This window comes from Tachysurus fulvidraco, chromosome 24 (assembly GCF_022655615.1).
Source record: "Tachysurus fulvidraco isolate hzauxx_2018 chromosome 24, HZAU_PFXX_2.0, whole genome shotgun sequence".
Lineage (NCBI taxonomy): Eukaryota > Metazoa > Chordata > Actinopteri > Siluriformes > Bagridae > Tachysurus > Tachysurus fulvidraco.
The window spans coordinates 4,654,222-4,796,721 of NC_062541.1; the positions used below are offsets into that span (position 1 = coordinate 4,654,222).

The 142,500-nt window shown below is 41.3% G+C and overlaps 5 protein-coding genes and 3 long non-coding RNA genes across 15 annotated transcripts in view; 2 read left to right on the forward strand and 6 right to left on the reverse strand.

Moving 5' to 3' along the window:
- Window positions 1-8,430, forward strand: part of camsap3 (calmodulin regulated spectrin-associated protein family, member 3) — a 43,091-nt gene extending 34,661 nt beyond the window's left edge. For 2 of the 7 annotated variants that reach the window (XM_047807889.1, XM_027155114.2), the window contains 10 exons: window positions 1,376-1,421; window positions 1,513-1,571; window positions 1,781-1,853; window positions 1,948-3,916; window positions 4,062-4,186; window positions 5,022-5,305; window positions 5,387-5,480; window positions 5,618-5,736; window positions 5,850-5,968; window positions 6,061-8,430. In XM_047807889.1, coding sequence (XP_047663845.1) covers window positions 1,376-1,421; window positions 1,513-1,571; window positions 1,781-1,853; window positions 1,948-3,916; window positions 4,062-4,186; window positions 5,022-5,305; window positions 5,387-5,480; window positions 5,618-5,736; window positions 5,850-5,968; window positions 6,061-6,363 — 3,191 coding nt within the window. In that variant the 3' untranslated portion in view covers window positions 6,364-8,430. Of the gene's footprint in view, window positions 1-1,375; window positions 1,422-1,509; window positions 1,572-1,780; window positions 1,854-1,947; window positions 3,917-4,061; window positions 4,187-5,021; window positions 5,306-5,386; window positions 5,481-5,617; window positions 5,737-5,849; window positions 5,969-6,060 lie in introns of all 7 variants that reach the window. The other 5 variants (XM_047807891.1, XM_047807890.1, XM_047807893.1 and 2 more) reach the window with 5 other exon arrangements.
- A 1,178-nt stretch (window positions 8,431-9,608) lies between these two features.
- Window positions 9,609-22,328, reverse strand: nr5a5 (nuclear receptor subfamily 5, group A, member 5). Its single transcript, XM_027155073.2, has 7 exons — window positions 22,156-22,328; window positions 19,357-19,472; window positions 19,080-19,221; window positions 15,022-15,752; window positions 13,382-13,501; window positions 10,628-10,775; window positions 9,609-10,093 (listed from the first exon to the last, which is right to left on the reverse strand). Exons 1-7 carry the CDS (start codon window positions 22,253-22,255, stop codon window positions 9,846-9,848), a joined length of 1,605 nt encoding a protein of 534 aa, XP_027010874.2. The 5' UTR covers window positions 22,256-22,328; the 3' UTR covers window positions 9,609-9,845.
- Window positions 22,329-29,785: 7,457 nt separating this feature from the next.
- On the reverse strand, window positions 29,786-33,676 carry soul5 (heme-binding protein soul5). Its single transcript, XM_027155067.2, has 8 exons — window positions 33,576-33,676; window positions 33,344-33,403; window positions 32,962-33,046; window positions 31,262-31,382; window positions 31,023-31,162; window positions 30,757-30,920; window positions 30,013-30,126; window positions 29,786-29,914 (listed from the first exon to the last, which is right to left on the reverse strand). Coding segments are annotated over exons 1-7 (651 nt in total). The 5' UTR covers window positions 33,578-33,676; the 3' UTR covers window positions 29,786-29,914; window positions 30,013-30,047.
- A 4,494-nt stretch (window positions 33,677-38,170) lies between these two features.
- On the reverse strand, window positions 38,171-50,411 carry shfl (shiftless antiviral inhibitor of ribosomal frameshifting). 2 transcript variants are annotated; one of them, XM_027155168.2, is made up of 10 exons: window positions 50,258-50,411; window positions 48,989-49,124; window positions 48,787-48,836; window positions 48,651-48,692; window positions 48,507-48,563; window positions 44,686-44,727; window positions 44,103-44,258; window positions 42,206-42,309; window positions 41,004-41,161; window positions 38,171-39,158 (listed from the first exon to the last, which is right to left on the reverse strand). In XM_027155168.2, exons 1-10 carry the CDS (start codon window positions 50,288-50,290, stop codon window positions 38,935-38,937), a joined length of 1,002 nt encoding a protein of 333 aa, XP_027010969.1. In that variant the 5' UTR covers window positions 50,291-50,411; the 3' UTR covers window positions 38,171-38,934. The 2 variants fall into 2 exon arrangements, with proteins under 2 accessions (XP_027010969.1, XP_027010970.1); XM_027155169.2 differs by lacking the exon at window positions 48,507-48,563.
- A 3,967-nt stretch (window positions 50,412-54,378) lies between these two features.
- On the reverse strand, window positions 54,379-88,303 carry notch3 (notch receptor 3). Its single transcript, XM_027155095.2, has 33 exons — window positions 87,971-88,303; window positions 86,038-86,104; window positions 74,990-75,132; window positions 74,405-74,740; window positions 72,854-72,976; window positions 72,536-72,769; window positions 72,292-72,447; window positions 71,611-71,796; window positions 70,584-70,697; window positions 69,172-69,285; window positions 66,403-66,636; window positions 66,037-66,147; window positions 65,727-65,919; window positions 65,407-65,552; window positions 64,835-65,062; window positions 64,599-64,751; window positions 64,078-64,306; window positions 63,779-63,980; window positions 63,513-63,669; window positions 63,231-63,415; window positions 62,939-63,071; window positions 62,609-62,863; window positions 62,411-62,523; window positions 61,811-62,331; window positions 61,006-61,332; window positions 60,756-60,907; window positions 60,438-60,663; window positions 59,980-60,070; window positions 59,705-59,873; window positions 58,745-59,049; window positions 58,463-58,610; window positions 58,267-58,364; window positions 54,379-58,183 (listed from the first exon to the last, which is right to left on the reverse strand). Exons 1-33 carry the CDS (start codon window positions 88,050-88,052, stop codon window positions 56,747-56,749), a joined length of 7,368 nt encoding a protein of 2,455 aa, XP_027010896.2. The 5' UTR covers window positions 88,053-88,303; the 3' UTR covers window positions 54,379-56,746.
- A 26,559-nt stretch (window positions 88,304-114,862) lies between these two features.
- On the forward strand, window positions 114,863-115,910 carry LOC125140110. Its single transcript, XR_007139346.1, has 2 exons — window positions 114,863-115,598; window positions 115,718-115,910. It is a non-coding gene; the product is annotated as an uncharacterized LOC125140110 (long non-coding RNA).
- LOC113648113 lies at window positions 115,769-124,801 on the reverse strand. The gene is made up of 3 exons (XR_003441824.2): window positions 124,381-124,801; window positions 116,957-117,051; window positions 115,769-115,903 (listed from the first exon to the last, which is right to left on the reverse strand). It is a non-coding gene; the product is annotated as an uncharacterized LOC113648113 (long non-coding RNA).
- An 11,580-nt stretch (window positions 124,802-136,381) lies between these two features.
- Window positions 136,382-139,194, reverse strand: LOC125140159. The gene is made up of 3 exons (XR_007139404.1): window positions 138,875-139,194; window positions 137,112-137,587; window positions 136,382-136,621 (listed from the first exon to the last, which is right to left on the reverse strand). It is a non-coding gene; the product is annotated as an uncharacterized LOC125140159 (long non-coding RNA).
- Window positions 139,195-142,500: the final 3,306 nt, after the last annotated feature.

Consider the following 142,500-nt stretch of genomic DNA (forward strand, 5'->3'; position numbering starts at 1 on the left):
TGCCGGATTTCCATAAAATCTACAATTCTTTTGCTATAAGAATGCATGGAAATGTTTTTTGATGATGATAAAAAAATATTATTACAGATTTTATATAACAAAAGAAACATCAACAGTGTAGACTACATCAACTTCATAGTCGAGTTTGTCCACCATCATTTAGTAAATGGAAATGAATTTGCTTCAATTATTGGATCTCACTGATTTCTGGGCAAGTTTTGCACCTGAAGTCTACATCCATGTTATATAGCTTGTTCCATCATCAGAGGTTATCTAACAAACTTCATAACAGTAAAGGATAATAAAGTAAATGAGCTCTTAAAGGCAGGGTCTCTGATTTTTGAAAGCCGATGTTGACATTTGAAATCACCAAAACAAACACGCCCCTAACCCAAATAGGTCCCACCCCTGTACTGATAGCTCCACCCACACATACATACGTAACCCAGGCAACTAATGGAAAGAAACGTGTCTTTATCATAGCTGAAGGGAAGAACAATACGATTGTAGATAAACAAACAAGCAAAAATGACACACAAGCATAATCATGTAAAGGACAAAGGCATATATTAGTTCTGTGTAACAAAGCAAAACCAACGTTACTCACCTATCGAGAAGGAAAAAAGCGCCTCGGCGTCTTAAGTAAAGTCAGCCGCATATTCACACATTGGAGTTTCTCGAGTCAATAACTCCTGAGCTAAACGCTGTTACTACACAAAACGCGGTTGTAGCTGCCTCTCTACATTACTACGATAGAAAAGAGGTGTTATTTGTGTAGTAACAGCGTTTAGCTCAGGAGTTATTGACTCGGGAAACTCCAACCTGTGAATATGTGGCCGACTTCCTGCTCCTTCAGTTCTCTCCAGCGCTGGAAAGCTGATCCTATATTAACACGTCCTACTTCTTGCCTTATCGTAAGTCTTTCTTCTCTTTCTTTCTTTGTTTTTATCCTCCAGGTCAATGTTAAAACCGCTTTCTGCTAATGTCACACATGCGCACTGAACACTCTCTCTGCCGCATATCGACAAGCCCCGCCCCTTTCTGCTCATCGGTCACACTTTAGTTTTGTTTTTTGTTTATTATTCGGCCCGACTCAGTTTTCTGAAGCATTTCTAAAATATCGGAGACCCTGCCTTTAAGACGGCATCCTTCAAGTGGAAAAGGTTACAGCGTGTTAAACGACTCGGAGCTCCAGAGTGAACACACTAATGCCTAAAAGTACATTTGCAAACTAAAAATAATTTTTAGCAAACCTGAAGTGAAAATCAGGTTATATAATATATAACATACAATTAAAAGTATAATTGCTGGAATATTCTTCTAATAGAGTTAAAGAACTGCTAGATTTTATACTAATATGATGTTTTCTTCTCAGAGTCCTCTGGAAGTACAGAAAATGGCAGCAGCGGGTCAGGCAGCAGGTACACGGGCATCCAAACGCTTCTGATTTTTACAGCTGAAAGTGTTGTACAGAGATGAACTAATGATCATTTCTCTCGATTATTTCCTCAGCTCTCCCTCCTTATTTAAAAGGCCTTTCTTGCCAATATCCCCTGCCACTCCGATTCCAGGTGAGCTGAAGCACAACACCCTCCCTGATCATTTTTGTTGCATGTTGTCGTTCCGGCGTCTCATCTTTGCGGATTCGTGTTGCGTTTCACTCGAATGTGATTGAACGTCACTTGTGTAATGCATATCAGCACATAGCGTGTGTATATCCATCCGTTTAAATGAACATTCACATTAGTCTGTGTGTTTCTGTGCATCTCGGTGTGATCAGGATCACTGACTCAGTCTACCTCAATGTCTCATGTAGAGGCAACTGGGCGATCGTGGACTAAAAACCCACTCAGGTAAGGCACTGAATTTCAGGAGAGCGATTTTATAGTCTGGTATTAATTTTTCACTCGGGTTTTGCTAATTTTTCTTTTTTCTGTACGTGTCTAGTCGTCCCTTGTCCTCAGCTGTGTCCTTCAGTATACCCTTTGGTCTGGACAGTGATGTGGACGTAGTGATGGGTAACCCAGTTATCATGCGCTCGGTCAGCTCGGACAACCTAAATCCTGCAGGACAGCCTGTGAAACGTGTTCATCCCACCCCTGTGGAGGACATCAGCAGGTCTCCAGGACCTAACGGCCCCCAGCGTGCCTCTTGGGCCTCTCGTAGTCCTGCGGTGCCACTGTTAGCCGAGGAGAACGGACTTGATGATGGTGATGCGGCTGGGTTGCCTACCATCGAGGAAGCCTTGCAAATCATTCACAATGAGGAAAAAATGGAGCCTCGTTTACATCCAGACGGTGCACCTGATGGATTCTATTTGCACTCACCAGATGACCCAGCCAGCCGTAGACATAACGGTATCAGTGGTTCTGCTCCTTCTGGTGCGGGAATGCAGTACAAACCGACTGGAACCGCAAGCCGCACCAGACGTACATCCGACGGCTCAAGGGATGACGACTCAGTACTCAGAGATGGCAGCGTGGATTCTGATGCCTCTGAGGATTTTCCAAAAACTCAATCCACCCCCGCCACGCCCGCAGCAGGTACCCGGGTAGGTAATTCATCTGGGCAAGATACCCCAGACAGCGGTGTGAAGATGACTACCTTTGCTGATCGTAAAAAGAAACTCGTACAGGAGCAGCCGACTCCCACCGAGGAGCCACAGATGACCAACTGGGTGGCAAAAAAGACACAAGAGAGTCCCAGCAAAAGTCCAGCCCTCAACAGTGAAATGTCAGAGCTTGGGGCGAGACTGGAGGAGAAGCGCAAGGCCATCGAAGCTCAGAAAAGACGTATTGAGGCAATTTTTGCCAAGCATAGACAGAGGCTGGGCAAGAGCGCCTTCTTGCAGCTAAAGAAAGAGCAGGATGACGGTGATGCCAAGGAAGAAGGTGCTGAGGTGGACATTAAATCTTCTACAGGAGAAGACCTAAGACGCATGTCACTGGATGAGAGATTAGCACGCATGGAAAATGAAGAAGAATCTGATCCCAAGCAGGAGAAAGAGCAGCCCCCGGATGACGTGAAAGTACAACCTTCTGCACAGCAGGCCTCTAAAGACAGGACAGTGGGTGAGAAGACCAGTGTTCCATTAGGGGATTATAACAACGCAGTGTCCAAACTGAACGCGGCCCTGAGCTCTTTGCAGAGTGATATGCAGCGCTTGTCTGATCAACAGAACAAGCTGTTAATGAAGAAAATATCCCCTGCCAAACAAGCATGGGTCATTGCACCCAGCTCAAAGAGCTCCAATGCAGCAACACCTTCACGCCTGTCCAGGGAGTCAACCCGAGACCTCATACCCAACTCTGCCTCCTCATCACCTTCGCCATCTCGCAGAATCAGTGGTCAAGTAATTCCCCCCAAATCACCTGGCTCCCACCGCCGGGCTCAATCTGTACCTCCAAAAAGCCCCAAAAATCAGCACTACTCAAGATCCACAGATCCAAAGACACCTGCCATCACCCGGGTCATCACGGCCCCACACAATGTAGACAATATGCCTCATCGACGGAAAGTATCCCCTTGGCAATGCAGAGACCAGACTTCATCTTCCTTTAGCATCGGCTCACCGGTACCACAGAGCGACTCCCGTCCTCCATCCCGGCCGCTCAGCGAGGATCCCAGTGACGACCAGACTGTCTTTAGCCTGGAACTAGAAGGAGGTCCCAACTATTTTCCCGGCAGGAAGGAACAGCAAGGAGGCAGCTCTGGTGCTCCATCCGAGTGCTCCTTTGAAAGCGACATCCCAGCATCAGCCTTTACTCGCAAACACAGCAATCTGATCGAGATCCCGCTCTCCTCTCTGAGTGGGCTGGAGGGAGAGGATGCCGAACATGGCACCGATGCTGCCTCAGACTCCATGAGCGACCACACGGAGCCGGAGTTAAAGGGGGTTGTCGGCTTTTTCTTTAAGGTCCGTGCAGCGCTACAGCTATCGTATTGATTGTATACATTTTTTCATTCGTTTTATTTGTATGGCACCTTTAACAGTTGACATTGCCTTAATGCAGCTTTAAAAAAAGCATAGCCTGTACATAACATTTTGAATGCTTTTGTAGCAGGATGAAACTCGACCAGAGGACGAGATGGCTCAGAGAAGAGCTGCACTGCTGGAAAAGCAGCAAAAGAGAGCCGAGGAAATAAAGAAGAAGAGACAGGAGCAGGAACGAGAGAAGGAGGCCAGGTGAGATTCCATGTCCTCACTTAATAATGCTAAATATATTTTAATCACGAATCATTGGCAAGCCCTGATTGGACAAAGTAGATGGCCTGTTAGGTTAGGAAGTTGATAATCATCGTGTTTAATGGAGCCCCCTGCTGTTAGGGAGGTGCAGTTGCAGTGAAACCACAACCAGGCGATGTCGAAACTCTGATGTCCAAACTTCACATCCAAAAGCGCTTAAGGTGTTTTTGCACTTTTGCAGGCGGTGGGGATCATTTATGGTCCTGAAATAAAAGAAAAAAACTAGTGAATAAACTTATAAATAAAGAATAGCAGTGTTACACTTTGTAATTAATTATGTTTTACATCTTATTATTATGGGGCACGTTGGCTTAGTGGTTAGCACGTTCGCCTCACACCTCCAGGGTTGGGGGTTCGATTCCCGCCTCCGCCTTGTGTGTGTGGAGTTTGCATGTTCTCCCTGTGCCTCGGGGGTTTCCTCCGGGTACTCCGGTTTCCTCCCCCGGTCCAAAGACATGCATGGTAGGTTGATTGGCATCTCTGGAAAATTGTCTGTAGTGTGTGTGTGTGTGAGTGAATGAGAGTGTGTGTGTGCCCTGTGATGGGTTGGCACTCCGTCCAGGGTGTATCCTGCCTTGATGCCCGATGACGCCTGAGATAGGCACAGGCTCCACGTGACCAAGTTCGGTTAAGCGGTAGAAAATGAATGAATGAATGAATGAATCATATTATTATGTAGAATAAGGAAATGTTCTGACTCCACTGATGAAGTGAACAGAATTCCAGCCTGGCTGTTGTAGCTGTAAGTCACTATGTACCTGTAACTGTCCCACAGCAGACGCAATTCCATGGATGAGCTGGAGCCACCCCGGACACCCTGCACTCCTCCTCCATCTCGCACTCCTCCCCCAGCACAAACTCCTGATGGTACTCAGCATCGACGCGGAAACTTTACCCGGCAAGAGTACGAACGCCGCCATCAGCTTAAGATCATGGAAGATCTGGACAAGGTGCTGCGCCAGAAACCCACCACTGTCCGTGGTGTCAAGAAACAGAGGCCCAAGACCGTGTTCCGTGATGATTCTGACCTCTCCCGTAGCCCAGCTAAAGGGTTGCTAGGTAAGTATCATTGCCCCAAACTTGTTTCCTTCTCAATAATTCAAACTCAAAGCTGATCTGTTTGTGAATGCTTTCCTGCAGGTTCTAGACTCAATAAAGTGTATTCTCAGTCCACTATGAACCTGTCCTCTATGGCCAACGATAGTGGGACGCTTACCATCAGGAAATCCCCAAGGTAACTATAAGGATTTGAATGTATTTTGGATTACCAGCTTGTCTCTGTCTCTGTCCTGGCCTTGAACATGACGTTAAATAACAAAGTGTAGAATGCACTGTTATCAGTCTGGATAACTTTCACTTCCGGCTTTGCAGTCGCTCTCACTCTCCGTCAAGACTGATGTCTCCGGGCCGCAAGGCCACACAGAATGGTGATAAGGACTGGGAGAATGCATCTACCCTTTCTTCCCCAGCATCCATCCCTGAGTACACTGGTACAGTATCACACTTCTTCCTGATTTTGGGTTCCTCTGTGATCAGTTTGGTTTTTATCATGGAAAACATATACCAAAACTTTATTTATTTATTTATTTATTTTTTACCTCAGGGCCAAAACTGTATAAAGAGCCAAGCTTCAAATCCAACAAGTTTATTATCCACAACGCTATCTCACACTGCTGCTTGGCAGGCAAGGTCAACGAACCGCAGAAAAACAAAATCACTGAGGTGAGAAACTTCAGTCACCTTCCTCGGGGTTTGTGTTGTTGTTGTTGTTCTCCTCCTGTTGCATGCTTATGCTCTTTACGTCTGTCCTTTAGGAAATGGAGAAAAGCACTGCCAACCACTTCCTCATCCTCTTCCGGGATTCCAGCTGCCAATTCCGGGCGGTTTACACCATGAACCCGGAGACAGAGGAACTGTCGCGTTTGACTGGCATCGGCCCGCGGGTCATCAACCTCTCCATGGTCGAGTCCATCTACAAATACAGCTCAGACCGCAAGCAGTTCTCTGTCATCCCGTCCAAAACCATGTCTATGAGCGTGGACGCTTTCACCATCCCTAACCAACTGTGGCAGTCCAAGCGGCCCGGGACGCCAAAAAAACTTGGGACGCCAAAGTGAAGCTGACAGAGTTATCGGATGCGACCTAAACCTGATCTCCTCCCTCCTGTAGTAACTGAACGGTTCAGATTCGGAGCTGGCGTGGCTCCAAGACGGAGGAAGGGAGGGAGGGAGGGAGGGAGGGAGGGAGGGAGCGTTAAAGTGGTGTGGCAGTCATGAAAAAAGAACACACCGTCCTCGGAGACTTATTAGCGACCCTTGCAGAACACCTTGGTGTGTATTTGCTCTAGATTTAAAAATCAAAGAAGGAAGAATGCCATTATTTTTTTTCCTCCCAAGCCGTCACAACACCGACATCTGGGCCGACTGGGATATCGGTTACAAACCCCCCCCACCCCCCCCTGTACATGTGTATTTTTCATTCTGAAGCTGTAGATGAAGTGACCCTCTTCCGTTCCATCCCTTTAGTCTGTTCTTATTCTGTCATGTCAGATCACCGGTGCAGGATGAAGCACTGACATTAACACTAAACTCGCTGCTTTACAGAATGACACCAGAGCATCGGCTCTGCCTCCTCTTTTATAGACCTTTTCCTTGTTTTTGCTTCCGGTCTTGCTCTAATCACAAAACGGATATAAACCTAGACAATGAATGTAGGGCACAAGCCAGCCAAGGGCTTCTGATTTTGTCTTTCATCATGTAGGATTGGGATTTTTTTTAAATCTTCCATGATTTACGGTATGTTTCTGTTCTCGTGCCTCTTGCTAACGGTCTAAAATGTACAGTATGTGCCTCTCGCTCACACACTCACTCGCCTCTGCCTAGCCCTTACTCTTACTTACAGTACACGTCCGGATGGTCGTTTTCAATCTTTCTTTCCTTTCTTTCTTTTTTTTTTAATAATCTCTTCTTCGTTTGCTTGATTTCAGTATATCTGAGTAGACCATCACAGGCCTCAGGTGAGCTTCATTTCTACTCCGGTTTACTAAGAGCAAACAACCTATAAAAAGTTGTGCTTTTACATTAATAAGAAGGTATTTCTACTCTACACGGCTGTAATAAAAAAAAAGAGAGAGAGAGAGAATCGGTGATCATGTGATGTATATTACGAATGCTGTTAATCGATTTTTTTTCCATGCTGACAATGATTTGTATATGGAGAAGAGAACATTTGTAAGATATGAATAAGCTGCTGTGTGGCTTCAGCGTTAGCAGTTCTGTGTGTGTGTGTGTGTGTGTGTGTGTGTGTGTGTGTGTGTGTGTGTGTGTGTGTGTGAGAGGGAAAGAGAGTAAAAGAATGAGTGGAATGCTAACAGTGGGGGGATTAAAAAAAAATAAAGATTGAAAATCTGCAGAAATGTGATTTCTCTTATTTAAAGATGAACCATACATCTGTAAGTGAACATTGAGCAGGCAACTATAGATACTATTATTATTATTATTATTATTATTATTATTATTATTATTATTATTATTATTATATTGAGGCCAGTGTCTCAAATTCGACAGTGATATCGAGAACGAGCTCAAATCAGTATATGTTGGCTTTATTCATGCCGGACACGGTGCGAGTGGCCCACGTTTCTTTAGCCACCAGGCACGTGGATCCTGATCTGAGCACCAGAACAAGTCTACTGCCTCCCGTGTGTCGGCTATTCGCAGATCTTAAGTGAAGATGTGAAGAGTTTTGTATAGAGAAGCATTGTGAAGGTGTTGAATAAGTGTATAATTATGTGAAGCGAATGGTGTTTGTGTGTGTGTGTGTGTGTGTGTGTGTGTGTGTGTGTGTGTGTGTGTGTGTGTGTGTGTGTGTGTGTGTGTGTGAGAGAGAGAGAGAGAGAGCATGATATAGTGATAAAACTGGAGTCAGTGCAATTTTTCCTGTAGAATGTTATCTTGGCTAAGGTTTATTTATTAGGGACTAGCTGGAATTATTATTTTTTTTATTTTGTTTCAGATTTTATTATTTATGTTTATTTCGTACTTTAAAAGCACGTTGTCCATCTTCTTTTGTCATGTCACCGTGTTTGTAAGTCCGATCGTTCTGTTGTCCTGCCTGATTTGCCATCGTTACAGATCCGTCAGCTGGTGCGACTGGATCTGCTCAATAAAATCATTTTTAAATGATCCGATCAATCATTACTCGCTTCATTCCTTGGATGTGGCTCTTTATTTTTCTGTTCATCTCTCCAAAAAAAAAGGGACCATGAATATTATTTTATACCACTCCAATTTTTCTGTGTATTGATAAAATAGCACTTTTAATTAAAATAAAGATTTAAAGTGCTGAATTGTCAACCCTATCAGCAAATCTTTTAAAATCTTTAATAAAAAAAAAATCTATATTTTCCCCACCATAGACTTAGGAATGTAAATTTGGTTGTTTTTAAACTCTTCATATTAGTGCAGTATTAAATTCTCCATTCTGATTGGCCGGGAGGTGTTGATTAATTTAACATCATAGACAAAAAACAAATTGCAAGTTTATATTAATGTATATATGTCTAAGTCTGGGGGCACGGTGGCTTAGTGGTTAGCACGTTTGCCTCACACCTCCAGGGTTGGGGGTTCGATTCCCGCCTCCGCCTTGTGTGTGTGGAGTTTGCATGTTCTCCCCGTGCCTCAGGGGTTTCCTCCGGATACTCCGGTTTCCTCCCCCCGGTCCAAAGACATGCATGGTAGGTTGTTTGGCATCTCTGGAAAATTGTCCGTAGTGTGTGTGTGTGTGTGTGTGTGTGTGTGTGTGAATGAGAGTGTGTGTGTGCCCTGTGATGGGTTGGCACTCCGTCCAGGGTGTATACTGCCTCGATGCCCGATGACACCTGAGACATAGGCTCCCCGTGACCCGAGAAGTTCAGATAAGTGGTAGATAATGAATGAATGAATGAATGAATGAATGAATGAATGAATGTCTAAGTCTACAAATATAGAGATAAAAAATAAGTACATTTAATTTAAAAAAGTATATAAAGATTAATAAGGCAGTTGTATGTGTTTGTGGGAAGATTCTTCACTTTCAGTGATTTGTCATTTAAATCTTCAGTAGGGACGAGTTTCCATTTCTCCATAATAAGTGGATTCAAAAGAACAGATACAGGTCTTTCATTTAAAAAAGGATTTGCTGTAGTATAAGAAGAGTAAAGGAATAATATTCATTATTCAACTGTTATGTTGTTCACCTCCTTTTACCTAAACATTACATTACATTACATTTATTTATTTATTTATTTATTTTATTTTATTCCCACCGGCATGTTTCCTCACTGCATGCACATATTTCCGTGAAATGTTAAACACAAACAAAATGACACTGAACTAACAGGGCTTTTATTTTGACTGCAGGAGTGTTTAACAATACTGTCAGAGTTCCATGGTGTGTTTTATCTGGTCCTGACATCAGGGACGATAAAGCAGCGCTTCTTAACACTGAAGATGGTGCAGAAAACAAACAAACAAAAAAAAAAACACTCACAAACATCGTTAGGGGAAGAAAGTGCAAAATGGACTTGAATCTTGTGTACAGGATGCGCTTTGTGGTCTGGTCAGGTGTGTTTGGCGTGCAGCATCTCGGTCAGAAGGGAGTTACAAGGCAGGTCACCAAGCAGGTGGCGCTGATACAGGTACTCCTCCACCTGCAGGCTGATGCTGCGCACTTCAGGCAGCCGGAGAAGAAGCTGGCCGAATTTATCCGACTGGCCCGGGTGTGTGTGCAGTGTGTGCTCCATCATCGCTCTGTTCACTCGCTCCTGAGTGCGCTCCACCTGCCTGCAGTCCTGCACCGACTTCACATCTGTAACACACACACACACACACACTCTTTCATCTCTATTTCACAAGCTGAAACCTTTCAATTATTGTTCCTTCCTGGAACGGTGTGTTTAGTTGCCATAATAAAAGTCAATGATTGGTTACATGCAAATTTTCATGTCATAACCGACACAATTTCTTTATTATTTTTTTTTTTGATTAATTTTTCAAAACTGCTCGGTGAACCGACGACTAAATGATGTTTCACGTCCTGGTTCACAGCCTGAAACAATAGTCTGGATACTTTGTGATGTCACACAACAAGCTTCATGTTTTAAACAGTTTGAAAAACAAAACAAAAAGCAGTATGGAGCATCATTCCAGCCTCCATCTTCTCTGAGCTCCGTAATGTCCTTCAACCCTACAGGTCAGTAGATTACTTGACTAACAGATGTTTCCAGTTGTGTGCTTATGTATAAGGAAAATACCAGAAGTTCCTGAAAAGGTTTAGGTGTGTTAGATTAGTGTAGGTAATAAACTCCTCAGAAGCTTGTTATTTTTGCTCTTTATGACACACCTGGGTTGAAGAGCACAAGATACTTGAGACATACGAACTCCTGTCTGTCCAGACGAAGAGCCCGGAGTTTGGACACTAAATCCTGCGCTCTGGACACCAGACTGCTCAGTGTCGCCCCCGCCTGCGAGAGTACAGTCGACACCTCAATCTGCAGAAGAATAAATAACACAAACATTAGAATATAATGACGTATCAATCAGCGAATCAACTCAAAACCCCTGAAAAGCGTTCCTGAGCCATCAAAATGGTCTCTCAAATTGGTTCATTAAGCTACACATCATGGGGAAGACTGCTGATCTGACAGTTGTCCACAAGGGCGTCGATTTGGGTAGGGACGGTAGGGACATGTCCCTACCAATATCCATGGAACACTCAATTGTCCCTAGCAATAATTCTTCCAAGCCTATGTATATTTATACATAACCTCTGATATCCGTCTGTGTCTTGGGCTTTTTTACTTATTTCATTTAACATTTATCCAGGAATCATTAAATAAGATGAAAATATTTTACAACGGCATTCTGTAAAAAATAGCGCAACTTGTGGGACACAAACGGTTAACAGATTTACCCCCTGCAATGAATCCCGCCTCTGTAACTCACCTCTCTAAAATGATTGGCCTTTGCCTTTTTTGAGTCCCGCCTCTCTAACCCACGTCGCTGTTTGATTGGCTTTGTTTTTCTCGCTAATGTGTTGAGGTCGGCTGCAGCTAGATTCCGTTGTATGAAGCGATATGCAACGTGATTATGCAGGTTACCGGTATGTGAGGAAGAAAGTATTCTTATAACAACAGTTTTATGCACAAAATACGGGGAATGTTGTCCCCACCAATGTCAAATAAATTATGTCTCCACCAATGTCAAAATCAAACTTTCGTCATTGGTTGTCCAGAACACAACACTGACACCCTTCACAAAGAGGGTAAGGCACAAAAATTCATTGCTAAAGAAGTTGGCTGTTCACAGAGTATCCAAGCATGTTAACAGAAAGTTGAGTGGACGGAAAAAGTCGTGGAAGAAAAAGAAGCACAACCCGACCGAGAGAACTGCAGCATTGGGTTCAAGGCATCAAGAGCCACCACACACAGACGTGTCAAGGGATTTGGCTACAGTTGTCATATTCCTCTTGTTAAGCCACTCCTGAACCACAGACGTCGTCAGTGGTGTCCTAGCTGTGCTACGGAGAAGAAGAACTGGACTGTTGCCCAGTGGTCCAAAGTCCTCTTTTTAGATGAGAGCAAGTTTCATTTGGAAACCAAGGTCCTAGAGTCTGGAGGAAGGGTGAATAAGCTCATAGCCCAAGTTGCTTGAAGTCCAGTGTTAAGTTTCCACAGTCTGTGATGATTTAGGGTGCAATGTCATCTGCTGGTGTTGGTCCACTGTGGGTTTTTTAAAACCAAAATCACAGCACCTGTTTACCAAGGGATTTTATAAAACTTCATACTTCCTTCTGCAGACCAGCTTTCTAAAGATGCTGATTTCGGTTTCCAGCAGGATTTGGAACACTGCCCACACTGCCAAAAGCACCAAAAGTTGGTTAAATGACCATAGTGTTGGAGTGCATGACTGGCCAGCAAACACACCAGACCAGAACCCTGTAGAGAATTGATGGGGTATTGTCAAGGGGAAAGTGAGATACAAGAGACCAAACAATGCAAATGAGCTGAAGGCTACTGTCAAAGAAACCTGGGCTTCCATACCAGCTCAGCAGTGCCACAGACTGATCACCTCCGTGCCCCGCCGAATTGAGGCAGTAATTAAAGCAAAAGGAGCACCTACCAAGTATTGCGTACATGTACAGTAAATAAACACACTTTCCAGAAGGCCAACAATTCACTAAATGAAGTATTAATATTTTTTGAGATTTTGTTTAAATGTGATCCAAAATCATCACAATTGAAAGAACCAATGACTTAAACTACTTCAGTCTGTGTACTGAATGTATATAATACATGAGTTTAACCATTTGAGTTAAATTAATGAAATAGAAGGTGGGGTCACGGTGGCTTAGTGGTTAGCACATTCGCCTCACACCTCCAGGGTTGGGGGTTTGATTCCTGCCTCCTCCTTGTGTGTGTGGAGTTTGCATGTTCTCCCCGTGCCTCGGGGGTTTCCTCCGGGTACTCCGGTTTCCTCCCCCGGTCCAAAGACATGCATGGTAGGTTGATTGGCATCTTTGTAAAATTGTCCTGAGTGTGTGAGTGAATGAGAGTGTGTGTGTACCCTGTGATGGGTTGGCACTCTGTCCAGGGTGTATCCTGCCTCGATGCCCAATGACACCTGAGATAGGCACAGGCTCCCCGTGACCCGAGAAGTTCGGATAAGGGGTAGAAAATGAACGAATGAACAATGAAATAGATGAACTTTTCCAATTTATTGCGATGCACATGTATATAATATATTTTAAATAAAAAAAACGGGTTAAAATCATCTATTAAAAAATGCAGATAAAATCCAGAGAATAAAAACTAATTAATAAAAAAAAACCCTAAAAATAATTTTACAACTAAAAGGTTAAAAATTACAGTTTTTTTTTCTAAAACAGTCAAGAAATTCAAGGAAAACTAGGGATACTAAAAGCGGATTAGTAAAAACAGGAAAACTAATAAGTCAGATTCTGCTTGATTTCAGTATCAGACAATTACAGTACACTTCAGCTCTCACTTATGCAGTGATGTCTAAAAGTCTGTGCAGTGAAATCAGTCAGTTTCCATCATACTCCATATGAATTTTAAGCTAGTGTTTGTATAATGACCTGTTGTCCAGTGACCAGGTAGATGCTACCTTCTCTCCCATAATCCACCTGACGACACAGATGATCCAGAACCAGCAGCTCACTCCAGCAGCTTTGTAGAAGCACCATCTGATCCTCCACCTGCAAAACATCACACACCAGGTACGGGTGTCAACATGGGTGCCCATTATTTCTAGTGAAGAATGTAAAACACCATGCGTAATTAAAATGACTGTAGGACCTTTCTGGTACATTAACCCCTGTATGTGTCCGTATGTTTGTTACTCAGCCAGTGTCCGTGAGTCCATGGACCAGCTGCATGTTTGGGTTCTTAATTCAACACAATCAAAAATTTGTTGTTAAAATTCTCTACAGATGTTTACTTCATCCCAATTACAAGCAATATAAACAGCATATATGGTTAATATTTGCCCTTTACCTTTATTACATCACATTTTTTATTTAAAGTGCTATTTGTTTGTTGTTGTTTTTTTAATAAAATGTAATAAACAAATAGAATCAAATTTAATCAAGTTATAAGTGGGAAAAAATCAACAAATTTACAAGGAAGCAAAGTTTTTCAAAACTACTGATGTTTATGAATATGGGTCCCACAGACCCGAACACCATACGAGGGTTAAACACGCAGCCTGAATATTACAGCAGTTATCTTTATTAGCAAGCTCAGACATTACATCCATGCTGGCACGCTGTAGGTCATTAATTGATCGATCCTCATTAATGTCTCGAACAGTCCATACAGTCCATGTGGACATCTTACGTGAAACGGTTTTTCAGTTTTCTGTGTGTAAATAATGACCTCTCAAAGAGATTTCAGGAATTAAATAAACGCAAGTATATGACCAAAGAAAGAGGAAAAAAAATAACTGATATAAGATATAGGCAAAAAAAAATCACACCAAGCCTAAGCAAAACGTCTAAGGAAAAAAATGCTGAATGAAAGTTTATATTTATAGCTTAAACAGAAAAATCACGTCTACTGTATATAAGACAATATTTGACCAGGATAGCAGTTAAGAGTAAACAAATATTACCTGTACAGCTTGTAATAAATCACATAATGAAGCTGAAGAATGAATGAGATGCTACCAGGATTGGTTCCAGCCAATTATATAAGGGTGGGCTTGTACAAATAATAGGAGGGCAATCAGTGGTAGTGTTTGTATTTCTTTAAAGGCTTTAAAATGATACAGCAGTCACATAAATGTAATAAAATCTATTTGTCATTCACATTATGAACATTCATTAGCTGCTACACAGCGATCGCAAATTGAGAAAAGTGCCTGTAATGCTGCATTGTCTATTGACTGCACACCCAATCAGAAATGAGAAATCATGCTGTTATTTTTCTTTGGCTAAAATAAATAAAAAATCAAACTTTGGATGGGTAAAATACAAATTGCGGAGGGATAAGACAACTCATGCCCACTACTGCCGCTGGCCTAGGATGCTAGCGTGTTTCATCTATTTATCTTAAACTGGGTTGCAGGGAACAAGTGGGCTATCCTAAGGGACTTGGGGCACAAGGTGGGAGACACCCTGAAAAGGATTCCAACCCATCACAGTGCACATCTCTCTCTTTTTTCTCTCTCTGTCACACACACACACACACAGACTTTAGGAATATTAGGGATTACTACCTTGAGCTCTTTAAACAGTGCACAGTTGCGTGCCCACTCCACCAGTCCAAACAGAGTCTGGTCAGCCATTTTGCACATGATGCTGAAGGTGTTGAGGCAGTCATGTTTTCCCCGGCAGGCTTGCTCTCTCTTCAGGCTGGCCACCACTCGTGAACAGACCTGTGACTCCTCTGGCTCTCCCTGCATCAGCTCATTTAGGAAGCCTGTGTTGGATGAGGGCGAGTCAGAGGTCAGGTTTGCGGTCAGGGACAGGGAAAGTGTTGGGTCTGACGTAGGAGTTGACACCGGTGTGTGGATGGAGCTGGGAGTGAGCACAGGTGTGGATATGGTGCATAGTGTAGCAGGGCCATAGCTGAAAGGCATCTCTCTTTTCTCCTGAGGGAAACCATGGAAACTGGGGTGGTAGATTCCAGGACATGGCAACGATGATGCAGTCAGTGCCCCGTCTCTGCTTAATGTGCAATCCAGAACCATGAGCTCTGGTTGGCTGATGCTAGGGGGAAGAGCATGTGATTGGTGAAAGGGGTCCGAGCCTAGCGGAGATGTGAAAGCGCCAGGCAGGAGGTGGAACTTGTGTGCTTGTAAAGGTGCTTGCGGTCCTTCCAGTTTGATCCTGTAGGTATTGGTGGTTTCTTGGTGATATCCTCCTCTTTGCTGTTTCATCTGTCTGTCCCGTCGGTACAGAGGTCCGAATTTGTTTCGTCCGCCCCTCATTCGGTCTGCCCGAACAGCTGTGGACAATTTAAAACAACAGTTTGTCACTTTTAAGCTTGTCTAAAAGCTGAATAGAATTCCCAGCAGTCCCCATGCCCTCTAAGATGGCAGAGATGAATATCTTTCGAATCATCTGTACTAGAGCCAACTTTAGGGTCCGAAAAAAAAGTACACTGAATCTTAAAATAAAGAAACCAGCCACATATACAGTATTAATTGTTTAATTGATACATTTTCTCATCTGTCTTTAGCCCTATTCGGACGGGACTAGTTTTACGTGGGGACGTGGAGTAATGCAATTTTACCTCAGGACGTCTGTAATATTAATCGGCCAATTCGCACGGGACAAGACATCTCAGTAAAACTAGCAGAAGTGGGAGGGGTAACTCACTTTACGCACCACAGCAACCTCCTTGTCGTCATGTGCGTATGACGTTGCTTCTTGTTTCAAGCGCTTCCATGCTTGTAAAACGCGGCAAAAACTACTTTTAAACAGGAAATGACGGAATTTTACCGTACATATTTACAGCGGGTCTTTTCGGATGGGATTAGTATTACCTGAGGTAATTTTTCCGGACCTTTTTACTGAAGGTAAAAGTCACCGTAATCTTTACTGGCATTGTCCGTAATGATTACCGAGATGGCACGTTCGGACGGGACTAAAATCACAGAGAAGCTCTGGTAATAATCACTTTACCCCCACGTCCCCACGTAAAACTAGTCCCGTCCGAATAGTGCTTTTGATAACTGATTTGCTCTGACAAGGGTTGTAGCCTTTCTCTTATACTGGGTACAAGACAGGAATGTACCCCTGGATAGGATACCAGTCCATCACAGAGGATCCCACTCACACCCATTCACACCTGCAGCAAATTCATTCATTCATTAATTTTCTACCGCTTATCCGAACTACTCGGGTCACGGGGAGCCTGTGGCGTCATCAGGCGTCATCTCAGGCGTCATCGGGCATCAAGGCAGGATACACCCTGGACGAAGTGCCAACCAATCGCAGGGCACACACACACTCTCATACTACAGACAATTTTCCAGAGATGCCAATCAACCTACCATGCATGTCTTTGGAACGGGGGAGGAAACCGGAGTACCCGGAGAAAACCCAGAGGCACGTGGAGAACATGCAAACTATAAACACAAAAGGCGGAGGTGGGAATCGAACCCCAACCCTGGAGGTGTGAGGCTAAGGTGCTAAACACTAAGCCACCGTGCCCCCCGCCCCTGCAGCAAATTATTGTAGTCAATCCACCTAGCATGTTTTTGTGAGATGCAAGGAAACTGGAGAACCACACGGACACAAAAAAAACGTCTGAAAGAACAAAACAGACAGTAACCCATCTCAGGCTCAACCCGGGGAAACAAAGCCATATCCTTTGATGACAGTATCATTATCACTGTACTTATATAACTCCTGCATAACACTAACACAAGGTTAGTTTTATAGATATATTGCCAATAGACTCTTAATAAACACTCATCATTTGTCAAGATGTAGCCTACATACAATACCTCATTCACGTATCTTTAAATTATCTACTCAATGAACAGTGTATTTCCCTGCTGGTTTATCTCTGCCATCTAAATGTGCTCTTGTTATATGGCCTTAAAGATAAATGGAGCAAAGAATTATTCGACTCTCACTACCACCTTTATCTTTGTATTTGACGTTTCAGGGCAAAGGCAACCAGCAAACTAACAAGAAGTTGGCATGGAACAAGGCCTACTGACGTTTACCTCTTGCTTCACATCTTACAGAAGAGATTGCAATGACACGCACACACTAAATCATTCTCTAGACCAAGGAGGGGAACCACAATACAATATATAATCAGTACGTCTGAACGTATTCAGTAGTAAAGGAGTTTTACTAGTTAGTGGAGAATTGTCCTGTCCTGAGTCCCTAATTGCACTCAGGGGAACAGGGTACATTGTTTTCTCAAGCATACCTAATAGTCTGTTTCTCTCTCTCTCTCTCTCTCTCTCTCTCTCTCTCTCTCTCTCTCTCTCTCTATCTATGGCTTGTTACATATGTTACTCCTGAGATCATAGTGATCCTGACCCGTTCTGTTCTCTGGACCTGCCTAATCCATCCTGATGCTCTACTTCTGTCTGAAGTTCTTACTGTTAGTGAGGATGGCTCCACATGGACAGCCTGGAAATACCTGACATTGCTGTGGATTGTACCATGTAGAGACCATGAAGATGGCTTTGGACTGCAGTGGCCACAAATAATTTTGCTCTCAAGTCTTTGAAGATAGATAAAAGATTTTTAAGATTTCATTTATAATCTTACTCCGTGATGTCACCCAGATGATGATGGTTTCCCATTTGAGTCTGGTTCCTCTCAAGGTTTCCTCCTCATATCATCTCAAGGAATTCATTCATTCATTCATTTTCTACCACTTATTCTGAACTATCTCGGGTCACGGGGAGCCTGTGCCTATCTCAGGCGTCATCGGGCATCGAGGAAGGATACACCCTGGACGAAGTGCCAACCCATCACAGGGCACACACACACACACACACACACACTCATTCACTCACACACACACACACACACACTACGGACAATTTTCCAGAGATGCCAATCAACCTACCATGCATGTCTTTGGACCGGGGAAGGAAACCGGAGTACCCGGTGGAAACCCCCGAGACACAGGGAGAACATGCAAACTCCACACACACAAGGCGGAGGCGGGAATCGAACCCCCAACGCTGGAGGTGTGAGACGAACATGCTAACCACTAAGCCACCGTGCCCCCCCCCATCTCAAGGAATTTTTATATTTAAAATGTATCTCCTGAATTTATATATTTTTGTAAAGCTGCTTTGCGACGATGCCCACTGTTAAAAAAGTTACACTCAAAAATGTAATTAAATTAAACCAAATGCTGTGCTTCTGTTTTTGCTGCCAATTGTGTTTAGGTCATACTTGAAAACTATAGAATGTTCTATACAAATGCTTGTTTGTGTATAGAGTTTGTACTGAAACATTTTTCAAGAATGTTTCAAGCCCTTGATCCCTTGCACCTAACATGTCTGACCAAAAATCCAAACAATGAACCATATACAGTAAGGTACCAAATGGTACCTACCGGTATCAGTACGTTGTCATAAACTACCATTTCTTGTGTCACTTTGATGACTACATTACAAAATTCTGCTCAGCCGAAAACTACGGGTCAGATATATCGGCTTCGTGTTTCGGGGTCCTCACATGAGGTTGCAGAAAAAAATGTAATGCAATGTGGCATGAAGAGGAGCCTGACGTACACACTCAGTGCTTGTGTGTTTGTGCTTATGTAAAGGTGCATGAATGGGAAACCTACCCTCTCTCTTCATGCCCACTGCCAGGCACTTCTGAAATCGGCAGTAAGGGCATCTCTTTCGCTGTGCTGGGTCCATGGGGCAGCTCTGCTTCTCTGCACAGGTGTAGTGTTTGTTATTCTGCACTGACCGCTTGAAGAAGCCCTGGAGCAAGATAATATTCACATGGAAGCAGGAAAATTAGATCTTTTAGATATTTTACATGTATGTAAAATGCCTACTGTATATTTTTTTTAATATCCCCTCTGTGTGTATATGTGTGTCTGTGGTCTGACTTGCCTTGCAGCTCTCGCAGGTCAGCAGCCCATAGTGATACCCGGACACTCTGTCACCACACACAGGACAGGCTTCGTTTGGCTCTGCACGAATACCAGGGTCAGGCTTCAATTCACCAGCTGTGAGACATGACAGGAAGGGAAGTAAAACATACTTTAATGTCTTTTGCTCAAATGCTATGAGTATGAAGGTAAAGATACAAATGAGATGAAATAAGGAACCAATCTCAATATTTAGGAGACAGATCAGATCAGACGTGGCCTATGTGTCCGTCACAATAAAGAGGCATGGAGCCTGCATCTTCCAGTCCTTTTATAGGAGGTGTGTTTTCTGTGCCTGTGGATCCTAACAAATATTACGAGTGGCCTCTGTTTCTGTCAGTTTTAATGAAGGGGGTGTGGTCTCTTTATATCAGTTTTTGGAAAGAAGGCGTTGCCTCTGTTTCTGTAGGTTCCAGTGAAGAAGGTGTGGCCTCTATTCAGGCCTCTATTCCTGTCAGGTTTAATAAAGGAGGTGTGGCTACTGTTTCTGTCACTTTAAAATGAAGGCAGAATAAATAATATGATTAATGTCAGTAGTAGTAATGTAGGTGTGGCTTCTATGCCGTCATTAAGGAAGGAGGTGTGGCCTCTGTGTCTGTCAGTTAAAGTAAAGGAGGTGTGGCCTCTGTGTCTATCAATTAAAGTAAAGGAGGTGTGGCCTCTGTGTCTGTCAGCTAAAATATAGGAGGTGTGGCCTCTGTGTCTGTCAGTTAAAGTAAAGGAGGTGTGGCCTCTGTGTCTGTCAGCTAAAATAAAGGAGGTGTGGCCTCTGTGTCTGTCAATTAAAGTAAAGGAGGTGTGGCCTTTGTGTCTGTCAGCTAAAATAAAGGAGGTGTGGCCTCTGTGTCTGTCAGCTAAAATAAAGGAGGTGTGGCCTCTGTGTCTGTCAGCTAAAATAAAGGAGGTGTGGCCTTTGTGTCTGTCAGCTAAAATAAAGGAGGTGTGGCCTCTGTGTCTGTCAGCTAAAATAAAGGAGGTGTGGCCTTTGTGTCTGTCAGCTAAAATAAAGGAGGTGTGGCCTCTGTGTCTGTCAGCTAAAATAAAGGAGGTGTGGCCTCTGTGTCTGTCAGCTAAAATAAAGGAGGTGTGGCCTCTGTGTCTGTCAGCTAAAATATAGGAGGTGTGGCCTCTGTGTCTGTCAGCTAAAATATAGGAGGTGTGGCCTCTGTGTCTGTCAGCTAAAATATAGGAGGTGTGGCCTTTGTGTCTGTCAGCTAAAATAAAGGAGGTGTGGCCTCTGTGTCTGTCAGCTAAAATAAAGGAGGTGTGGCCTCTGTGTCTGTCAGCTAAAATATAGGAGGTGTGGCCCCTGTGTCTGTCAGCTAAAATATAGGAGGTGTGGCCTCTGTGTCTGTCAGCTAAAATAAAGGAGGTGTGGCCTCTGTGTCTGTCAGCTAAAATAAAGGAGGTGTGGCCTCTGTGTCTGTCAGTTAAAGTAAAGGAGGTGTGGCCTCTGTGTCTATCAATTGAAGTAAAGGAGGTGTGGCCTCTGTGTCTATCAATTAAAGTAAAGTAGGTGTGGCCTCTGTGTCTATCAATTAAAGTAAAGTAGGTGTGGCCTCTGTGTCTATCAATTAAAGTAAAGGAGGTGTGGCCTCTGTGTCTGTCAGCTAAAATAAAGGAGGTGTGGCCTCTGTGTCTGTCAGCTAAAATATAGGAGGTGTGGCCTCTGTGTCTGTCAGTTAAAGTAAAGGAGGTGTGGCCTCTGTGTCTGTCAGTTAAAGTAAAGGAGGTGTGGCCTCTGTGTCTATCAATTAAAGTAAAGGAGGTGTGGCCTCTGTGTCTATCAATTAAAGTAAAGTAGGTGTGGCCTCTGTGTCTATCAATTAAAGTAAAGTAGGTGTGGCCTCTGTGTCTATCAATTAAAGTAAAGGAGGCGTGGCCTCTATATCTGTCAATAACAGTTTTTTCAGTTAAACTCACACAGCTTGCACTGAACTGCATCAACAGTGCTAAAGTACTAAATTGTCTTGCATTAAATGACTGACTTGTTTTAATATCTTATTTAAATATTAACATTCATACACTTAATGTGCTTTAAAATAGAGCCTTATAGTTGAACCATGGCTTAGAATTAAAAGAAATCTATCTATCTATCTATCTATCTATCTATCTATCTATCTATCTATCTATCTATCTATCTATCTATCTATCTATCTATCTATCTATCTATCTATCTATCTATCTATCTATCTATCTATCTACAGTTTCAGTATAGATGTGTGTTCTGTTTAATGTTTCCTATAATCTGGTGATTAGCCCTCGTGTCATATTCTGGTCAAAATGACCTATTTTGACCAACATTGATTTTTTTCAGCATGAACGTTTTTGAGCGTAGCTCAGTTTCATGAATGAAAAAAGTATTATTAATAAATTATTTATTGATTTCTTTCTTTTTCTATAGGTTGTCTTTTGATTTTATTGTTTTCTCTCCGGCCTGCTGAGTATTATTACTCATTAATATTTATAACATTACAAACATTTTGTATTTGGGACATAGAAATGCTACGTACTGTAGTAAAGATAATGAGTGTTATGTAGGTAGAAAGTGTCACGTTCACTATACTGTATATGCAGTAAACATAACTGGTCAGTAAATATGACTGGAAATAAATATCAAACCCACATATAGAAATCTAATATAATAGTTTTCACTCAGAATGAAACAAAGCACATGTTCCATGCTGACATGCCCAAATTCATGGGTCAGTCAATTCCGGCACCCAATCAAACACGTGTAATCTTACGAATGTTCACTTACAGGTTGACGGTTCTTCTTGCATTGTCAGGTCCTGTGTATTTCCTGCAGGGTGTGTGGTTGAGGCCTGGGGACTCTCTGGGTGAAATCCTGAAATATTCATGGTCCAGATGAGAGGGGCAAGTGAAACAAGTGCAGAACAGCTGGTGCAGTGTGGAGGCCTTCTGGAGGACTTTGCTCCATGCTGAGGGTAATAAACTTTCTATGGCACACCTTCAAAGCCTTTGTAGAACAGCCTTTGAGTGTAACACAGAAACAATGAGTGTATTTCCACACGTTCCAATGTTCTTGTACTATTGCAATTAGTGTCATGTCTTTCTAAAAAAATCTGCATATTATTTGCATGTCTCATGCTTGTTGGACTTATTGTAATACAGAGCAAGGAAGTGTGTCTGGTGTGTTAAGTACCGTAATACTGTAAATCATATTTATTAAAAGAAGTGATTAGTCATTTTCCTGATAAAAATATATAATTCTTTCTTTGGCACTTTGATCATAAAACAAATGCACCAGACATGAACAGAGACAGGCAGTTTAGGGAAATATAGATTCGAGGGAACATGTAGTGAAAGGAGATAAAACAGTTCAAGGGTGACAGATAATCCTGTGTCAGTTGTCTGACATGACGAAAAAAGATATGAATAACTGGACACCTTATCAGACTCAGAATCAGGATCAGAAAGGTCTTTATTGTGAAGTATGTTTTCACATATGAGGAATTTGTTCTAGTACAGGAGCTCCACAGTGTAAACAGAATGGCAATGATAAGACATGAACACATATATAATAAAGTCAGTCGTATGTACAGTAGATAATAAAGGCAGTTGTATGTACAGTGGATAATAAAGGCAGTTGTATGTACAGTGGATAATAAAGGCAGTTGTATGTACAGTAGATAATAAAGGCAGTTGTATGTACAGTAGATAATAAAGGCAGTTGTATGTACAGTGTATAATAAAGGCAGTTATATGTACAGTAGATAATAAAGGCAGTTGTATGTACAGTAGATAATAAAGGCAGTTGTATGTACAGTAGATAATAAAGGCAGTCATATGTACAGTAGATAATAAAGGCAGTTGTATGTACAGTAGATAATAAAGGCAGTTGTATGTACAGTAGATAATAAAGGCAGTTGTATGTACAGTGGATAATAAAGGCAGTCGTATGTACAGTGGATAATAAAGGCAGTTGTATGTACAGTGGATAATAAAGGCAGTTGTATGTACAGTAGATAATAAAGGCAGTTGTATGTACAGTAGATAATAAAGGCAGTCATATGTACAGTAGATAATAAAGGCAGTCGTATGTACAGTGTATAAAGGCAGTCGTATGTACAGTAGATAATAAAGGCAGTTGTATGTACAGTAGATAATAAAGGCAGTCGTATGTACAGTGGATAATAAAGGCAGTTGTATGTACAGTGTATAATAAAGGCAGTTATATGTACAGTAGATAATAAAGGCAGTTGTATGTACAGTAGATAATAAAGGCAGTTGTATGTACAGTAGATAATAAAGGCAGTCGTATGTACAGTGGATAATAAAGGCAGTTGTATGTACAGTGTATAATAAAGGCAGTTATATGTACAGTAGATAATAAAGGCAGTTGTATGTACAGTAGATAATAAAGGCAGTTGTATGTACAGTGGATAATAAAGGCAGTTGTATGTACAGTGTATAATAAAGGCAGTTGTATGTACAGTGGATAATAAAGGCAGTCGTATGTACAGTGGATAATAAAGGCAGTCGTATGTACAGTGGATAATAAAGGCAGTTGTATGTACAGTAGATAATAAAGGCAGTCGTATGTACAGTAGATAATAAAGGCAGTCATATGTACAGTAGATAATAAAGGCAGTCGTATGTACAGTAGATAATAAAGGCAGTTGTATGTACAGTAGATAATAAAGGCAGTCATATGTACAGTAGATAATAAAGGCAGTCGTATGTACAGTGTATAAAGGCAGTTGTATGTACAGTAGATAATAAAGGCAGTCATATGTACAGTAGATAATAAAGGCAGTCGTATGTACAGTGGATAATAAAGGCAGTCGTATGTACAGTGGATAATAAAGGCAGTTGTATGTACAGTGTATAATAAAGGCAGTTATATGTACAGTAGATAATAAAGGCAGTTGTATGTACAGTAGATAATAAAGGCAGTTGTATGTACAGTAGATAATAAAGGCAGTCGTATGTACAGTGGATAATAAAGGCAGTTGTATGTACAGTGTATAATAAAGGCAGTTATATGTACAGTAGATAATAAAGGCAGTTGTATGTACAGTAGATAATAAAGGCAGTTGTATGTACAGTGGATAATAAAGGCAGTTGTATGTACAGTGTATAATAAAGGCAGTTGTATGTACAGTGGATAATAAAGGCAGTCGTATGTACAGTGGATAATAAAGGCAGTCGTATGTACAGTAGATAATAAAGGCAGTCGTATGTACAGTAGATAATAAAGGCAGTCATATGTACAGTAGATAATAAAGGCAGTCGTATGTACAGTAGATAATAAAGGCAGTTGTATGTACAGTAGATAATAAAGGCAGTCATATGTACAGTAGATAATAAAGGCAGTCGTATGTACAGTGTATAAAGGCAGTTGTATGTACAGTAGATAATAAAGGCAGTCATATGTACAGTAGATAATAAAGGCAGTCGTATGTACAGTGGATAATAAAGGCAGTCGTATGTACAGTAGATAATAAAGGCAGTTGTATGTACAGTAGATAATAAAGGCAGTCATATGTACAGTAGATAATAAAGGCAGTCGTATGTACAGTGTATAAAGGCAGTTGTATGTACAGTAGATAATAAAGGCAGTTGTATGTACAGTAGATAATAAAGGCAGTCGTATGTACAGTGGATAATAAAGGCAGTCGTATGTACAGTGGATAATAAAGGCAGTTGTATGTACAGTAGATAATAAAGGCAGTTGTATGTACAGTGTATAATAAAGGCAGTCGTATGTACAGTGGATAATAAAGGCAGTTGTATGTACAGTAGATAATAAAGGCAGTTGTATGTACAGTGGATAATAAAGGCAGTTGTATGTACAGTGGATAATAAAGGCAGTTGTATGTACAGTAGATAATAAAGGCAGTCGTATCTACAGTAGATAATAAAGGCAGTCGTATGTACAGTGGATAATAAAGGCAGTTGTATGTACAGTAGATAATAAAGGCAGTCGTATGTACAGTAGATAATAAAGGCAGTTGTATGTACAGTAGATAATAAAGGCAGTTGTATGTACAGTGTATAAAGGCAGTTGTATGTACAGTAGATAATAAAGGCAGTTGTATGTACAGTAGATAATAAAGGCAGTCGTATGTACAGTAGATAATAAAGGCAGTCGTATGTACAGTGGATAAAATGTGCAAATCAAAATATAAATAAGTAAGTATCTGAGTGAGTGTGCTGGATGTGAGGGGTCCTGAGTGAGTGTGCTGGATGTGAGGGTCCAGAGTGAGTGTGCTGGATATGAGGGGTCCTGAGTGAGTGTGCTGGATGTGAGGGGTCCAGAGTGAGTGTGCTGGATGTGAGGGGTCCAGAGTGAGTGTGCTGGATGTGAGGGGTCCTGAGTGAGTGTGCTGGATGTGGGGGTCCAGAGTGAGTGTGCTGGATGTGAGGGGTCCTGAGTGAGTGTGCTGGATGTGAGGGTCCAGAGTGAGTGTGCTGGATGTGAGGGGTCCAGAGTGAGTGTGCTGGATGTGAGGGGTCCAGAGTGAGTGTGCTGGATGTGAGGGGTCCTGAGTGAGTGTGCTGGGTGTGAGGGGTCCTGAGTGAGTGTGCTGGATGTGGGGGGTCCAGAGTGAGTGTGCTGGATGTGATGGGTCCTGAGTGAGTGTGCTGGGTGAGAGGGGTCCTGAGTGAGTGTGCTGGATGTGGGGGTCCAGAGTGAGTGTGCTGGATGTGATCGGTCCTGAGTGAGTGTGCTGGATGTGAGGGTCCAGAGTGAGTGTGCTGGATGTGAGGGGTCCAGAGTGAGTGTGCTGGATATGAGGGGTCCTGAGTGAGTGTGCTGGATGTGAGGGGTCCAGAGTGAGTGTGCTGGATGTGAGGGGTCCAGAGTGAGTGTGCTGGATGTGAGGGGTCCTGAGTGAGTGTGCTGGATGTGAGGGGTCCAGAGTGAGTGTGCTGGATGTGTGGGGTCCTGAGTGAGTGTGCTGGATGTGGGGGTCCAGAGTGAGTGTGCTGGATGTGAGGGGTCCAGAGTGAGTGTGCTGGATGTGAGGGGTCCTGAGTGAGTGTGCTGGATGTGAGGGGTCCAGAGTGAGTGTGCTGGATGTGAGGGGTCCTGAGTGAGTGTGCTGGATGTGGGGGTCCAGAGTGAGAGTGCTGGATGTGTGGGGTCCTGAGTGAGTGTGCTGGATGTGGGGGTCCAGAGTGAGTGTGCTGGATGTGAGGGGTCCTGAGTGAGTGTGCTGGATGTGGGGGTCCAGAATGAGTGTGCTGGATGTGTGGGGTCCTGAGTGAGTGTGCTGGATGTGGGGGTCCAGAGTGAGTGTGCTGGATGTGAGGGGTCCTGAGTGAGTGTGCTGGATGTGTGGGGTCCTGAGTGAGTGTGCTGGATGTGGGGGTCCAGAGTGAGTGTGCTGGATGTGAGGGGTCCTGAGTGAGTGTGCTGGATGTGGGGGTCCAGAGTGAGTGTGCTGGATGTGTGGGGTCCTGAGTGAGTGTGCTGGATGTGGGGGTCCAGAGTGAGTGTGCTGGGTGTGAGGGGTCCTAAGGGAGTGTGGTGGATGTGAGGGGTCCAGAGTGAGTGTGGTGGATGTGAGGGGTCCAGAGTGAGTGTGCTGGGTGTGAGGGGTCCTGAGTGAGTGTGCTGGATGTGAGGGGTCCTGGGTGAGTGTGCTGGATGTGAGGGGTCCTGGGTGAGTGTGCTGGATGTGAGGGGTCCAGAGTGATTGTCTTTGCCCTTTTGCTCCCTCTGAAGAATTACAGGTCTTGGAGAGTAGGGAGAGTTGTTCCAATGATTCGCTCAGCAGCCCGGACCACCCTCTGTAGTCTTCTGAGGTCAGATTGGGTGGCTGAGCTGAACCAAACAGACACTGAAGTGCAGAGGATGGATTCGATGATTGCAGTGTAGAACTGTTTCAGCAGATCCTGTGGCAGGTTGAACTTCCTCAGCTGGCGAAGAAAGTATAATCTCTGCTGAGCCTTTTTCACAATGGAGTCAATGTGAATGTGAATGTTATGGCTTTTATATAAAACAAAAGATTGATATTCTGTTGATATTCTAAACCAAGGATGAAACGACAGGGAAAATCAAAAATATTAAATCAATTATAATACTGAATTGAAAATCCAGGATTTTAATCTTCCTAGTTCATGTTGAGTAGAATTTTAGTAGCTTTTATCAATTACAATTTTTTGTTTTAAATATATTTTAAATTTATACTAAATGTATATTTATTCATCACAACAATGTACAAGTGGCACAGCAGCACTGTCAGTTAGTTAGAGCTATTATTTGTGGTATAAAAGGGTATGATTACATCTATTCACACCTTCAAATGAAACTAATCAAAACATAAGCCACATAAGATTTACATAAAACACCCAAAGATTTGGACAATTAACATGAAACACTGGAGATGTTTTCAGTAGCGCCCCCAGAAACTTTTAAAAGGGGTGGCCAGAGGAGGCCACAGCAAATCTTGGGGTGACACCAAAAAAAACAAAAAAAAAAACAACTCAGTGTAGTGTGGGTTATACTATAGTTTTGTTTCTGTTTAATGTAACAATATGACATTAAAGCGGTAGTCTATAACTTTTTTTTGGTTAAAATTGATCCAAAATCAATTCTTAACGAACTACTGTGAATTTTCATTATGCATTCAAATTCAAATTCATACTAGGGGTGGCACCAGGGGTGGCAAGAGTTTATACAGCCACCACTGGCCACCGCTTGGGGGCGCCCCTGGATTTTTTTCCTTTAACAGTATTGTTGTAACTGTATTAAGCTAAATGTTTCTTCTTCTTCTTCTTCTTCTTCTTCTTCTTCTTCTTCTTCTTCTTCTTCTTCTTCTTCTTCTTCTTCTTCATTTGGAATAACAGCGAAAAGCATCTCTCTTTATCACCACTAACATCTTACCAGAAAAACCATGGAACAGATTGCAAGAGTATTTTTTTTTTGTTCAGTCTTTCTTCTTCTTTTTCTTTTCTTATCATTATTATTCTTATTAGTTTTCCTCCAAACATTAAAACATCCTTTATAAAACATTTCAAAGTAATCGTGCACGCACACACACAATCTGCAAATCCCAGAATCGTGACCTGTAACTGAACATAAAACAGCAAAACAATTATACATTTTTTTTTAAAAACTGTTCTTTAATATAGTTGGCTTTACTATGGATATACTTTTACTGAAACAGTTAAAATCCTGCCTATTTTTCACGTTATAACTAAGCTGGTCAGATGCAATGTGATGATGATGATGATGATGATGAGCACTAGGGGGCGGTGTGACACAGTGAATAAGATTGAATTGAACAGAGAGCTAAAACATATCTGTTCCCTAAATGCATGAGGCATGAAATGAAAACCTAACATTTTCAGATGGTGGGGCAGGAGACAAAGAGTCCCTGATTTTTGAACCTAGACTTGGTATAATGTAATCTGCATTTACCTGAAAATGTATTTAAAAAGCTATTCTTTAGATTTGCTGTCGATATTTCGCTAAAAAATCTAGATTTTATTGTACAGTAAAAAGGGTTAATTTGTAATAAACCATATATTTCTAAACTCAAAACTCTGTATGCATTAATGCCAATTCATGTTTTTTATATGTTCTATGTCTAAAAATAAAATAAAATAAAACAAAATAAATAGTGGTTAGCACGTTCGCCTCACACCTCCAGGGTTGGGGGTTCGATTCCCGCCTCCGCCTTGTGTGTGTGGAGTTTGCATGTTCTCCCCGTGCCTCGGGGGTTTCCTCCGGGTACTCCGGTTTCCTCCCTGGTCCAAAGACATGCATGGTAGGTTGATTGGCATCTCTGGAAAATTGTCCGTAGTGTGTGAGTGTGTGAGTGAATGAGTGTGTGTGTGTGCCCTGTGATGGGTGTGCACTCTGTCCAGGGTGTATCCTGCCTCGATGCCCGATGACGCCTGAGATAGGCACAGGCTCCCCGTGACCCGAGATAGTTCGGATAAGCGGTAGAAAATGAATGAATGAATAAAAATAAATGAGACTGGTGTTGATCTTCTTTCTCTTGAGGTTTATTGCATTCTTTAAGAAATCAAATTTCTGTACAGAGGCATAACAGTGTTAAATGTTGACATACAGTCACACACACACACACACACACACACACACACACACACACACACACACACACACACACACACACACACACACACACACACACACACACACACACACACACACACACACACACCTGTCCATTAAGATCTAGATGCTATTTTAAAACTCCAATATATTGGACAATATATATTTGGGGAATAAAAACCCTCACTAATTGGGTCATTTAGATATTTTTGGTAGTAGTGACGTCTGATGCTGAGATATAGACAAAAACATAAGAAAACGCTAATTAATGTGGAGTTCTTACTTTCATTCACTCACAATGTAAACAAATCAAATAAGCAGTTGAGTCATTTAATGAATAAAAATGAATTTAATGCCAATATTACATTTGGAATATTACTGATATAATAATAAAGGGTTTCAACAAAAAGTACAGAAGAAACTTCTTGCTCTTCAATGATCTTCAGGTTCGTCAGTATGTTTCCTTTGGAGATAAAAAATATATGGAACATGTTAAGTAAAAATATTTCTGCGTTCATTTCACAGTCACTTTATTTTGTCGCTTGAGTGTTCGTGTTTTACCTCAAACATGCTGTAAATGAAGGAGACAAGCTCTGTTACTCAACAGGTGGACATACGGGTACTCCCTTGGCCTCATACCACACCTCATTATGTCTGTCCATCAGTTTCATTGGGCTGGACACACACACACACACACACACACACACACACACACACACACACACACACACACACACACACACACACACACACACACACACACACACACACCATTTAACACCAAATTTAAACATTACTAAAGTGCTCTACTCTTAAGCAAAGTTTTGTCATTGCTGTTTATTAGCATAAGTCATGAAGCACAACAGTTGATTATTTTCCTATAACAGGAAATCCCGAAGTGGATTATTCCTTTTACGTCACAACACCTTGCAAATGAAAACACTGTATTTATTATATGACGACGTTGTAGGTCGCGTCAAGATATATTTATAATTATTTATAATATATATATATATAATATTATAAATATTTATCATTATTTTTATAATGTCGTGGAATGCCAGCGACAAGCTAGCTCCGGTTATCACTTGCATCATAATCTTTACTGGTTTTCATCTCGTACTGTATGATATGATGCGGATATATTATGGTCAATTTTATACACAAACACCAATTCTCCCTCCAAATTGTTTCGAATAAGGCGTAAAAATTCTGTTTTGTTTTCAACTGGAATGCTAGTTGTGCCAACCGCTATGACCAGCAACCAGTAATAGTAACGCTTAGTAAGTATTTGGTTAGTTCTACCTGTTATAGCCAACATCGTAGTGGTAGTCTGTGTTATAAGTGGCTTGAGCTTTGTCGAGTGCTTCTTTCAGCTTGTTAGCATAGATTTTAGCTACTACTGATACACTCCAGCCTCCAAAGCTCTTAACGTATACGTTAGTATCCGGCATGTCCGTGAAGTACACCTGCGGTATGAGCAAACAAAGCAAATAATGTGTCACGCCTAGACATTTTCATAAATGTTCAGAGGTCATGAATTAAACTTTTTTTCTTCCCTGCACACTCACAGTGCTGTCAGTTGGCTGGGGAGCTTGTTTCTGGTAGGCAGAAGGCAACAGGAAGCTGAGACTGTAGACTGATTTTTCCAGCAAAGATATTTCCTCTTTGACTTTAAGGATGACCGGGGCTGTCATGTCAATATTAACACCTGTAGTATAGTATACAGAAGTATAAAAGTAGTTATATCCTCTGCATAATAAATTCATGACCACTCCTAACGATCAGTCCTACAGGTTAATTTTCTCACCTGCTTCATTTTCACCTGTGATGTACTTGTAAAGTTTCCTGAAACCTTTAAATTTGGCAAAGTCCGTAGACATGGACTGTATGTCCGTGGTCACCCATTTCGTAGCCTCATAATGACGCACCTAAAAAAAAAAAATGGAAAAGCTGCCAGACTTAATGTTACATATACACACTGTCCACTTTAACAGGAACATCTGTACAACTGCTTATTTATGAGGTAATTCAGCCATTTGTGTTACCGCAGCAGTGAGAGCGTCAGATAGCATGAATGTTGTCAATGATCTCTAGAGTTTACACAGAATGGTGCAAATAACAAAAAACACTGAGTGAGCGACAGTTCTGTGTGTGAAAATGTCTTGTCGACGAGAAGCTCAAAGGAAAATGGCTCTGGAGTGGTTCAAGCTGCAAGGAAATTTACACTAATTCATATAATCACTCTTTACAACTGTATTGGGATGTGGTAACCTAGTGGTTAAGGTGCTGGACTACTAAACAGAAGGTTGTGAGTTTGAACCCCCGGTCACGGATGATCCCCTGAGGAAGGCCATTAACCCTCAATTGCTTAGCTGTATAAAAGAGATAAATGTAAGTCCCTGAATGCCGTAATTGTAGTGACCAGAAAAGCGTCTCAGCATGCACAACATATCAAACCCTGATGTGGGTGAGATACGATAGCAGAAGATCACATCAAGCTTCACTCGTGTCAGCCAAGAACAGGGAGCAGAGACAATCATTGTCACAGACTCACTGGTCTCTTTCAGGTTCTCTGTCTGAAACTGTCCAGTCTCAGTGACTGTACTTTCCAGTTTCTGTGAATCTGATTACTTTATTTAACTAACTCACATGTTAAAATACTTGTGACAAATAATACCTCTACCCCATTTTAAACCTTATTACCCGGAATACATCCAGCCAACCACAATGGATTTAGTTTTACACCAGAGTAACAAGTTGTGAGTAAAGTTGCAAATCTGTAAGCTAATAAAGACTTATAGCCACCAATTTAGCATTGTGCAGTCTGCATGCCTATGTAGCAGCAGGCGGTCATGCTTAGTCTATAGTATACAGTATACCAGGGGTTATGATGCTCTTGTAACATTAAAATAAACCGTGTTTAATTTGTTTGTCGCTCGAAATACGCGTCATAACCGCCGACTTGCGAAATCCGACACAGAAGCAGACGCGTTTTTGGTTCGCTGCAGCTGCAAGTTAAAATGTTGATGTTATGAATACGAAGAGGACTCAATTATACATTGAACATTTTATTTGAAAGTAACCTTCAACCCAGCGTCTTTTTTTGTTAAGGTTAGTTCAAACTGTTCAAAATATTTTCGTTTGCCCACAGAAATAAAATTTGGTTACTCAATAGCAGGTCATTGATTTTATAAATGCAACACACTACAGTTTTTTCTACACTTTCCATAAAGGTAAAAAAGGATAAATGCGGTGTTATCTTTATTTTAGATGTCAAACGGGTCCTAATGGCTCTCTGAGTGTTTAAGGTTACCAACCCCTGGAATATACTGTTAATTTCTCCTCAAAACGTATTTTGAGGGAAAAAAAAAAAAACAGTATGAAAGTGTAACAGCAGATGGAAATCAGGGTAAATATCGGTGCAGATGGCTGTCACTGCATACAGTACATCTACAAGATAGAAAAGAAATCAGACTCAGAATTGCTTCTGTAATTTCAGGGACTCACCTCATATTCCTCTCCCTTACAGGTCAGATCAAACAGCAGACACTCTGGGGTCTCTGTGCAGTAGGATGTGGGTTCGCTGGAGTTTCTGAGGAGTCAAAGTCCATAAACTACTTATTAATCTGTTAATATTAAAAAAAAAAACTGTACAGATCAGCTGAGACCAATCTTAATATAATGTCTAAATTATGAATTGATGAGGTGAATAAATCAATTCATTTTCAGAATCTTAATCATTAGGAACATAATATTTATAGATTGTGTTCATTTGTTTACTACGATAAAATGACACTATTTTGTTAGCAAAAGATCAAATTGACCCGGATTGTTTCGGTCATCCGTAGATGACAGAATAATGCTGACATAGAAAGATTTGAACTCTTACCCAACTCTGGCATCTGCTGTGAATGACAACAGCAACACAATTGCTCCTACTATGTAATTCCTGCAAAAAAAAAAATTTACAGATTCAAGTCAATTTGAAATGTCACCCCATCTGGTCACCGACATCTGTGCAGCCGATAGTGGGGCAACATTATCAACACACTATTTACCCCTGACTGCTCTATACGGTTAAAAAGTTCCACACATGCAGTAACATAAAGAAAATCACGTACATTTTGGAGAAGAAAGCCGTCCTGTAGTGTGACGGTGTGATGCGCAGTCTCTTTATTTAAAGCTGCAGGTTATAAAAGCATTATGAAATGTGTTGTGAAATGGGTTATGAAAGCAGAGAAGTCCCGCCCCTCATACACTCTCAGTTTGCACACTGTCTGGATATTATAAAACACTCAGTAACCTTATCTAACTCCGCTCGGACTACTCATTGTGAAATGATACCCCTGGGGCAGAGAAAAGAACATTTACATAAGTTTGTAGTTATAAAAACAAAAATGCTAGAAGCAAGAATTCGTTAGAGTTCAGTTCAATTCAATTTTATGTGTGCAGCACCTTTAACACCAGACAGATGAAGCAAACTCTATGCAAAAGGAAGTTATTAGTTTCACATCTTTATTAGACAGACAACACTTTCTCCTGTAGTGGAAGACCTCTGTCCCACTTTCTCACTCGCAGTGGTTAAAATTTATATATATATATATATATATATATATATATATATATATATATATATATATATATATATATATATATATGTTTTAAAGTTGAGGAAATTAAATATACAATAAGACTTAACATTTACATTTACATTTACGGCATTTAGCAGACACCCTTATCCAGAGTGACTTACAACTGAGCAACTGAGGGTTAAGGGCCTTGCTCAGGGGCCCAGCAGTGGCAGCCCTGGGGTTCGAACCCGTGACCTTCTGATCAGTAGCCCAACACCTTAACCGCTGAGCTACCACCCCCAGTTACCACCCCCAGTTAACACTGCCAGGGTTTGTTCATAAATGACAACCGTTTCTTGCGTACACTTTCACAGCCCTGCTGGAAAGTAGGAGTCCTTCCTTATTGTTATTTTTCTTATTGTTGACATTTTATTTTCTTCTTTTTTCATGTAAAATTAAATTGATATATGCTACCAATAATCTTCAGAATAAAATTCAGAATAAAAATGACAAAGTTTAAAATAAAATTTAGATTTATTCTTAATGAGCAAGTCAGAGGTGACGGCGGTGAAGACAACCTCCCTGAGATGTTATGAGGAAAAACCTCGAGAGGAACCAGAAACACAACGGAAACTCAAGACACCAAACAGCGAGCTTATAAACATAAACATAAAGATGTTTGTTCTACAACTATATCAAGTGCAGTTGTGTAACCAGGAACAATAACCTTCAGTATAACCTTACAAAAGAATCTTCCCTAGAACTGTTTAGGTAGCTGAGAGCGAGAAACTAAGAGCCCTTGTATACTGGATGTATTGTATAGACTAGTCTACAGTACATGGGCCAAGAAATGAATCTGAAGTTACAGTGGAGACGATTTCAACCAGCTGAAGAAATGTAAGATAGACTACTGAAAAAAAAAAAAAGCCCAGGTGACGTTTTACCAAACTTTAGTTATCTCCAATCTTGTAAATGCCTAGTTATAGGGTTGTTTCACCATTATGCTTGACTATGCCATAATCCATATTGATGGATGAAAATGTTAATGTTCTCATTACATTGAGAGAGAGAGAGAGAGAGAGAGAGAGAGAGAGAGAGAGAGAGAGAGAGAGAGAGAGAGAGAACTAGATCATAGAAAATGAGGAAGGATGGTGTATTTATCATAGTGTTTTATATAACATGTAATGTAATGCTTACCTTCATTTTTGGTAAACAGACAATTAGCACACTGTTTGGAGCACAGTCTTGATATATTTGAATGATTTTTGTATAAGATCATTTAGCCACTTGCTTTAACTAATTTATCCTGGTCAGGGTTGTAGTGGATCCAGAGCATTTACAAGGAACATTGGCCACGAGGCAGGAATACACCCTGGATGGGGTTTCAGTCTCTCTCTCTCTCTCTCTCTCTCTCTCTCTCTCTCTCTCTCTCTCTCTCTCTCTCTCTCTCTCTCTCTCTCTCACTCGTACTATTTCTCTAGCTCTCTCTCTCTCTCTCACACACACACACACACACACACACACACACACACACACACATGTGTGAACATACAAAAACCCACTTTAATTATATATTTATATATTATATAATAATATAATATATTATACAATAATCAATAATAACTTGTACGACATAAGAACTAGAAACCGGGCAGAAAAAATCACCACTGACCCTTCGCCCCCTGGACACAACCTCTTTTAGCTCCTCCCTTCTGGCAGTACTTGTTTACCGAAACTGGTAGACACAGGAACAGTTTCCTTCCCCAGAAAATCACCCTGATCAACAACTCACCATAATTATATTCACTGCCTCATATCTATAACTACTGCATTATCAGGACTGTCTCACACACACTACTGCTGCTATATATTGTACAAAACGCATAATATTACACAATATTGTTATTTGCACTCCCACACTTTATGTACATAACTGATCTGTCCTATTCTATATTCATGTTTAATACTCCTTCTGTCTATATTGTATATCATCGTCTGCATTGTCTTGTATAGTTGGTATAGTATAGTGTTATTTATGTCTGTACTTTTGAGAGTTCTGATAACTATAACTATAATTCATCTCTTAGAATCAACAGAAATTGTTTACTTTTTTATCAATAACTTTGTGAATGCACAAGCCAAGAAACAGAATGAAAACATTATCTAACATTCACTTCTTTCACAAGTTATCTAAACTCTTACACAAACAAGCCCGGCTGTTGCCACATGTGGCTACAAATGCAGCTGTTGTGGTTTTATTCATGCTAATCATCTGCTCACAGCACTACAGAGAGATTATAGTGCAACGACATCACACTAATATTACTGTTTCGAGAGAGGAATGGTTATTTTAGGCCATGATACAAAACATATAAAATATGTTGAACCATATTTTAATAAAGAATGACTATAATAGTTATATAACATTTTTTTAGCTTATAAAAGATTAAATACTAGGGTTCTTTTTTTGTCTATTAGAGGAGGGAATCTTCAGCCTTCTTTGTGATTTATTATTCTGGGTGTGAATGCAGAAGTGCCGGATGTGACTAAATACAGTAGATGTGAATAAATAGAATTCTCTCGAGAGATGGATGTTATTATGCAGTAGGACAACGTGACTGGATATTCTCAGTCACATGTTACACCCTAGTTACCACTGTTTCATCTACAGACTTGATTTTGTAAAAACAACAACCTGACACCAATAAAATCTTTAGATTCTGATCGCAAAGACAAACCTCTAACTTCAACAAAATTGATCATAACAATAAAAAAAAACTCCGGTCCTAAAAGTTGTCATCCCAATATTAGCAGGGATAAAAATCCCAGTTACAAAAAATATAATATCAATAACATAACATAATATAACAATAAATCCCGATTCTTACAAAAGAAAAAGGCCGAACACAACAAAGGCAAAACTCCAATCCCAAAAAACAAATATACTCACAATCCCAGAAAAAGACCAATGTACCAATCCCAATCAACAAAAAAACAAACAAACAAACAAACAAAAAAAATCCCAAAAACATGTACGTGGAATGCCAAAAAGGACAATTTACCAATCCCAATCAAAATAGGCAAACTCTAATTACAACTAGATCCCAATACCCAATTTAACAAAAAATTTAATTAAAATCAACAAAAACTAACAATCCAATGTCAATTAAAAGACTTAAATTCCAAACAACATCGGCAATAGACTAATCCCAACAAACACGAGCCTCCTATCCTTACTGGGATAAGATGGCAATACCGACGTTAATAATATCCCAATATCAACACCACTAAATTTCCCAAATGAACAAACATAAGTCTCCAATTAACCTGAAAATCCAAACCTACCAAAGTCACAATCCCTGTCACAATAAAACTGCAGTCAGTCCAACCGTGTGAGCTGAGGAAAAATAATTAAACATCTCACACAGAAGGCAGAAGCATAAATCGAGGTCGTAGACTTCCCCAGTCATTTCTGATTTTCACAAATATTTACAAAATTCTGAAACACCAGGACAGTTCCAACAAAAGCAAAGACGTTCCATGTTTTTCCTATTTTTATAATCAAGCTCAAGTCAGATCGACGTGTTCTACCGATGGGTTTGTTTTTGTCTCACTGCTGCATTATCTTCTACAGTTCCTGCTATAGAGATGATCTCAGGCTTATCACATAACACAATGTGATGATCTCAGCAAGAACATGCTGGTGTAGTAATGCAATCTTTAGGGTTAGCGTTACTATAGAGCTATTGCATGAGCAGTGCTTTCAGTATAAGTTCCGTTTTTAGATAATACAGACTGAACGGTGACGTATTTTACACCATAATACCTGAAAACATGTCTGGATTATAACTATCTCCATTAAAGTAAAAACAGAAGGTGTTAAGGGAGTAAAGGGATAGATTTTGTCCGACCAGCATTTCTGACCACCTGCATGAGCCGTTCACGAGCTGACATACCACATTAATCCTTTTAGTCCAGAGAAAAAAAAATGTGTTTTTTTTAAAAGGGTGCTTGCCACATCCTGTCGCATCCGTGCTCTTCAATCTGAAATCCATGAAATCACAACTCAAGGGCTATTCTGTGCTTCATCTGGTATAGAATTTAAATGTACAGCAACTTACAAAAACAAACGAGAGTTCGAGAGATAAACTGTAGCAATACGTTTATTGATTAATATGAACAAATTCATAATAAAACAGAATAAAGCTTGCGGCCTTCATTATTTTTTCTTCTAGAAATTTCGACCCTTCATTGTATAAAATGTATTTATATATAGTATCTTCAATTTTTTCTAAACAGTGTTATTTACTTAAAGTACTGTATACTGTATATGTTGAAGACCCAAACGGTTGCCACACTTTTTGAGCTCAAACATACAAAAGCAGGAAGTGATTGAAGATTAAAAAGCATATGGCTGCATTTACCAAAATTCTTCATCATCTACTAATCACTTTACTAACTATTACAGTTGTAATTTTAGCCACGATTAAGTAAGTGCACTTTTTTTTGACAAGGCACACTTTGCGAATATTTCTTCAGCTGAACTGGATCGACACGCATATGGATGGATTACCGAACGGCTCTAGAAATAAATAATATTTCCTGACATACAACATGACCTTATTCTGTGTCGGGCAAAAAAAATTAAGAAAAAAAGATCACGTGTCGTTCAAGCAAGTTTGTAACTATAGCAAAGTATAACACAAACCTTCAGCACTATAATAAACCTGCTATAGCTTTAAAATTCCTGAAAACGCTAGAGAAGGCGCTGCTTCTCTAAAACAAATCTTTCTGCACTGCATCACCTTTCACATTTATGATTTTTTAATGAACAAAGCTCAGTGCTTTGGACCAGTGCTTGGAGGACAAGGATGATGATGATCTGCTGATGCACATATTGGCATTTCCTTTAGCTGCTGGTGCTACTGTCCGAATTATTGTCGCTCTCGTCCTCCTCGCGGATGTCATCCATTATGATGTCAAACAAATCCTCTAGCAGGCTTCCCTGACTCAGACATGTGTTCACCGTGGAGCCACTGCTGATATGGACATCGCTGGGGTTGACCACCTGTGGCTTACCGTTCTTCTTCCTGCTGACCGGGTGCACACACTCAGTACCAGGAACGTAAGGCTCTGTGGCAAACAGAAAGCAGATGTTGAGACTATTTAAAACACCATTTAATGTTAGCAGGACCAAAACAATTCATTTGTATTTGTAAAGTGCTTTTGACAGATTTTTTAAGTTTCTGCAGGAACTGCACTTAAATCTCCATCAGTGAACAGCTGATCTTCTTGAACTTCAACAAGACAGATTTTATGTTAAAACTAGAACGGATGTCCTGGTTACTCGATGGCAAATTTTGATTCCACAGTTATAGAAGAGAACGATTTATAATCGGTTATAATCGTGTGCCATACAGATGAGGATGAGGCTCCTTTTGGAGTCTGGTTCCTCTCAAGGTTTCTTCCTTATATTGTCTGATTGTCTGGTTTTTCATCACCAACATCACTTCTGACGTGATCATTAGGGAAAATTTAAAATGTATAGTTTATTCTGAATTAATATATTTATGTAAAGCTGCTTTCTGTCAATATCCTTTAAAAATGCAAATAAAATTGAATTGAGCAGGTCACACTAAACACTAAAGCAGGTGTGTTACTGACACCAAGTGTAGAGCAGTGGTACTATGTGTTATAGCAGTGTTACCCTGTCTGTTATAGCAGTGTTACTGTGTCTGTTATAGCAGTGTTACTGTGTCTGTTATAGCAGTGTTACCCTGTCTGTTATAGCAGTGTTACTGTGTCTGTTATAGCAGTGTTACCCTGTCTGTTATAGCAGTGTTACCCTGTCTGTTATAGCAGTGTTACCCTGTCTGTTATAGCAGTGTTACCCTGTCTGTTATAGCAGTGTTACCCTGTCTGTTATAGCAGTGTTACTGTGTCTGTTATAGCAGTGTTACCCTGTCTGTTGTAGCAGTGTTACCCTGTCTGTTGTAGCAGTGTTACCCTGTCTGTTATAGCAGTGTTACCCTGTCTGTTATAGCAGTGTTACCCTGTCTGTTGTACCAGTGTTACCCTGTCTGTTATAGCAGTGTTACCCTGTCTGTTATAGCAGTGTTACTGTGTCTGTTGTAGCAGTCTGTTGTAGCAGTCTGTTGTACCAGTGTTACCCTGTCTGTTATAGCAGTGTTACCCTGTCTGTTATAGCAGTGTTACTGTGTCTGTTGTAGCAGTCTGTTGTAGCAGTGTTACCCTGTCTGTTATAGCAGTGTTACCCTGTCTGTTGTAGCAGTGTTACCCTGTCTGTTATAGCAGTGTTACTGTGTCTGTTGTACCAGTGTTACCCTGTCTGTTATAGCAGTGTTACCCTGTCTGTTGTACCAGTGTTACCCTGTCTGTTGTACCAGTGTTACCCTGTCTGTTATAGCAGTGTTACCCTGTCTGTTGTAGCAGTGTTACCCTGTCTGTTGTAGCAGTGTTACCCTGTCTGTTATAGCAGTGTTACCCTGTCTGTTGTAGCAGTGTTACCCTGTCTGTTGTACCAGTGTTACCCTGTCTGTTATAGCAGTGTTACCCTGTCTGTTATAGCAGTGTTACTGTGTCTGTTGTAGCAGTCTGTTGTAGCAGTGTTACCCTGTCTGTTGTAGCAGTGTTACCCTGTCTGTTATAGCAGTGTTACTGTGTCTGTTGTAGCAGTGTTACCCTGTCTGTTATAGCAGTGTTACCCTGTCTGTTGTAGCAGTGTTACCCTGTCTGTTGTAGCAGTGTTACCCTCTCTGTTGTAGCAGTGTTACCCTGTCTGTTGTAGCAGTGTTACCCTGTCTGTTATAGCAGTGTTACCCTGTCTGTTGTAGCAGTGTTACCCTCTCTGTTGTAGCAGTGTTACCCTGTCTGTTGTAGCAGTGTTACCCTGTCTGTTATAGCAGTGTTACCCTGTCTGTTGTAGCAGTGTTACCCTGTCTGTTGTAGCAGTGTTACCCTGTCTGTTGTAGCAGTCCTCTGCCAGGCAGCTGTGCTGATGTCTTTTCCTCTGCCCAATGTTCCTCAAGTATTTACGTGGAGGCAGGATGCGTGACGGCATAACGATGAATCGACAGTTATAACACGGAGATCCCAGGTCCATTCGACCGAAACTCCTTGCAGAAAAAAAATAAACCATCAGCCTCAAGCAAAAAAACAAACTCATTTTACTCAGTGTACTAATTTTTGTATTGCACTAATTTGAGTAAAACTGAAAATTTTGTTCTCTAAGCGTTTTTTTACACCCGGTCACTTCATGTGTTTTCTGTGATCCGATAGCTATCCGATGGTAAAAAGACCAGGTCTAAATGCCCCCGAAACGGTTTAGAGACGGATATAAATCTGATCGTTCAAACCCCTTCAGGAGGAGGTCTGGGATGCGTTTCAGATGAAACTGTTTCAGATGAAACTGTGTAAATGCATGTGGTTGTTCAAGCCACATACGTCAGCGCTATACTCCTCCCAAACGTAAGTACATCACTCATAAGTAACTCACGGGTCGTGCATCGTGCCAGAAACAAATAACATGGACGACACGCAGGCACTTATTGCTCTTTGGGGCGATGAAAGCGTCCAACAAAAGCTTTGTAAAACATGTAGAAACAAAAATATATTTAAGTATACACACCAAAGCGTGTTCCATTTCAATTACCCCGGAAATGAGGTAAAATATATTAGCATTTTGGGCGGGAGTAGAAAGATCGGATCGATATCTGATTCGCCGAGACGCATTTATGAGGCCTAATGTAAATGGCACAGTTTTAACAAACCAGATAGCTATCGGATCAGAGAAAACACATGAAGTGACCGGGTGTAAAAAGGCCCGAAGTTATATTATTAACCCTTCTTTCATGTTATAATTTAAACAGATGTTATATAAAACATTGTTTTGTCAACATTTTGGAAATTGTTTTTTGTGTTAATTGAGCTATTGTTTAAATTGTAACCTTTTAAAGGCATAAAATATCACGTATATATACTTTTTTGCAGTGTAACAGTGATAAACATTACATCTGTTTGTTTACACTTATTACTAGTTTTGCTTTTTTCCCCCAAAAATTATTGTTGTTTCTAAAAGCTTGGATTAATAAAGGACAGGAACGTCCTTTAAGACAGGAGACAACAGGGAAGACTTCTTCTGTTCTGATGCTTTTACTTACTTGAAGGATCGAGTGCAGTTCAGGCATGTGAAGTCTGCGATGCCCCACCTTTTGTTTGGTGGCACAGGTTCAAATTTCTGTTTGCACAATTGACAGCGAGACACCTGAAAAGGATCAGAAATCACACACGATGTTTCTAGTGATACTAGACTTGCATCAGACCACAGAAGCTTTAACAACAGCTGGGGAATGGAAATCAACAGAGAAGAGAAAAAGAATGGAAACACACACGTATGATGATCTCATCCACGTTTCTTAACTGCTGGATTAATATTATTATATCCATTAAGATGTCTGTTATTATTATTAAATTATTTCTATTTATTAGAAAACTATTGGAAGTATCTGAAGAACTCCATGGCAACGAGTCATAATCCTGCCCCTATTGAGGAGGTAATTATTTATTCATATGTTCATGCATAATAGCACAGAATAATACTTTAGTACTGTATTAAAAAAAAACCCCAACATTTCTATATTTTTTACTTTTGTGACAACAAAATTATATTATTTTTGTTCCAATGCCAAAGAAAACGTAGGACTTCCTTCGTACATCGTTAAAAATAATTTCCTCGATGGCTTAAAGAAAAAAAAAGAAAAGCTGTTGTAAATAAACATAAAATATAAACTTTAAAAAAACTGTTTACGACATAAATAGCAAATATATCCAAAAAGATTCATTTAGTAAATAAGCATTAGTATGCCTGTCAATCATCGTCTTCATTAAATTGAAGTTTTACCATTTATATCTAAAGTCCTGTGAGATCTGGGTCATATCAGCGAGAACAAGACCTAACGGTTTCCTCTGAAACTATTAGAACAGCAAGGCCAGTTCATTTAGTTATCTGGGTGTGAGATCGAGAGATGGCAATGAGATGAGGGTTTAGCATTTCCTGGTATTTACATCTAAACAAAAAACATAGAACTGCTTGCATTTGTAACACCCAGAACAACATGTATTACAAACCTGTAAAACCGGCTGAATTCGATCTTTTCAAACAGAGGCAGCGACAGACACAAGCGTGAGAACACAGACAGCTTAGAAAATTTTGCTCCCTTGGATTTGTGACTTTAATTAACAAACTCTCCTAAATATTTGCGTTAGAATCGAACATCCTGTCAATATAATAAACTACACAAAATGATGAATATCCCAATTCTGTAATTTGCAATTCTGTAATAGCTTTGTCAAATAGATGCATGCATACAGGTAGGTTGTAATCCGACCCAGCAAATAGACCGTAATTAAATGAAAGTTTAGTAAAAGAGCGAATAAACAATAAATCCAGACCATACACTGAGCTACTGTAAAAATGTGCTAATAAACAAAAATGTACTTGTAAATAGATTTTGCACTATTTATGTGTTTTTTAATCATCAATTAATTATAGACTGTTTTCAATCCCAAATATATCCCAAATAAATCCATTACAGGGTTGTAAGTATAATAAAAATAAAAATGAAAAGAGGGGATAAATACTTATTAGAAATACTTATGTAGGTTATAAAAACTTATGTAGTGTTAGCTACAAATAGCCTGAACTAGACTGTGAACCTTAATAACAGTTTTGTGCCCTGATTGTGACAGCTGGCTATTAGAATCAGCTAGTTATCCGCTCGATTTATTCATGCTAGCTAACATTTAAGTGATTAGGATCTGTTCATTAGTCTCAGTTAATGTTACACTCGGTTCCTTTAATAGCTCAAACTAGGCTGTGATTCCAGATGTGCCTTTGTTTTCTACATATTTTCTTTTACGTTTACTTTTTTATAGCAATATGTATGTATGAGTTTCTTCATTTTCTGCTGTAAGTTGAGTTTCACTCAGAGGAGTGTTAAGCAGAGGATTTGTTTAAACAAATGATTGCATGTTTACGTCATTACAGAATTATTTTACCATCTTTCTCTCAGGGACTCGTCTCCACCAGCTCTTGTCGCACAATTCACAGGCGAACTGGTGCTCGGCGGAGGGCATTTTGTTCTGCTGTGCAAGATCGAACATGCGCTTGTTCTTCTCTGTTAGAGGCAGAAGTTTAAGTTGCTTCCCAAGTTCCTACGTACACATACATATAAATAAGTTCAAACAATTAAACATCCCCTAATGTTGTTACACAATCAGTCAGTAGGCAGAGAGAGAGAGGGGGGGGGGGGGGAGACAGAGAGACAGAGAGACGGAGAGAGAGACGAAGAGAGAGACAGTGAGAGAGAGAGAGGGAGAGAGACAGTGAGTGAGAGAGAGAGAGAGAGAGAGAGAGAGAGAGTTTCACTTCCTTATAAAATGTGTCTTGAGTAAAAGTAATTGTATTCACACCATTTGTCACACACTGAGACTGAGACCTACACACACTAATTGACCTGCATTAACCAAAACAAGAACAATAGACAGAGAGAGAGAGAGAGAGAGAGCGAGAGAGAGAGAGAGAGAGAGGCAGAGGGAGAGGGGGGGAGAGGGGAGTGAAAGAGGACGTTAGGTAACTGACCTGTATGTCTTTGTCCTCCTGAGGCTCTTTGTTTGCTTTAGGCTACACCGGGACACAGAGCAGAGAGAGTACACATCAGCACAGAGGATCCATTACTGTTGTTTTTATTAATTTAAAGGAGCAGTCTGAAGTTTCTAGACCTACGGTGATTATTTGATTTTCGAGGCTTGTGACTTGGTTTCACATAATTTAACAAACCAAAAAGTAAAAAAAACAAAAAAACATTGCCTGTTTAGCATGCAGGGCAGAGATAAAGTGAGCAAAAGGTAAATAAGCCATTAGTGTGTGTTTAGAGGTATGGAAAGTCACCCCAGCATTATAATATCCAGAGGTTTCAAATGTTATGTACACTACATTCAGGATTTCTGTTGTCATAATCCAGAGTGCACGGCATGTCTACGGAGCTGAGGCAGCTCACAGAAATGTTGCAAGCCAATGCACACAGGATGTTTGGTTCACTTCCTGCAATCGACTTGATTCAGAGTCAAATCACTTTGTTGTTGCAAGTTCACGTGAAAGCAGTCTGACGCAACATCGCTCAGGCTTCTCGGCCCTGATGTTTCGGTCCGCACCGGAGTCCGATCGCTGTGTTTGTACACGACTAAAGAGCCACATCGAGTGAGAAAACTCTCAAAGGTTCTATTCAAATGGACTAAACACTGCATATGTCAAAACACACTTAGACTTCTGTTTACATTTTTCTGCCCCGAAATCAGCTCTGGAATCCTGTTTAGGAAGTACAACGTGATCTTACAACTGACATTTACATTCCCAGCATTTAGCAGAAGCCCTTATCCAGAGTGACTTACATTATTATACAACTGAGAAATTCAGGGTTAAGGGCCTTGCTCAGGGGCCCAGCACTGGCAGCTTGGTGGACGTAGGTATCGAACTCACAACCTTCCGATTGGTAGCCCAACACCTTAGCCACTAGGCTACCACATCACACTCAAAAATAAATAAACATTGGTGGAAACACGATGCTCTTTTATACCTAGAATTTAATTACATTCTAAAACAACAAGATAATTTATGAAAATTAAGAAAAATCGAAAGTTTTTTATTTATTGGTTCTTTATTGTTAACTTAAATGTCGATGTTAGATGCCTTCTTAACTATAAGCTAACACAAGTCTGGGTTTAGCAGTTAAAACCTTAATTATGTCCGTAGGCTGTGTCTCACTGGCTCACTACACACTGAGACACTACACACTGAGACACTACACACTGAGACACTACACACTGGGACACTACACACTGGCTCACTACACACTGGCTCACTACACACTGGGACACTACACACTGGCTCACTACACACCAGGACACTACACACTGAGACACTACACACTGGGACACTACACACCGAGACACTACACACTGGCTCACTACACACTGGGACACTACACACTGGCTCACTACACACCGGGACACTACACACCGGGACACTACACACCGGGACACTACACACTGGCTCACTACACACTGGCTCACTACACACCGGGACACTACACACTGGGACACTAAACACTTGGACACTACACACTGGCTCACTACACACCAGGACACTACACACTGGGACACTACACACTGAGACACTACACACTGGGACACTACACACTGAGACACTACACACTGGGACACTACACACTGGGACACTACACACCGAGACACTACACACTGAGACACTACACACTGGCTCACTACACACTGGCTCACTACACACCAGGACACTACACACTGGGACACTACACACTGAGACACTACACACTGGGACACTACACACTGGCTCACTACACACCAGGACACTACACACCGAGACACTACACACTGGCTCACTACACACTGGCTCACTACACACTGGGACACTACACACTGGCTCACTACACACCAGGACACTACACACTGAGACACTACACACTGGGACACTACACACCGAGACACTACACACTGGCTCACTACACACTGGGACACTACACACTGGCTCACTACACACCGGGACACTACACACCGGGACACTACACACCGGGACACTACACACTGGCTCACTACACACTGGCTCACTACACACCGGGACACTACACACTGGGACACTAAACACTTGGACACTACACACTGGCTCACTACACACCAGGACACTACACACTGGGACACTACACACTGAGACACTACACACTGGGACACTACACACTGAGACACTACACACTGGGACACTACACACTGGGACACTACACACCGAGACACTACACACCGAGACACTACACACTGGCTCACTACACACTGGCTCACTACACACCAGGACACTACACACTGGGACACTACACACTGAGACACTACAAACTGGGACACTACACACTGGCTCACTACACACCAGGACACTACACACCGAGACACTACACACTGGCTCACTACACACTGGCTCACTACACACTGGGACACTACACACTGGCTCACTACACACCAGGACACTACACACTGGGACACTACACACTGAGACACTACACACTGGGACACTACACACTGGGACACTACACACTGAGACACTACACACTGGGACACTACACACTGGGACACTACACACCGAGACACTACACACCGAGACACTACACACTGGCTCACTACACACCAGGACACTACACACTGGGACACTACACACTGGGACACTACACACTGGGACACTACACACTGGGACACTACACACTGAGACACTACACACCGAGACACTACACACCGAGACACTACACACTGGCTCACTACACACTGGCTCACTACACACTGGGACACTACACACTGGCTCACTACACACCGGGACACTACACACCGGGACACTACACACTGGCTCACTACACACCAGGACACTACACACTGGGACACTACACACTGAGACACTACACACTGGGACACTACACACTGGGACACTACACACTGAGACACTACACACCGAGACACTACACACTGGGACACTACACACTGAGACACTACACACTGGGACACTACACACTGGGACACTACACACTGAGACACTACACACCGAGACACTACACACCGAGACACTACACACTGGCACACCGAGACACTACACACCGAGACACTACACACTGAGACACTACACACCGAGACACTACACACTGAGACACTACACACTGAGACACTACACACCGAGACACTACACACCGAGACACTACACACCGAGACACTACACACATTAGACTCAAGTAATCAGTTGAGAGCCACAACGAGAACAAGCTACTTATTTGTAGACAAAGATGGTGAGACTTCGGTTTGCCGACATCTTCAGGAAATAAGTGCCATTTAGTGTAAGGGATCATTGTGAGCACTGATGCTCCCTGGTCTCCGTGGTGCATTGTGGGATTTTTTTTAGCAGCAAATGTTCCAGTGCATTGAAAGGATTTTGATATAGATTGATTGACTTATTGAGTGAGAGATAGAGAGAGAGAGAGAGAGAGAGAGAGAGAGAGAGAGAGAGAGAGAGATTAAAAAAGCAGACTCCCTTTACCCTGTTTGTTCAGACTGTCATCCAAAGCCTGAGACTTAAGTGTGTGCAAATGGAAAAAAGTTTGTGCACCCCTAAGATTCACTGCAACTGAAACGCAAGGCTTGAAACTGTCCTTTAATAGTAAGTTAAAAGTTTGCATTGGGGCTCGAACTGTTCTCACTTTCATGTTGGAAGAAGAGAAATAAAGGTTGTGCTCTTTTATGGTTAGCTTTGGTTTCAATTAAATGATTTTTTTTCGGAGAAAACAACCATTAAATGAATCTGCTAACACTGCAGGAGCGAGATCAGACTTCCAGAGTTTCACCTACTTGTTTAGAGCTCCTAGGTTCATTACTGGCTCCTGGTTGTCTGTCTTTTCTTTTCTCCTGCAACATACAACGTAATGCTCAAATCTCAGGCCTTGGAATGAAACCAGAAGCGACGGTTTTAAACAATCAGCATGCTGTCGTTACCTGCTGTTCTTTTTCCTCATTCTGCAGTTTCTCGACCACGTTCTGTCAGTGAGCAGGAAACGTATTTTGTCATGCAAAACAAGCTTTTTGCATAATGATGTTTCGGAATCAGGTAGCTGACGAAGCGAGACCTTACCTTTACGACAGGATCGTTTTTCAGCGACCATCTGTCATCGTCGTCCAGGTCTGCACATGAGACAGTAAACGAAAGGGAGAAAAGCGTGGAATGGATTGTGGGAAAGGGAAGTGAAATGTCGGTTTAGTAAATCATGCTGGTGAATCAGTGATTCAGGAGAAGCAGAAGGGGTTGCGTTCGGAACAAAGACGTACTCTTTTACCTTGGTCTTTCATCAGGATGATCACCTTCGCTACCATTTGGTAGTTGTTCTCGTAGCGGCGCATAATCACCGCTGCCTTCTCGATCGGAATCTTTCCGTGAAACGTCTCTCTCAGTCGCCTGACGCATTTCTCCAACTGAATCAACAGAACAAAGCACAAGTCATATGTTTATAGAAATAGACAACATTAAACCGTACCTTTACGCTGGAACTTTAATCATCCGTAATCGGTGTGACCTTCGACATCATCCAAGATTTATTTCGTGTCGAACACTTTTAGATTAAACGTCATTCCATTTTGGTCAACAGTTTCTGACTTCACCCACAATGCTGTTTGACTAGTGAGATTTACACTTTCTCTTCTTTTCTGTACCTAGACAGAGCGATGCAGCGGCACTTTGATCCTTCGGTCTATCCGGCTGTTTCAGCAGCTCATGTGTAGCTCATCTTCTAAAGTTTCGATTTATTCTGATGTCATCTTGTAGAACACAAACTAGCCAAGCCCAGCCTCGTCTCTGCGTCATAAAAACCCTGTCGCATTCTCAGACTTCATGTTTGCTCCAAAACAACTTTATAATGTCAAAAACATTTAATGGATTTCAGGGATTTCTGCTTTAATACAGTACATACAGGGCAGAGTGTGGAAAATGAACAGCTTTCTATATGTGATAGTGACCCTTTCCATCACGCTTAAAGCTGAGAATGTCAATGTGAATTAAAAGCAAATGTATGGAGACTTCTTTTTCTTTCTGTTGACGTCAAACACAAATCTCTTTACTGTCTCTCTTTATTATTGTAAAACAGCATAAACTACAAGTTTTATATAAAAAAAAAACAAGTTCATTTTCTTCATATGAGTGTTGTGTAATGTGAGAATGTTTTTTTTTTGTCAGATATAATCAGAGGTAACAGAATTTTATTTTAAATGTTAAACGAATCTATAAGCAAATAAATAAACAAACAAACAAACAAATAAATAAAACACATAGCAATCTATTATACACACCTATGCAGAAGAGGTGTGTGTCCCTTGGAGATTAAACTAACTACCATTAGCTTGAGGTAGATGTGGTGAGTCAGTACAAACCTACAGGCATTGATCTGTGAGCTGTGGGATTTTTTACAGAGTTCAGTAATGAAGGAAGTTCATGTCCCTGCATTTGTTTAACGTTGATGTGTAATAATACGGGTGTGACTGCTGCACCTACACTGACATACATTTACTGCCAAAACAGAATCTGGATCTGTAGCATTTTTTAGATTTCTTACCTCCACTTGCTCTTCACTTGATTGTCGACTCATTTCCTCAGCTCAGTGAAAGTCTCTTCACAGCAGAAACAGCAGAAAGATTTCGTCCAGAAGCGTTAGAGCTCCACACGGCCCTGTTTTCCTGCTCTATTCTTCACTTCACTTCACTTTCGGTTTCCATTCTCATAGCTGCTGTTTCAGGAAACCACCAGCAGGCGGCGACAGACATTATGTTTAAATTCACATTAAAAACCATTTGCTTAATATTGTGTAGGTCGACTTTTTTTCTCTCTCCCCCCACAAAAGCTGCTCTTAGACCTTTTGGTATTGTACTCCGCAAAAACCTTTAAAAGTGTGCTGTGGAATCTGGTATTGGATTGGAATTGAATCGTTGATCAGATCGAGAACACTGACATGATGGAATATTGCTGCCATGTGGTTGTGCAACTGGTCTAAAACAATGTGTAGGAAGGTGGTACATGTCAAAGTAACATACACATGAATCCCAGGAGCCAAGGTTTCCCAGAAGATCATTGCCAGGTCTTCTCCAGGTCAATCACATCCACATGGTGACTGTCACACCAGATCACCTTCTTTTACGGCTCCATGGTCCAGTTTTGATGCCTGTTATATGGGCACGCTGTAGCTATGTTGCACAGCAAACCGTAATGCTCTGTGTGTTTTGACACCTTTGTATTTTGCTTATTTATCTCTTCTGACCAGATCATATAGCCTTTGATATAACCCACAAGAATAAGCCTTGGGCTCTCATGACCCTGACCTTGTCCTTCCTTGGAGCACTAAGCACTGCATATTGGGAACCTGATGTTCTGGAGATGCTCTGACCCAGTCGTCTAGCCATCACAATTTGTTCCTTTATGGATAATATTAATTTTTGTATAATATGAAAGTTTTTGTATAATATTTCTAATGTTCTGTAAAGCTGCTTTGAGACAATGTCCATTGTTAAAAGCACTATACAAATTGAATCGATTTGAATTAAACACCTGCTTCTTACTTTCAGATCAACAATCAGAGAAATCCATAGTTCATGGAGTTTGTGAACTCTGTTTTATTAGTGATTATTATTCATAATTTGTGCATTAGTACAATTAGTAGTTTTATACAGTTATCTATAGTGTATACACAGACATACTGATATTATTTATATTTAACACGATACAATACATAATTATAAAACACAGATCTATATAAATTATTTTCATTATAGCATACAGTTGTTTACAAAACACTGTCTGCATGTAAATACTTAATTATACTCATTCATTGCATGATGGTAAAAAAAAAAACACCAGCAGTAAAGGGCACAAACTGTTTCCATGGTTACATTGCGACGTTCTCAATTGCATTATGGGTAATGTAGTTTTTATGTCTGGACGTCGGCAAATTAGCACGATTTAGAGAAAGTACAATTTTAACTAAAAGAACTAGCGACTTTTCCAAAAGCGTTTACAATTGTTTTAAGTTAGTGGTCTGAATATTAATGAGTGTTTTTTTTTTTTTTATCATCCCTGAGAACGTCATTTCCCAGAATATGAGGTCCAAGACCGCCATGTTTTATAACGCGGTTGCCAGATTCGATAGTTTATATCGTACACAAAAATGTTTATGTATATAAACATATACTCACCCATGGTGTTAAAATATATTATTGATAATATTTTTTTTACTGTTTATTAATATTATTATTGTAAGAGTTTAAGACAATGTAAGATATTTAATTAAATAGGTTATAATATTGTATGGTGATTTAAACAGAATCTGGCAGCCCATGTTGAACTAAATGGTAGTAATAAAGTAATAAGAAAGTATAAATTAAAAATTAGTGTTTTATCTAATTTTTTTATGTAAATAAAAAAATCTTTTAAATTTTTTTTGGATATTTGCATTATTTGACTATAAATTATAAACAAATATATTTAATAATGAATTCACAATAAAAGTATCAAATTCATGTTTTCATTATGGGCAAATAATTTATAGGTCAAATAAATTGTGCATAACTAAGATTACTGTATTCTGTAGGAAAATATTTGTATCAGTGCAATGCAGCTCCACCAGATATTTAGAAGACGATTATGACCGATTAAACAGGAATCTGGATTAATTCTGATCCGTTGCAGGTCCAGAAGATGCACAGAAATTCAAAGACATGAAAGTGGATACATGAAAGGAAGTTGCAGAATTGCACTTCGTCTGAGACAGGAAGTGGTCGATGAAAATGACAGAGCATCATGGAAACTAGACAGGATGTTCCTCTGGGATTGGACTGGCTGTGGCTGTGTGTCTTGCCAAGGATAAACTTCATTCATTTCCTACCGCTTATCCGAACTTCTCGGGTCACGGGGGAGCCTGTGCCTATCTCAGACGTCATCGGGCATCAAGGCAGGATACACCCTGGACAGAGTGCCAACCCATCGCAGGGCACACACACACTCTCATACACTACGGACAATTTTCCAGAGATGCCAATCAACCTACCATGCATGTCTTTGGACCGGGGGAGGAAACCGGAGTACCCGGAGGAAACCCCCGAGGCACGGGGAGAACATGCAAACTCCACACACACAAGGCGGAGGCGGGAATTGAACCCCCAACCCTGTAGGTATGAGGCGAACATGCTAACCACTAAGCCACCGTGACCCCCAAGGATAAACTTAAATAGTTTAAAGGTCTGATCTTTTATTTACAGTACATGCAAACCTGTATAATATAATACATATTGGTTCGTAAATATATGTCGAATATATTGAGCTGATTTAATGAATGACTCGTCTTTCTTTTGGAGTAATTCATGGCCACAATGAGAGACTTGGGAAAGAGAGCATTGCTGGAGACTGCAGCTGGAGAGACGCTGGGCCGCTCCCTGCTGATCCATCAGCTGGACGTCCACTGTGAAGACTCCATCCGAGAGTGTGTGAACAGCCTGCATGACAGACGCCTCCATATATTGGGTGAATAAGAATTACTGTTCCTTTAGGTATCTCACAGGATTCAGTACATCAGTGGATCTGCTTACACTCTCTTGGACTCTCTTGTGAAAGCCACGACATTACTGGAATTTAAGCTTGCGTGCTCGTGATGAGCAAGTGAACACTTGACAGTGATGATAGTCTTTTGTTTACTCAGTGAGTAACGCTGGCACTGGGATGATCGGACCACTGCCAATGATTAGGAGGGAGCCTAAAGGCCATGCAGGATGTCTTTAACACTAATTTCTTTGGCTTGGTGCGATTGGTGAAGGAAGTGCTGCCTGACATGAAGAGTGGGCAAATTGTGGTGATGAGCAGCATCATGGGACTACAGAGTATGAACAACTTATTGCTTCTCCTGCTTAGTTAATTATAAAGTTAAACAACAGTTTGTTTGACCAGGGCAAGTCTAAACCCTGTCGTTATGTGCTGCATGTTAAAAAACACCCTTCACATCAAATTTAGACATTAGTACAGAACAGGATATAGAAGTTTGAGATGATCACGAGATGTTTGTGTTCACACACACACACACACACACACACACACACACACACACACACACACACACACACACACACACACACACACACACACACACACACTATAGTTGTTCATACTTACAATATTAAAATGTTGTATGTGGATTAGCGATGTAATAATAATCTGGCAATTTTCAGAACAATGAAATAACAGTAAAAAATAATGCATGGAAATATGTGATGTATGTATTCGTCAGCAATAATTGAAATGTTGATAAAAGACACAGAGACTCAATTAAACAGTAAGAAACCTCCCCTGCAGTGTGAGTTTCTGACAGGAAAGTATTTCATATATGAAAAGAATCTTTTTTTTTTCTGACTTTTCTTTGACTGTTATAGGCACATAATTGTGACAGAGCAGTGTAACAGTGTTCTAATGTGTTTTATTCCTCTTATACTAATGCAAAAGTCATTGTTTTGTTATTATAGTTTTACAGCTAACTTACTGGCCAGTTTTGAAAAGGTTTCTAAAAGCCGGAGGACTGCAAATTTAAATATCAATGTTTAATTGTTGATTTATTTTTTTTATTCACGTGAATTTCTCAATGTTATGAGAGTGAAAACACATTTCGCGAAAAAACACACAATAAAGGACAAGTGACAGAAATGTAGTTCCCTACTGTTTTATTAGAAGTAACGTATTTTACAACTTGATGCCTGTAGAAAGAAACAATGTGAAAAAGTGTTTATATACAATGATTTTTAAACTACTTTTAAACAAGTATAGGAATTAATAATAAACACAGAAAAATATCTATGGCTGTTCTAGTAATGCGAGACCAATATATAATCAGTCACATCCTCGGTTTCAAAATAAAAAATAAAAACAACAACAACAAAAAAAATTAAAAGAAAAGAAAAAAAAAAGCTAATAGCAGGTACATTTACTTTTTGTGTTTTTTAGTACATAATAATTTTTTTTTTTAGAAACATTAGACTTCTCTTACACAAACAAACCTAAACGAGATAACAGTATGTACAAAAGAAAATGCTGGAATTTCAAAATGTTCAGAGCGCTGAGGAAGACTGAAAGGTAGTGTATTAAAAAAAAAAAAGATTTGAAGTTAGCACTTTTTGTAAAAAATAAAATAAAATAAAACATACAAAATTGAGATAGACTTAACAAACATTTTATCAAACCCACAATCCACTGCACTCGATGTCTTGAAGTGAAATGGAAGGATGAATGCAAATGTAATTTCCCACATTTTGTGTGTGTGTATTTATTTATTTATTTTATTTTATTTTATTTATTTATTTATTATAAAACAGGCATACGGATTTGGCTTTAAAAAAAAAAACTATTACAGCCTTATGCAGCGAGAACAGAAATAAGTGTTCGGCTCGGGATGGGATTTTACAGAGAAGTAAAAGCGCCTGTACCTGCAGCTGACAGCAAGGGGCAGCACTACATAGCAGCGTTCGCTCCACTGGCGCGTTCAGGCCACGCAAGTCAGACGCAGTCCTCCAGGCCGGTTAGGTGGAGGCTGCTAGAGATGCAGACTACACTGCATGCTATATAACACCTCCCTGAGGAGTGACAGAGCGCTAGCAGCCCACTAGCCACCTCTTTGGACCTTTACACACCCCGATATACACACACACACACACACACACATAGAATTCAGATGACACAACACAACATATCGTTCATGAAAATGAGCAGACCATATTAGAAAAAAACATGAACCAATAGAACCTATAAAAAAAAAAAAAGAAATAAAGAAAAGGACAAGAGGTCAGAAGATATCGGAGAACGTTCTTCTGGTCGAGCTCTATTTGTGTGAACATAAAGGGCTCTGGTTGGCAGTGATATCTTAGCAGTGTCACCGTGAAGCAACAGGAAGCAGCAGTCTATAAAATACACAGCTTATCGTGTCGTCGTGATGTCCGAGGGTAACCGAGGTTATAACGCACAGAATAAACATTAAAATCATCAAAATAAATTTATACAACCCCAAAGAAAAAACCCAAACAGACTAAAAAAAAAAAAAGGGTAGCCAGAGAGTTTATAAGTGACCTCAGAACAAAAGCTAATGGAAGGGAATGAGAAATCGGGCCTTACGTGAGCTCGGCTCTATTCAGATTAATACTCGAAAACTGACGTATTTTACTATAAGCGACAAAATTAACCCAACAGCAGCTATCAATTTAATTCTTACACGCTCTGCCTTAGAAGTGCTTCAGAAATGCCTTTCGACATTATTGCCCCACATAGATAGATAGATAGATATAGATAGATAGATAGATAAGATAGATAGATAGACAGAACTCCTACGGATGTATCGTTTCACTGTAGGTCGATTCACCAAATTCAAATATATCACTAACTTAAACAATTTAATCATGGCTAGGTAATCTGTAATGCCAATTTAGTGGAGTAACACTGGCCTAAATAAATAATACCTCATAAAAGAGGTGACGTGTCCAGCTCTTTCTGTCTGTAACTCGAAATATACATCTCACTTCAGCGGTCGATGTGGGAAACGTCGCAAGAAACGATCCACGAGCCTCACACACAGCTAAGCGGAGAGAGGTGTAGACAAACAGAGTCAGAGGACACCCACAAGGCAGTTTTAGAGGAATGCATTGAGATAATAAATTAAAAAAAAAAAAAAGAAAGAAAAGATTTTCCTTCAACTTTTCTCTTAATCTACTTTTTAAAAAGTTTGTTAGTGTCAGGAAAAGTGTCTCCAAGTCTTTGAAATGAAAGACGTGGTTTTTCTTCTTCATATATTCTTTTTTTTTTTAATAATAAAACAACACACGAGTTTATCTGTGACAGAATGTCTTACTTCATTAAATTGTCTTTTCTTTTTAAGACAACACGATTTTCCCTTTACTCGTTTTCTCTGCAGACGACACCCGGCAGACGGTCCAGTCAACAAACACCAAGTCAATCCTAATCCAATTAAAATTTTGGAAACGGGCTGACATATTTAAAAAAAAGAGAGAGACGCTATGGGAAGTTCTGCTCATGCGAACACCTGCATCTTTCCGCTCGCTTCGGATGCGTGAGGAATTTGGGTATGGGAAGAGGCAGGGGCAGAGACTGATGGACTCGGGGTGGAGTCAGACCAATCAGAAACGCAGTGAGGGGAGGGGCTTGACCATGGCTCTGGAGACTCGGGGGAAGGGGTCAGGTAGGGGTGCTTGTTGGGAACGTGCAGGTAATGCTTGGGGGTGGTGTCGATGGCTGTGCTGTAGCTATGCTGGGAAGGAGGAGTGGGGTAATCCTCCAATCCTGCACTGGTGGTGCTGCTACTGGCCTGCACTGGAGGAGCCTGTGAGACCTGTGAAGGAGCAGCCTGGCTCTGTGGGACTGTAGGTGTTTGTGGTTGCTTCTGCTGAGGCTGTTGGGATTGTGCCTGACTTTGCTGCGCTTGCTGGTAGAAGGGTTGTGGAGGCTGCGGAGTCGGAGGCGTTGAGGCACCCAGGCTTACGAGGGCCTGCTGGTTGCTAAGGCCATGAGCATGTAGCTGCTGCTGTTGCTGCTGTTCGGCGATGGAAGACAGCTTTATAGGGCTGATGGTGGGTGTACTAGAGACTGGCGTAGGCTGCAACATGGGCTGCTGGGTGTTACGGAAAACCTGCTGCTGGTGCATCAGTACAGCGGCAGTCTGCATAGTACCCGGTGTCCCTGGGTGCACCATGTTCACCATAGGCTGGGTACACTGTTGGGTCTGGGGCGCACGGGTATGCCAGTCAAACGGCACGCTCACTGGGCTCACCATGCCCATGGCCAGGTTCATCTGGCCAGGGTTGAGAGCGTAAGTGTGTGTGGCTTGACTCAACTCGTTCAAGCCTGCTAAGGAAACTGTGAAAGGACCACCAGCATCCATCATACCGCTGTGCACCATCGGAGTATTAGGCACTGAGTGGAAGATTCCTGGAGAGGGCATAGCAGCTGGAGAAGCTGGGTTAGTGACATAGCCGGCGTTACTGGCACCACCGCGTGGTGAGTCCAGTGAGTCCACAGGCGACAGTGTCACTGAACTGTCCAGCAGTGCACTCTGCATGTCCAGCGTCAGCTTCTTGTTCCGTGCCTTTGCAGCATCCTTTAGACTGCTCCCGTGTTGTCCGCCTATTCCTTTGGCACCTGGTCGGCGGTTCTTCTTGCCCTGCGGTGTGTTCTTCAGACTGGACAGGAAGTTGCCTGGTGGACACATGAGCGGTGAGAGGGCATGTCCACCTGCTAAGTGGTGTCCTGCTCCAGCGTGGCTCTGCGGGCTGCGCACTGTGTTGTACTCATCCAACAGCTGCACAATGTCGTGGTGCATGCGCTCCTGAGCAATGTCTCGAGGCAGACGATCCATGTGGTCCGTAATCTCACGGTTGGCGAAGTGGGCCAAAAGAACCTTCACTGCTTCACAGCTACCCTCTCTCGCAGCTAGGAAGAGTGGTGTCTCCTCCTGGAGAACAAACGGAAGTCAGAGATTATGTCATGGGAAGGTAAAAAAAAGCCTAGGCTAAAGGGAACACTGAATTACTCTACCTTAAGGTCTTGCATGTCTTTATTGGCTCCGTTCTTCAACAAGGCGATAGTGGCTTCAACATTATTCACAGCTGCAGCCCAGTGCAGTGCAGATTTACCTAGAAAACCACACGAATATGAACATATACATGAACATCCGACACCTGATGGAATAAATAGTCCAGGAGGAATAAAGTCAGCGAACATATGCATTTACCGATCTCGTCAACAGCATTAACATCAGCATGGCAGGTGATGAGCTCCTCCACCATGCCCTCTACCGCCAACCGAGCGGCCAGGATAAGAGCCGTGGAGCCGTCGTACATCCGTGCGTCCAAATCCGTCGCCCGTGTTCTGATCAAAATCTGAAAAGGAACGCAGAGATCTGTTGCAAACACTGCGCTTGTCAAGAGTACGAACCTCTATGCTTGACCCCAACCCGATAAACAAACATACACAAGAAGACAAAATGCAGCATATGAGTGGCAAGCTGCTCTACCTGGAAGACGCCCTGAGCATCAGCAGCCACAGCAGCATGTAGAGGTGTGCGACCCGTGTTGTCCTGTGCATTGGCGTCGGCTCCGGCATCCAGCAGACGTTTGGCAGCGTCGGCGCGAGCGTAGCGGGCAGCCAAGTGAAGAGCTGTTTCTCCAGTGCGGTCAGTCTGAGCACCCAACGACGCACCCTGGTAGATGAGGTCTGATATGATGTTAGCTGAAGACTCCTCCGAGTCATCCTCCTCGGCCACTTCCTGCTCAAGTCCACCGCCGCAGAATGAAGCCAGCATCAGTGGAGTGAAACCATCTAAACAAACACACATGGGTCAGTTAAGACATTTAATATGGTGGAATTCCTGCAGTAGAAGGTTATAAATTACACAATGGCTGACAAGCGGTCTAACTGGCTCCTTCACAAAAAGCTAAATTAACGTCCCCTCAGAAAAGACGCGAGCAGTTTCGGGTCTTAAAGTTTCACGTGTGCCTCAGACACGGGTCGGGTTTAATAATAGCGGCGTCGGGTCTCGGGTAATTTAAAAGGAATGTGTTTTTATCGAACGGACCCGAGAAGACCCGAACTACTGTATCTCGCGTGTGTGCATCGACTCGAGTCCTTTTCCAAACTCTCCTCTGTTTGCCAAGACCGCTTGCGACGTGTCGCTAGCGACGTGTGGCTGGCGGTGAGCTAATTTTTGTTGAAACAGACCTGTCAATGAATTTTGAATCCACGCTGTAGCTGTTACTTTAGTGTAGAGTTATGCAACATTCGGGTCCAGTCAAGTTAAAAAAAAATTGCCGTCGGGTCGGACTCGGGTCTAATTTTTTCGGGTTTGTCTCGGGTCGGGTCTTTCTTAAAAAAAAAAATATGCACGTCGGGTTCAAGAAAAAAATGTGATTTGGGTCACTTCGGGTCACTTTTTCTTTAGACATGAGAAGACCCCTACTGTACACTGTGGACATACCTGGTCCCCGGACATTGACATCCATGCAATCGCCATCGAATTCACCCTGCGGAGGTGTAAGGGCCATGGATGGGGGCATGCGGATGTCGGCGGCTGCCAGGTGGTGTTGTGTCCACTGTCTGCTGTCCACAGCATCTTCACTGTCTGAGAGCATACTCGGCTCTTCCACCTGTAGTGCACACAAACACGTGAGTATTTAATATAATTATAGTTTTAAAACATTCACAATTGGGAACTGTTATTATTAAATGTGAATTTTTTGACACTGAACTCACCTTCAGTCTCTTGGCCTCAGGACAGTCTGCGTCTAGCCACTGGTCACTGTGGTCTCCCAGTAAGGACTCTTCCACCGTCTTTGGCATGTGCCTGAAGGACAAAGTAGACCTTGTTAACCCCTGTTTAATAAATGGGGCAGTCGTGGCCTAATTAGAGAGTCTGACTCGTAACCTGAAGGTTGTGGGTTCGAGTCTCGGGGCCGGCCATGACTGAGGTGCCCTTGAGAAAGGCACCGAACCCCCCCAACTGCCCCCCCGGGCATCGCAGCATAAATGGCTGCCCACTACTCCGGGTGTGTGTTCACGGTGTGTGTGTGTTCACTGCTGTGTGTGTGCTGTGTTTGGGTGGGTTAAATGCAGAGAACAAATTCTGAGTATGGGTCACCGTACTTAGCCGTATGTCACGTCACTTTAAATGTTTAACATCGACGCTAATAACAGAGGAATAAAGCACTCACTTCATGCCTAAAGCGTCCTGTCCAACGGGTTCTCTGCGGTTCTTATTACTGCTGGTGTCCTTCTTAAGGAAGAAGCCTTCAGGGAACCAGAGGGTGCTGTGTTTACGTTTGCGTCTGGCTATCAGCATTCCCACCACCATGATGACCATCAGGAAGAGCACTGCGACACCAACCAGAAGCAGCTTTCCCCATTTAGGTATTTCGTTGGGGTCATGCATTATCTCACCTGAAGAAGAGAAACAGGATTTTTTCTTTTCTTTACCTGAACAGTGAATATTCACAGCTTGTTAATTTATTGCCAAAAGAAATTGTACTTACTGTGAACTTCTTTGAGTGGATAAGGAAATTTCTCAAGCATTTCGTTAGCAGACAGAGCTCCCAGGTAACCTGCTGCACTTTCAGCTGTTGGGAAACAGCTTTCCGAGTCCTGGGAGCACAGCCGGTTATCGATCTCCAAGTACACGATCGATCTGCTCCAAAATAAAAAAATCATTAGTGAAATCAGAGAGACAAGTTTTAACAACGATGAAAAGACCTGTGTTTGTCTCTTTGGTGCAAAAGCACTCACCCAATGACCTCTTTATGGGACGGGAGCTCGCGCTTGAATCGTGCTGCGGGTCCGGTGTATGGCTTAATCATCGCATCTCCGTTGTTGTCGAGTCTGAAGCGGAGGGACGTCCGCAGGATGCTGCTGAGCTTCTGGAGGAAAGCCGTGCCTGTTCGGAGCAGCTCGTCAGGAGGCAAGAGCACCACGATCACCAGCACACCATTTGCCAAATGTTCTGGAACTGTTCTGGCACAGTCCAGACCGTCCCAGCCACACTCTTCGTTGTTACAGCCCTGATCACAGCGGCCATCGGCATAGTGGTCCATGCAGTACGTCTCATAGATTGGACTGTGGTGAGAAACAAGAAAGATTAAAGATCTGGAACTTTTTTTGGCTTATAAACTATACCTGATATTTTTTTTCTATTATTTTTTTCTATGTGCACAAACATGCAAACGGGAGAGAAATCCTTTAGAATGGCAGCTTACTGGACAGATTTATGTACAATTTATTTCATGGAATTTATATAAATGCACGCAATTATGTCTATTTTTGGAGTCAGATTTTTTTCTATTTCCAAACTTTCCAGCGATTAAGAGTCCCAGATGTTATTTATAGGCTGAATTGTTGTTGAGGTTTGGATTAACCCCATTCAAGTGGTGACCAGATAAACAATGTAATAACTATAATAACTGGATAATAACTAACCTTTATTGTGATTTGTTTTATTGCTTTAACTAAAAATCCCAGAAGCCCTTGCATTGCTTCACAGCCTGCTTTGAGAATATCTGATATAGAGGACAGACAACAGAATCCAGACTCTTACTTGCAGACTTTCTCCTTGCTCTTGCAGTCGAAGTTATCATACAGGCATTCGGCTGTGTTGCATATTCCGTCACACTGGCTGTTGTTGAATAACTGCCAGCAGTTTGGGTTGGTGCAGTGTGCCCACGGGTTCATGGCCAGCGAGCAGTCTCCGCCGTCCCAGTTGCAAGCGAACGAGTTGCACTCCTTGTCACATACGCCATCTTCGGCCTTGCCATGGCAGTCAAGCAGTGGGCAGATGGGTGACTCAATAATTCGGGATTCCTCGCAGCGTTTACCCCGCCAGCCTAAAAGGCACTGGCAGCTGAAATAAGGGAAAGAAACCTCCTCTCTGCATGTACCACCATTGCGACATGGCTTGGACAAGCAGCTCTCGTTAGCACGCTCCTTGCACTGTGTACCTGCGTAGCCATGTGGACAGGAGCAACGGGCACCGCGCTGTGTCATGGTGCAGCTACCGCCATTGTAGCATGAGAGCTCACGACAAGACATGCTGCGTTCGCAGTTCAACCCGGTGTAGCCCTGAAAAACAGAAGGAGTGTTTGATTAAGACTCTTTTAAAAACGAAGAAGAAGAAAAGGCGACAGCGATGGAGACTCACCAGCTGACACGTGCAGATGTATCCTACTGGAGAGCTGCTGAACATTGAGCATACACCACCGTTCTTACAAGGCTGAGAATCGCACACACCAAACCTGTTCTGACATCCTTGTCCTGCCACACACAAACACAAATTATCATCTGTCCACAACTCAACCGTACACACCATGATCATCACATCGATCTTATTATGTCTCACCTGTGAATCCAGGTTTACAGACACACTGGTAATCGTTTGGCAGCTGGATGCAGTCAAGGCTGTTGGCCGGGTTGCAGGGGTTTGAGCGGCACTCGTTGATGTCTCCTTCACATCGCTCTCCGGTAAACCCAGGAGGACAGTTACAGCGGTATCCTCCTACCCGGTCCACACAGGTGCCATTGTTCTGGCACTTTGGGGTGCCACGGGGCCATGAAGGTATGGCACAGTCATCTTCATTTATCTCACACAAAACACCTAGGTAGAGGATTTAAAGTTATCATATGCATCGGAGGACTAACTGATACCAAAGTGACCATAAGCATGACTTACCCCGTGTGCCAGGAGGGCAGGAGCAGATGTAGTGTCCCACCAGGTCGATGCAGGTTCCACCGTTTTGACACGGGTATGAGCGGCACTCGTTGATCTCCCGCTCACAGTTCTGTCCCTCGTAACCTGGCAAACACTGACATGTGGCAAAGGAGGAAGTGAGTGTATAGATCACATCACAGCAACCAGCTCAATATTGCATATATTAAATTTGTGCACTGAATTTTGCTAGCAAGCTAGATAGTGTATCGTCATGCAGACAAATAGCAGCCGATCATTTGCGCCGAGCACTCACGTCACAAGTGTATCCTCCCACGTAACCCCTGCAGGTGGCACCGTTGAGACAGGGTTTGTCTTCACATTGGTCCACCTGACTCTCACAGTAGCTGCCTGTGTAATCAGCCGGACACTTGCAGTAGTGGGTGTTTCCTGTGTTTACACAGTGACCTCCGTGATCGCAAAGATCATCCGTCTGAAGGCCTGTAGGTGTAAAATAAAGGAATGAAGAAATCGGCAGAAAAGAACAAGAACGTGTCGAGGTACTGTAACAACAGCAGGTGTCCGATGTCACTCGTACCTCTTTGACGAGCGGCGATCTCGCAGGACACTCCCGGGATATCGCAGTAGCGTCCGGACCAGCTTCCCACACAGTCACAGGTAAACGATCCATCCTTCGGTCTGCACCGGCCACCATTCTGGCATGGGTTTGAGCGCCTACACCAGTCCACAGGGACCTGCACAGCAATCATCAAAAACATAGTTTATATGTAGAAGATAGAAGATGACTGCAAAGAAAGACACTTTTACAACTCGTCTTCTGCAATAGGTTTGTATTCTGTGTACCTGACAACGGTTGCCGGTGTATCCTTTGGGGCAGGAGCAGTGAAACGTCTTCACACCGTCATGACACACTCCTCCGTTAAGGCAGGGCTGTGAGTCACATTCGTTCACCTCATATTGGCAGTGCTCACTGGTAAACCCGGAGCGGCACGTGCAGGAGAAACCATTGATCTTGTCCACACATGTTCCACCATTAAAGCAAGAACTACAGAATACACACGAACCAGAGGATCAGATCCCTTCCTATCTTTTTTTCCTGTCGACTGTTACTTATATGGTTTAAAACCTGATTTTCCTCCTACCTTTCTGTGCAGTCAGGTATGTTGGTCTCACAGTGGAGGCCAGTGAAGCCTGGTTTGCATGTGCAAGTGTAGCTGTTGACATAATCTGTGCAAGTGCCTCCATTCTTGCAAGGGGAGCTCTGGCACTCGTTCACCTCGGTGGCACACCGTGGCCCTGTGAAGCCAGGCAGGCAGGTGCAGTAGAAGGTGTTAATGCCATCCATGCAGGAGCCTCCGCTAAGACATGGATCTGCGGATAGACAAAAAACAGCATAAAGACTTTCCATCTCAGGAGTCATTCATGGGCTGTTCACACTGCATAGCATTTCTACACACTTTTCTACACCCGTATACTGTAATAATTAATAATCCATCTATCCAGAAGAGTTTGAGCTCCCTTATACATCTGTACAAGACATATGTTTCTGAGATGTGATCCTGTTGAGAACAATTTTCTCATTGCCCTGACTCTGACTCATGAAGCTGACTCAGATGTGACCAAGCATCTAAGCTAAGACTCTGTACTAGTATCGATTACTCACTTGGGAGACAATCATTGATGTCAGTTTCACAGTTAGGCCCCGTGTAGCCATTGCGGCACGAGCATACGTATCCGCCAAGTGTGTTGGTACAGGTGCCAAGGGTCTTGCATGGGTTAGAGCTGCACTCATTCACGTCAACATTACATAGCTGGCCTGTGGAGACAAGACATGAATTAGCAAAATATTGAGACATACAAGAGAGAAACTCTGACATGATAATTGCTCATCAGACTCACCTTGCCATCCAGGTGGGCAGGTGCACTTGAAGCCCAGGTAGTCGAGAGAGTGAATGCATGCAGCATTGTTGGCACACGGGTTGGGTGAGCACGGCTCCTCGGCACAGGTGGGTCCGCTGTAGGGTGACTCACACCGGCATGTAAAACTTGCCACGCCATCCACACAGGTACCGTGATTCAGGCAGGGACTGGACGCACACTCGTTTATGTTCTCCTGACACAGATTACCTGTGAGGGATAAGAAGAAACATCATTAGAGTTCACATCCACACTCAGTTCACCAAACTGTCCAGCAGGAGGCGATGTGGCTCAGATCTTCAGTACTCTCATACAGGCACACATTTTAATCCCTCTCAATGCTAACGAGATTCACACGGGCGTTGGAGATTTTTGTAAAAAAAACATTTCCTACATTATTATATTAAGGAAACAAGCATCACCATGCATATTTGAACAAGGGGAAATATTATTATATATTAAATTCTCATGTTTCTAGCTGTGTATGCTTTCCTGCCTGAATATCTGGTTTCTGCATTCTGCTTCATCTTTAAGACATGGAGCACCACGCTCACCTCTGAAGCCCTGACGACATTTACACGTGAAACCATTGAGCTGGTCAGAGCAGGTGCCAGCGTTCTGACATGGGTTGGGCAGACAGTCGTTACGGTCCAGATCGCAGTTCTTGCCCGTCCATCCAGGCTCACAGTCACAGCGATACCTGCAGGATACAAGCCAGAAATAACATTGTCAGATTTTTACACTTACTAACAATTGAACAACTAACACAATTAACACAAATTGCACAAAAAATCTAGCAACACGATAGCATGAGGACATTACAAGGGTAGTAATATGGTAGGATAATATCTTAGAAATAAAAGATGGTCGATACCCATTGGGATCTTCTCTGCAGATTCCATGCACACATGGGCTGTTGCTACACGCATCTACATGAGAGTAGCAGTACGGTTCATGGAAACCGGTAGGACACAGACAATGGAAGCCATTCTCGTCATCCACGCAGGTGCCTCCATTACGGCAGGGATTTGACGAGCACTCGTCCACCTCCATGTTACACTTCGGTCCTAAACGGTGAGAAATCGTAATGCTCAATTGAGTCTCGGTGTCATAACAGAGTAAAAGACGTTTGCATATCTATTTGTTTATTTATTTTGAAGAAACCCGCGGTGCGGCAGACGTACCAGTGAAACCAGGTTTGCACACACAGTCGTAACGGTTTATGCCGTCCTTGCAGATGCCATAGTCACATGGGTTGCTGGCGCAGTCATCAAAGTTGATTTCACAATTGGTGCCTGTATTCAAATATTATTATGTAATATTGTTTACAACACGGCTGCAGTAAAAAAGCTGATAAGGAAGCGAGTTCTGGCACCTGCTGAAGTGTCCAGAGCAGGTGATTGCGAAAGACACTATGATATAGTGTATAATTTTCAGCTAGAATTTTCAAAAGCTAAAATTTATTACTTTCAATCCTGTCTGCTAGCCAATCAGAAATCAGAACATGTTTTCTATAAACTCATCGGGTATAAATGTCTTTACTGCCTCACCTGAGGTCCCATGCTGGCACTGGCAGATGTATTTGTTGACAAGGTCCACGCACTTGCCGCTGTTCTGACAGGGGTTACTATGGCACTCGTTAAGCTGGTTCTCACACCGGTAGCCCGTGTAGCCTGGCACACAGTTACAGGTGTAGCTGGCGATGCCGTCTATGCATGTACCATGGTGGCATGGGTCGGGTAGGCAGTTATTGATGTTGCTTTCGCAGAGTCTTCCCTCAAACCCTGGAGAGGGGAGAGAGACATTTAGAGCACTCAGTCTAGAGAGAAGGGAAAGCACGCTAGTTAAAACTAGTAGCTGGCTAGCCTAATTAACAGTGGTTATAAATGATAGCACTGTTCTGTATTATTGCATTTGAATATCTCATCATACAATTTTTAGCTATTTATAGCCAGTTCGATATATTAATATAAGTCTGCATTAAAATACTAAACTAGTTAATTAGCTCCTAAATTTATTTAGGCTACTTTTTTTAGCTACAGTGTTTTGGTCCTGTTAATATTGCTAGCTAGCTAACATTCTTTTTAGGTCAATTTTTCTAGGCAACTTCTCTTATTTGTCGGCTTCAGAGACGTCACTCATCTAAGAAAAGTTGGCTAAATATACTATAATCATTTATAATGTATAATATATTCTTATTAATTATATTATCAGCAGTTTCCTACAGGCTGGATAATGTTGCAAGCTGTTGTCTTAGCTTAGCTTCCATTGCATCATTTTTTATTCCTTGCTTGCTTTCAAGACACGACTAAAGCCTCATCAGATTTTCTGTTAGCACAGGAAGTTACATATCTTTGGCCAAGCTGGCTAAGTAAACTGTCACTTATTGTGTAATTCTCTCGCATGCTAATAAAAAACTGCTAATGTATGATTTGTCCACAGCTGAAGAATCTTTTTGCGCTCCAGACTTTTCGGCTGTTTGGGGCTTTCTGGCTGTACGTCAGGATGGATTTCCTCTGAGGTTTGTGGCGATTGGTGGAAGCGACTCAGACGTGACCTCATCTCCAGTATTTCTATGGGACGAGCTGTCTTGTGCTCTGCTCTTCCTTTCTTCTTGCTGTACTACTGTGTTTTCATGCGCTGCCTCAGCGATTCACTTGCTCCTTTTCACGGTTTGGTCTACAGTGTGAAGACTTCCTTTCTTTCTCTCGACCCTTTACCTTTTTTTTTCCCCCAGATTCTTCTTCTTTTTATTTTTATACTCCAAAAACTTTCAATCCTTTTCCTCATTCTGTATGCCCCCCCCCTGCCCCCTCAAAGTTCCATTCTACTTTGCCCCGTTTCCTTTTCTCTCACTCTCTCACTCTGTCTAGTGAAAGGTCCTACAGTGTGCGCCCGGGTTCCTGTGGTTTCCATGCCAACAGGTTGTCAGGCAGCAGCAAGAGCAAAGAGCCAAGGGCGAGAGACAGACAGAATGAGAGAGAAAGCGAAGGCTTTCACAGGCTTCATAGAACTGCTTTTGTCCTGAAGAGCACAGCGACAATGCCTCGTACCCCTGCTAACGGGACGACCCAGAACAGGAACACGAGCCAGCAGAATACCAAGCAGCTGCTACCCTTAGACAATATACATACGGTCTAATTTAAATACGGTCTAATTAAATATATGCAATATTTCATATATTTATAGTCTACTTTTTATAGTCTATATATCTATAGTCTATATATATATATATATATATCTATTTTTCATTAAATATCCTTCTATATTAAATAAGTGCTTACAGGTCAATATAGTTCATCGATAGGTAACAGATTCCTCGGTTTTAATTAAATAAATATTTTATTTTTTAACATTAGAGGTAGATTAATACACCGGAGTTATTTTGTACATTTAAACTGTGTCACTTCAACAAAAGAGCAGAACAAATCTAGTTCACTATAGCAGATTCCCGATTGTTTTATTCTTATTTATTTATTTATTTATTTATAAGTCACAGATATTTATAAAATATTCCTGATGCAGGAACATTTGGACTTCTTTTTCAGTGCACTCACTAGATCGTGGCTGTATATATATATATTGGATGTAGTGGATGTCACTAACAAATAAATAATTTGTACATAATTAACCGAGTAACAATATGTAAAAATGACTTGTACTACTTTGATACTAACATACTGTATATACAGTATATGTATATATACTTAAATACTACCCATGCCTTTATTTACGCATCCTTTTCTACATCTAGCAGTAATTGCCATCTGGGGGACCAGTTTAAGAGCCCCGTGTCTGGACAAATATATTTATATAAATGTAAAATATCGGAATTGATTTCAAACCCTAAATTTCGTATCGACATCTTTATACTGAACAAATTCACACCACCTTATTTCGGATATAAAGTATTTCTAAAATCCAGACTCTGCATTCCTTAAGATGGACCTGATCTTTTTGGGCCGTGCCATACGGCACTGTGTCGCTATGTTATTGTGGCGTTCGGATGAACAGATGCCGAGGTGAAGGCAAAGTGTAACCCCCATCCTCAGCAGCTGCTGGCCCTGAGTGACCCCATGATCCTGGGGTGCAGTGGGGGGGGATGAGTGGGATTAAGAGCCTGCTGTCGGTCTGATCATGGCACATAATGTCTGACCTTGAGATCAGACTCAATATCAGGTGCATGGAACCAATATCAACTGTGATGTTCTGGAGAACATGCCCACACTCAGCACAAACACACTCTCTCTCAAACACACACACACACACACACACACACACACACACACACACACACACACACACACACAGTGGCTTACCTTCAGCACAGCGGCACTCGTAGCCATTAGGCCTGTCGATGCACTTGGCTCCATTCTGGCAGGGTGTGCTGGCACACTCGTCAATGTCGATCTGGCACATGGTGCCAGTGAAGCCTGGGACAGACAAACACAGAGGTCAGAGGTCACAGTAAGGCAGAGGAGGACAAGTGTACATGCTACGCTTGGCTACAGAGGGCAGAGGTGCCTGGCCTAGGTCTGAACTGCATGGACAATACATAAATCACAGGCTGTGGCTCTGAAATGTTTTGTAGTTAACAAAGTCTGTGTTTGGTTAAGAGTCTGGACAAGTCTCTGTCCAAAAACTAAGATTTCCCCAACTGTAGGGGGTCAGATTTACGTTTGTATGACCACAAACTCAAATTCTAAACACATGAGAACTGAATTCTCAGTTTTTTTCAACATGTGTTCAACATGTACATGACAGTAGACAGATAGATGGAGAAAGAAACGGATTTGACAAAAACTATTATACCCTTTAACTTTAAAAACTGTCTGAGAATTTTACACAGATTCTGTTACTGATCCAGATGCCTAGACAAATCTTAATTGCATGGAGATGAGACATAGTGTGACATTTTTATGATGTTAGCACAAGGAAAGACACCAAATCCACCTGCTTTTACCCGAATTTACGTACAGCCATGTACCGATAAACACGGCAGCTAGAGCACTGTTGGATGTGGGCTCGTATTTCCTTAGCGATCACTACGGCTTTATTTAAAATGGTGTGGCTATGGACATGTGCTGGGATTTAATCAATTGCTGGCATTCGTAGGCTGGGAAAACATGCGTGGGGTGAATAAGTGCAACCTATAGGCTGGGGGCCCCATGGAAATGTCCATTTTTTGCATCTGTAGAATGCACCCATGTTGATTAACAGTGTTGTGATGGGATCTGTGGCTATGCTTAGGGCAGGAGGTTAGAAGAAGGAAGGGGGGGGAGGGGGGGCACACTAGAATTGTTTTCTTCATGTGCCAGAACCCCCCCCTCCATGTCCTAACCCAGTACTCACACAAACTCTACCAACTCAATAGCTAGATGGGGGGTGCTACGGGGGGTTGTCTGCCCCAGATGTAAATTGCGGACCTGGAAAAGAATCTCATTAGCAGGACTGCTGTTCCCCCTCTTACCCCTAAAAACCATAGAGAGAGAGAGGAGGAGACACTGCCATCCCCTTCTTCTGTCCTATAGATGAGTGGGGGCAGAGAAGCGAGGAGGGGTGCACAATGGTGCCTTTGTTCCGGCACGCAGTCCTGCTGCCCCCGAAGGCCTCGTTCTTATGAGTAATTACACAGAGCACCATCAGGCCAGCAGAAGATCTATCAGTCTGATATTGATTGACTTATATGTTCTACAAGTGGAAATGAAACCAGGAAATGTTGTTCTCTTACCTGGCTGGCAGGTGCAGGTGAAACCGTTGACCAGGTCTCTGCAGATGCCATCATTAACACAGGGATTGCTCTCGCACTCGTCGATGTCCACCTCACAGTGTGTGCCAGCATAGCCTGAGCAAAACAAGAGACCAAAAACCTAATTTCCCACATACTCATAATGACAGGGTCTTTAATTCCCATGACATCCACATCCAGACCCTAAGGAAGCTTTTGACCACTCCATGTCATGCTTATGACCTGTTCCTACACTCAAAATGAGGTTATATGGGTTCTGAATAATGACTGTACGCACACTGGCTTCTATAGTGAATCGTACCACTTTACAATCTCTTTGACCCGCTTTGGCCTCCATATGGACAGATTATGGACTGTAGAAGCTGAAGCAGGTTATAAACAGTGGAAAGAGGTTAAAGAAGCATGCCACACGATTAAATATGAACGAGGGAGGACCCGGCGGCAGCAGCACGGAATCAGAACCAGCTGACGAAGAGGAGGAGAGCAAGAGGTGTCTGTGGAAATGAAAGGATTTTTAAGGGGGGGGGGGGGTAGGGGGGCAGATGGTGGGGGTTGGGGGGGGAAAGCGATGGGAAAAAGTTTGCTCTCTCTCTGTGTGCATGAGGGGCACGGAGAGTAGCACAGAGAGGCCCTATTGTTGTCGTTCATTCCCACCACTCCACTGCTCATTATCATGCAGCACACTCTCCTCCCCCGCTTACTCTCTGCTAGCCCTATAGACCTCACACTCCCAGCCCTCATTTGTATATTCGTAAAGACCCACAGTATGAACGTAACGTAGCTGGGCATGGGACTTTGCGCATGTATGTGTGTTTGTCATGTAGGCAAAAGTTGCCATTCTTGGCCAGAACATACGGTTATCAGCCCTCACAACCAAAAAGAGATTATTATGTAATACATGCTAAGCGTTACTCATTGATCCATCATGACTCTGATGACTATAGAGTGCTGTAAAAGGTGCAACATCAAGACTGCTCTGGAGCATGTGATGTGAAGTCTCTGGCCATACCTGGCATGCAGATACAGGAGAACATGCCGATGCGATCGAGGCAGGTGGCATCGTTCTGGCAAGGCATGGACAGGCACTCGTTGATGTCAATCTCGCATCGAGGGCCGGTATAACCACGGCCACACTGGCACTGAAAGGATCCCTCTGTATTCACACACTTTCCGAAGTGCTCACATGGGTTGGCACCTAGGAATAGTAAAGCAAAAATCTACTTATCAGTAGCCAAACTGGCATAACAGTAAAACAATTTTAGTCATCAAGTTAATTACTTCAGTTACATTTACAGCGTTTAGCAGACAACCTTATCCAGAGTGACTTAAAATTTTATTTCAGTTTATACAACTAAGCAATTGAGGGTTAAGGGCCTTGTTCAGGGGCCCAGGAGTGGCAACTCGGTGAAGCAGGGATTTGAACTCACAACCTTCCAATCAGAAGTCCAACACCTTTAACCACTAGTCTACAACGTCCCTTAATAAACATTTTCAAGTACTATGTGATCTTTTCAGATCGTATGCTGCACTTTTCAACCTTTACATTTATTTTATAAGATCCCAAATCGAGGAGGTATGTATCGCTTACATCATGTATCGCTCACATCATTTTCTTTTACAAATGTGTCATGATGTGTCGTGCTAATAAAGTATATCGAATTGAATAATAATGGAGTGAGAATAAATGTACCGATAGAGCACTCATCCATGTCCTGGTTACAGGCCCCACCGACGAAGCCGGCCGGACATGTGCAGATGGCACGGCCGTTCAGCGGGTTGGTATCACACACTGCACCTTCGTTGCAGGGGTTACTGACACAGGCATCATCCAGGTGGCACAGCAGACCTGCAGTCATAAATCAGAATAGTTCAGAACCAAAGCGGTGAAATTGAGGGTAAAATGGCCTCATGTGTCTGTAAAAAAAAACCCATACCAGTCTTGCCCACTGGACACTCGCAGAAGAAAGATGCCACGCGGTCATGACATGTAGCTCCATGAAAGCACACTGCAGTGGCACAGTCGTCAATGTTCTCACTGCAATCGTTGCCTGTCCAGCCGTTCACGCAAACGCACGTGTGGCCACCGTTGGTGTTAAAGCACGTGCCGCCGTTATGGCAGGCGTTCGGCTGCATCAAGCACTCGTTTACATCCTCGGCACAGTACTGACCTGACAACACAAACACACAGTGTTAGAACAGGTAAAGATCTAAGATACAGTATATACAGATTTTAATATGTGTAGAAACTATACCTGTCCACTCAGGTGGGCACTGGCAGTTATAAGTGTTGACTCCATCTACACAAATCCCACCGTTCATGCACTTGTGGCCAGGACAGTCATCCACGTTCACCTCACAGTTAAGGCCACCGAATCCTAAAAGAAATGAACAACCACAATATGATGTGATGTGGCTAAATACAGTGACCCATACTCAGAAATCACTCTCTGCATTTAACCCATCCAAAGTGCACACACACACACACACACACACACACACACACACACACACACACACACACACATCGTGAACACACACCGTGAACACACACCCGGAGCAGTGGGCAGCCATTTACGCCCAGGTAGCAGTTGGGGGGGTTTGGTGCCATGCTCAAGGGCACCTCAGTCGTAACCGGCGCGAGACTCAAACCCACAATTTCTGGTTACGAGTCAGACTCTCTAACCATTAGGCCACGACTGCCCCAGTCTGCACAGTCTGTTGCGCAGTCGCCACGGTTACCCACAATACAAATAGATGCAGAAATTTTACTGAATGTTTTCTTTTCTCCCATTTCCAGATGTATATTTTATACTTTTTGCAAATTTCATAGTTATGTTAAGTATTACATGGCCATAAGGACCTGGATCCAGGGACTTGGGTTCTGATCCTTTCATCACACTTAGTACTGTTTGACTTTATAATATACAATGGCAGAAGAGTAATAATTTGTCATTCTTTTATCGATGTCACTCAGAAGAGAACAGGTCTGGTTCCTCTCATGATTTCTTCTTTACGTCGTCTCAGGATTGTTTCATTTTTCATAGCGGTGTCGCGTCTAGGGATTCGGGATTTATATATCGATAGTCGGGTTTCTGTAAAGTTGCTTTGTGGGAATGTTTATTTTTGAAAGCTCTGTACAAAATGCAGTAAACTAAATTACAGACACATGTCTCTTACATACTGTATAATGTAACGGATTCTTCCATTTGTGTCTGGTTGTAGTGCAACCTTCTACTCTGGTGTAAATCAACACCTCTTACAAATGTAAGCAGTGGTCGAGGGCCGTGATGTGATATATGTGACATTTTGCCCTCTCCTAGGTCACACCTTATAACTCTAACTCACTCAGACGCTATGACGATGACTAGCCGGGACGTTAAAAGGTCTAGTGGGTGTTGGAGTGTTTACACTCTCTCCTGACAGTTCCCACAGTAGCATCGGACCGGCCGGAGTGAGGGCCACCCTCCCTGCTGTTTTTGCTTGTTTTAGATTCGCTCAAAATTTCAATGACTTCCTCTCTGGCGAGGGCCATTTCCTGCCTGCTCCCTAGGGGAATCGCAAGAGGGTCATAAAGTAAATTCCTCCCTGATGTCAAACAGCCTTGCTTCTCCTCACACCCCCATTTTCTTCTTCCTCTCCTTTCTTAAAGCTATTTATAGGAGGGAGACATTTGACCCATGAGCATAGTATAGCAGCAGCAGCAATGGTTGGGAAATTTGTCATGAACGTCCAGAGGGTACGGATGCTCTTGAGTGTGGGAATGTAGTCGTAGGAGTGTAAGTGCATGTGCATGTTCATTGTACCTGGCAGGCAAGCGCATTCATAAGTGTGGTCGCCAGTTTGATGGCAGGTTCCCCCGTTGAGGCACTGAGATGGCGCGCAGGGTTGAGTAAGCACCTCACATGTACGTCCACTGTATCCAGGAAGGCACTCGCAGCTAAACGAGCCGTGTGTGTTCACACAGCTGCCCCCGTTCAAGCACTTTCCTGGCTTGCGGCACTCATCGATGTCGTTGCGGCAGTTCTTGCCCTGGTAGCCCGGTGGGCACGAACAGTTGTAATGGCTGTTCCAATTGGTGCAGCGAGCACCGTTAGCACATGGGCTTGTGGCGCAGGCATCGATCTGAGTACAATCCTGACCTGTGCATATACAGTGAGACTTGAATTATATAGATTATAGAAGGATTTTCACAAATCTTGCAGTATGAAAACAGAAAAAAAAAACAGAAGTTATGCAAAAATATTCTATTAACTCACAGTGAATTGTTAGCATGTTCTAAAATATACTTCACCATAATCAAACATAGGCACTTACTCAGTACAAAGAATTAGACGCAGTGAATATCGAGTGTCTGATACAGTGGAGCGAAAAACTGTATTTAAGTTTACCTCTAAAGCCTCTCTGGCACACACAGTTATACTGCGGGATACCGTTCGCCACTTGACTTTTACACGCAGCTCCGTTAAAGCATGGCGAGCGATGACATGGGTCCGGGTGTTGGCACAGTGTTCCAATGAACCCGGGCCGGCACCTTGAGAATTGAGCATAAAGAATATGAGATAAATATTGATGGGACAATGAAAGACCTGAGAAGCAAGCAAAAAGCATTTCACCTCTCAGTGACTTTTTCATTACCAGAGCTCAGACTGTATATTAATACTGCCTGAACTGGTGCATGTCAAGACAAACACAAACACAAACACACACACACACACACACACACACACACACACACACACACACCCACACACACACACACATACATACACACACAGACAGACAATTGCATGCACTGGGACAAATGTAGCATATTTGTTCTTGTCTGAAATGAACAATCCCACTCTCCAAATTCCCCCCATAGCTGTGCTGTCTCTCTCTGTCCATGCCAGCTCCTAGTCCAGCATCATTACTCTTTCTGCACAGTATAGCCAAGCGCTATTTAAATACTCAAACAAACCAGTCAGCTACCAGCAGGATTTACCTACTTTACTCTCAAGACAAGCATGCAACAAAGGCCTAATATACAGCACAAGGCTTTATTTGTTCAAGTAAAAGAAGCCACTCAAATGACCAAAGAGAACATGCTATAGAAATTAGATGTTGGTTAAACCGCTTTGTAAAGAACTTTCCATTCTCTGTTTCATGGCTTTGATTGTGATTGTATGGTATCTTGATAGACAGCGGTGCGTGACCTGAAACTGCACAGGCGAGATAACACACAAACGGCTTTTGGGTTTTAAAGGTCGTCTCCGGGGGCTGAGTCGGGTCGCCTAGTGTACGGAGGGTAACCTTACACTCACCCAGGGAGCCCCCGCTACAGGATGGGTGCCCACATCAAACAGGCCGTTTGAAGCTGATGACAAGGCCTGTTATGGCTGTTCATCTCCCGCCCTCAGGCTTCTTTTCACTGTAAACCAAACTCCTGGGCAGTGACAACAATGGCTTTTCCTCTGCTCTCTGTTATAGGAAGGCCACTTTTTTACTCCAAGCTATCTCATCCTTTATTGCCTCCTTTGTGACCTGCCGCTCCTCCCCTACACTCATCTGATTGGTAGTTTTTGTGACGATGAAAAAGGCTGGTCAGTCCCAGGGAGCATCTGGCCTCTAGGGGGCTCTGGACTGGCTGTGACTTCTCTAAAGTTTAATAACAGTTTTTTTCTCCTCTGTAAAGCTATGAAAGGAAGTGGGGAAAAACCCACATCTGGCTAGATGGTACATCCAAAATTACCAGTGGTTAGGATTTGAACTGGACAGCTGATGGAGGAGCTGTAGGGCAGCAATGCTGAAAAAGGAGGAGTTCTTGGTCAGTTACCAGGGCTATTCCTCCTCCTCATCCTCATCCTCCTCCTCCTCCTCCTTCACCTTCTCTTGAGGCCCCTGCAGCATTGCAGTCCCTATGAAACCTCTTACATGCTGGGAGGTCAAATGTCAGAGGTCAGCAGTCTGATTGTGATGATAATGTTTGCAAGGCTGAGGTGCTTGGGGGTGGGGTGTCTGTTTTAGGCTAGAATTTCTTCAAAGTAGGGTGGAGGAGATAGTTGGGCAGTGGGCTAGGGTCTGAGAGAATACAGAGGGAATGTCATGTCATACTTCCTGTAATCCTCTGTCTCCTGCTCTGAAAACAGTTACCCTATCATCCAATCCCAGATCCCTGTTGCCCCGGCAACCTCACAGACGAACGAGCAAGTCTGACACACCACCAATCAGCCCCTACCCTCCGTCCCCTCGGCTATTTGTCATGGCTTGGCGGGGTTTATTTAGAGGCAAATTAACTATGTCTGGAATTTCTGGTGTCACTGGAAAAATGAAACCAGAGCAGAGGTCTCTGCACAAAAGAAGGTTTAGAGGGATGGGGAAGGGTACGCTCACCAAGATTTCTTTACCAGCATGCCGTTAGACACTCCGACTCTTTTACATCTGATCAATGGCGGTATAAGGCACTGAAAAAGCATCAGCGTCGTTGCAACAATCGCTCTTCTTCTCCTGCATCCCTTCGAGGATCTCATTAGTGCGCATGTAAAATGCTGAATGTGTGAAAATCTATTTATCTTTATTACAACCGCTGACGGTTAACAAGTCAACATAAAGCTTTTTTGTTTTAAAAACTTTTAAAAGACTGACGATGAAAGTAAGATAGAGACAAATTTGGATGTTCTTTGGAAGAAACAGACGGGGTGTTGAAAGGTTTGGATTTTAAACAAACCAGATTTGTTGTAAATTTTAGAGTTGAAGTGCCAGAATGCATTAATGCACTTTGTGGGCGTATCAGTGTTAGTGTCTGGATCGCGATCCTCGAGGAATGCCTGTGGACGTGAACCGAATGTGCCGATATTGGTCAGGCAGCCACAGGAGGGAGGACAGGAAAGGATAGGTTATTTGTCCTCAAGCATAGCAATGCAGCCAAAACACACATTCTTTTGTCTCAACCTTGGTCGTGCCTATCGTGCTATTACTACAACATGGAGTAAAATGTCTCGCTAACGTATTCTCACATAACCTAGAGACCCATTTCACCAGAAATGGATGCTGTTCTAAAAGTTCTCTCAACTGCATAAATCTGTGATAGCTTTTTAAATATGTCGACATGCATTTTCAGGGTATTTGTAGTTTTTCAAAAGGTGTGAGACAATATGAAGCACGGGTAGCATGACGGATTAAAAGCCCTGACTCCTGAGTGAGCGTGTGTGTGTGTGTGTGTGTGTGTGTGTGTGTGTGTGTGTGTGTGTGTGTGTGGTACAGGGCTAGAGAGTGGGAAGAGATGCACATTACAACACTCCTGAAGGCTTGCGCCAGCTGCATCTGAGCACTGACCCTCTCTCTACATCTGTCCACATCTGTCAGCACAGCTCCAGCTGCCGTTTCCTGAGACTTATACGCAAAACAACAGCGCTGTTATGTCTTCTTAATAAACCTCACACGGACGTTCATGCATTCTTCTGATGCAGTCCCATGCATGCGAGTGTGCCGGTACACTCCCAACACACTACCCATGATAATATTCGGTCTGTCAATAAAAGTAGGTTAACGTAGAAGACTGATTGTTTCGTTGAGTAGAAGACAGACCACTTCAGACACTGATGCAATGAAATGAAATGAAAAAACAAACAATCACAACCACGGTAACTCCATGCGAAGAGTATGGCGCAATACACACACACACACACACTCAAATGAACACTGGGCAATGTTTATCAACTTCCTGTGACCAAGAGTGCAGAGTGTAGGATCTTTTTTTTTTTTGTCTCACAATGCTGCACCCTACGATCGTATGTACCGAAGGAGTCGATCCTTGATAAGCGCTCTTAATCAGAGAAATTTGATAAACGTGTGCAAACCCGAGACTTACGAACCTGGTCTGCTCCTCTGGGACTGCTGGAGGAAAAAGTAAAAGAAAACTGACCTGAAAATGACACTTTTTTTGTACAATAGAAGAAAAAAAAAACATTTTGACTGCATGTACAGAAAGGACAGACATTCCCTCGAACAAAGGATTAAAGGGAGGCGATGAGTCTTTAAAAAGTTTTTTAAGGATGATGACTAAATGATTTACGTGTGTGAATATCATCGACTCCACTCCTTATGGGAACTCTATGCTGGTTTTTCCTGCTCCTAGGTCAACGGGGCAGGTAACTGAACACCACTCTCCCCAGCAGTAGTCCATACAATCTTAAGGTCATGGCACCTGTAGATGAGAGGTGCAAACACGATGGCTCATCTCAAATAGGAGCTCAGATTAGCCAGTCACGGTCGGCCAGCCACTAAGCATGGGAGAATTCCTGTTGGAAAGATTCCAGTCCTCCCAGGTTCTGTATTTCAAGCTAAGCATCCCACACCAAGGTGTAAACAATAAGCACGTACTGTATGGCAAAAAAAAAAAAAGTTTCACATAGTGCGGTGTAATTTTATGTTACTCTCTTTGTCTTCGAACCTAAATATTCACTGGAAATATCGACTCGTTCGTGAATTAAAAAAAAAAAAAAAATCCTAAATGAGAAAATCTTAACAAAACCTGGTGTGCTACAATGTCTGGCACATAGAACAACCCCCATCCCAAACTCTACAAGTGGGGAGCAGCACAATTCCTTTTGTAAAGAGCCCATACTGACACCACACTGCCAACAAGAACCCCCTCCACTCACACCCACCCACACAACCACCCACCCACCCACCCCTTTTCTCATAGAGGAACCAAAGTGGGGGTAGGGGAGCATTTTGTGGGCCAAATAAAAGAGCTAAAGTAGTCAGAATCCCATTGTGTGAGTAAGGAGGGAGGGGGGGCAATGACCCAAACAGGCAGGCTTTCAAGCCCGTTCTTATACGGACCAACAGACCTCAGCTGTAGCCTGGCAACAGTAACCCATGGGTGAGGAGAGACATATGAGGGGGAGCTTTCGGAGACAGGGTTCCATAAGAACAGTTTCAAGACCAAAATTTAGCCCTTTGTACGCATGGCTAAATTAGACATCACAGTCAAAACCAATAAAATACAAAATGAATTTTTCCCAAAGAAATTCCAAGGTTTGTCTATAACAATGGGCCTAACAATGCGAACAACATGCCTATTGATCGATATTTCCACCAGCAAAGCCATTAAAGGAACGTTACACCATACACAAAAGCATCTTGCATCCAAAACCAGTCCGTTCCCAAATCCGTGCGTCTCTTCTCGTCGACCGAAGCTGCGCTCTCGTACAATTATGTCTACTTTAAAGATTAGACTCAGATTGGAAGGGAGCGGTTGTGTTATTTAGTGTCATAACGATAATGATGCTTGATAGCAGGACTGGCAACAAAAAAAACAAAAAAAAAACAAAAAAAAACACTGAATGTACAAGCAGAGAAAAAAAGGGATAGTGCACAGATCTCTGCTGTCGTGCTTAGAATTACATTTTGTTAGAGAGGATAAAAGTAACTCGGAATTTCTCCTATTGCTAACAAGGCAACCATAACCACATCGTATGCACCATGGAGTCGAGGTCTTCCAAAACATTCTTCGAAGGGTTTCACCACAAAAACCCACCCCGCCACACAAAAATGGACCAGTTCCTTGGGAACTTTTAGAGATGGTCGGGCCTGACAATAATGGCACAAACCGGGGGACGGATCTCTTTTTTAAAATGGTAGCTCTGTAAAAAACCATTCGATGAATCATTTATTTCTGGACCGCAACATTTTATTTTCATGTTACTCAACGAGATATTTTCACCATTACCTATTGTTTCCTGTTTCTCTGTGCTTACTCAATCCCACAAATAACGATGAATAAGCGAGTAAAAAAGAAATGTTTTGCAATGAAAATGATGGAGGGACCCTTTCGCAAGAAATTCAATAACTCTTTTTTATTAGTACTTTGCAAAGATAATTATAGGAAAATCCTACAACTGGATGTCTTGCACATAACTTACATTGGTTTTTTTAATTAAAAAAAAAAAAACATGATTCACATTAGGGGGACACGGTGGCTTAGTGGGTAGCACGTTCGCCTCACACCTCCAGGGTTGGGGGTTCGATTCCTGCCTCCGCCTTGTGTGTGTGGAGTTTGCATGTTCTCCCCGTGCCTCGGGGGTTTCCTCCGGGTACTCCGGTTTCCTCCCCCGGTCCAAAGACATGCATGGTAGGTTGATTGGTATCTCTGGAAAATTGTCCGTAGTGTGTGAGTGTGTGAGTGAATGTGAGTGTGTGTGTGCCCTGTGATGGGTCTTGGGCTCGATGCCCGATGACGCCTGAGATAGGCACAGGCTCCCCGTGACCCGAGAAGTTCGGATAAGTGGTAGAAAATGAATGAATGAATGATTCACATTAACCACAGTTTTGAGTACCTTATATTAGACTATATTATATCTGGAATTTGGGTATTTGGGAAAGTGTCTTATGTCTGTAACATAGCAGTTAGTTTAATCGTTGACCAGGTAGTACCGGATCACCGATATTAAAAATGTCACTCAGGTGCGCAAAAGGACGTTTCCGTTCGTGCCAGTGAGACGTTATATAGGATTTGTATAAAATCTGAATTAAGTGAGATGATGAGCCAGACAGGGGATAAGTAAAACAGATGGGTCAAGAAAAGTCATCACTTCCTGTTCTAGAGCCTGGGAACTAAGGCAGATTTCATACAGCCTCGTCCACCGTTCGTTTTCCCCATATGGTCTACACTGGATCAGTTGATTCAGTCTTTACATAAAATGAACGCAAACTAATATCGGTACAATCCTATATGTCTGTATCAAATCAGACATGTTACACAGACTCGAAAACATTGTTCAAAGCATTCTGCCGGACGGTGCTCGAGACAGCCGGAGAGGACGAATCTTATTAAACATTCCTCTTTAATCCATCAAAAGGAAAGCAGCAAAAAAGCTGCATCAAGAAAACTGAGCAGTCTTAACGAGCAGGCAATGAAGGCTCTATTGAAGTTCTGCAGTTTGGATTACATGTAGCTAACTCATAAAACGCAATAATGAAATAATGGCGGCTATTATGCTTTAAAAATAAACATATAAGACGTTTTATGGCAACAAGCAGTGTCTGTTGAATGCCTCTGTCCGGATCCATCTGTTCTCAAGACGCAGAGATTCCACGGATCGTCAAACCGATCCTCAATTTATAGACTCGCTTTACTACTGAGGTCAGGGTACCACCATGAACAACACGCAGTATTCACTCTCAAACTGAGAAACATAGAGACGAAAGAATACACTTGTCTCCGCCTTGTGGGTTTGCTGCCGACATTCTTTTATCTTCGACCCACACTTCTTAGAGACTTAGCGAGAGAGTGACCAAAGCCGTCATCCGTCTGGTAAGACGAGCTTCCACATCTCTTCACTGTGTCTGTGTGTGCGTGTAGAGGCCCTCCACCTCCGGTCCTCCATGAGCCTGTCTGCCTCGGCATGGGGCAGCAGGCCACTCAAAGGCAGCACCTGGCCCTCCACTCTTCTTTTGTAAAGGGCTGACTTCAGTGGATTACCATCACAACATCCACCAGCTGTCCCCTGCATCCCGACTCAACCCCCTAGACACCCCCCCTATTCCTCCAGCTGGAGCCTCTCTGAATGACACCCTCACAATCTGCCTAATTATCTCGCTGCTTCAGCTGGGACTTTATCCCACAGTTGAGCACGGCTTGCTTGCAAGCACTCCACACAGGGGTGGGATGAGATCAGGGGGCCACTGAAACAGCCACTCCAGTGGGACTTCCTGACTCTTCACCTAAACTCACATTCCTAGACTCAGCACCAACAAGTGCTTGAAGCATGATGGACCAAGTTCAAAGTTTCATCGTGGGATCAGATTTGACAAAAATAAGCTTCAACCATGACATGGTGATGGCCCACGGAGAAGGTTAACCCTGAGAGTAACCCTCCACCCGTACGACTTGTGGGAGCGAGTTACTCAGGAGTTACTTCTGTAATCTGTCAATGATTACACTAAAACTCTAGCGAGGAAGGAAACAAATACGTAAAAGAAGAGAGTTGTATTGTCATAAATGCTAAGTCGCAAGCAGGACAGGTTTGTCTTTGGCATGAGATCAAGAAAGCAGTAGTGTAGAAAGTACCATGATAACTAGGCCAGTCACAATAGTTGTCCTGGGGCAGGATTCATATAATATTAGTCATCTGAGACGGCGTAGAAAAAAATAAGGTAAACTTTCAGCCTAAACAACCTAAAAAAAACAAAAAAAAACACACAGACCAATTCAACATAGCAACAGTAATCTGGATTGCTAAATATCTGCCAAGTTTACATTTGTGCTACGAGTTGCCTGGACTTTATTCATATAATGTTTGCCTGTTGTTTCCAGCGTTCTCATTTGCCCTTTTTCTTTTCCCGCATTCCCCCTTCTGTGGTGCCAGGTTACAGGTTGGTATCTAAAAGAATAAATGGTCCTTTTCTACTGTTTTGGATCTCTGGTTACGCCGCGTTCCCTAGAGAAAGGGGTTAGGAGGTGTGGTGGAGTGAGCTCGATGGTCTCTGAGCCAGTTAGACCGCTCTCCTGAGTCAAGCCTCTCGCTCTGGTCGTGTTACTGCTCTGTGTAGTATGACATTTACCTCTAGTCCCTCTTTTCTAGTGGAAACTTTTGCTTAAAAAAGAAAAAAAACCAAAAAAAAAAAACCACACCTCTCTGAAGGTACAAATATGCCACGTTTAATTACTTACGTACCGTGTTATGACACACCAAGTGTGTCTCCATAGTCGAACAGTCAGAATACAGGTCAAAGGAAGTTTATAAACCCTGTTAAATATTCACCTACGTTTTAATTCCACTCAACCTGACGTGTGATGCGTAACGATTAAAAGACAGAAGGTCTTAAAAGGTCGTTCATATTCTATTTATGTGCTTTCGGCTCGCGTGGCTTAAACTTTAGTTGAGATCTGATAACAGAACAGAAAACTGCTCGCTCTTTTATCTACTCGACTTCCTTTTAGAACGACCACTGACAGAAATATAGATCTAATACAGCATACGGTTTCCTCTGCGGTGACGTAGAAAACCCAATGTTGGGTGTCGAACCTTCACGTAATCATAGAAATGCTTATTCACCTGCCGTTTGAGTGTGAGCCTGCATGACCTTACAGGGTTTGACCCAAACTGAGAGCTCATTCTTTCATGAGCTGGTCAGTAACCAGGTAATAACAGTGCGCCTGAGGATACAACATTCACCAGGAACAAAAGCCTGAACTTAGAAGAAAAGGAAAAAAAAATGCCTCGAGGAACAGAAAACAAAGAAAAAAGCCAATGGGTTACGGATAAAGTATGCACTAAAAGACTTGCAGCATGCCTGTTGGTTTAAACATTAGATCAGAAACACTAATGTGGCCCTTCTAAATAATGTCGTTTTGAAGTAAACTGACTTTACTTATGTTATGTGGAAGTCAGATTTCACATCACATATATTCCTCAAATATAAAATGCTAAATAAATCTGCCTTTTTTTTTTTTTGGATTAAAGGACATTCTTTTAGCACATTTAAAGTTAAGTAGCAGGCACATATTACAGAGTTAATGTCTAAATTAATGTCTAATTAAAGTGTCTATAAAAGAGAACTATGAGGGCAAATCTTATTATGCAGAATAACCACATTACCCCGTTTCATTTGTTTCCACAGCCTGTGGATTCTTCATACGGTGCAGTATAAGTAAATGTGGGGTGTTTGGTTGTGAACAATAACTTAATTGCTATTGCCTGGTGTTCTACTTAGCCACCAAGATTTCCCAGATTTTCACGAGTGCTAGCGGAAAAACTCTAATCGTGAATGAGAGCTTGAGTATGCGCACACAGGCATTAGTTCAATTCAGGCATGAAAGCTAAAACAACAGCCCCGGGCATTCATGTGATAACAATCCCTTTATATTAGCATACAGAGTGAAGACAAAGCTTTGGGAAGCAGAGGTAATGGATGACCCCAAAACTCCAAAACACTGCAAAGCAGCAGCAGGTTGCGTTTTAGCTTCATTTTCCTAAATTCAGCCACTTGAAGGATCTGAACTCTTATGGACAGGTGCAAGCGGCCCATGCGTCATCTAGCAGACATGAGAAGACTTTGGGAAACATTGCTGTTCTTTGTGCCTGGCAACCCATTCAGCCTCTCAGACCGAACACCTCAAAGCCACACAGCATGTTCGCTATAAAACAACAGAGAATGAGGGCCTGTGCCAAAAACGAAGAAAAAAAAATTTCAAAAAAGAAAGATGATAACCGTTGCCTTGAGATTGGCAACATTCCAACCTTCTTTCCAAGACAGCTGCAAGTGGATCCAACAGCCTCATACACAATCTGACACTTACGACCGAGGCCAAATCACAACAGCAACATTCATTCTCCACAGTTAACCTGTACCCATGAAACAGCTAATGTCGTTAGCACCTACTCCTTTGCTTTTCAAAACATTCTGTTAGGCAAGGTGAAGAGGTTCGCGCCTGAACTGTGATGTAGGCTTCATAAATTACATTCTTTGACTTTAGCAAAAAAAACAAAAACAACATAAAAAAAAAACAAAAAAACAATATTGCTTGGTTTTACATGTCAAACCAGTAAAACCTTAGCAGGATTACCTTCAATCTTCAAAATATTTTTGGTCTTCTTCATTAAGTAATTAGCACTTCTACTTTCTAAGCTTTCTTTAAGTATTCCAGCAGAGCGACAACTACAAAAGAGTCCTAAAGTGAATCTACATGGTGCTAGAATTGGGCTAATTATTAAAAAAAAAATAGTATGATGCTGCACAGAAATGCTGACCTACCATAAACTTAAAGAAAAAAGGAAGAGCGGTGCCATACAAAAACTTTTTTGTTTCCCTAAAGAACCATTTAGTGGTTACTCAATCACTTTTGGTTGGTGCTGAGAAAGTACATTTAAGCCTTTATGGTCTGGAAAGATTATACAGTTATTTGTAGCATCAAGCGAAAATGGTTCTTTGGCTGGCTTTAATACTAGCATCCTAAAAAAAAAAACCTTTTCTGAAATGAAACATTCTGAAATCTCTTAGCAAGAAAAAAGTTATCTCTAAAGATAATTACTGGCAGCTTTATTTTTATGTGCTGTCTAAAAGCTTTAGAGATGATGCGATATAGACTAAAAACAAAACAAGTGTATGAACACTCTGTGGGACTAAAACAGCAGACTCGATAAAGGACACTGATGTATGTCTTTTGTCCCTCAGAGCCAGTTCTCTTTTGACACATTTTTCTATGTTAGACACGAATAGTCATGTGTTTTTGACTAGAAAATCTCAACGAAACACCAAGGTTGATGTATGAATAGTAATGATGTTATAAACTTGTAGTAGTGAGCTATTTCTCAGACGTTATTGACAGCTGGTTCTTGACTCTCTAGCAGGTGCAATTATTAATGTGAGCGCTGTCTTTGCGGCTCCTCCCCTTACATCACCAATGAAAATAAATCAGTCATAGTTACATCCTTAAAGAGTTTAAACTTACATGCATCTCGAGTCAACACATATTCCTCCGTTTTCACATGATCTGTGTATGTCCGTGCAGCGCAGTCCTGTGGAAAGAAGAAACATACAAGCACATTTTACACACTAATATTGTATTGCGCTTTCCTTTTTCTTTTGCGCTACGGATCTTTGATCTTTCAGCACTCACCCATTGTATTTATTTATTTAGCTTGTTATCTGTGTGTTAATGGACGAGATAACCATTCAAATTCCTTCACAAAGACTTCAAAACGTGATTAAAGCCTTATTTATGCGTGAAAACAAATACGGTTCAGGCGTTGGAGCTGCTATCAGCTGAATTTGTGCGTAATTACGCAAAGTTGTTACGCAAATACTCCGAAGGTGCAACTTTCCACTAACGCCACTTCTCGCCTGTTGATCAATCAAAACACTTTCATATTTGTGTTAAAAATATAGTCATTTCACTTCCTGTCATATATTTCATACGTCACAGTGTCTGGTAATTGGTTTTATTGGGTTTAAAGGTGAGTTCGGGCGATCAAGGTTATTCAGTGAAATTGAACAAAACGAACAAAATATCTTTTCGTAGCAGTCATCATGACCCTGCTGTGCTAAAGTTTACTGTTTTAAACCTTTTTTTTTTTTTTTTTGCAAATTACCCCGACAGATTCCCATCCCCCTCATTGCACCGCAATACAAAGTTCAGTTCTTAATGGCTCTTTGTTCGTAAAACACACAAGGGGCAAAGTTACAGATCATCGACCTAAATTCTTATCCATTCCAATATAGATCTAATATAGAGCCTATTTTATAGCACAACCAACATAGATCATGAAACGTGTGCTTCAGAAGCACATTAAAACCCACGTGTGTGAACGTATTGTGGAAATGAGCAATGATCAGTGTTGCCAGATCGCCAGGTTTCCAAACCCAATAATACTATGTTGCATAAAATTCTGTTAAAGCGTTAAATCCTACTTTCCACATGTTTATTGTAAAATGATGATATTTTAAAGCGCACATTAGCTCTCCAATCTGGCAACCCAGGCGCTGAACGTGTTGCTGATTTCACCCCAGGCGCTTTATTCACGATGGTGCAATATTTTCTCACGGTCTCATTGATAGTCAGAACGCAAAACAGAGCAATTGTGCATGAAAATCTGAGTATCAATACGTTAGTGCTACCTTCTTGCAACACTTTCATGACAAAAACAACAACAACAAAAAAAAAAGAAGAAGAAGAAGAAGAAAGAAAATACAGCTTCACCAAATGCCCCTTATATGCACGTACTCATGGGTACTCATGCATGGGTAAAGTGTGTTCCTCTAATAATACATACAGAATGTATACTTAATGTAAATGACGCAAATCACAGGATTTAAACCAACTATTGCATTTTGATTGATGCGATGTTAATCAATGCATGTTTTGCGACTGCTGCGCGAGAGCTTCCCCTCATCTGCGTGCGAAAGTCCAGTCGAGCGCGTGAGCTCGCTCAGGATGCTCGCATCATACAAATAATACAGAGTTTGTGATTTACATATTACTAAAACTAATTATTTATAAACTGCAATACGGATACATCATGCATTCTTGCTCTTGTATATTCCCAACCTATAGTGATGAACATGAAGTGTACATGGATGTACAGCTCATACATCAATGGTAACAAAATAAAGGTTTTTTTTTTTTTTTGGTTAACATGCATTTTCTGGCAAAACACGCAATGTTTTCTAAGCCCACACACACACACACACACACACACACACACACACACACACACACACACACACACACACACACACACACACACACACACAAAAGGAGAAGCACGAGCGGTTCTTCCATCGCATCCACAGCGAGCGCAAGCAGGTTATCTGCAACTTTCTTTCTTTCTTTCTTTTCTTTTCTTTCTTTCAAAAATGCAGCAAAGAAAAGTAGTGAAACTCACCTTCACAAATCTGCACAAGTCCCAAAACTGACAGCACTACCCAAAATCTGTAATTCCTCATATTTGTGGACATCTTATCCATCTCCTCTGTTGAAAGCGTCAGCAATAATACATCCTTTTAAAAAACGAGAAAAAGACTGAAGTTCCCAGGGATCACTTTGAGAAAAAGCAGCCTCATAGAGTGGGTTTGTTTTTCTTTTTTTCTTTCCTAGAACGTTTGTATGAAAAACGTCTTTTTCGGCGTTAGTCCAGTGCCGTATTTCCTCAGTGCAGCTCGGCCGCGGTCGCAGTGCGACTCCGATCACCTCCAGTAACTTTTGGGGAAAGTTTCTCCAACTCCTTCCCTCCTGCACTGAGATATCACTCCGCCCCTTCTCAGGCCTCAGTGCAATAAACCCCGCAGTAAGAGGAAGGATATCCCTCCGCCCACTGAACAGAGGTGGAAGGCGCTCAATTCTACTCCGTTATTTAACCTTACTTTAGAATCATGATTTAGCAAAATTTCTTTATAATTTCAACAATATCTAAACAAAAACTGTTGTATGCTTTATTTATTTTTTACTTAATTTCACTTTAATTACTCCACTTTTACACTTACAAAGCATTAAAGATCATGACACAGTAATTTAATTATACCAGCTACCATTTTATTTCATGATGTAACAATCATGAAAGTAAGTTTTCTTTAATTACTTTAATAAGAATTATAAGGAAAGGATCTGAACTCCTCCCCAAACACAGCTGAACAAACTGAAGTCTGTTCCTTTCATTTTCCCTTTTTCTGATTGCTTCCTTCCCTCATTCCTTCCCTCTGTTTACTTTCCTTTTTTTTACCTCTTTCTTTTTTGTTTTGCCTTCTATCCTGCTTTTCACCCTTTCAGCTTTTTCCTTCCATCTTATCTTTCTTTTTAGTTAATTTCCTTCCTTCCTTCCTTCCTTCCTTCCTTCCTTCCTTCCTTCCTTCCTTCCTTCCTTCCTTCCTTCATTCCTTCCTTCCTTCCTTCCTTCCTTCTTTACCTTCCTTTTCTTTACATCTTTTCTTTGCTTTTCCTCCATCCATCCATCCATCCATCCATCCATCCATCCATCCATCCATCCATCCATCCACCCATCCAGCCATCCTTTCTTCTGTCACTCCTTCCTTGCTTCCTTGCTTCCTTGCTTCCTTCCTTCCCTACACTTTTCCTTTTCCTTACATCTTTTCTTTGTTTTTTCCCCATCCATCCATCCATCCATCCATCCATCCATCCATCCATCCATCCATCCATCCTTTCTTCTGTCACTCCTTCCTTGCTTCCTTGCTTCCTTGCTTCCTTCCTTCCCTACACTTTTCCTTTTCCTTACATCTTTTCTTTGTTTTTTCTCCATCCATGCATCCATCCATCCATCCATCCATCCATCCATCCATCCATCCATCCATCCATCCATCCATCCATCATACTTCCTTCCTTCCTTCCTTCCTTCCTTCTTATTTTGTTTCTTTTTGTCTCTTTATTTCATCTTTTTTTCTTCCTATCATTTGTCTTCTTTTTTTCTCATTGTGATCACATGTAACTGAGCAAAAATGGATGTTAATAATCTTCTTTTCAGTTAAAACCCTTCACTTCTTTCATACGAGTATGTTTAAGCATAAACACATTTGAACTTTCACTCAGTGAAGTCACTGAGATTTGGACACAAGACCCACACTTTAAATCATCAGTACTTTTTCCACACTGCTTATTCCAAATAAAAAAGTGAAAAGCTTCATGTCAGGGATTCAGCAAAGCATTACCACACAAACATCCTAGTTTTATGGGAGAAGTTATGTGTTCAGGTTCCTTGATCCAGAAAAAATATAAAACCCCTCTGAGCTTTCTGAGACACACAGGCTATTGAATTGCTCCAAGCTTACTGTATTCAGGGTAAATGGTAAGATCTGGACAAACCAAAGCAAACTAAAGCAGATGTCCCTTAATTTAAGTGCAAGTCCTAAATATTCTGGTTGTAAAATTTGGTAATGCTTAGTAACACACAGAAAAGTCTGAAACTGAGAGCTTGTGCCTCTTTAGTCTGACCTGTGAGCTTAGAGAAGTCCAGCCATGCCAAGAATTACACCCTGTATTTGTGCTTTCAAGACAAGTTAATCATCTTTCCATTTTTTTTGGAAACAGGCCATTACTAGATTACTGAAAGATTTTTAAAAACAGTTCATTCCAAGTCCTCATCATAGATACATGATTTACTTACCCAATGGTGTTCGGGACTCCATTAAATAGGAAAAAAAAAACATGGACTCTCATGGTACTGAAATATTATATGAACTCTATACATATTATTCCTATTAAATACATTTGTACGATAACATTTTGTTTAATTTTCTGAATTTATTTGAATTCCAAGCCTCTCCAGTGAGAAAATTAGGTTCAAACTGAGTTGCATTTGAAGGATTGAGGTTTAGATGAAACCCATTCAGTTCCAAAGGCGAGCAGACAAAAAGATGGACAATTCAATAAGTTAAGAAGTCAATAGATTAAATAGAAATTTGATAATGTTGAGTTGTGATTTCCACCACTGTAAGAAAACAAACAACAAAACAAAACAAAACAAAACAAAACAAAACAAAACAAAACAAAACAAAACAAAACAAAACAAAACAAAACAAAACAAAACAAAACAAAAAACATCATTGACCCCAATAATTCATGCGAGCTGCCCTAAAACTGAGACTTTATTTCTAAAATGTTCTCCTCCCTTTCAGCTGTTCTGGGTTAATGATCAGAGAGTTCTGGTTGAATGCACAGCACCAACAAACTGCCGATGCTGGGCCACAGAGCAAGTCCCCAAACCCTCTCTAATGCAGGTCTGCTGTTTCACTGCGGTTTCACTGACCATGTGCTTTAACCCAACCTTCTGAGCCTTGATACGCAAAGTAAATAATTTCACAGTGCTGTAATGTGTTCCTTCTCTTGTATCATTCTGTTCAGTCGTTCATCATATCCTTTTTATTTGTTTGTCTGTCTGTTTGTTTGTCTGTTCCTTTGTTCATTAGTTCCTTGTTACTTCCTTCCTTCCTTCCTTCCTTCCTTCCTTCCTTCCTTCCTTCCTTCCTTCCTTCCTTCCTTCCTAAGTATCTGTTTGTTCATTCATTCGTTCATCATATCCTTTTTGTTTGGTTGTTGTTCTTCCTTACTTCCAATATTCATTTCTTTCTTGTCCTTCAGTTCTCTCCTTTCATCCTGTGTTCTTTCATTCCTGGAAAAGACCAACCCTAATGTATTTTTATACAATATTTACACAGCTAAGAGGAAAACCAGCTGCATGTTTCTGACTATGTTCAACACAACAGCAGAAATCTAAACTTTTGTGCATTATGGATTTCTCATGTATGCCTTTGGAAGGAAACCGGAGAATCTGGAGAAAACCCCCAAGGCAAAGCGGAGAACATGCAAACTCCACACACGATTTCAATTTTTAGCTGTTCTGGGTTACTGATTGGAAGGTTGGGGTTCAAGACCCAGCACCAACAAACTGCCAACACTTTGCAAAGTAAATAAATTCACTGTAGTGTAATGGGTTCCTTCCCTTATATCATTTTGTTCATTCATTTGTTCAAATGTTAAGGTGTTCCTTCCTTCCTTCCTTCCTTCCTTCCTTCCTTCCTTCCTTCCTTCCTTCCTTCCTTCATTGTGAATTATCTATTTCTTAGGTTCTTTGGACCGGGGAGGAAACCGGACAACCCAGAGGAAGCCTCTAAGGCAAGGGGAAAACAAGCAAACTCCACACACACATTTAGTACTGCGTAGTGTTCAGCAGAAGAAGTGGGCGCAGACGACAGGACGTACACCCTGTCCTGCTGTACTCTTTCACCGCCACGTATAGAGCCTCGGTTGTTCTGTGGCACCGGGCAGAGCCGCTCGCTTCCAGAGACAATGCTGAGCATTTGAATAAGAAAAGGCCTGCTGCATTATGACACAGTTTCTCTCTGCAGGAGGCACAGGAGGAGAAGAGGGGGAGCACAGAAACATTCAGAGATTTGCTCTGACCCCCCACTTACCACCGTCCCACACGTCCTCGAATAAATTAACCGCAAGCGAGCGTAGGTTAAGTGAAGCGAAGTTCGTTATGGAAAGTGTTTTACGCTTGAATAGAAAAAGAAATCGTACATTCACACTCACCAGGCACCTGGAACATTTTGGCCCTGGAGTGAGCTATTATTGTGTTTACTACACAAGGTTTGTACGGTCCATAGTTTTAACACACTTAATAAACCCACTGACATATTTACGAGAGCTAGCCTTCTTTACACCAGGCCGTTTGTCAACACTCTCTCTTTGATTCTAGTGTTTTGTATTCAGGATGTACATATTTTTAGGGAAGATTTAGAAGATAAAACTGTCACTTTTGTGAATTTGATTGAAACGTTAAACCTTATCCAGAGCGACGTACATAAGTGCTTAAATCTCTAACATTGCATTGGTTCACTAGGTTACGTACTTAAGATACCATGAGTTTAAAACATTTGTTCAAGGTTACAATGAAAAAGTGTCAAAGTTTTTTTTTTTTTTTAATGCAAAAGATAAGGAAAGAAGTGCTAGTTGAAGTGTTTCCTGAATAAGTAGGTCTTCAACCACCACCGCTGTCCGGACCTCTAGGGGAAGTTCATCCCACCACCTTGGTGCCAGAACAGAGAAGAGTCTTGTAGTATACTTGCCTCTTACCCTGAGAGATGGTGGAACCAGTCGAGCAGTGCTGGTAGATCGGGGGTTGCGGGGTGCAGTGCGAGGAGTGATTAGATCATAAGGTTTTAGGCAGTAATTCTCATACTTGTGGTCAAAATTATAGACTATTATAATTAGTGATATTATTATATTAAAATGCAGTGACAATGAAGTTATTTTGTATTATGACACATTCTCATTTTTGAATAAACTTCCTCCTTCCTTCCTTCCTTCCTTCCTTCCTTCCTTCCTTCCTTCCTTCCTTCCTTCCTTCCTTCCTTCATATCTTTCTTTGGATGTTCATCCAAAGTGCAGACACATGAAACTACAATGAAATTTACTGACTTTATTCTAAATGTAACAAAATAAATTTTAACAAACTAAATCATCTGCTAAAAACAATATGGTCTTTTCTCTGTTCTGTTCTTTCTATCTTATATCTTTCTAATTTAATCTATTCTTTCCCTTCCTTCCCTCCTTCCTTCTTTTCATACTCTCATCTTGTCTTTTTTCTCCTTTTTTCCACTGTTATGTCTTTCTTTCTTTCTTTCTTTCTTTCTTTCTTTCTTTCTTTCTTTCTTTCTTTCTTTCTTTCTTTCTTTCTTTCTTTCCAGCATTTCTAATTATATCTTCTAATTTAATCTATTCTTTTCCTTCCTTCCTTCCTTCCTTCCTTCCTTCCTTCCTTCCTTCCTTCCTTCCTTCCTTCCTTCCTTCTTTTTCTCCTTTCTTCTTCTTTCACCCAATTTCTTCCTTCAGAATTCTTTCTTTCTTTCTTTCTTTCTTTCCTTCCTTCTTTCTTTCTTTCTTTCTTTCTTTCTTTCTTTCTTTCTTTCTTTCTTTCTTTCTTTCTTTCTTTCTTTCTTCTTTCTAACATTTCTTTTTATATCTTCCTAATTTAATCTATTCTTTTCCTTCCTTCCTTCCTTCCTTCCTTCCTTCCTTCCTTCCTTCCTTCCTTCCTTCCTTCTTTTCTTTTTCTACTTTCTTCTTCTTTTACTCAATTCCTTCCTTCAGAATTCTTTCTTTCTTTCTTTCTTTCTTTCTTTCTTTCTTTCTTTCTTTCTTTCTTTCTTTCTTTCTTTCTTTCTTCTGTTAAATCTTTTACCGTTTCATCATCCCACCCATTCTATTTCTTTTTCTTTCCTTCCTATATTTCTACTTTGTCTTGTCCTCATCCTCTCTTTCTATTTCTCTTTTCACTGAGTTCATATAAAGCAAACTCCACTTTAAATGGGAGGACCAGTGATCAGAATATAACAGATTTCTAAATAGCTTTGTATCAAAAATTATTTCATAAATATTTATATTTCTACATATTGCAGTATTCATAACCACAAGCTTCAGGTTTGGAGGCATTGGTTGTTGTTGTTGTTGTTGTTGTTGTTTTTATATCACTCACTCTCACTGTTCTAAAATGGAGGCCATGTTGTCTGTGTAACCTCTTTGCGGTTATGCTCAGCAGATCGTTTGGCTCAGGTTCAGAGAAATTGTTTTTCCTGTCACAGCCTTTCATGAGGACACAAAAAGAACGCAAGCGGCATTTGTTTAGCCATCAAAGATGAAAGATCTCATCGTTTCTATTCGTCTGTGGCTGCGTGTAAGCTTTATGATTGATATTTTATACCACAGAGCTGCTGGAGTCATAAATCTGATTCATGATTGTTGATTCATTTTCTAGAGCAGCAGCTTTGACAGTAGTAAAGTCACATGTTTATATTACAGGTTTATATTAATTCCCCTGTGCAGTATATCGAAGCAGCTTTACAGAAGTACAGAAATATAGATAGAATTAAATTCTTAAAATGTAAAATTCAGTTACTATTTATCTCTAACATTTATCCCTAATCTTTTTGTTTCTATAGTAACAAAATATGGATGTGCTGCATTAACAGATTAAAAAAAAACAACAACCAAAAACTGTGTAATTGTTGAAATGGAGTCACTAGTGTCATCACATTGTACCAGTCAGTGGTAAAGCCATAACTTGAAGTTTTACGACACGGGAAAGTATTCAGTACTGAGAGGTTTACGCTTTCTAGTTTCTCGGTAACATGACAAGCTGACATTTCTTTGTCTCCTTTCAAGAGACAGAAAGAGATGCTTGTGTGGGAACGACTCTTTACAGCTGCTATAACACAAGCGATCACAGTAATGTGGTTTACAGACATTACATAACATTACCCAGAAGCCAAAAATGGAGTTTGCTCCTGTTTTAATGCGTCCATGTTGATCATTGAATGTCTTTGTCATGTCTTACTCCACAGTGGTGTTAATATGAAACTCATATGAAAGTAGACACGCAGGACGCAGTTTTTTACCCTAGTAGGGGTGATATATCCATAGATGCCCCAAGTGCCTGTTCAGAAGCAGATAAAGTTTGAAGATATTTATCTTGAATCAGTAAAATTCAGTGTAAGGTTTTCACCAAAGGGAAAAACACACGTCTCACACTGAAAGCCAACAGGTGAACGTGACTCATTTTAGCTTAAACTCACAGCCAGAAACTCATTTCTTTATACTGAGTGAAAACGTACATTTCCATTCCCCCTGTGGGCTGGAACGCTAGTGTACTGGTAAAAAGAGCTAAATGGATGAAAAGTACAACATATTAATCATAAATTAATAAAACTTTTGTTGAAAAATGATTGCGTTATAAACAGAATAAAACATTTCAGGATGCGCTGTTATAGAGAATTGACGTCATTTATTTTCTAATAACCGCAGAACTTTAATCATATTGCATTTTTGCAACAGGTTTATCTTTAAGTACTTTAAATATCCATCACAGTGCAATTACTTTTAACATATTTAGACCTTACCAGGCTTTTTGCTTACTGTAAACTATTGCAATGGCTGTTTACAATTATTCATTAATTAATCTAAAAAAGTAAATAAAAAAAATTAACAACAGTAACAAGCTACATTAACTCTCTATCTGTAATACATAATTATATTATTGGGGTTGAATTTTTTTAAATAAATATAAATATAAATAAATAAATAAATATTTAAAAAATCAAATACGTTTGAAATTATTTTATTATGATGTTTTTTTTAATGATATTTTTTATGCTTAAAATATTTTGAAATATCTTTTATTATTATGAAGATAAATAGACAAGTATTAGAAGAAATTTTGTACAGTTGGTTGATTCTAGTTAATAGATGGATATTTATTGTATGACACCAAGAAACACATAATATTTCTTGAACCAAGTGATTTGTCTGTAGAGGCAAATAAAGATGTAGCGTGCAATGAAACAATCCAACTGATTAATTGAGATCTAGTCAGTTAGATATAAAGTACAACTCATTATTATTGGCTCATAGTAGCTAATTAAAGCCCCAAAACAGCACATTTAAATGATTTATTTGATAAATCCAATAGGAAAGCACCAAATCTGGACTTAACAAACTGACACAAAGGCAGAGATTTCTAATGGACTAACGCTAAGGTGGACATATTTACAGTTATTTACACTCTAGACTCTCAGTGTACAAATGGACTGTTGATTATTTTATCATGTTCCAGGTTACTATTTTATGTGGAAGATGTGTATAATGTGTGTGAAACCTGTGCATGTGTGTTTGTGAAAGTGCCTTGAGTGTGTGAGTGTGTATAGAAGGGAAAGACCGGTGACAGGTTTCTCGCTGAACTCAGAGGGGCTCCAATATCAGAGAAACGAGAAGGTGTCGGCGGCTGTGATTTACGCTCACGTCATGTTCGTCTTCTGCACCTGGCTGCCGTTTTACAATTAGGACTGACTTCAAATATGAGAATTCAAAAATCTCACAGACCTTTATATCTTATATCTGTATCTATGTGTAGATTTATATCTATATCCATTCATGGCAGAGTTCCTTTGAAGAGGTTGTGCATTATAAAGCATTTGCTCAGCTGGACGCAGCTAGACTACAGACGTGCATCAAAGATTGACCACATATTTATTGGTGCTATTGTCAGGCAGTATTGATTTGTAGCCTATTCTGTTTAGGTTCTTGCGTTCATTGTGGCATGTGAATGGTACTGTATGTTTGCCTTGTTGAGAGTGAAAGCAGGAGGTTAGAGAGACTTTGTGAATGAAGACCACCCTGCAGAGAGCCAAGCATACACCTCCTCACTATCTCCCCCAGCGGCCTCTTAACCCTGCCCCCACACCTCTCCCGGACCCCGGGGACACGGCTAATACCCCGCAAGGGTCACTCGGGACCGTACAGATAATTAAGCTAACAAGATGGGAGAATCTGTGAGTGTTATGTCTCGCTCCGAGGTATTAGATAAGATATATTAGCTGAGGATGAAAGGCATCGAATCCTTTTTTCTGTAGTTATCTTGGGCCTGAATATCTATAGCATATCTTAATCCTGAACACTTCAGTGATATCGAACTGAACTTGCTCCTGCCCAAAGATAGACAAGAAAGCAGTCACAGCGCGCAAATTAAAAATGAAAGGTTTTGTTGTAGTTTTTGAATAAGAAATAGTCAAGGTTAAGGTAAAACATTTGCTACCAGGATCTACCTGCAGGGGAGATTTAGAAGTGGAAAAAAAAGATAGATATATCAATAACGTCGTTCATTTTTAAATATGATGTTGTACTCAGCAGCACTTTAGGATGTGGTGTTAATGGAAAATATTCAGATTTCAGGCGGGGGCAGTAACCGAGCTCCATCACACCACACCATCGTGATTAATTTGCGATAAAAGAAAGTCTGAAGTGACTTATTTAGTACTCATTTACAGTAGTTATTTTATTTCAATCGCCAGTAAACTAACTTAGTAAAGTAAAGTAACTTACACATAAACGTATAAATAAATATATAAATAAATAAGTCATTAAATAAGTAAGTAATTATCCTAAGTAATTATCTTAATTATTAATATATAAGTAAATAAGTAATCGTATAAATAAATAATTTGTTAAAATTAAATTATTATTAATAAAATTAGTGTAATTACATTATGTAAATAAATAAATAAATAAACAAACATTTAAATTAATATTCTGAAGTAAAATATTTAAAGCTGTATCTGTGATTTTCTAACAGCATGCATTTCATTTGAAACATTTTATCTACTAAATATAAAGTGTTCTACAAAGTGTATGAAGTGTTAAGCTCACTGCAGTGATGAAATTATGAGTGTGTGTAAGTCAGTGTGTGGACTGTATGTATCGACATAGTAAGTGTGTGTGTGTGTGTGTGTGTGTGTAGACTGAATGTCCAGTGATGACTTTACCACCCTGGTGCGATATGATTTATGTGGGAAAACAAGCGTCGAGAGCCTGCAGAGAGTGTGGAGAGGATTACATCCCCCACCATAAACTGTGTCACGGCCAATCAGCAGCCCAGACCTCCTGCTAACACACAGCCAATCAGAAGACATAGCTGTCTGTCTCCGCATACGTCCTTAAAACAAACGCTCATGATCAATTTCTGATAGAAGGTTTCGGAGATGTATCACCACTCAGGATTCCAGCAGCGTTTAGACCACAAGACGAGAAATGTTGTTTGAGATGTTTATCTGAAAAGCTCATGAGAAAATGTGGAATCTTTGGAGCGGGTGTCAGCATTTTATACGTACAAAGAGGTGTAAAAATGTGCAATGATGTTTGACAGATAAAGAAATGTAAAAAAATTGTGCACATAACATGTAAACTAGGATTACATTAAAATAGTAAACGAAAGTTTGGGAATTTCCAAAAGTCTTCATGCCCACACTCTTTTGTGTAAAGACGGTTCACTTGGACTTTTCCCATAGTCATTGAAACAATCTGAGAATATACGTCTATGAGAACATGTGCTGTCAATTATTGTGTGTATAAATAGTCACAAGCCAAAATTGAAATCATGTGCTAGGTTTTTCCCTCACACATTCTCTCTCACACCTCCGTCTTCCTTTCGAGATAACCCGTTACTGAGCCCTCGTCTGTCAAGAAGCAGTCAAGGAAGGAAAGTTTGACTCTGTGTGGCTGCACCTCTGCCTTTCCCAAAGAGATGACCTATAAGGAATATAAGCTGCTCATTCCTTCCCTGTGCTTCACCCTTTTCCCAGAGTCTTTGTATGCAGTTGCATGTGCATTGTGTATTGTGTGTATTGCGTGAACCACTGAGCATGCATCATTCTGTGAAAATGTGTAATTATGCCATTGGATTGTTATTGTATTATTGGAGATAAAGGCAGTGAAATATGGTTAGCTAAATTACAATCTGACCTTGGTCTTACCCCTTTCCCTCTCTTTTTCTGTCCTCTCTCGGTGGCTGTTACTCTAAGCAAATAACCGTGAGTGATGGACCTCTCGTTGCATTGTGGGACAAGGTGTTTGACTTTCACACCAGTGCTCAAAGCGCTTATTAAACTCCACTAAACGGTGCGGTGTCAAACCGGGGCAGCTAATGTGTGGGAGCGAGGGAATGTTTATGCGTAGGGATCAAGGGGACATTTATTTTTCTGGACCATCTCCCACTCTCTCAGAGCCTTTGGCCTCCCTTGGCGGTAGCTGTTGCCCATACTGGCTCCGTGTACGAGTGGTCCGTGCCCAGTTGGTGGGTTTTAATCCACAGCCTCCGGGGGAAAATTGCTAGCCTCAGAGCATTTACAGATTAAGAATCTCAGAAAAGCATTAAAGTTCCCATCCAAAATTATCCAGCCAGAGCACAGAGTCCCATCGGCATACTGTGCACTCCTGTGCAGGAATGCGTTTCAGACACAGCCTGGATGTGAGCCAGCTGGAGGAACTTGGAGTGCCATGGCTGCGTTTCCGTGTGAAATGACTACTTAAGACCACTGTGAACAGCTGCCGGACAGTGAGGTGCCCCCTCTGTTTCCCGCCGCCTACTCCAAGTTGTAAATCAGACCCTGAGCATGGCAGCCACTGCCGACTTGCTGAAAAGGTTTAAGAGAGGCTCCACAGGGTCAGAGGATGAGCAAAACATGGGGCTCTGATGCTCAACTGATAACCTGATGCAGACTGCGTTCTGGACTAGGCCTCATAGTAATCTATGTGTATAGTCTAACACAGACAAAAGATCCGGCTTCCACAAACTCTGTCTGACAAAATGTCTGGTGTCACTCAAAAGATTTGACTAATCTGACAAATAATCACAAAACAAATAAGTCATGGAACGTCACGTTCCCCCGTCAGAGGTGGTTAAAAGGTCTTTGAAGGGTGTTAAGAGAGGCATATGTTGGAGCGAACATGTCAGAAAGAGACATATTGAGAAAAACGACTGAATTACAACTTCAATTGATCTCGCATTTGCCTCTGAAAAAAGGACCAGAAAAAGGGGACGAGGGGACCCGAGGCCTCCGCTACTACTCCATCCCTCCCGAAGCAATTGTTACCCAAGCCTGGTGTCAACCCTGCGCCATCAATCACTGCCTTTCAGAGGAGGGGAGACAGGCTGGGGACACGCCCTCCAGGATAGCAGGGTGGTGGTTCTCATGCCCTCCCCCCACCTTCTCCCCGGTCTTACAACCCCACACACGCAACTCCGACAGCTGCTTCGAGCTCAGCCGAGACCTGAGGGCCCCCGTACAGCAGAGACAGCTGCCAGCCCACAGCCTCCCACAACCCCCCCCTCCACCCACCACCCCCTTCCCAGGATATGTATTTCATCCTCCACCTATTGTTGTTACTTTTTATCTCTTACAGAGTCCAAGCGGATGTACTTAACAAATTCTGATGGATGTAGCAACTTAAGCTGCACTCTGTTGTACATGCGTGGGTGTGTGTGTGTGTGTTCTTGGATTTTGCCTCAGATAATCCACGTCTTTTATGAATCCACAAACGTAGTATTTTAATCCATACTGAAGTTTATTATGCCAAAAAACATCATACACTTTAACCAAGAACGAGCTAACATTTTATCATCCAGGGCCTGACACTGCTTCCATCACGTGACTGCACAGTATGGAGTAATTAACTGTAAACTGGACTCAGTAAAGTGAAGCTTAATGAGCAGATGTGTTTAACTGAAAACTACATAAAGACAAAGGATGCTGGTCATAAAAAACATAAATGATCACGGGTTCATTTTCAGTAGAGAGCGTACATACTTATTATTATTAGCTTATTAGGTTATTAGCTCCAGAATTCAACAGTTATGATGCAGATACAATGCAGATGACAAGCCAATTGATTGATTGTGGTCCCATTTCGAGTCCTAATAATATTACATTTCCAAATATAGTTGCAAAATAAAAGAAAACTACATCTTACACAAAGGTAAATAGCTCTTCATGGCAATCTATATGAACATTACAGATATAAATAACGATTTTTTACAGAGACAGTATTTTGGTCTGTCCCAGCACACAATATATACTCTTTTAGACTACAAACAGCATCATTAAAATCTTCATAAATCAGATTATATTTGGCATCAAGCTAAAAAATCTATTTAACATTTCAAGTTTGCAAAGTTGTTTACCGATCCAGTACAAGTTAAGAATTTTTTTTTACTCATTTTCATCTTTTTTGTTTTTATTTTTGTTTTTGTTTTTTATTGATTTTTTTTACAAATATTTTTATTTTTATTTTTAATTTGCTGTGAAAGTAACAACTGTATTCCACAAATTTGACTAAAAGTAAAATACTAATTGATTAAAAACTTAAAAGTATAGGATGTCCTTAATGCCCTCATGCGATTAGCATGGATGCTAGTTAACCACATTTGGTGTGTTTGCTAAATCTATGCTGAAGCCTGTTTCTCTAAACCCTGTAATTTATGTCATTTAAGAGCAAAATGCAGTCTTCTAGCAAAGAAACCACATATAAATTAAATACTGTGTCCTGTGTTTTTTGGTTTTATTTGTTTGGATTTGTGGGGAATTTTAATCTATAAAAACTTCTTAGAGCTTTTATAAATTTAGAGTCTATTTTTTAATGAAAAAATGCTTTTCAAAATACTGAAATTCATCTTGCATTCAGTAGTTTGTTTACGCAGGTTTTTCTATTCAGGATTCTGCAATTAGGACTATATAATACAAATAAAATATCTTCCTTGCTTGGTTAGTTTTGATAGCTAGCAAACTGGATAATAGCTAGAAACCTATATGCTAGCTAGCAAGCTGGATAATAGCTAGAAACCTATATGCTAGCTAGCAAGCTGGATAATAGCTAGAAACCTATATGCTAGCTAGCAAGCTGGATAATAGCTAGAAACCTATATGCTAGCTAGCAAGCTGGATAATAGCTAGAAACCTATATGCTAGCTAGCAAGCTGGATAATAGCTAGAAACCTATATGCTAGCTAGCAAGCTGGATAATAGCTAGAAACCTATATGCTAGCTAGCAAGCTGGATAATATCTAGAAACCTATATGCTAGCTAGCAAGCTGGATAATAGCTAGAAACCTATATGCTAGCTAGCAAGCTGGATAATAGCTAGAAACCTATATGCTAGCTAGCAAGCTGGATAATAGCTAGAAACCTATATGCTAGCTAGCAAGCTGGATAATATCTAGAAACCTATATGCTAGCTAGCAAGCTGGATAATAGCTAGAAACCTATATGCTAGCTAGCAAGCTGGATAAACTCATTTGTGACCTCTTGAAGTGAAACAGCAAATATTTATTTTATGAACATTATTTAAATATATTTTAATAATGTTTCAATATTTTTGCTATGTATTTTTTTAGGAGTCAATTTTCCACAGAAGACATTACCATTATCTCTAGGCTATTTCTTTATCTTTAATCTATTCAGCTCAGTTAAACAGGCAAAAATGTTTATTCACATTCTTCCTTTTAGACCTAAACAAACTGTCACTTTTATTTATTTATTTTTTAATCTAGCTAAAAGCTTGTTAACCAGTTGTCTTTGCAACATAATACAAGAGGGTGCCAAAGGTGTGTATGTTATAGCTTTAATATGTGTATGTATGTGAATATTTGAGCATGAAAGGAAAAAAAGGATAGTGTGAAGAAAAATAGAGAGAAAATTGCAGACAAAGTGCTGGAGAGAGCACAAACATTATAATTGCCTCCCATTTAAAGATGATTGAGTGCTGTGTGTATACAGGCGTGCGTGTGTGTGTGTGTGTTTTTATGTTCAGGAATATATGTCCTGTTTGTTTTCAGAGTGTGTGTGTGTGAGGCAAAGTGAAAAGAAAAGCATTAGCAGAGATTACGCCACACTCCCTCTGGCTTTTGTTACTCATGCGCCAGTTGCAGCACGGCGGTTCCCACACCTTCACACAGAGGTGAGCAAATCTACACCCTCAGCCGCACCTGTACCTGCTTGTCCCGACAAGGCCCTTCACCGGCCGCTAAACCCTGGATTTGCTGCTGCTTACTACCTGAAAATGTTGAGAGATGGAGTAATAAAAAGCACAAACCTGGCAAGGGTTCAGTCTAAACATCAGGCAGAGATTTATGACGGCAAACGTACCGTTATTAGAAGAGTATAATTAGAACAAACATGGCTGGATGGATCATTTTCATGAACATAAACACAGTTTTCACATAAAGAGCCCATTGGTATTATTTTTTTTACAAATATGTATGTGAAGTAATGGTAAAGGACATTTATAAACTAATAGGTTTCTCACAATGTCTAGGTTTCAAATACCAGAGAAACTGTAGCAAACACCATTTCTATTTTTCTGAGGTAAATTAAAATTCAATATATGACTCATAACATCGTAAATATTTGAAATGTTCTCTTCTTTGACATGCATTTAAGATAAATGGAGAAATGACCATCACTTCATTCACTCAATGCTTCAACCTGAACAAAATCACCATTGTGAATGATTTTTATTTTGAACAATCCACAAGTCGACAGGAAGCTACGTGACCCGTGTTTCCTGAAGATCATAGGAAGGAGAAAACTTTTGTTTTTCTTTATTTACATGATTGGCTAATGATAAGTTCTCAGATTCAATAATACTGAATTCTGTAAAAATAAATAATTTGTTTTGTATTTTTCATCATTCCTTATTTACCCCTCAAATCTGTTACTCATTTAATATCAGCAAATAAATCTAAAACAGTATCTTATATTGTCATTGAAAATGGTAGAAAAATGATTTAGACATTAATGTGGATTTGCACCTATATATTACGAATCATGGGGTTGCATTGTGCTGTCATTATTAGCATACTGCATGTGTTAATTACTTCTCATACCTCACACATCTCTACATAGCATGAACATTTTTCTTCCATTCTTGTTTACTCCTTGAAGCAGGCTGCTGGTCACTGACTCCTGCCAGACCTGCTGGCTCCACCCACGCTGTCTCCCAAACTCAGCCAAAGTCAACCAGAGCTGTTTGTTCTGCTGGCCAAAACGTCTCTGTGATCTCCAAATCCCTCAGCAGAACTCCCACACTGTTGTCCAGCACCACTGTGTCAGTGTCAGATTACCACACTCTTCCTCCTTCCATTCAGTTCTGATCCGCAGCCAGGCGTCACGAATCGGTCCAAGAGCACGCTAACGTCTCGAAAGTGTTTCACAATGTCAGAGTAAAGGACTAGGACATGTAATCTGGTTTGAATGACGTAAAATGTTTATAAAAATCAAGCAATCAGATCCATTTGGAAATGTGTGTAATCTAAATAATTTTATTTTTTCATGATGCTTGATGCAGAGAAATCAGAGTAGATCGAATTAGGATTCAGTATGAGGCCATAAAATAATGCAAAATGGATGTTAGGATGAATATTGTGTGGATTATTGGAGTGGAGCTCATTCCAGCTAAGTTAATTATTTATTACTTGATTTTATACATAATTTTCTCTCAGATTTGTTGTTGCCAATTCTCACTAGCTAGTTCTTTCTTTTAAACACCACATATGAAGAAGAATGCTAACTTAGTGCTAACTGGGTGATAACTGGGCAAACTGCTAGTGCTAGATGCTTGTTTTTGCTAGCATCTCTCTGATCAATGAAGGACCAGTGACCCACCCAAAGAGCAGGGTTAATTAAACTCTCTAGGATCTTTGGAAATAAAAAGTATGATTCACATCACAGCACAAGAGCATCCCAGCTAATCGTTAGCAGTAGTAAAGTAGATGGATAATTAGCTCAGCCTTCATCGCTCACTAGTTCTCTGAAGTGAGATATTTTACATCTTGTATGTTAATATTGCAGGGCTGTCAAGTGTCCTGCATTGAGAGTGACAGTCACACATTTCGGTCTTTTGTCACATCGTATTTCTCACGCAGAAAAACTTTTTGACTATTTATCATATATTTAATATGTCGCAGTGCCCAAAATGTATGATTAAAAAAAACATATTCATTAGCGAGGGTATTTTCGATGGTCGGTTTGAACAAAACCTCAAAACGAAACAGTCATGACCCTAAAAATGTCTGGGCTTGAGACGAACTGTTTGAAATGGGAGCAACATTACAAATGATAAAGGAGTCCAAAAAGGCAACAAACACTTACAATAAACAACACGTCATTCTCTCTCTCTCTCTCTCTCTCTCTCTCTCTCTCTCTCTCTCTCTCTCTCTCACTCTGTCTCACGCACACACACACACACACACACACACACACACACACACACACACACACACACACACACAAATAAATATAAATTAAACAAATACTTTGTACTTGGTTTAATTGCGGTCAGTGATCCTTACCAAACACAACAGCTCCCCCATTATTGGTTTTTTTTTGGGGATTCCCGCTTGCCTGTCTTCAAAACTTGAGAGCCCTGATATTGATTGTGCTGTTGTATATCATTTAAGGATTTCAGTTAAGTTAAAGTCAAAAAAAGTTACAAGACATGACACTTTTTGGTTCTTTTCGGTCACAGGATTTGAACTCGTATATCTGCTTTCACACTTGTGCGTTTTTCTTAAGCACCTTCACAAGTTTACCATGTAATCATATGAGAGACATTTACAGTGTGGCCAAAAAAAAGAGTCTCCACTAGTATTTTTTTAGTCACAGTTGAGTGCTTACAAATGGTATATGTTCAGAAAAGCCCTGAGTGCCGTCATTCGCTGTTTAGCTCACGTTGATTGGGGAGAAGAAAGAAAAACAAACATGAAGAATAGAATGCTGGTGAAATATCTGAAGAGATTTAGGTTACACGTTGAGTCCAAAATTTCTTGTGCCAATATATATAAAAATATCTTGTCTATTTCTATTCTATTTTGATGTTCACCCTAAAAAACTGCAGCAAAGGCAACTGGCCTCACTCTTGACTGGTCCCACCATCTCTCAGAGGACAGGAAAGTATACATCATCACAAACAAGATCTTTTCTCTGTTCTGACCCTTGGGTGGTGGAATAAACTTCCTGTAGATTTCTGAACAATTGAATCACTGGCTGTCTTCATACATAATGAAGTACTTAAACTAGCACTTGGATTAAATGTCATAAATGTAAATGTCAAATTAGGGTAGTTAGAAATCAAGCTAGGTTAATTAGCTAGCCTATGCTAGCTGGAGGTAGTAGTATTATTGATATTGACAGTGTAGTTGTCACATGAGCTGTTTTTGGTTTCATATCAACACAAAGAGCATGAAGAAAGAAAAAAAAAACTAGCATGAATGCGAACTGGCATCTATCCAAACACTGTTACAAATCATGCTGAGTCACTGCCCTTAATTAAAGATCACTTTGTGCTTTCATTATAACGGTGAATCGGTTTCCTACGAATTTAATGAATATTATATCATTACATTCCAGATTACACATTTAATCATTTAACTTGTAACAATTAATACATATTTCAATAAATCTCCTCAGCAATCGTCTTAGCGCTGTGCTCTTTACCCTGTGGCAGCTGCTTAGCTTCATCACAATAGAGGTCCATGACTGTCCTGACCAAATCGAGCAAATAAGTAAATAAATCACATAAAATCGAGCTGGAAATGCGGGGGGCCCGAAAAGCCAACTACTCACGGATTCCATGGGGTATATCATTTTAAATCATATTGAACTTACTGAGAAGGAAACCACGCTGTGCTGCCAGTGTGAGGGCTAAAAGCAATGAAATAGGGTGTAACAGGAGGAGAGAAATAGCAGGGGTGGGATAGTTTGAATACCTTACGTCGTGAAGCTGCCTCTTTTCGACAAAGGAATATTTGTTGAGGGCTTGTGAGTGCGTAATGTGAATATACAATTCCTGCGAGAACTGGTCATTGTGTGTTATCCAGTTTGTTGTAGCTCTTTCGATAATGAGCTCATGTTATCTCAGGGTTTCCTATCAGGCTTCGACCGCCTCATGGCAGAAAGACGGATATCTCTTCAAGGCCTGTTAAGCATTAAGTTGTAGCCTCCAAACAACAAAACAAAAAACAAAACAAAACAAGATATTTATAGCTTCTCTCATCATGATAAATGAAACAGTGGTGTTTTTTTTTCCACTTGTTGATTGCTGGAAGAGCTAAGAATGATTTGAGCCCAGTGTGGACGTTGTGGGGGACGGAGGCAGACATTCCTTTTCCACACTGGCCTCAGGTCAGGGTGGTGATGGTGAGGGTGGGGGAACACTGTAATTCCATTTTTATTAAAATATATTAAGGGAAAACAAGGAGGAGTGCTGTCGCTGTGTAGGAGAAAATCTGCATGACAGATCCCATTCTCTGAAGGAAACTTCAGCCTTCTCTCTGGTTCACTCCCTCTCTTTGTCTTGCACATACTCCCCCCCACCCTCCTTTTCACTCATTTGCTTCCTCACTTGTTCATTTCTCCCACCTCCTTTCTCCCCATCTGTTTACTCTCTCTTTCATATCCAGACACTCACCTTGCCTTGCCCTGGGTGCTCATCTTATCTCCCACTCCTCTTCTTTCTGAAGACTCAGAGCTTTATCGGTTCTTACTCAAGACCACTACAGCCACATGATCCAAGCCTTTCTTTGCAAACCTGCTGTCCTAATCCCCCAACTCTTCATTTCCTAACTCATTAAGCTGCCTGTCTTATACAACAGTCTTTTGCCCCACAGGTAAGGGTTATTGCTCTGGGTGTGGCTCGCTCTATAAGACTTAGTCACATTCCACTGACCCACCATAATGCTAACTCATTGATATCCTAGTCTGCTTTTTTCCTTTGTTAAGGTGATTAAGCAAGTGAGCCCCTGGCTGTCTTGACCCTTATGACCTGATTGGTGTGTTTCCGTGGCGACTGGATAGCAAGTGAGCTGATCATGCAGCTTCAATCTCTGTGCTTTTTTTTTTTTTGAGACACTTTTAGTTTGAACAACAAAGCTGGAGAAGAGGTCAGAGGCAGACTTGAAGAACAGAAGCTGGTACATAAGCTCCCATATCTCTCCTTATAGGTATATATCTATACATACACATATATACAAATATTCAACGTTATATAATACGGCATATATATATATATATAAAATGTAATGAATAAATACAAATCGATATTTGATGCGATTTGATAGGATTTGAATTAAGTAGCATCTGATCGACACTTGACCGATTTTGCTTAAAATCTGGTAATGATCACGTATGAAAGGACAATTTTAAAAAGATCCAGTATTATGTTTGAACTAAAAAAACTCAACCTCTTCCAATTGTGTTTGTTTATTTATTCATTTATTTGTTTTCTTTCTATAACATTCCATTTTCTACATAAAGACGTATATATAAAGTTTTGACCGACAGACAAGTGGAAATGGAGTTTCTTTGAAACATTTCCATCATTATTTTCCCATCTAGAATTTTGGACAAAAACAAGCTTTCAGTCCTGTAGGTCGGCTACTCGTGTCTGCTATGGCCGGTCAGCTTAATCCTGATCATTAAAAGCCTTTACCTCACAGCTTGTCTTCACATTTGTGATTGATTCTCTTCAATCTTTTTGAAAAAACCTGCCAGTCAGCATACAGCGCTACAATTATCTGCTGCAAAGTATGTCTGATTTCCCAAAGCTTCAAGCAGAGGAGCGTAAGAGGCCGGTCCTGGCATTCCAGGGCCCTGTCGTGTCGTCTCCTGGTCTCTAATTTGGGAGCAGCTGTTGGGATCTGCAATGCCTCAACCATCAAAGCCAGGTCAGAGAGAGGGGGCAAAAGGCTGAGAGGGGGATGGGACAGGCTGCTTTCAGTTCTCTATAGAGAACTTTTCACTCAATGACACACTTTCCTCCCTCGGCAGGTCATCGTGTCTGTGCCGGACCTGTGTTAGGTCAGGAAGTAGAGGAGATTATAGGATAAATGCAATGTTCAGGTGCTACCGTAAGGAACCGTAAAAATTCTGCACCTTACAGATGGTCAGTAAGGAAATGAACGCTTCCTGAGTGAACTCAGGCCTTTAAGATAACTATCTGCTCCCTTGAGGTCTTAAATGTAGTGCAGCAAAGTCTCAGGCAACGTGCCCGAAGTGAGCATAAATCTAAGTGATCACCTGCAGCTGCTGTATCTCTTAGCAAGTGAACAGGCCAGAGGAAACACAGTGTGCTACACTTAACCTTTATTTTCAATGCTCAGCAGGAATACCAAATTATTCAAAACAAGTGAGACAACCATTCGGTGCTTTGTTTACATTTTTTTTAAAATCTCCATCTCTTCTGTGTTTACAGCATCGCTCGAGACCAAGCTTAAAAATCAGTGTGCACAAAAATCACCAGCGAACCCAGTGAAGTCACGTCAAGTGTTCACAGGTAAAGCGCAGGTTCTCACAGTCGACAGTGCGTGTTGAGGCGTGGGTACCCCGGGGGATTCCAGATGTGGTCTGTTTTCTGTTGCATGTAAACCCTTAATTACACCATTGACTCCGTTATGGCTCGTAATTAGAGGAAATCACACAGAATTCCAAGTAAGTGCTTGCCAATTGATTCCCAGAGTGCACATAAACCTTTTAACACAAAGTGGTTAATTTATATCTCAAAACGTATAAAATTCAGCCATCGCCACAACCACATCGAAAAGCTTATCTCCCTGAAAACATTACAACTTTCTTTTTGCCTTGAATCGATCCAGATGTTTGCTTTTTGCCTTGAATTGACGAGTTTTTGGTGGTCCGATAAAATATCTGTAGATTAATAGAATAAGTAAACGAATAAATATAATTTCTTTATTCTCTCTCACTTGCACTGAATGAGTAATGAGCAACTGAATTAACTAACCCCTATCTCATTTAATTAAACCTTAACTCACTTTACTAACTTAACCTAGCTTATTAAAAAACTTAATTGAATTATCTAAACTCTAACTCATTTAATTAAACCCTAAATCACTTAACTAACCCCTAACGAATTTAATTCAACCAAGGCTCATTTAACTATACTCAGCCTCACTTAACTGAACCCTAACTTAATTAATTAATCCCTAACTCACTTCACTAACCTCATAGCTATCTTTACTAACCCACTAACTTAATCAACCCACACCAAACAAACTTAATTAACCGAACCCCAACTCTATTAACTAATCCCTATTTAACTTACTAACCCTAACTGATATAATTAATCCCAGACTCACTGAACTATACCCAACTCAACTAAACCCTTACTTATTTAACTAAACCTTAACTTACTTAAATAAACCCTCACTCACCAAACTAACTAATAACCCCTAGACGAATACATCTAAAAGTAAATGGATATAAACCCTTGGATCTTATGGTTATAAGTAACCAGCTCCTGGTGTGGGATTTGGCTTGATGTGAAGTAGATTATTTTCCAATAAAAACATGTCTTTGTGTATTTTATTCCTCTGATCCAACACCAATTTACCAAAGTTAACCATTTTTATTTATTAAAAAAAAAACATTGTACTTTTGATCTATTTACACATCTGTTTATCATTCATTCATTCATTTTCTACCGCTTATCCGAACTTCTCGGGTCACGGGGAGCCTGTGCCTATCTCAGGCATCATCGAGCATCGAGGCAGGATACACCCTGGACGGAGTGCCAACCCATCACAGGGCACACACACACTCTCATTCACTCACACACTCAATTTTCCAGAAATGCCAATCAACCTACCATGCATGTCTTTGGACCGTGGGAGGAAACCGGAGTACCCGGAGGAAACCACATCTGTTTAATGTTAGACAAATTCTACAAGACAACTCACTTCCTGTTATCACTTATATTATAGGAACTATAAACAGGTTTTCTTCACCAGCATCTCATTAATGCATTGATTAAAATCTAATTAGTCAAATTTAAACTTGAACTACTATCAGTTACACAAAACATATCAACAATCAGATCTTCTGGACCAGAAATGAGATACTAAGTTATGCTGGTTTGAAGTTTGTTTGCCTTTTAGTCCTTGCATTCTCTCTCTCTCTCTCTCTCTCTCTCTCTCTCTCTCTCTCTCTCTCTCTCTCTCTCTCTCTCTCTCTCTCTCTCTACTCACTCAGTTTACACAGATGATTGTCTTCTGCGTCCTTATTTTGGGATTTTTGGAACCAAGCAACCGTTCAAACATAAAAAACTTTCTTTCCTTTCTCTTTTCCTGATTGAGTTTCACTGCATTCATCAGAATCACGCCAGTAATAATCAAAGCTCTGTTGGAAGCAGTGATAGAATGTCTGTTTTTCATCACCAAAAGCTTACAGGTCCAAGTTCCTTTAGCAAGAAAACAAAATAGGCTAAAATCATTCTGCTCATGAGGGCAGACTTTAAAAAAGCGGCGAAGAGACTTATTTGTGTTTTTCTGTGAACTGATTGCAGGTTTCCATCGAAGGAATCAGGGCCAGCTTTATTTCCAGAAATATTTTAGTTCCTGGTAAACAGGTAAATTCCTAAAGTTCAGGAAATACTTATGAAGAGCATTTTATACTGATTAGTGCCTGGGATTAGCTAAGGGCGTATCTCAATCAGCTCCCTAGACCTTTACACACATGTTTCTGTCAGGATACTTTAAACAAGATTGTGGACTAGTTAGTGGATTTCTTTTCAATCCTTAAACACTTAAAAGTCATTAGACTCAAATAAACTGTACAAGAAGCATCGTTTGAAATCCTGAAATCATTTGAGAGCTACAATAACGATGACAAGCTACTTATTTTTAGAGGAAGATGGTGAGTTCTGCCTTTTTTTTTTTTTTTTTTTTTTTTAGCAGAGAGGCTTCAGAATATAAGACATAATTTTAAGCGATCATATAGTAGGCAGTCCTGGATTTTTGTGGTGCATTGTGGGATTTTGTAGGCAGCATACGTTCCAGTGCACTGAAAGGATTTTGTAAAAGAGAGAGAGAGAGAGAGAGAGAGAGAGAGAGAGAGAGAGAGAGACCGTAAAACAGCCGACTCACTGATCAACGCCCTGACTACTGAATTTGGAGCTGATTGAGATGCAGCCTACAAGACCATTATTCCATTGTGTACTTCTGTTTTAATACTGAAAGATCTATCTATCTATCTATCTATCTATCTATCTATCTATCTATCTATCTATCTATCTATCTATCTATCTATCTATCTATCTATCTATCTATCTATCTATCGCTCTCTCTCTCTCTCTCTCTCTCTCTCTCTCTATCTCCCCCTTCTATCTATCTATCTATCTATCTATCTATCTATCTATCTATCTATCTATCTATCTATCTATCTATCTGTCTGTCTGTCTGTCTGTCTGTCTGTCTATCTATCTATCTATCTATCTATCTATCTATCTATCTATCTATCTATCTATCTATCGCTCTCTCTCTCTCTCTCTCTCTCTCTCTCTCTCGCTCTATATATATAGATATATATATATATATATATATATATATAATCTCCCCCTTCTATCTATCTATCTATCTATCTATCTATCTATCTATCTATCTATCTATCTATCTATCTATCTATCTATCTGTCTGTCTGTCTGTCTGTCTGTCTGTCTATCTATCTATCTATCTATCTATCTATCTATCTATCTATCTATCTATCTATCTATCTATCTATCTCTGTCTCTCTATCCCCCCTCTCTATCTATCTATCTATCTATCTATCTATCTATCTATCTATCTATCTATCTATCTATCTATCTATCTGTCTGTCTGTCTGTCTGTCTGTCTGTCTGTCTATCTATCTATCTATCTATCTATCTATCTATCTATCTATCTATCTATCTATCTATCTATGTCTCTCTATCCCCCCTCTCTATCTATCTATCTATCTATCTATCTATCTATCTATCTATCTATCTATCTATCTATCTATCTATCTATCTATCTATCTATCTATCTATCTATCTATCTATCTATCTGTATTCTTTTGTCCATCTTTCATTTCTGTTGTTTTGGAAAAAAATAACAAAGCCCATGGTATTTTAGCTCAGTTTTATTGGTCATAAGTCAGTGCATGAATGACATCTTCATGTTGCTCTCGTTCTCACAGTGCTGTTTACAGCTCTCTACATTTCTGCATCTTCTTTGGACAGACAGAGGAAGAGTCTCTGAGCACTAACATGAATATAAAAAAAACATCAAGATGGTCACAAGAATAGTCAGAGATTCTGTAAGGGTTTTTTCTTGATGTTCATCTATTATGAGTTTTATTTTTATCTCTTTGTGGTCGCCAGACTCGGTTTGATGGCCTTCTGAAACCTGAGCCGCCTCCCGCAAAGCCTGTCACTCCTGTGTTAAAGCTGAAAGCGCTCTCACTGCAGATGCTGTATGTCCTCCATGAGTACGCTTCCAGCTCAAACACAGCTGTGTGTGTGTGTGTGTGTGTGTGTGTGTGTGTGTGTGTGGGATGGAGGGTGGGTGGGTGCAGGATCACAACGTTGTGGAAAAGCTGATCAGAGAGACTCCCGGTCCATTGCGGTTCACTTTGAAGACAAACCACACGACGCTCACCACAAGTATGTTCAGTCACCATGGAAGTCATTTATAGGAAATAAATAAATGTAGAAATGGATGGATTTAATTATGGAATTTGACACAGTTGAAATGAGAAAAATTGGGAAGTATGAATACGAAGGGGAATCTGTGCTGGGGAATTAAAAAAAGAAGAAAATACTTGCTTGTCTCGCGGTTTGGATGTTCAGCTATTACAATGTAGAATGTTCTGCTTCTGAGCTGATTCTGTGCATGAGGTATTTTCCACTGGATGACTTTTATGGGAGAGGCTTGTGGAGAAATGTGCAGGTCAATTAAAGTTGGAAGTTTGAATAAAAGTAGCCAGGGAGTTTTTATAATCGTTTGGGTTTTTTTTTTTTTTTTTTTTTTGTGGATGACAGGTTTCACAGTGCCATTATTCAGTCCAGTTAAGTGTTGTGGTGTTGAGTAAACCTTAGCGACAGGTGAAATAAGGCGGGAAACTTGTCTCTGAGGTCTCTGAAAGGTCAGAGCGGCCAAGCAGATCGATGAAATGTAAAATATTCAATCTGGTTTCCTCGCGAGAGCCATGACACTGCTGTGAACTTTTTGTTCTGGCTTTGACTGAAGTCTCGAATCCTTCTCCTTCTCCTCGTCCTCGTCGCTCTCCGCAGCCTCTGATGAAGCTGCGGTATTTGCAGCGTTTTAAGTGGTATGGCACTTGACTGAAGCAGGAGGAGGAGGAGGAGGAGGAGGAGGAAGAGAAGGAGGAGGATAAGGACAACTCGCAAACCCGATCCCCATGATGACAGAAACACATGGACTGTATGTGAACAGCCCTGACTAACTCATCCCGGCTCCTTCCGTCCAGACATCATCAAACAGTGTGTGTTGCTGTGAGTCAGAAATGTAAAAGCTATTATGCATCCTCTCAAATCTCCAGTGTGTTGATTTCTGACAGACAGATAAACAGGCACTGCTGAATAAACACCAGAGGTGGAAAAAAAAAGAAAAACAATGCTCTGATTTTAGTCAAGAAATATCTCTGTGCCTACGATCGTGCTTAGTGAACAAAAGACTCGCTCAGAGTCATTTACTTTATTAATGACTTGCTTGGTAATGAAATGATTTATTATCATAAAATTTGATCATTCCAAACAAAACGTTTTTAAACGATTCAGAATCAGAATCAACAACTGAATCTTTTATTCAACAACATCCTTTTACATGCATTTCGTGAACAAAAGATTCAGAATCTTTCACTCGACGATTCATTGTAAAACTTGTACACGTTTACTTGGTATATAAAACAATTTTGAATCAGAATCAAAATCCCAAACTTTATTTTATAACACATTTGGTAAACAGAAGATTCAGAGTCAGTATCAGAATCAAAATCAGTATCTTGTATTTGGCAAGATTGTATTTATTGAACAAAAGGTTCAGAATCCTTTCCTTGACAATTCATTGTACACTTTTACTTGGTCAAAAAGATTCAGAATCAAAATTAGAATCAAACGTTTTATTCAACAAATTCTCTGGTCACATGTGAACAAAAGATTTAGAATCTGAATCGATATAAAACAAACTGAATCTCTTATTTGACAAGTTTCCTTTCCACTAGTACTTAGTAGTGGACAAAAGATTTGGAATGAGAATCTTTTACTTGATACTTATTTCCTTGTAAAACGATCCTGAATCTGAATCATAAAAAAACTTTTATTTGACAAATGTCTAAGTACACTTGGTCTTTGTGCACAAATGATTCAGATTCAGAATCATTTACTTTATTAATGACTTGCTTGGTAATGAAATGATTTATTATCATAAAATTTTATTAAACAACATTCCAAACAAAACGTTTTTAAACGATTCAGAATCAGAATCAACAACTGAATCTTTTATTCAGCAACATCCTTTTACATGCACTTAGTGAACAAAAGATTCAAAAGATTCAGAATCTTTCACTCGACGATTCATTGTAAACCTTTACTTACTAAATTAAAAAGAATCATAATCTTTTATTCAGGAAATTCTTTTCAGCTTGTAATGGATGAATTAAAGATTCACATAGAGATTTTTGTCTGTTTTCGATCTGCGGTGTCATTTTCAGTGGCCTTCTCTCTTTATCAGTGTCTTTGCTTGATGAATTAGCACCAGGCGTTGAGAGAAAGTGGAGCTTTGTTTGCTGCAGGTTCACGAGATGTTTGTTTGCGCTGCTGTACGTGTCAGTGTGGGAACGCTGTTCTCTACGGTACGGATCGATTGAGGACAGATAAGCAAAATGGACTGGCCTTGCTCAGGCATAAACGAAAAAGAATGTTTTGGTGTGAGAACTTCCTGCTTACGTTGTCATTTTCAACATACCCCAAGGTCGCCATGAGAACTCGTCCGTTTCGGCTTTCCCGCTACACGCTCCCTGGACGCAGGAGTCGCAAGGATTCCCAAACCTACCCGGGGTCCCGAGCTGGAAAATTCCCAGCAGGCTTGCTGCTTCAGCGTGGGAATCGAGGGCAGGGATGAGAGGATGTAGGAGATATGTGAGAGTGTCCTCTGTCTCTGATGGACACAAAGCATAAGAACAACGAGGAAGTGAGTGGGTGTGCGGGAAGAGCGTTCGGTGAGAATATATATACTAGAGACATTCGTACATTTGTAAAAACATCCAAAATTGAAATGTTTTCCCCTCCCCCATCGAGGCCCCTATATGCGCCCCAGATCCTGAGTGCTCATGCAATCGTTTCCAACGACTTAATGGGAACCGAAGTGGAGTTCTCAGGATAAGACCTGCCTGTACCTGATCCTGTCAACATCATGTACTTATTTATCTCACTCATCTCATCCCGATTTCACTTTCTCACACACAACACGCACACACACACACACACACACACACACACACACACACACACACACACACACACACACACACACACACGCACTCTCTTTCCTCCGGCGGTTGTCATGTCATGCTTCTCGTAAGATTTAACAGCATTTCTCGAGTAACGATTATAAACAAGCCGCATGCCAGAGAAATGAAATACAGTCGTTCGTTCGTTCGTCTGTGCGTCCACTTTTTTTTGCTCATATAGTATAGTATATAGTATCGTCGTGTGATGAGGACGGTGGGAGGAAGGATTCCCACAGCCCTGACTGTGCATATATCACCTTTAACAAGATTACATTCCTTTCCCAGCACTGAGGTGGAAAAGAATAAGGACAGAGCAGGGGGTGGATGGCGTAAAAGCAGCTCATTGTCATCCGGCTTAATACACACACAAAGACAAATACAGAGCTCTTGTTCAAAGAGGAGTGCATGACAAAATCAGTCGTGTCAAATTCACCCCCGCAGTGTACATTACACACTGGTGGATCTGCTTATACGCACCGAGCAGTTGTTTAACACCCTTAAGGTTTATAATTCTAAGGCTTAATTATAAAATAAATAAACAAATACATAAAAAAAAGTCAGATGGTTTTATGCTCTATATCTCTCCAGAAAAAAAAAAAATCTGTCTCAAAAACAATATAACTGCCAAACTGTACAGAATGAAAAGTTTAATGTTAAATGTTAATTATCAAAATCATTTATTTCAGGCTCTGTCTCCTTACCTGAGGGGAAAAAAATCACTCAACGCAGTTAAACACAGCCTCGTCGCCCGTCTCTGCCTCCACCCTCTGATCTCTTTTTTTTTCCTTTTATTTCACTGTGGAAAAATAAGCGCTGAGTCATTTTTATCCGTCATTTAAAAGCTCTTCTATGTTTTGACATGGACGTGTCGGAGACTTTGATAGGTACCGTCTGATTACCAACTGAATTTATTTATGCTTATGCTTATTTAGTTATGACATGTAGTTACCCAGCTGTGAGGAAATAACACTTAGCCAGTGAGTTCAGTGAGTGCAGCTGCTTTCAATCTTAGCTCCAAAAACATGGTTAAACAAGATTAAAATGAAAATATAGAGAAGTAAATATGCCATTATTGGCAGAAAAACTCAATTCTGTCCAACGCCTGATTTTTAAATGTTTATTTCTGGGCCACATCTCACTTATTATACCAGCCAGAATTAGCAAAGAAGATCTGGGTTCAAGTTCTGCTTTTAATCCACATCAACATTATAAGACTAACTATTCCAATGGTATTTAGAGTCATTCTGGCTCTATTTGTCTCCCTAATAGCGGCTCACGTGCTCTCCCATTCAGCATGATACAGTTTGAGTACTATTTAAATTCATTCATTCATTCATTCATTCATTCATTCATTCATTCATTCATTCATTCATTTTCTACCGCTTATCTGAACTTCTCAGGTCATGGGGAGCCTGTGCCTATCTCAGGCGTCATCGGGCATCGAGGCAGGATACACCCTGGATAGAGTTCCAACCCATCACAGGGCACACACACACTCTCATTCACTCACACACACACACACACACTACGGACAATTTTCCAGAGATCCCAATCAACCTACCATGCATGTCTTTAGACCGGGGGAGGAAACCGGAGTACCCGGAGGAAACCCCCGAGGCACGGGGAGAACATGCAAACTCCACACACACAAGGTGGAGGTGAGAATCGAACCCCCAACCCTGGAGGTGTGAGGCGAACGTGCTAACCACTAAGCCACCGTGTCGTCCCCCCCCCCCCATTCAAATCCATAACCTACATATATTGTTATGTTTCTGTGGCCTGAATAGTAAACTTATTCCAGTACTCACAATCTAAAATAAATACAAGTATGATATTTATTCACTGTCACACTCTTTTATGTCTTGTTTATGTAAATATTGTACCGTCATTAGTGCGGGTTTAACTGAACAAATATTTAAGATCGCAAAAATACATGCGTCTATTTTTTTAAATCATATTATGAGACAAATATTTACTCTTAATTTAATATTTCCCAGGAGATGAAAAATGGAATTTCGACAGAGGGAAAAACACACGTCCTGACTCATTTTAGATCAGACTCACGGCCAGAAAATCATTCGTTTCCCATAAGGAGTGGAACGCCAGTGTACGAGTAAAAAGTGTTCATATACTGTAAGTATGTCATCATATTTTTTTTTGGTATGACGCAAGTCAAGGTTCTACCTGGAAAAGTGGTGATAGGAGTACAGTAAGGGTGTGGTTCATGAGCAAAGCAAGGGGGCGGGGCTTATCATTAAGCTGCTCCTGGTCCCATCCGAGACTGTGGCATGTCTGGCATGTCTAGCTTGGCCCAATGATGCGCTTACCTTCTGACACGCATGACCCTAATTTGGAAATGTTGAAATTTGGATGTTAGATGTCACATTACATCCAGAGGTGATTGCAGATTCTGGCTGAGGGCTGATTTTGGATGTGTTAAATGCTTGTATATGTTGTCAGCATTTCACTTTGGTGATATTTGCGGCAGTGGCCTTCACTCAGAATGACAGAAACTGGGAAAGTGGAGGATGAGAAGGAAACCGGGAAGCTTGATTATAGAGGAGAAAAGGAACGTATGTGGTTTGGAAGTGTAAACAGCGGTGTGGGTACAGTGTTTAGCTGGAGTGTCATAGTGGTTTGTGGCAGCTTGTGTGGTCTCTGTGCAATTTCTTCTCCCCAGTGCAGGAGGAGGTGGAACTCACAAGGCTTACACACACCTCTTGTGAGATTTTTTGCTCTCTCTCTCTCTCTCTCTCTCTCTCTCTCTCTCTCTCTCTCTCTCTCTCTCTCTCTCTCTCTCTCTCTCTCTCTCTCTCTCTCGGGAGAGTATGGAATGGATAGGAAGCCCGCTCCAGTAAATTGGCGTCTTTGATGCGGCCGTGTGGCTCTGCCAAATCCCCCTTTTGTCTCGGCGCAGACAGCACAGGCCGCCTTAAGTCTCTTTTTTGGGCCTGTCGCTCTTTTCTCTGCTGTGTGGCTGCTTTCATGAACCCTTCAGGTCACAGCCTGTAAAACAGACCGGCAAAAGAAAAAACAAGGGAGGAAGAAAAAAAAAAAAAAAAAAACATGCTCAGAGAGAGTAAAAGATTTTGCAAGAAATGTGTGATCCTACTGAAACACATCCTCAAAAAGTCCGCCTTAGTCGTAGCATCTTTTCCAGAAACAACATATCACCGAATAACTCGATGTGTTCGGCAGATATCAGTCAGCAGGTAATCAGTCTGGATGTCAGACACATCCAGAATAAGCACATGGTCCTCATCAGTCACTGGCTTTGCTTTCTAAGTTGAAGAGAAGTGAGCATAAAACCAACCCCAAGTGGTTTAAACGCATTGGAAATGGTAGTAAATATAAAATAGCAGTAAATATAAAAAGTGATAAAAGAAAATACGTTTTGCCAAGCGAAAGATTTCTGGAAACTTTCCTCGTGTGAATATAATTCATTCTTATGATCACAGAACATTTTGTCAAATAAATCTGTATCCAAGTTTTCTCCCAAGAGCAAGGTACTGTATATTGTAAGGATTTGTTTGGTCCTGTTCTTCACTTGTTGCGTGCCACATATGAGCTATGGGTTTGGCGCAACCTCGGATTGTTTTAGCCCGACTGGCTCTGGTGAAAATTCCACTGGATTTTCTTTCAGCGAGAGACGAATTTCCCAAAGACGCATCCTGTGTTCTGGTCCGTAACAAAAAAAAACGAATTACGCGCAGACGTTTATTTCCTCGTTAATTTCCTCCCAACCGATGTTGGCGCTCCACCTCTGGAGCCCACACTTGTTTAACCCCAATGCCCTCGTCTCTAAGTGCAGAATAGGATTTAAACAAAAGGGAAATTTCTCAACGCTTTTTGTTTGGAAGCAAGAAATGTCCAAGTGTCCGACTGTGATTATTGCCCTCAAATCACATTTTAGTATTTGTATTGGATTTTCTTTGTTCTTTTATCTAATTTGTTTAAAGAAACTCTAAACTGAGCCGGAGATCAGGTGCACCCGGACACTTGTTTCCCACAGCAGGGAGCGGCGGGCTAAAGCCAGATATTTGACACTAATCACTCATTAATAGAGCAAGACTTCTCCTGTCAGAGCCAAAAGATTCGTAGCTCACGACAGCTGCTGGCATGTCTGAGAGATACGAGAGACATCCAAAAAACAAAGAACAGACTCTATTGTGGTGTCTTCTGTTTCCACAAATTGGAACGGTTCACGAGAGCTTTAAGAGAGAGAGAGAGAGAGAGAGAGAGAGAGAGAGAGAGAGAGAGAGAGAGAGAGAGAGAGAGAGAGAAAATGGCAGGAGTGCAAAACAAGAACGTTAAATGCAGGGGGATAAACTGGACTCGCCAGTTAGAAAAAGACACAAAGGTGAACTTTATCCTTATTCCAATGGTATTATGACTCCGTGACAAATCTGTTGAGGTTGCTCGAGTACGCTTGAACTAGTTTCCGGTAGTTTATTTTTCTACACACTTGGAAGTTTGACATCACGTGTAGTCACGTGCTGCATACAAATATATACCACCGATATATATACAGGGGTTGGACAATGAATCTGAAACGATTTTCTCTGCTGTGTGGCTGATTTCATGAGCCCTTCAGGTCACAGCCTGGAAAACTGACCTGCAAAACGCTCAGAGAAAGTGAAATTTTGTTAGAAATGTGTGAGCATACCTCCAAAAATTTCATCGAACAACATATCGCTGAATAATTTGGTGTATTTGGCGGATATCGGTCGGCAGGTAATAGGCAGTAGCCAATGTAATGCTGGAGGTTTCATGACTATATTCATGCAGCTAATAGATTCTACAGGGTGAACTCTTGGGTTGTGGATGATGTGAAACATGTATTGGTCTCTAATGAGTCCACATTCCACACTGGGGGAGTTACGGTGGGTTTGGAGAAGCCCCAAAGACCTCACCAACATAGAGTGAAGCACAGGAGTGGATAAGTGATGGTTTGGACTGCAATATCATGGCATTCCCTATACTGTACATACGACTTGTGGGGTGTGTCACTACCAAAGGGACAACCAAACCATTCTGGAGGACCGTGTGAACCCAAAGGTTTGCTGAATGTCGTGCCAGGTATCAGGATCATAATGCACCAAAATACACAGCCAGACCGGTGATGGTACGAATAACAACAAAAGTGAAGTTGAACAACCTGCACAGTCACCAGCTGTGTTTTCCAAGTTTTCCTCCACCAGCATGTCCTGGCCACTGTTCTACAATAGGAAAGCATCATCCCTCTGGACCCTCTGCAGGACTCAGTATTTGTTCATTTCAAGCAAAAGGAGGCCTCCACCATACATTTAAATTAATGTGGTCTAAAAGTTCATCTTCATTTAGTTTCATCCCTGTTCATTTTAATAATCGAGGCATTAATCTTATTTAGATTTATATATATTTATATTCAGTGTTCTCGGCTTATTTATTCTTAGTTCTTCTTCCTTATAAATTCCTTTGAACAGAGATTTAGGCTGATGGTATCTTAAGTGAACCAGAGTTCATGCATTCAGTGATAGAGACTTAAGCACTTTTGTATGTCGCTCTGGATAAGTGCGTCTGCCAAATGCTGTAAATGTAAATGTTAATGTAAATCAGCAGTAGCATGAAACTATCAGGCATCAAGCTTCTGATTTATTTTAGATTAACAACATGCATGCTTCCATACAAGGGGAACACGGTGGCTTAGTGTTTAGCATGTTCGCCTCACACCACCAGGGTTGGGGGTTCAATTCCCACCTACGCCTTGTGTGTGTGGAGTTTGCATGTTCTCCCCGTGCCTCGGGGGTTTCCTCCGGGTACTCCGGTTTCCTCCCCCGGTCCAAAGACATGCATGGTAGGTTGATTGGCATCTCTGGAAAATTGTCCGTAGTGTGTGAGTGTGTGAGTGAATGAGAGTGTATGTGTGCCCTGTGATGGGTTGGCCCGCCATCCAGGGTGTATCCTGCCTCGAAGACCTGATGACGCCTGAGATAGGCACAGAAGTTTGGATAAGCGGTAGAAAATGATTGAATGAATGCTTCCATACAAAAGACTAAACACTGTGTGTAGCAGCAACCAAAACAGTTTCCAGTGGAAAAGAGAATTGCTTGTAAAATTCTACCAATTACTGAAACATCTAACATCAGGATCACAACCACTGGACTCCGCCAATTTCTGGTGGGAATTTATTAAAAGGAGAAGTAGGTAAGCTTAACATTGTTTTCAGAAAATCTAATCTTTTTTCATTCATTCATTCATTTTCTACCGCTTATCCGAACTACTCGGGTCACGGGGAGCCTGTGCCTATCTCAGGCGTCATCGGGCATCGAGGCAGGATACACACTGGACGGAGTGCCAACCCATCACAGGGCACACACACACTCTCACTCACTCACACACTCACACACTACGGACAATTTTCCAGAGATGACAATCAACCTACCATGCATGTCTTTGGACCTGGGGAGGAAACCGGAGTACCCGGAGGAAACCCCCGAGGCACGGGGAGAACATGCAAACTCCACACACACAAGGCGGAGGTGGGAATTGAACCCCCAACCCTGGAGGTGTGAGGCGAAATTGGTTGTCGACTGAGCGAAAAAAATCTAATCTTTGTTCATTTAAATGACTCATTAAGGCTAAAATGACACCACCCAAATGAAATAGGCACAAATAAATGATATAAAATCAAATCCTCGATCAATCGACAACAAATTATTGAGAAGAACTGACAACGTCAGCGCGAGGTGAATAAAAACTGCCCTCATTTTCAGACTTCACGCCACTCTATTGTTTAGGATTTCCATCTGTTTTCACTTTACACTGGTCCGATATAAAGCCTCGTGAGCTGAGGGTGGAAGTTAAGGATCCTGGCATCACATTTTACACAAAGGCTTACACAAGTGCTTATGTGTGGACTTTGGCTTTAGCAGCGGAACCAGACTCTATTCGCATTTTATCCGGCACCTGTCGGGACTCGTATCTCACAGTGAGCGCTGGAGTTTAGAGCCCACAGCTGTGAAACCAGCCTAGAAGATCAGCATCAGCCACACAGCAGAGATAACAACGCACCAGGAGTTCCCAGAGTGCAATTTGTCAGTCATTGTTGAAGCCAGAACGCATCAGTGATCTAACGCTTCATGATTCCATGACCACTTTGTCTGAGTTATGGCTACGCAGATGTATCGGTTTCTGACCTCGACATGGCTGGAGGCGTTTCCTTAGAGGACATCATCATTAAAATAAATACAGGGAATCAAAAGGGCTGTTGTGACTATCAACAACCATCTGACAGCATCAACAGCTATGGACTATTTAAAAAAAAAAAAAAAAGAAAAGAAAAGAAAACACACACACACACACACACACACACACACACACACACACACATGCTTCAGTAGGATTGTTGTCGTGATGCATCTCAGAAGGCTTCGAAGCCTAGCTGCTCTTGTAAACAAGCAGGGTTAAAAGCCAACCCGAAGCAGGACGGCATTTTTTTCTCATGTTATGAATGGAAAAAATGTGTGGCCCTCAGCACCTCTCCCCTCTGTGCTTTGGCCTCTTGAGATATGGATGTAAAAAAGGCCTGATTGGTCTGCAGAGCTACGGGTGGGTGAAAGAAAAAAAAAAAAAGAGTGGTCTAAATAAGCAGAGGGAGCTGGAGCAACACTTTCCCACAGTGGCAATGAAGACTTGTGTGAACGTTCCTCATGGCTGCAGACTGCACCGTCTACCGAGCCGAGAAAACGTTTGTTTACAGCCCTGGATCCTGAAGCTGATGGACGTTTCTACTGTTTAGTCCACAATACCACAATACAACAATTCCCATTACCTTCAACTCCCTCACACACACACACACACACACACACACACACACACACACACACACACACACACACACACACACACACACACACACACAAAAAGTATATATTTAATTTTTTTTAATTACCTCAGGCTTTAGCCAGAACGAATAAAAAAAAGAACATTTTTGCAGAGTAATATTTTTGTCTTTTCTTTGCATGTTTAGATATTTACAACAAAGCTTCTTCCCGCAATAAGAATTTTCTAGAAGCTCTGAGAGACATAATACAGAGAAAAACAGGGCATTGGGTTTATCGCAGAGTTTTCTTAAGAGAATTACCCCATTGCAGACACCTGTTACTGACCAACGTGCATGAAAATGGACTTTGGCTTGGAGCCGTTGTCCTCACTGCCATCCAAAAATCTCCCTGAAATCTTTCCATCACTTTATTGTCCATGAACCGTCCTATCGGACTTCTCATGTCTTTCCGTCTAAATTATACGGCTATCACGTGTCCACTAGAGATTGTGAATTTGTCTTTGCCATGCGTTCGGGCCTTTAAAGCGGTCCGCGCTGCAGCCGCAGAGGTCCCGACCCCTCTCTGTGCGGCGGAGTCGAGTGGCCGGCGTCTTTGAAGAGGATTTACTGCGAATTAACACGCAGATTTGATACTGGACTGATCAGGCACGATCCTTTGGAAGAGAGTGTTGGAGGAGGAGCAATGTGCCACGAGCAGATAGAAGGTTCTATTTCATACTCTCATACAGGATCTGTTACAACATCTGGACATTTTCTGAACTTCTTTCTAAAATTTTGAGATATTCACAATGACTGAAATTCGTCCACGTCCTACTTTTTTTGTCCACCTGTTGTAGCTCTTAATCTCTTCTGGATCCTGCTCTGTAACGCTTTCTCTCACTCAGGACACACCGAGTCCTGTTGAAGACCAATTATGAGAATTCCACAGTGCAAAGCTATGTTTTTTTTCTTCCCTCTCGCCTGCTATCTGTATTTGGTAAAATAACGTAAAACAATAGTCTGGTATGCCTTATCTAATTAGTTTTGTGGAGCAGCTGCTGTGCCGCCTCAAACCGATGGAGATCCTGCATCCAGCTGGCCAGAGTTCTGGGAAGTTCAGAAAGAGTGAGTCATAACACACTTATGTGCTAGCACAAAATGTCCTGCTCACAAAGACACGCTTTTTACAGGCTAAGGAGAGTAAAACAGCTAAGGAGAATATTATCAGGGCATTCGGTAGATACGCAACAAGGTCAGGTCATACAAGGTCAGGTCATACAATGTTAAAAAGGAAGGACACCAACCTTTCTAGAAATCATTTGCTTCACAGCAATGTTGGAAACGAACAGTTCTGAACCCCCAAGTAACCTGAATAAAAGCCATCCTGAAGTGTTAGGAACCCACGATCTTCTGGAAGACCATGCAGCAGAGTCCAACAGAGTAGAACTGGCTATGGGCTTTGGCTAGAAGCTTTTATTGTCATTTTAGCCACACACACACACACACACACACACACACACACACACACACACACACACACACACACACACACACACACACACACACACACACACAGCTGATAAAGTACAGAGTGAAATGAAGGTTCTTTGAGGAACCTTGGTGCTACATAATGGCACAGAGCTCCATAAGACAACAAAACTAAGAGCTAATCCATCTGGTGTAAATCTCTCTCTACCTGTCAATCACAGCAACACCAGCCAATCGAGGATGCCTGTGAGTCGTGTATGTGGAAGAGGGTAGACAGCGCTTTCCTCCGAATGTTTTATTATGACTGTATTTATGACCATTGTACAGTTATATATAAGAGATTTTTATACAGCAGAACTGCTCATCACACATATTAAACCTTCTAACTTGTAAGATATTTCCTAGAATTTCCTAGAAACCTCAGTTGCAGTCACCCCCCCCCGCCAAACACCTACAGTATTACAAATGCACAAAAAGCCAGTTTGTTTTTTGTATATATTGTGTACAGTGTTATGATTTTACCGCCACTCATCTGTTTACTATTCGAACAAAGCTACTAACAACACGAGACATGGAGCTCAGTAGAACATTATGGATATTTCTGTTTAAGATTGTGTAACATTTAGACCTTCATCAGTCAGATTACGTCATCGATCAGACCTCCTGAGATACCTGGATAGCTTCATTGTTGAGATACTGATAGATATCGATGTGAGCTTCTTATCTGTCTGTCACTGGTAGGAAAGATAGATAAAATAATATATTAAAAATTCTCAGACTTGTCAGGATTTCCTAGAGCCATATCGTTCAGAAAACCTTACAGCAGTAAGTCACACATGTGCAAGTCACAAGTAAGACTCAAGTCATGAATGTCAAGTCAAAGTCGAGTCGAGACTTTTTTTAATATTTGTCAAGCAAGTCTCAAGTCTCAAATTTGCGACTTATGTCTGAAACGAGTCAAGTCGAGTCCCCTTTCTCTGAATCATTTAGCTCAAGTCCGAGTCAAGTCTCAAGTCATGAATGTCAAGTCAAAGTCGAGTCGAGTCTTTTTTTAATATTTGTCAAGCAAGTCACCAGTCTCAAATTTGCAACTAAAGTCTGACTCGAGTCAAGTAGAGTCCCATATCTCTGAATCATTTAACTCAAGTCAAGTCTCAAGTCATGAATGTCAAGTCAAAGTCAAGACGAGTCTTTTATCAATATTTATTCAAATTTGCAACTGAGGTCTGACTCGAGTCAAGTCGAGTCCCTCATCTCTGAATCATTTAACTCAAGTCAAGTCTCATGTCATGAATGTCAAGTCAAAGTCAAGACGAGTCTTTTATCAATATTTATTAAAATTTGCGACTTAAGTCTGAAACGAGTCAAGTCGACTCCCCCGTCTCTGAGTCATTTAACTCAAGTCCGAGTCAAGTCTCAAGTCATGAACGTCAAGTCAAAGTCAAGTCGAGTCTTTTTTTAATATTTGTCAAGCAAGTCACCAGTCTCAAATTTGCGACTTAAGTCTGACTCGAGTCAAGTCGAGTCCCCCGTCTCTGAATCATTTAACTCAAGTCAAGTCTCAAGTCATGAATATCAAGTTAAGAGTCAAGACGAGTCTTTTATCGATATTTATTCAAATGTGCAACTTAAGTCTGACTCGAGTCAAGTCATATGACTCGAGTCACCCATCTCTGCCTTACAGTCCAATAAAATGACTAACAAATCATTGGGGAACTGACGGAATGTTAGCATTTATTTAGTTTATTTATATTAATCTGACTGATCTCTTGCTGTTCTTTCTTAATTCTGAATATATCCAGCTTAAGGAATGATCTACTGGGCTGTGATCCCATACCAGTGTGTGTTTCATGATGTCCCACATTACAGACACATGCCGTGGGCTGCCTCTTCAGTTTCCCCGAGATTACCTCAACACGCTTGCTTCTCTACACCGACGGATTGAATCAATCTAACATAAAAAGGTCCTCATGACTTTCTTCTAATCTCTGCTTCGCCTAAACGCTCCGCACATAAAATATAGAAATATACAGCTGGAAGGCTTTTTTCTGCACAAAATCTCTTCCTCCGCTGCTTCCCACAGACGCCCCCTCACCCCAGCTCACTTACTCCGACTTCCCACATTTAAGGACGACTAAAAAAAGCATCGGCAAATTGCAACCAGAAGTTTCTCAACCCCCATTTTTTTCTCACTTATGAACCTAATGGGACCCTAAACAGTGGGAATCGGTACGGATTCAAGCCTCCGTGATTAACCCCGCCCCCTGAGCTCCTCCTCTACACTCAAACAATTCCCACTCACTTCAGATTTCACCTATTGTTACCTCTAATAACGGGAGAATATCAATGAGAAATCGGAGTGCTTGGCTTTAAGAGGGAAGACAATAAATATTTAAAAAAAAACAAACTACAAAATGAAAAAAATCAGGAGCCCCGACCGAGTTAAAGGGGTCTGTCTAAGGGGTGAGAGTCGTTCTCCCACAGCATTGCACTGGGGGATTAGTGAAATCACTTCCTGTGGAAGCCTCGAGTGGTGAGAACGCCACTGGCCTTGTGTTACAGCACAGCAAGCAGCAACTAAAGTCAAAGTTCCCAGACTCTGATGTCTGCTGGTGGTCCATACCACGTCCATTAGAAAGGTTCCTACTTATAAACATTTTTAGTGATCTATAAAGAGAATAATCACGTTCAGGGGCTCCAGACTGACTTCATCAAGACGATCACGTATTTGCTCAACAACAAAAACATTTGCGCAAATGATTTGGATGATATATAATACATAGTTCCCATTTTTTGCACTTCTGGTTCCATCATCGGCTGGTCAGCTTTGAGGTCAGGTCTTCATCAGGGACCGTTTCAAGACATCGGCAGGAAGGAATTAGTGTTAAGTCTGTAATGAACTCAGAAATGACTCTGACCTGTTAGTTCCTCAGGAGCTCTCGATCGCAACATTATAAACTGGACATTATTTACATTGACATTATTTCCTGTCCAGTGTCACTCAAATGACGATGAGGTTCTCTTCTGAGTCTGGTTCCTCTCAAGGTTTCTTCCTCATATCATCTCAACACCATCACCTCAGACTTGATCATTAGAGATAAATGTTACATAAATAGTAAGTTCATTTTAATTATGTTTCTAAACTTCTGTAAAGCTTCATTGAGACAATGTCCATTGTTAAAAGCCCCACACAAATAAATTGACCTGCATCGTAATGAAGTCAATGTTTGTTCATCTGAAATAAGGTCTGAGGTTTAACAAAACTTTATTATTATTATTTTTTTACTTCTGTTTATTGTATTAAAGCTTCAAAAAGTTCTGTTTATCTGTTTCTTTTATATAAGTTTGGACCGGATTCGAGTCGATTCGTATTCCATCTAGCGCCGATGAATTCTTATCTCTGATTGGTCAGAAGATGTTGATTCATTCTCAGCACAGCAGCTTTGACTAATCATTTCTGTAGTAACGATTACAATGTTTTGCACCATGGAAAAGTCTTCAGGGAAGAGAACAGCATTCTGGGCTTCTCTCTAGCATGACAATTGTTTTTTTTTTTAATTATTCTTCTTCTTCTTCTTCTTCTTATTATTAATAGTAGTATTAACTTCAGGAAAGGCTAAGGAGGCAACTGTTTGTTGTTTCTCACATGTTTCATTGACGTTCCATGGCATTAAATGTTACTATAAATGTATACAAAGTACAATATGTTGTTCTTTGACACCATATAAAACAGTCAGCTTCGCGTAATGTATGGCTGCGTCACCGCACTTAGTCATTGCTTGTTTGTCTCTGATAGCATGCCTTCCGTTATGTATTTCTTCCTCTCATTGTGTATGTCACCTGTATAGACTCCAAACTGTTGTGATTCAGAAGAGAATGAATGGCTGTGTAAAGAGAACCGACGCGCAATCGCCGAATGCCGTCATGCACCATCACGAGTCATGTTATGAGCTGTAAGTTAACAAATGACACTCAGAATGTGTCCCATCATGCCTGCTTTTTTTTGTGACATGCTGTGTTTCCTCTCGCTGTGGAACCTGAGCTCTGTGAGACACTCCGATCGGCTGGTCCCTCACCATCGAATCCCGCCAGCCCAGGGGAAAGTGCAGTCACCTACCATCTGCTATATTTCTCCATACAGGCTCTTAAGAGAGATAGGGGAGAGACTGGAGTAACGACTGTTATCTCTTTGGAGAACTGTGCTACAGATCCCACATCAGTGCGTGTCGGGATGCAGGCACTTTTTTTTAGAGCAGTTTGTTGTTATTGTTCATCCGACGACATGTAGGTTTGTGGGATGGTATTCGACCATTAGAGGAATTAAAAAAAAAAAAAAACTTCACTCATCCATGTCGGTTGTGCTTGAACGAGAAACCCAGGAACAATACCGTTATATATGTAGGTTTTTTTTTGGCCCATGATGACCTATTCATTTGATTTAAGCAGAGTAGCACATTTACTGTAATAACACACACTACATCACGCTGATATATGGCTTCGCTTATAAAAGCCGGCCGACTCTAATATAAACCAAACAAGACGAGATATGGGATATTAGCCCTGTGGATTGTACTCCAGAGTGCTTTGTGCTTTGATGTAGGACTAAAAATATGTCTTTTATTTATTGCAGTATCAAAAGTGATGTTGCATGAACAGTTTTTTATGTGGCTTCTTAATGTGGTTGTTTGGGTTTAGGACTCTGTGTCGGTGTCGCTTTCTTGGCCTGAGATGAAGAAATGGTTGTTTTTCATATAAGAAATTTACCATGACGTTGGCCATCCGAGGGATGACATCCAGCCGAGAGGAAACGTCCTGCTAGCCGACAGGACGCTGTAGTGTGAGTTAGACATGAATCATCTTAGATATTTGGCTTTCTAGATAAAGTAGAGAAAAATACACTACAGGCCTGGAATGGTAAGGCAATGAATTTTATTGTTTGACAAATATAATTAAAAAAGTTCTTCATTTTATGACATCATGTAGAGGTTCTTCTCAGGGTTTCGCCCTAGTTTTGTTTCATTCATTCATTCATTTTCTACCGCTTATCAGAACTATCTCGGGTCACGGGGAGCCTGTGCCTATCTCAGGCGTCATCAGGCATCGAGGCAGGATACACCCTGGACGGAGTGCCAACACATCGCAGGACACACACACACTCTCATTCACTCACACACTCACACACTACAGACAATTTTGATGCCAATCAACCTACCATGCATGTCTTTGGACCGGGGGAGGAAACCGGAGTACCCGGAGGAAACCCCCGAGACACGGGGAGAACATGCAAACTCCACACACACAAGGTGGAGGCGGGAATCGAACCCCCAACCCTGGAGGTGTGAGGCGAACGTGCTACCCACTAAGCCACCGTGCCCCCCCTGAATTGTTTCAGTATTTCAAATATATTTTTCTTTCTGTTTCTGTATCTTTAGATTGATCTTCAGCCACTAAAATTCTATGTAAGGTTATCAACGGAGGGAAAAACGCAGGTCTCGCACCGAAACCCGACGACTCATTTTAGATCAGACTCACAGACAGAACATCATTCATTTGTTTATATAAAATGATCTCGATTTGAAATGATAAAATGATATAAGAATATCATCAGATTTCCAAAATGATCTAAGAATAGAACGAGAGACTTCAAAGCTTCATTTGAATTTGTCTTGAAATAAAAGTTTCATAATAATTAAGTTCTACGTAGCGGTCGTTCCCTCACCAGCAACTTTTTCTCTCTATCTCACCCAAAGGTGACGGTGGTCATGCTTCCTGTTTGCTCCTCTGTGTGTGTGTGTGTGTGTGTGTGTGTGTGTGTGTCTTAAGCGTTCTTGCTCTTTTTGGAAGTCTGTTTTTCGGCCATATCGTGTTCCTAGAGATGGAGTTTTACATTAAAACGAATTTCTGATTTTCTAATTCATTATTCTTGTAATACGAATTCCCCGGACGTCAGGGGAGATATCTTAGAGTCGCTAACGTCTCGCTTACATCTAACACATCTAACATCTCTGAAGAAGAAGCTGTGTCACTGTTTATAATGTGCTGGTATTATAGATTAGGAAGGAAAACTATGTCGAAGAGCTGCTGGAATTCTGGGATTCCAGTCTTCACGTGTAGATAGTCTTCAGATTCCTGCTCTTGTTGGACCAGGAGTTTGTGTGACGGAACCAGATGTGATCTTCTGCTGTCGTAAGCAGATCCGCCTCAAGGTTCAATGTGTTGTCTGTATTGAGGATGCTTTTATTTGTGTTACTGTAACCTTCCTGTCAGCTCAAAGCAGTCTGACAGGAACATTTCTGTCTGCAGAAACTCCGCTCACTGGATGGATTCTGTGTACCTTCTCCCAGGAGATCATCACATTCTGAAATACTTAAACCAGCCCAGCACATCTGGCATCAACAGTCATGTGATGTCAAAGTCACCGAGATCACGTTGTACTTTCATCCTAACGTCTGATGTGAACATTAACCGAAGCCGCCGTTCGCTGCTACACGTGTGGCTGACTGATTAATCGCACAAATGACCAGAAGTATAGAAGAAACGTAAAACACTGTAGATTTTCACATGTTCCTGCTTCTGATTGAGCTTGTTTTTTAGGCCCAAATCTAACACGTCATGCCGGTTTACTGGAAGATACTTTTTTTTTCACTGATATTATGTTTATCAGGAAAAAGATAACAGTCCATGGAGACGTGATGTCTGACAAGTTTCCTTGCACAAGTGTGGACTGGTGGCTCCTAGAACCTGTTTGGCGGTTTCTTTTACTAAAGTTTGTTCGTCTGAAAATGACTCACATGTAGATGCTGTTCTCTGGCCAATCAGAAGGAACGGAATTGTCCTGTGGCCTTATTGCAAAATATCAAAATCATCATCATTATCATCTTTCTCTCTCTCTCGCTCTCTCTCTCTCTCTCTCTCTCTCTCTCTCTCTCTCTCTCTCTCTCTCACTCACTCTCTCTCTCTCTCTCTCTCTCTCTCTCTCTCTCTCACTCTCTCTCACCCTCTCTCTCTCTCGCTCTCTCTCTTGCCCTCTCTCTCTCTCTCTCTCTCTCTCTCTCTCTCTCTCTCTCTCTCTCTCACACACACACACACACACACACACACACAAACACACACACATATTCCCTGCAGTCATTTTAATAATCTAACACCTCTCTCCAGCCTCTTTCCCTTTTTTACACAACAGGAGCCATAAATTCCTAAATTGCTCGACATCCAGCGAGCAGGGACATGACATTCCCGTTGAGGGCATGGGCATGGTCCGCCGATCTTAGACAACATGCGTACGGGGGTAGGGTCGTATTTATTTATTTGTTTGTTTGTTTAATGTCCATCTCCTTGTCTCGATCTGGTTCTGTTTTCTCTGTGATGGATGCCGTGATTCCTCTTGCCACAGTCACGTCGTCTAAACCGGCCGTCTGGCCAAAAACAACTCCATGCGTCTCTCTGAGGGGTTTCATTAGACAGAAAAAACGCTGCGGATAAACAAATGAACTAACCTCAGAAATTGTTCATCTGTGCGTGGGAGAGTTCAGAGTGCCTAGAATAGCTTTTGGTGAAAGCTTGAGAATCTCGGGCTTAGGGGTAGATCTGCGCTATTTCACCATACAAGGCGCTGCAATGTGACCCCTCCCTTCTGTCGCCCCATCACCCTCCTCACCTCCACCCTCACCACGCCCTGCACACGACTAAGAACTTATTAAACCTCGGCTGGATTTTTTCTGCAATAGCAATAACCCTTAATATGTATAGACATCTACAGTAAGCAGCTTTATTTCCTACTTTTTCAGGGAAATACAAGGAAACATTTCTACATTATACTTTACTACAGAACACCAGTATTTGTCTCCACTGAAATTCTTGAGCAGGATGTCTAACCATTAAGGTCATTTTGTTCCCCAAAAAGTAGATAGTATAATTTATTTTCTGTACATTATATTTGTGCAAATTCGACATTAAATGTGTGTAACTTAATAATACATTTGAATATAAATTAATAAAAAATTAAGAAAGATGTTTACATGAAATTATGTTGAACTTTCTTTATTGTAAATTTCCTTATTCATTATACATATTCATTCATTCATTCATTTTCTACCGCTTATCCGAACTTCTCGGGTCACGGGGAGAATGTGCCTATATCAGGCGTCATCGGGCATCGAGGCAGGATAAACCCTGGACGGAGTGCCAACCCATCACAGGGCACACACACACTCTCATTCACTCACACACACACACACACACACACACACACACACACACACACACACACACACACACACACACACACACACACACACACACACACACACACACACACTACAGACAATTTTCCAGAGATGCCAATCAACCTACCATGCATGTCTTTGGACCGGGGGAGGAAACCGGAGTACCCGGAGGAAACCCCCGAGGCACGGGGAGAACATATTATACATATTATTGCTCTTAAATCCTACAATATTCAACATTTTGAAATTTTTCTGTAATACCTGTGTATATAATAAAAATAATATAAAAATTTCCTGAACTTGTAAAATATGTTTAGTTCTAAAAATAGAAAAAATAAATAAATAAATGCAATGTGTTTTATATCGTTTCCAGCCTTGTAAAAATATTTTATACGGTTTAAAATGAAAATAAATGTCTACATATATATGTTCAGAGAGAAGATGCCAACTCCATGTAGTGTTTGAGGACAACAACCTCCTCATCAATACAAAACTGTCAGAATGTATCTGACCGTAGAAAGGACATTATTCATAACTAGATTTATAAAGTTTGTCGCAACAAACGTCGATGTTGGCTTTGACGAGGCAAGTATTCGCAAACGCCGGTGCTTTTTGGAGGCAACTGGACATAAGGGTCAGTGTTACTTTTGGAGACAAGTGGACATAAAACTTGTGAAATCTAGTGGAGCGTTATTGTCTCAAAACATTTGGAGGCAAGTGGAGACGAGCATGTGACGTCATCCGAAAACCTGTGACGCAATTCCCCTCATTGTTCTGAGCGTTTTTATATGCCACATGTCCATGTTGTAAAAAGTTCTTTGATTTTGCATATTTTGTGGGCGGGACTGCGGGACAACCAAAAGGCCAGTCGGTACAGCAATTTAACACTTTGTTCAGAGTGTCACCCTAAAGGACCTGGCCGAGTTTGGTGTAGATAGTTCGAAAGCTTGCCGAGTTATAAACCTCCAAAGTTTATAATGGGAGTCTATGGGGAAAAAAGGCCATTTTGAGACCCAGTACCAGAAGTACCGGTACTCGGATCGCTTAGAAAAGTAATGGCAACAAACTTCAGACCAGGTTCTACAACATATCCGAATTTGGTTCATGTGGCTCGAAAGCCCTAGGAGGAGTTGTCTTGGAAACTTTTTGTCTAAGCTAAAATAGGAAAACAGAATGTTGTCTTCTACAAAGCGACATAATAACTCTCTGGTGTTTATAACAGTTTATAATCACACCTTCCAGTGTCACCCAAATGAGGATGAGGTTCATTTATGAATCTGGTTCCTCTCGAGGTTTCTTCCTCTTCCATCTAAAGAGGTTTTTCCTCACCACAGTCGCCTCAGGCTTGTTCATTAGGGATAAATACAAACACATTTAAATATAAGTCTAATATTAATTGTGAACTTTTTCTACTATATTTATTACTGTAAAGCTGCTTTGAGACAATGTACATGTACGATGTACAACCTGCGCCGAATTATTAGGATTCTGATAATGAGGATAGATTGGATTTGGATGGTTTTAGAATATGTTTTTCTCCCCAACAAATCGATTGTGCAAAACTTTAAATATCTGCTGCAAATATAAACCGTTCATAGAACATTGAACACTTATAAGTAAATAAAAAGTGAGGACAGTTAAACAGCTAATACGGGACACGAAGCGGAAATCTGTGACCGTTTACGGAACACTAAACAAATCAGAGAGAAAGCCGTCGCTCACAGAAACACAGAAATGACCAAAGTGTGAAAGAAAAATAAATGAAACAGCAGACAGCTTCCTCTGTATTTGTCTCTGAAAACCAGAAGTAAATTAGAGCCGTAGCTGGAGCTGCCAGGTGTGCAGATGTGTTTGAACAGCTGGTTTAAAACAAATACCTTCATTAAAATGTTTGTTTTCACACATCTGAAAGAAGTGTTTCAATGTTTCTACACTAAATGTTTATCAGTATTGGAAACATGATAATAATAATTGATGGTAATGTAGACTTATTTTTCATTCATTATCTACCGCTTATCCGAACTACCTCGGGTCACGGGGAGCCTCAGGCGTCATCGGGCATCGAGGCAGGATACACCCTGGACGGAGTGCCAACCCATCACAGGGCACACACACTCTCATTCACTCACACACTATGGACAATTTTCCAGAGATGCCAATCAACCTACCATGCATGTCTTTGGACCGGGGGAGGAAACCGGAGTACCCGGAGGAAACCCCAGAGGCACGGGGAGAACATGCAAACTCCACACACACAAAGCGGAGGCGGGAATCGAACCCCCAACCCTGGAGGTGTGAGGCGAACGTGCTAACCACTAAGCCACCGTGCCCTGGTAGACTTATTTTTAAAACATTTATTCATTTATTCATTTATTCATTTATTAAACTATAGGAATACATCCTGGATGTGACACAGTTGCTTTCGATTCTTTTTTTTTTTTTTTTGACATTGTTAATACAAACCAATTAATAAATAATAAATAATGTTAAGAATACATTAAGTACATTAAGAATACATTAACATTATTTATCATTTATTAATTTTATTGATGTTGAAGTTTAGTTCTAATAACCAGCATTTGGAAACTGAAGCATCGAGCAGCGTTTTTACTGAATGATATTTTTTAGCTTACCGCTATCACGGATAATGACTTTGCAGTGAAACGTTTCCTCTTACAGACTGAAACTGTCAGCTTATAGCTGGTTGTGATTTCAAACCCGTCCGAGTCGTTTACTTTGGATCATTAATCTTTTACTCAAACATCTTTGAGAACTCACCAAACCTGAACCAGCCACCTTCAGTATTATATACCTGCACCGATCACACCCTTCATCACTCAAGTGTGTTCCTATAAAACAAACAAAATCCTCATGGAGCTTTTGTACTGTGTTGCAATGTTTGATTATCCTGCTTGGCACTGCTTTACTGTAAACACTGGGCATTCGTACAAAATTAATAAGCAGGGAATAAACCTTTTATTAAGTTTTTTTTTTAAATAAAAAAAGAAATGATGTGTATTTGTTTGTTGTTATTTGTTGATCGTTATATCTGCACTGTTCGGGATTGTCATTCAAGTCTTTGGTACGTGTGAATAAAATGCTAATGATTTATTTTAGTGGGTATCTTTTCAAAATTTGAGGCCTTTTTTCTTTGCAGGAAAACTACTTAACTATAAAAAACTTAACTTAATTGTAGAAACTACTTAATTATATTATAAATCTCATTAGTCTTCTTTTAAAACCGAAGGCACATACAGTGTGTAATGTCTGTAAATGATGTACTCATGCTCGTCGTATACGAACATACTAAAGTTTTAGATAAAGTGTCTTGGTCCTTACTGTGAATGAAAACCTCGAGACGTACATCAACACTCGAGAGGAAAGTCTTTGTTTCTCTGTTGGCTCGTTTTCCGCCTCTGTGTGAGATCTCTGAATCATTCCCCGTGATTCATTCAGGCCCAGGTCTTGCGTCATAGTCAACCGTTACAGAGTTGACTTAATTGCTAAGTTTGCTCGCTGCTGCCAAGTCCGAGCCTTGTGGTGTCAAAAAGGCTGCAGAGAAGTTGCCAAGTGCCGAACTTGTTTGACTGTTCGGCTTACTCGCCAGTTTAACTAATCCCATGTTCCTGGCCCGAGGAACCTTTGGAGGAAGAAGGGTGCTGGCACATAGAAAGAGCTGTCAGTCTGCTGAACTATAGGAGATCTGGGTTTAATTTGTGAGAGAGGACCAGGCAGAACCAGAGAGTGATACAGGCTTTTGTCCCAGTGTGTCAGGTCAGTCTTTGTGTAGGGTTTCAGACTTGACGTGATCGTGCCTGAGGGTGAAAAGCACAGCAATCTGGTCGATCGGAGGGTTTCAGGTCCAATCTGTGAATGTGCAGTTACATAAATTCCTGACTGAATAACAACAACACTTAACCATTAGCTATCTAGCTGTAAGTTATAAACAATTTGAAGTGTTTTGGCTTCGTGACATCGATCTTGACTTGTTTGGACGAACGAACTGAATGGACTTGACTTGTAGAAAATGGAAAAATGGAAGAAACAACATGACTTTTTTTTTTTTACTAATCAGACCAGAAATAATACATTAAATGAAATTCTAACCTCTCTAGCCCTGTATCTAGTCTCCATCCTTCAGCTAAATCATTTACATAGACGCATGTTGCTAAACCGCAGCAGTCGACCTGCTACAGTATAAAAGCTGAGCTGGTTTATGTGAAGAAATGTTTTGTTTTTCTTTCTTTCACACAATGATTCGTTTTACTAGGTTTTTTCTTGGTTCCGGTTCACTGAAAAACTTTGCAGCCCCAAGTTGTACGGCTCTGATCTGATCTAAATCTTATGCAAAGATTGCTCAACAGAACTAGAAGCATGTCAAGGCTACACAGTAAGAGTAATGTCCGTTGGTCCGGAGCGGCGTCTGCAGAAGCTTTGTGCAACAGGACCACAGTATTTTACAACCCCAGCTCACATTAAATGCTCTTTTGTGTGTGTAGTATTATGTGTGTGAACATCCAGACTCCCGATGTTTCAGGCTTTGTTTTTAACCTCAAACCCCATCGAGACTGATGAGCGATGATTGTGCCAGGCGCTCAAGAGTCTGCAGGGACTTGTATGTGTCATGTGCCTGCCTGTGGCATACGCAATGTGTGTGTTTACGCGAGAATGACAGCTAACGGTAAAGCCACGACCGGTTTTTCCGGATCTCTGTGCCATCAAGCATCGGCTTGCCTTCAGAAAGCCTGGGAATCAGGGTGTCTCTGCTACGTCGCTGACGCACAGGATCCATTCTCATCCCACTCATCTGTTTATTATTTTCCTGTGGAGACTTGCAACTTTACAAGGTAAAAAAAAAAAACAGCAAGACACAGGGGTGGAGACAGAATTCAAGATCCCTCAAATCCTGAACATTTCCAAACGATATCCTGAGAAAATATGAGAAACTATGTGATTCTTTAAACAAAGCCAGATTTGTTCAGATATGTTTTCTGTTAAAAATCGTGGAGCCGGACAACGTCGCTCGTGCTTTAAATGTTATCTCAGGCAAAAAGTGCATTCCTATGGCTTAGAGAGGAAATCTGATACTAACAATTACTCACAATGGTCACCTGTCACTGTCCTTTAGGCAATGCATCATATTTTGGAGATTGTCTTGGAGGACAGCGCCACATGAAGAACAACATGTAACCGCAGTGATACGATATCCTACCTTAGGAATCAGTGACTTCCTGGGTGTGTTGTTATTGTTGTCGTTGTCTTTGTCGCTGCGTTTTATCCGTCACATTTCAAGATGTGGGAGGATTACTAATCAGATGATTTCACTTCCGCATTCATTTCACTGTAGGATCATTTTCTCCACAGAAATATTTTCAAAAGCCCAAGAACTAAAAAAGGAACCTGAGTTTAATCTGGATCTCAGGGTACTTTTTTTCACACCTATAGTTCGGGTAATTGGGTCAGGACCAAAAGCAAAAAATGATACCTTGTAGCTTTTTATCAGTTTTTGGTTCCTTTTCACACCACACTGATCGTTCTGTTCCGCACCGGTTGAAACGAACCAAAATGCAGTCATGTGATAACATCCACATCACTCATTGGCCACATGTCTTTGAGCGTATTTCCTAAACTCCTCCTCGATTGGTCAGAATAAACGGGCGGGAAATTTCAACGAAACTCCGGAAGTAAACAAAAAGAGGAAAATACAGCATACAGTACACCATGGAGAGACGACTGCGCGCTGCGATTATGTCCGTGGTTGTAATCTACTACATCGCTTGTATACAGCATTCTATGCAAAGTCTTAATTTTCAGAATGAAGCGCGGATGCGGCTTAAAAATATCATTTTAATGCATTGCAAACGACGAAGACGCATCGCAAGACACTTCAGGAGGCGGCGAGCATTACTTTTGTGAAACTGTGACATGCTCATCTTCCGAAAATATTGCCAACGACCCACTACGGCAGCTGGTTTAGTCCAACATGCGCAATACTTTTTGCAGTCAGGTCTATTCGATCTCGGACCGTGTTCTCACCACAAACGAACTGTACCAGAGTCAGTTTGAAAGCGTAACGAGACCATCTCTTCAAGGAGGTCTCGGTACGCTTGTTCAAACCTGAAACTATAGTTTTTTTTTTAACCTCTTCCTGGGTTTCTAAAAAGGATTTGGATTAAGGTGGTTGAAACCTCCACCTGTAATAGATCAGGAACTAAATCAGATTCTTTCAGTGGAAATATACTAATGTTAATGAGTCCTTCAGAGTTCAATAAGTTCTTGGTGGAAAAGTGGCTGAAACCTCGCCCATCATCCGATGAGCAATACTCCACAATGGTGGCCAAAATGAGGCTGACAAAACAGAGCAGAAATGACACCACCCCCAGGATGTGTAAATTAGTATCTGATTCTTGACGTATAATAATGTGTCCTGGCACCCTGGCCTGGTTTTTTTAATTTTTCAGCTATGGCCAGAGAGAGAGAGAGAGAGAGAGAGAGAGAGAGAGAGAGAGAGAGAGAGAGAGAGAGAGAGAGAAAGAGCTGCTTCTGAAATGAAACCATTGTCCTAATGGAGAGCGACAGATGACCGCTGTGAGTACTAAAGCATGTCTAATTTTAGAGGCACTAGTGGAGAAGTTCCTGTGACACTTTTTTCCCTTTAACTGAAGTCAGAAACGCTTTGTGTACGTAAAGCTGAGTTATAATCTTTGTCAGCGGTAACATGAACTGAACATGGCTGGGATTGCAGTTTGTGTTACATTTGCTACATAACGTAATCACTGAAATAAGAAAGACACATATTCTGTAATCACAGCCATGATGAATTCTCCAAGCTGATTGTTCACAAAGTGTTTTTTTTACTTTGTGAAAAAGCAGCTCTAACTATAAGATCCCAGCAGCTCTAACTATAAGATCCCAGCAGCTCTAACTATAAGATCCCAGCAGCTCTAACTATAATATCGCAGCAGCTCTAACTATAAGATCCCAGCAGCTCTAACTATAAGATCCCAGCAGCTCTAACTATAAGATCCCAGCAGCTCTAACTATAAGATCCCTACAGCTCTAACTATAATATCACAGCAGCTCTAACTATAAGATCCCAGTAGCTCTAACTATAAGATTCCAGCAGCTCTAACTATAAGATCCCAGTAGCTCTAACTATAAGATCCCAGCAGCTCTAACTATAAGATCCCAACAGCTCTATCTGTAAGATCCCAGCAGCTCTAACTATAAGATCCCAGCAGCTCTAACTATAAGATCCCAACAGCTCTAACTATAAGATCCCGGCAGCTCTAACTATAAGATCACAGCAGCTCTAACTATAAGATCCCAGCAGCTCTAACTATAAGATCACAGCAGCTCTAACTATAAGATCCCAGCAGCTCTAACTATAAGGCCATGTTCACACTGCAGGTCAGACTTCAGGAGTAGTGTGAACACTCAAATCTGGCCCAGATCTGATTCGGAAAAAAAACCACTTCCATATGTGGTCCTGAATCAGACCCGAATCTGATTTTTTCCAATGTGGCCGCAGTGTGAACAGCCAAGGCGGATTTGATGCGACTTTTACATCAATCTACATCGACATTCGTCACAATTTTCGCGCCGGCGAAAATGTATTTTTATTTTTTTTATTTTTTGTGCCCGCGAAAACGTGACACAAACGTGACTGGTAACGTGTGTGTGTGTGTTAAGAATGTTATATAATAATTTAATATCTTACAGTTAAGCTTTTGTAAAAACAAATAAACAACCAAAAACTACGGTTAGGGTTAGACGATCAAATAGGCCACGCCTACCAGATGACGCAATATCTGTTACGCTGTTCTGAAATCCCTGGAAATAAGTGCATCCCCTACTGTACACTGTAAGTAGGCTTTGTAGGTGACTCAGAATGCAGGCTATCAGAGGCAGGAGACAGAGTAGGTTCAAGTGGTTAAGGTTCTGGTTTGTTGATCAGATGATCAGAAAGCAGAGGCGGAGGTTTAAGTTTCAGCACTGCTAAGCTGCCACTGGTGGGCAAATAAGCAAAGCCCTTAACCCTCTGTGCTCCAGGGGCGCTACAGTATATCATAGCTGCCCCTGCACTCTGGCCCCAACCTCCCAGCTGGGATATGTAAAGAAAAGAATTCCATGTGGTGATTATAAAGGCTTCTATGCCCCAATCACTGTACATTTGGTGGGTTGTGAATAAGGAATAATCTCATAAACACGGTGAAGAGGCAGTTTCCCAGCTCTGTGGCAGAAAAGCAGAAAGACTCTGTTGTTGAAATGTTATTGTGATGGCACAGAGAGCTGAGAGAAGCTTGTGTATCTGGGTGATGAAGGTGTTGTCCAGCATACTTCATATCAGCGGTTTTGTGAACTGGAGAACGTGGATACTGTGGCCAGTCTTGACCCCATGATCCCACCGTTCTTGTCCTGTTGCCTCAGGAGCTGAATGTTTCTGCTGAGACAGAGGCAAGAACAGTCATGCCAGGACTCCCCTCCCCACGCCTTTCGCAAAGTCACATTCCGTGAGACACTTTTCCCACCGAATCCCAAACACACGGCTCTATTCTTTCCTGGCTCCAGTCCAGAAATGTGGGTGTTCACATGAGAGGGGTCGTGCACGCTGCCCGAGGCGACGGTGACCCTCCTGGGCCGAGGGGTTCAGCCCACCACCGGGGAAACACTCTGGGTCCTGTCAAACAACGACAAGTCCACGTTCGGATTCAAGAACACACGTACA

Bases quoted from the DNA above. Each gene is read 5' to 3' on its own strand.
- soul5 (XM_027155067.2), bottom strand. The intron at 31,163-31,261 runs GTGAGAAAATTA...ACTATACTACAG, and splicing joins CACAGGTGAAAATGAAGCAG to GTGTTAATATTGACATGACA. The intron at 30,921-31,022 runs GTGAGTGTGCAG...CTCATACCGCAG, and splicing joins CCCAGCCAACTGACAGCACT to GTGTACTTCACGGACATGCC.
- notch3 (XM_027155095.2), bottom strand. From the start codon at position 88,052: ATGGATAAGATGTCCACAAATATGAGGAATTACAGATTTTGGGTAGTG. The intron at 72,448-72,535 runs GTATGGGTTTTT...TTATGACTGCAG, and splicing joins GTGTCCAGTGGGCAAGACTG to GTCTGCTGTGCCACCTGGAT. The intron at 60,071-60,437 runs GTGAGTGCTTTA...TTTGTCCTTCAG, and splicing joins CAGGACGCTTTAGGCATGAA to GCACATGCCAAAGACGGTGG.
- shfl (XM_027155168.2), bottom strand. From the start codon at position 50,290: ATGAGTCGACAATCAAGTGAAGAGCAAGTGGAG. The intron at 44,728-48,506 runs GTAGGTGAAACT...GTCCCGGTGTAG, and splicing joins AACCTAGGAGCTCTAAACAA to CCTAAAGCAAACAAAGAGCC. The intron at 42,310-44,102 runs GTAAAATAATTC...GATCCTTTTCAG, and splicing joins GAGTCCCTGAGAGAAAGATG to GTGTCTCGCTGTCAATTGTG.
- nr5a5 (XM_027155073.2), bottom strand. From the start codon at position 22,255: ATGAATATTTCAGGATTTCACCCAGAGAGTCCCCAGGCCTCAACCACA. The intron at 10,776-13,381 runs GTCATTATACAA...ATTCTTCTGCAG, and splicing joins ACCTGGTCACTGGACAACAG to ATTGAGGTGTCGACTGTACT. The intron at 10,094-10,627 runs GTGTGTCATAAA...TGTGTGTTACAG, and splicing joins TCTTGTGCTCTTCAACCCAG to ATGTGAAGTCGGTGCAGGAC.